This window comes from Oncorhynchus masou, chromosome 6, assembly GCF_036934945.1.
Source record: "Oncorhynchus masou masou isolate Uvic2021 chromosome 6, UVic_Omas_1.1, whole genome shotgun sequence".
NCBI lineage: Eukaryota > Metazoa > Chordata > Actinopteri > Salmoniformes > Salmonidae > Oncorhynchus > Oncorhynchus masou.
Window position 1 is genome coordinate 66,840,225 of NC_088217.1, and position 144,179 is coordinate 66,984,403.

The 144,179-nt window shown below is 45.7% G+C and overlaps 1 protein-coding gene across 2 annotated transcripts; it reads left to right on the top strand.

Annotated features, from left to right (window-relative positions):
• The first annotated feature begins 52,303 nt into the window (after positions 1-52,303).
• On the top strand, positions 52,304-118,213 carry nrp2a (neuropilin 2a). Of its 2 annotated transcripts, XM_064969421.1 has the most exons (17): positions 52,306-53,133; positions 60,634-60,805; positions 69,883-70,064; positions 76,376-76,606; positions 78,672-78,827; positions 79,206-79,375; positions 81,930-82,085; positions 91,807-91,951; positions 93,179-93,528; positions 93,719-93,863; positions 99,978-100,058; positions 101,510-101,671; positions 107,558-107,823; positions 108,475-108,571; positions 110,000-110,032; positions 115,524-115,583; positions 115,881-118,213. In XM_064969421.1, exons 1-17 carry the CDS (start codon positions 53,061-53,063, stop codon positions 116,195-116,197), a joined length of 2,796 nt encoding a protein of 931 aa, XP_064825493.1. In that variant the 5' UTR covers positions 52,306-53,060; the 3' UTR covers positions 116,198-118,213. The 2 variants fall into 2 exon arrangements, with proteins under 2 accessions (XP_064825494.1, XP_064825493.1); XM_064969422.1 differs by lacking the exons at positions 115,524-115,583; positions 115,881-118,213 and adding an exon at positions 112,238-115,512 and having other exon boundaries at positions 52,304-53,133.
• Positions 118,214-144,179: the final 25,966 nt, after the last annotated feature.

Here is a 144,179-nt window from a genome sequence, read left to right on the forward strand (position 1 = left end):
TCTGAGAGCCAGGACTGTCTGTCAGTTTGTGTGAGTGCGTTGTCTGTGTCAGTGTCTGTCTGTAAGAGTGTGGGTCTGTATCAACGTGTGTGTGTCTCACTCCCACTCAAGCACGGTCACGGAAGGACACAATAAATCCACTATCACGCTGCATGACAAATCCACTGTCACACCCCATTATATGGAGTCGGCCACGTTCAAGGGTCACGGTCCCTCATTTGGTGCCTCAGACATCGTTTCATGCTTTGTTGGGTTTGTTTCTCATCTTCATGTCAAGGTCTTATCATTTCCCCACTTTGAGACAAAAGTCGTCTCGCTCTAATAAAAGGTCTATCTGCTGAGTCACAATTCGACTCTTCCCCTGACAGTTCTGAATACCTGGCCTTTGTCTTTTTGATATCCTAGAAATTCAGCTAATTTCTTTGCTTTTTTTTCTCTTCTACTTCTTATTTGTCAGTCGTGAATGTCTGGTCTTTGTCTTTTTTGATCGCCTCAATTTGACAAAAGTTTGACCTTTTTATAATATATTTGTTTACTGGTTTTCTTTTTCGGGGATATGTCGAAGGGACGTTGTGAATTAATTTGAAACCTCAACCTCACATTCTAATGTGAATCGCCCAAAAAACACGTAATCCTAAAAAAAACAAGGCTCAGGGTGCTCTAGTCATTTCTCGAAAGCAGAAAATAGGCAGACACGGTATTCCCTTGATATGTTCCTGAGCTTCCCTATTCCACCAGCGCCTCCGAGCACACCAACATGTGTCAATCAAAGCCCGACTCTGGAGAGAGTGAAGCGGGAAAGAGTTATCACTCCCATGCGGCGGCTAAAACAAATTATAGAGCTGAGCGTTCAGGAGTGTGTAGGAGTCCCGTATGCCCTCGCATTGCCCGAACCGCAATAACAGACCGATGCTCGCTCTCTTTATGACCTCACCCTCTTCATAAAACCACATTCCGATGCATTAAGCCTTATTCCATCGTCCATCACCGCTGTCCCGCATTCATTTCAACCCCTCCTTATCATGACATCATGAGCTCAGTATCGGAGCTAATCAGACTTCACTGCGTAGCCTGAGTGGATTTCCTCATTTCATTATACACTCCATTATAAAGCCAGAGACTCCTGGGCTGGGTCCCAAATGTCACCCTCTACCTATATAGTGCAGCAATTTTGACCCGAGTTCAAAAGTAGTGATCTATGTAGGGAATAGGGTGCCATTTTGGGATGCAAATGGTTTTGGGGTAATATGGGAATAGGAAAGTGAGTGGGCAACGTGGAGTTAAAACGGGGATGTTTTAAGTGGGTGCTTCAACGGAGATGGGAATGACGGGCTGATGAGTTAGTCAGTCGTTGACTGGACCTTCACCTGTCCTCGTACCCATTGGACTAACACAGCAGTCTGCAGAAAGCGCTGTGGCTGTTTCAGCTGGCTCCAGGGGTGAAATTTTCCCTAGATACAGATCTAGGATCAGCTTACCCTCCCCTAATCTAAACCTTAACTGAACTCAAGAACCAACTTCTCTCGTTGAAAATCGCATATGTGACATTGATAGTAGTCAGAAACATCTATGAATGCCAAAATTGACATAGTGCAAGTAGGATCTGACCCTTTTTTTCAATTATCGCCTAAAATGACATACCAAAATCAAACTGCCTTTTGCTCAGGACCTGAAGCAAGGATGTGCGTATTCTTCATACAATTTGAAATGAAACACTTTGACGTTTGTGGAAATGTGAAATTAATGTAGGAGAATATAACACATATTAAATCTGGTTAAAAAATAATAATACAAAGAAAAAAACTTTATTTTTTATTTTTTTAAACCATCTTCGAAATTCAAGAGAGACCACCATAATGTATTACTCCAGCCCAGACGCAATTTAGATTTTGGCCACAAGATGGTAGCAGTGTATGTGCAGACTGATCCAATGAACCATTGCATATCTGTTCAAAACGTTGTATCAAGACTGCCCAAATGTACCTAATTGGTTTATTGATACATTTTCAAGTTCATAATTGTGCACTCTCCTCAAACAATAGTGTGGTATTCTTTTACTGTAAACTGGACAGTGCAGTTAGATTAACAAGAATTTAAGCTTTCTGCCCGATCCTGTAGAGGTTAATTTTGGTCGTAAAGTCAGTATCATCCAAACTGAGTTTTGTGAGATTTGTGTAGAAGACTTCATCATGACTTACTTGAGGTTTGGGTTTTGATTTCAACAATGCCACCTACCACGGGATAAACAACTGCGGTGATTGTGGCCTATCCAATCGTACAACAGAACACACAGTGAGACAGACCGCACAGCGGATTGGACTCATATTTTTTCACTTGAGAAATACTGCACCAAACACATTAGCTACAGTTGAAATCGGAAGTTTACATACACCTTAGCCAAATACATTTAAAGTCAGTTTTTCACAATTCCTGACATTCAATCCTAGTAAAGATTCCCTGTCTTAGATCAGTTAGGGTCACCACTTCATTTTAAGAATGTGAAATGTCAGAATAATAGCAGAGAGAATGATTTATTTCATCACATTCCCACTGGGTCAGAAGTTTGCATACACTCAATTAGTATTTGGTAGCATTGCCTTTAAATTGTTTAACTTGGGTCAAATGTTTCAGGTAGCCTTCCACAAGCTTCCCACAATAAGTTGGGTGAATTTTGGCCCATTCCTCCTGACAGAGCTAGTGTAACTGAGTCAGGTTTTGTCGGCCTGCTTGCTCACACACGCTTTTTCAGTTCTGCCCACACAATTTCCATAGGATTGAGGTCAGGGCTTAGTGATGGCCACTCCAATACCTTGACTTTGTTGTCCTTATGCCACTTTGCCACAACTTTGGAAGTATGCTTGGGGTCATTGTCCATTTGGAAGACCCATTTGCGACCAAGCTTTAACTTCCTGACTGATGTCTTGAGATATTTATTCAATATGTCCACATCATTTTCCTTCCTCATGATGCCATCTATTTTGTGAAGTGCACCACACCCTCCTGCAGCAAAGTACCCCCACAACATGATGCTGCCACCCCCGTGCTTCATGGTTGGGATGGTGTTCTTCAGCTTGCAAGCATCCCCCAAACAGTTTTATTTTTGTTTCATCCGACCAGAGGACATTTCTCCAAAAAAGATGATCTTTGTCCCCATGTAAAGTTGCAAACCGTAGTCTGGCTTTTTTATGACAGTTTTGGAGCAGTGGTTCTACCTTGCTGAGCGGCCTTTCAGGTTATGTCGATATAGGACTTGTTTTAGTATGGATATAAATACTTTTGTACCTGTTTCCTCCAGCATCTTCACAAGGTCCTTTGCTGCTGTTCTGGGATTGATTTGATTTCATCTCTACGAGACAGAACGCGTCTCCTTTCTGAGCAGTATGATGGCTGCGTGGTCCCATGGTGTTTATACTTGCATACTATTGTTTATACAGATGAACGTAGTACCTTCAGGTGTTTGGAAATTGCTCCCAAGGATGAACCAGACTTGTGAAGGTCTACAATTCTTTTTTCAGAGGTCTTGGCTGATTTTATTTTGATCTACCCATGATGTCTAGCAAAAAGGCACTGAGTTTGAAGGTAGGCCTTGAAATACATTCACAGGTACACATCCAATTGATTCAAATTATGTCAATTAGCTTTTCAAAAGCTACGAAAGCCATGACATTATTTTCTGGACTTTTCCAAGCTGTATAAAGGCACAGTCAACTTAGTGTACGTAAACTTCTGATCCACTGAAATTGTGATACTTTGAAATAATCTGTAAACTATTGTTGGAAAAATTACTTGTGTCGTGCACACAGTAGATGTCCTAACTGACTTGCCAAACTATAGTTTGTTAACAAGAAATTTGTGGAGTGGTTGAAAAACGAGTTTTAATGACTCCAACCTAAGTGTGTGTAAACCTCTGACTTCAAATGTAGATGTAAAATTGTGCTACTGAAATCCCCACTGCAAAAATGTCACTTTATTAGAGATTTCTTCAGATTTCTGCTTTCAGTCGCTCTTTAATCATTAGTGGGCGAAAGCATAACTGACCTAAGATCAAGGGCAACATTGTCCAATTCAGTTTTTTGTTTCTAACTGGTAGTTATTTGCACTCACCTGGTGTCCCCGGTCTGATTCGGTCCTTGATCAGAAGGAGAGGATGCAAATGAGTGTTTTGGCCGTTCAGGACCGACATTGAACAGCCCTGGTCGAGGGGCAATTTCACCCAGTTTCAGACTTATATATTTATTTGACTGACTTATTTGTGAAATTTTTCCTTTGAATCAGACTTAGTACATGGTATACGTGTGCAATACTGTGCTGTGTCTATTCCTTCTTGTATAGTAACCTGGTGTAAATTTGTGCCACATTTTACCATGAAAGCACTGGCTACTTCCCCTACTTTCAGTCAGTCACACAGGAGAACCAACCACCATCTTTTTCAACCGACCGTCGTCATAGCAATGCAGTGGCTCCTGGCACAGCATGCCTCACTGTGGGGGCAGGGGGCCAATGACATTGCCGTGGCAACACCGAGATGGGTTCCACATGCCACGGTTAGAGAATGAACATGCTAGTCTGTTTGTTATTAGTTATTAGCTCAGGTGTTAGCATGTGGCTAACATAACCTCTACAAGTTTACACTTTGACTCAGTGATATATCAAACTAATCAAATAACGTTTGCGGTTTCCGTCTGGTTTTTTGGTATTTTACTCCGAGTGTTACAACATTCACAACATCACTTTCAGGACTTTCCTCTTAACAGTTATAAATAGCAGAGTTATCTGGAGGGAAAATACACAATTTAAATACATGGGAACTAAAAGATGGGCTGTGTCCCAAATGGCACACTATTCCTTATTTAGTGCACTACTTTTGACCTGTGCCCAAACACATGAGCAATGGTGATGTGTGTTGAATCTCAACAAATGGATTCCAAGGCTTGGGAGCCCATCCATCTGCCTTTCAGCACCAGGCAGGATCCAGGTGACACGTTTCCGTTAGGTACAGATCTAGGATCAGCTACCCCTCCCTTTTTTTCTTTTCTTTTTTTTTACCCCCTTTTTCTCCCCAATTTCGTGGTGTCCAATTGTTGTAGTAGCTACTATCTTGTCTCATCGCTACAACTCCCGTACGGGCTCAGGAGAGACGAAGGTTGAAAATCATGCGTCCTCCCATACACAACCCAACCAGCCGCACTGCTTCTTAGCACAGTGCAACATCCAACCCGGATGCCAGCCGCACCAATGTGCCGGAGGAGACAAGGACATTTTTACACTAGGCCAATTGTACATTGCCCCACGGACCTCCCGGTCACGGCCGGTTACGACAGAGCCTGGGCGCCAACCCAGAGTCTCTGATGGAACAGCTGGCGCTGCAGTACAGCGCCCTTAACCACTGCGTCACCCGGGAGGCCCAGCTACCCCTCCCTTAATCCTAACATTAACCATTAGTCTGGAAAATGCAAATCTGACCCATGATCAGCATCTATGGTAAACTGCGCTGAAGGAATGTAAGCATAAAAGGCATTTTTTTATGCATCTTAATTTAACTCGGCAGTCAGTTAAGAACAAATTCTTATTTACAATGACGGCCTACCGGGGAACAGTGGTTAACTGCCTTGTTCAGAGGCAGAACAACAGATTCGATCCAGCAACCTTTTGGTTACTAACCACTAGGCTACCTGCCGCCTCAAGGAGATGCTTGAGTTGTGCCTGATCCAATCTCATACATTAGCATTCACACACCCACATAGAGACACACACACACACACACACACACACACACACACACACACACACACTGACAAATAGCCTACACACATACACTGCACTGTGTTCCATGTGAGTGACCGAGACTCCGCTGACAGCTTGGCACAAGGCGTGAAATTGGCGCCCTTTCCAGAAAAATGCCAGATGTTTTTGTTGGCAGTCACAGGGGTGCCAGGGTCAGAAGTACTAGGTTGCCCTGTGATGGAATGTCAAGTATTCCTGTTAGTTTAACACTCTGATTGATGTGCCTGAGTTTAGTCGAGCAGTTAAGGCTGCTGCCCTTGGTACATGTGGCGGCAGGATAGCCTGGAGGTTGGAGTGTTGGGCTAGTAACGGAAAGGTTGCTGGTTCCTAACCCGGAGCTGACAAGGTGAAAAAAAATATGTCGCTGTGCTCTTGAGCAAAGAAGTTAACCCTCCAAGGGCGCTGGAAAATGGTGACCCTGGTCGTGACCCCACTCTGTGGTTGTCTCAGGGGGAGATGGGATATGCAAGATACACAGTGTACAGGTGTGTAACAGGACAAATATAAGCACCCACCAATGTATTATGATAGGCAGACCTCTGCCTGCTTGGGATCGAGTCCTGGTCCCACAGCACTTCTATGCAGTATGCCCTCTATCGATCTCCCCCTCCTCATTTCATCTCCCTGTCAATACAACCCCAAAGAATGTAACACCACTCAAATTGACTTAGGGTGTGGGGGCATACCATCCCTTTGTTCCTGAAAGAAGTTTTGCAATGATTCCTATGTTGACGTAAAGAATATTTGTTGGTCCATGGTGTGTAATGAGGCGCAAACAGATGTTGCACTTGACACATTTATGAAATGACTTATCCCAGTTACTAATAAGCATGCAGTCATTAAGAAAAATAAATGTTAAAACTGTTAAATCCCCGTGGATTGATGAGGAATTTTAACATTTTATTGTTGAGAGGGATGAGGCAAAAGGAATGGCAAATAAGTCTGGCTGCACAACCGATTGGCAAACGTACTGCAAATTGAGACATGTGACTAAACTGAATAAAAAGGAGATGGAACTACACAATTGAAACAAAGATAAATGACATAAAGAATAATAGTAAAAATCTTTGGAGCACCATCAATGAAATGTTGAGAAAAAAAAGGCAAACTCCGCTCCATCATTCATTGAATCAGATGGCTCATTCATTACAAAACCGACTGATATTGCCAACTACTTGAAGGATTTTTTAATTGGCAACAAACGCTGACGCTACACATCCATGTATATCTGGCAAAAATTATGAAAGACAAGAATTGTCATTTTTAATTCTGTAAAGTGAGTGTGGAAGAGGTGAAAAAATGGTTTATCAACAATGACAAGACACCGTGGTCTGACAACTTGGTTCGAAAATTACTGAGGATATTCAATTTCCCATATCTCCAGTTTAATCCTACTAGAAAGTGTGTACCATCAGGCCTAGAGGGAAGCAAAGTCATTCCGCTACCTAATAATAGTAAAGCCCCCTTTTTTGTGACATTGTTTTCAATGGAAACCTGCATAGTGTTCTCGTTTCACGCAGACATGCGGATATATAAATGAATGATTGGTGGCTGCATCTAAACACAGCAGTCAATATGGACAATGCGTGGCTCCTGTATTATTGTAACCACTTTAGAGCTGGCTGGCAGTGACGAGAGAGAGTTGCTCTTTGGCCACGCACACAAGCGGTGGGTTTGGTATTCAAATGAACCGTTCTAAATTGAGGATTGATTTGGCTTGGGCCCAGGCTTAGGTTTGCACAACATTGTATGTTTTGAGACCAATGTGTGGCCATTGCTGTAGAAGAAGCGCCTGCCTGTGTCTCTCTCACTGATCTAGAATGAGATTCTACTTCTATCTCTCTCTGTTCTGATACATGAGCCTGCAACTCTCTCTCCATCTTTTCAGCGTTGTACTTCGTCATTCATTTAAAATTATTTGATATACCCATTGTGTTTTTACCTTGTAGAATTTTTATGTAATATCTCAGCATAACCATGGTTGCCAGGTGCACGGTGTTTCCTCCGACACATTGGTGCGGCTGGCTTCCGGGTTGGATGTGCGCTGTGTTAAGAAGCAGTGCGGTTTGGTTGGGTTGTGTATCGGAGGACGCATGACTTTCAACCTTCGTCTCTCATGAGCCCGTACGGGAGTTGTAGCGATGAGACAAGATAGTAGCTACTAAAACAATTGGATACCACAAAATTGGGGAGGAAAAAGGGGTAAAATAAATGAAAATAAAAAAATATTTAAAAAAGAGATAAAAGGTAAGTTCCTAACGAGTTCAGGAAGCCAAGCTAGAGCTCTGTGAGACATTAGCAGTGATGGGGCAGAGGTTGTGATCAAGAATCAATTCAAATGTATTTATAAACTGTTAGAATGGCACCCTCGGGGACGGCTGCCGTTTTACGCGCTCCAAACCAACTGTGCTGGGGTTGTTGTTTTTTTTGCATCATTTGTAACTTATTTTGAGCTTATTTTGGGTCCTGTGTGGCTCTGTCGGTAGAGCATGGCGCTTGCAATGCCAAGCGTCGTGGGTTCGATTCCCGCTGGGGCCACCCATATGTAAAAGTAGTGGCCCCAGCCGACTTGTAAGTCGCTTTGGACAAAAGCGTCTGCTAAATGGGATATATTATTATTATTATATTATTATTTTGTACATTATGTTGCTGCTGTCGTCAATGACCGAAAGATGATCTGGATGTCAAAACAGCGATTACTCACCAATAACTGGACAAAGATTTTTTTCTTTAACATGTCCAACTTGAAGGATATACTGCTTTCTCGGGAAAGGGCCCAAATCCCCACCATTTGCATGAAGAAAATGAGAAAAAGGGGCCGGAGGTTGGGCTGCCTTCTGAGAATTTGGAGTCAAGTGAGTAAACTTCCACTACCATCTGTTCTATTGGCCAATGTACAATCATTGGAAAACAAAATGGATGACATACGATCAAGACTATCCTACCAACGGGATATTAAAAACTATAATATCTTATGTTTCACAGAGTTGTGGCTGAATGTCGACACGGATAATGTAGAGCTGGCGGGATTTTCCATGTATCGGCAGGACAGAGAAGCTACGTCTGGTTATACGAGGGGAAGGGGGTGTGTGTCTATTTGTCAATAACAGCTGGTGCGCAAAGTCTAATATTAAAGTAGTCTCGAGGTCTTGCTCGACTGAGGTAGAGTACCTTATGATAAGCTGTAGACCACACTACCTACCAAGAGAGTTCTCATCTATATTATTCGTAGCCGTCTATTTACTACCACAAATCGATGCTGGCACTAAGACTGCACTCAACCAGCTGTATAAAGCCATAAGCAAACAAGAAAATGCTCATCCAGAAGCGGCACTCCTAGTGGCCGGGGACTTTAATGTAGGCAAACTAAAATTCATTTTACCTCATTTCTACCAGCATGTCACATATGCAACCAGAGGAAAAAAACACTAGACCACCTTTACTCCACACAGAGAGAAATATAAAACTCTTCCTCGCCCTCCATTTGGCAAATCTGACCATAATTCTATCCTCCTGATTCCTGCTTACAAGCAAAAACTAAAGCAGAAAGTACCAGTGACTCGCTCAATACGGAAGTGGACAGATGACGTGGATGCTATGCTACAGGACTGCTTTGCTAGCACAGACTGGAATATGTTCCGCGATTCATCCAATGGCATTGAGCAGTATACCACCTCAGTCATCGGCTTCATCAATAAGTGAATAACTATGTCGTCCCCACAGTGACCGTACGTACAGTGCCTTGCGAAAGTATTCGGCCCCCTTGAACTTTGCGACCTTTTGCCACATTTCAGGCTTCAAACATAAAGATATAAAACTGTATTTTTTTGTGAAGAATCAACAACAAGTGGGACACAATCATGAAGTGGAACGACATTTATTGGATATTTCAAACTTTTTGAACAAATCAAAAACTGAAAAATTGGGCGTGCAAAATTATTCAGCCCCTTTACTTTCAGTGCAGCAAACTCTCTCCAGAAGTTCAGTGAGGATCTCTGAATGATCCAATGTTGACCTAAATGACTAATGATGATAAATACAATCCACCTGTGTGTAATCAAGTCTCCGTATAAATGCACCTGCACTATGATAGTCTCAGAGGTCCGTTAAAAGCTCAGAGAGCATCATGAAGAACAAGGAACACACCAGGCAGGTCCGAGATACTGTTGTGAAGAAGTTTAAAGCCGGATTTGGATACAAAATGATTTCCCAAGCTTTAAACATCCCAAGGAGCACTGTGCAAGCGATAATATTGAAATGGAAGGAGTATCAGACCACTGCAAATCTACCAAGACCTGGCCGTCCCTCTAAACTTTCAGCTCATACAAGGAGAAGACTGATCAGAGATGCAGCCAAGAGGCCCATGATCACTCTGGATGAACTACAGAGATCTACAGCTGAGGTGGGAGACTCTGTCCATAGGACAACAATCAGTCGTATATTGCACAAATCTGGCCTTTATGGAAGAGTGGCAAGAAGAAAGCCATTTCTTAAAGATATCCATAAAAAGTGTCGTTTAAAGTTTGCCACAAGCCACCTGGGAGACACACCAAACGTGGAAGAAGGTGCTCTGGTCAGATGAAACCAAAATTGAACTTTTTGGCAACAATGCAAAACGTTATGTTTGGCGTAACAGCAACACAGCTCATTACCCTGAACACACCATACCCACTGTCAAACATGGTGGTGGCAGCATCATGGTTTGGGCCTGCTTTTCTTCCGCAGGGACAGGGAAGATGGTTAAAATTGATGGGAAGATGGATGGAGCCAAATACAGGACCATTCTGGAAGAAAACCTGATGGAGTCTGCAAAATACCTGAGACTGGGACGGAGATTTGTCTTCCAACAAGACAATGATCCAAAACGTAAAGCAAAATCTACAATGGAATGGTTCAAAAATAAACATATCCAGGTGTTAGAATGGCCAAGTCAAAGTCCAGACCTGAATCCAATCGAGAATCTGTGGAAAGAACTGAAAACTGCTGTTCACAAATGCTCTCCATCCAACCTCACTGAGCTCGAGCTGTTTTGCAAGGAGGAATGGGAAAAAATGTCAGTCTCTCGATGTGCAAAACTGATAGAGACATACCCCAAGCGACTTACAGCTGTAATCGCAGCAAAAGGTGGCGCTACAAAGTATTAACTTAAGGGGGCTGAATAATTTTGCACGCCCAATTTTTCAGTTTTTGATTTGTGAAAAAAGTTTGAAATATCCAATAAATGTCGTTCCACTTCATGATTGTGTCCAACTTGTTGTTGATTCTTCACAAAAAAATACAGTTTTATATCTTTATGTTTGAAGCCTGAAATGTGGCAAAAGGTCGCAAAGTTCAAGGGGGCCGAATACTTTCGCAAGGCACTGTATATATCCCAACCAGAAGCCATGGATTACCAGAAAAATCCACATCGAGCTAAAGGCTAGATATGCTTGTAAGAAATCCCGCTATGGTCTCAGAAAAAAATCCCCTTATGAAATTTTCAACATGTCCCTGACCAAATCTGTAATACCTGCATGTTTCAAGCAGACCAGCACATTGTCGCTGTGCCCAAGGAAGCGAAGGTAACCTGCCCAAATGATTACCACCCCGTAGCACTCATGTCGGTAGCCATGAAGTGCTTTGAAAGGCTGGTTATGGCTCACATCAACACCATTATCCTGGATAACAGAGACCCTCTCCAATTCGCATACCGCCCCAGATCCACAGATGAAGCAATCTCAATCGCACTCCACACTGCCCTTTCCGACCTGGACAAAAGAATCACCTATTTGAGAATGCTGTTCACTACAGCTCAGCATTCAACACCATAATGCCCTGAAAGCTCATCACTGAGCAAAGGACCCTGGGACTAAACACCTTACTCTGCAAATGGATCCTGGAAGTCCTGACAGGCGCCGCCAGGTGGTAAGGGTAGGCAATAACATGTCTGCCATACTGAGTCTGCCATACTGATCCTCAACACTGGGGCCCCTCGGGGGTGCGTGCTTACTCCCCTCCTGTACTCCCTGTTCACCTACGACTGCGTGGCCAAACACGACTCCAACACAATCATTCAGTTTTCTGACGACACAACAGTGTTATGCCTGATTACAGCCTATAGGGAGGTGTGGTGCCAGGACCACAACCTCTCTCTCAATATGAGCAAGACAAAGGAGCTGATCGTGGACTACAGGAAAAAAGGCTGGCCGAACAGGCCCCCATTAACATCGACAGGGCTGCAGTGGAGCGGGCCAATAGTTTCAAGTTCCTTGGTGTCTGCATCACCAACAAACTATCATGTTCGAAACACACCAAGACAGTCATGAAGAGGGCACGACAACACCTTTTCCCCCTCAGGAGACTGAAAAGATTTGGCATGGGTCCCCAGATCCTCAAAAGGCTCTATAGCTGCACCATCAAGAGCATCCTGACCGGTTGCATCACCGCCTGGTATGGCAACTGATCGGCATCTGACCGTAAGGTACTACAGAGGGTAGTGCAATCAGCCCAGTACATCACTGGGGCCAAGCTTCCTGCCACCCAGGACCTCCATACTTGCCGATGTCAGAGGAAAGCCCAAACAATTGTCAGACTCAAGTCCCATAAGGCATAGACTGTTCTCTCTGCTAACGCACGGCAAGCGGTACCGCAACGCCAAGTCTAGGACCAAAAGGCTTCTACCCCCAAGCCATAAGACAGCTGAACAATTAATCAAATGGCCACCCAGACTATTTACATTGACCCCCCCCCCCCCCATTTGTTTTTACACTGCTGCTACTCGCTGTTTATTATCTATGCATAGTCACTTTACCCCTACCTACTGTGGCAAACCTCTTCAAGGTTAGGAGCGTTTGTCACAAACTAAGTGGTAAACTGTCACCAAATCACCCAAGAATGAGAGTTCTTTCGAACAGGACAGTACCTGTGTGTTTGTTTCTCCGTCCTGGTCCACCCAGGCCGTAGGCGAGGTCAAGGATAGCAGGGTTCGGTACACGAATCGGGTTCTCGGTAGGTCCAGGTCCAAACGCCAACAGGTAAGTCCAAAACAGTCCAGCTCATACACGGTAAATCCAGCCAATCTCTATTGTCTCTTTCTCTATTGTTCATAGATCCTTCCAGCACTCTCTTCTTCTCTTCCTCGTTTTTCTTGACCCTTTATCTGTGGGTTGGCTCCACCTTCTGAGGGTTCCCCTTGCTTCTGGGACTTGTAGTTTTGGTGGTCGGCCATTTTGTGGTCTGTAGTTCTGACAGGGGTGGCCATTTTAGTGATCGGGCAGAGCCCGTTTATTAGTTCTGCTCTCACATATCTGCCATTTACCACTCGACCCCCTTCTTTGCCACACTACATTAATAAAATACCTCAACTAACCTGTACCCCCACACATTGACTCAGTACCAGTATCCCCTTTATAAAGCCTTGCTATTGTTGTTTTATTGTGTTACTTTTTTATAATTTTTTACTTTAATTTATTTAGTAAATATTTTCTTAACTCTTTCTTGAACTGCATTGTTTGTTAAGGGCTTCTAAGTAAGCATTTCACAGTAAGGTGTTGTATTCGGCTCATGTGATAAATAAAGTTTGATTTGATTTACATCAGCAAATGTCACGGAGTGCTTAAACAGAAACCCAGCCTAAAACCTCAAACAGCAAGCATTGCAGATTTAGAAGCATGGTGTCTTGGAAAAACTACCTAGAAAGGCAGGAACTGAGGGATAAACCGAGATGGGTGGCCAGTACTCTTCTGGATGTGCCGGGTGGAGATTCTATGAGTGCATGGCCATTAAGGCCAGATCGTTCTTCAAGATTTCAGAGGTTAACACATCAGGTGTGGTAGAGAGAGAGGGAAAAAGAGAGGGTTAAAAACAGTAGGTCCGGGACAAGGTAGCATGTCCGGTGAACAGGCCAGGTGAGATGTGAGAATAAGACGGTGCATACTGTGGCCCTGTCCGACGATACCCCCGGACAGGGCCAATCAGGCAGGATATTAACCCACCCACTTTGCCAAAGCACAGCCCCCACACCACTACAGGGATATCAGCAGACCACCACATTACCCTGAGAGAAGGGGGCAGGGGGGGTGTAGCCCATGTAGATCTCCCCACCGCACGAGCATGAGGGGGCGCGAAACCGGACAGGAAGATCACGTCAGTGACTCAACCCACTCAAGTGAAGCCAAAGACATCTTAAATCTATGGGCTTTGTTTACTGTTTTCCTGCCGTGCTTAGGATATGCGTTAGGCCCAAGTATTGTATGATGGCACAATGATGTTTTATCATTCGAGCTTGGGCTCGTAAAATATACTTTAAATAAGGCTCCTGGAGGGTTTGGCTTGAATTTTCCTATGTGTATGGGTGATCTGCAGTCTCTGAAATGCTTTGAATTAATGAGCACCTTAGAAAGCGCTGTCCAATCCAGTACACCTACCACAGGTAGACGGTGGGCTACCTGTTTGATTTGTCCACTGTGCATTGTGTTGGTTACTTCCCCCCCCCCCCCCCTCATGCATTCCTGTACCTCAGAGCACCCCCCAGGTCATCATCTACCAAGTGGTAATGGAGAAGAGGACCATTTTATGAGTTTATGAGAAGAGTGCAATTTGCCTGGTCTCATAGGTCATAGGGGAATTCCACATCTTTTCAAACTGATATTCGTCATCTCCAGTACCACCGCAATGTCAACATACAGTATATGACGCAAAAGATCTTATTCTATCTTTTTGACGACAGAACATAGAAACCGGTTGTTTCTATATATGTTGGTGTTGGGCTGGGGATGATGAATTTGATGTTTAAAAAGGGTCAAGTGCCCCTTTAATGACTTTGGATTCCTTAAGGACTCATGTTACAGTATGTTGGCTTACTATTTAGAATTTTTTTTTTTAACCCTTATTTTACCAGGTAAGTTGACTGAGAACACACTTGTCATTTACAGCAATGACCTGGGCAATAGTTACAAGGGAGAGGATACATAGAATAGACATAAAGCCATGAAGAAATCACTGGTTAGTTGCTCTGGAAAACAGTGATGTAATCCAGAGAAACATTCCTGGTGGAGACATCTCTGGAACGCACGCGCGCACACACACACACACACACACACACACACACACACACACACACACACACACACACACACACACACACACACACCCTCTTGAGTGACACCGGCTTGGCTGCCAGAGGCTTCATTAAGGCTGAAAAAATGTGCTGCTCATTAAGGCAAAGCAATTAGTGGCTAATTGAGTGAAAACAAACTTAGATGGTTTCTCACACTCTTCAGTTTAGTGCTCCATGCGTCTCAATCTTTACCAATTTACAGAATTGAATCTCACTTTCAGGTGTTGTTTTGGGGGGGGGGGTATTCGGCACAATATGGCCTATGGGAATCGGAGAGGACTATATTTGGTAAGTTTCAGTTTGTTTGGTCTAAGACTTTGGCAGTGTTTCCACAGGGAGTCTAATTCTGATATTTTTTTCCTCTAAATGGTCTTTTGACAAATCACATCAGATATTTTTCAGATCTGAATAGTCAGAAGACCAATTAGTAAAAAATATATCAGAAATGAGTTGCCTGTGTAAACACGGCCTTTGAGATACAGGAAACTGAAAATGTATCTTTGCAAACGTGTTGAAATATCTGATCTCCATCAGATTTCTTTACATGGTGAAATTCTGCCATTTGTAGAGTGAACAAACAAGTGTTTAGTTAGGAGTATCCATCCATTCATTCACACGCACGTACACACACACACACACACACACACACACACACACACACACACACACACACACACACACACACACACACACACACACACACACACACACACACACACACACACACACACACACACACACACACACACACACACACACCAGTTATGAGTGTCTCATTAGAGTAAAGTTCCTATGTCTACATTGTATTATTCTATACATTCCCTAGATCTCCAAGACATAACAGTCAACTAACCTCCCTGACACATGTATTAATGCACACACACACACCCCTCCACATCTCACTACTGCACCCTGTCATAACCAACTGCTTGCCCTTTTCACTCCTCTCCTCCATGCAAGTTTACATCCCTCCCTCCCTCCAACCCCCCCCCCCCCCCTCCACCTCCTCCCCTCACCTCTTCCTCCAGTTACAACCAGCAGGAGTCCCAGAGATAGCCATGCACACAGTGGATTGCAAACACACACACACAAAGTGTTTATTTCACACATACAGTACACAAATGTTGGGCACAAAATGAGGAGAGAGGGCTTACTCTGTGACACATCACACACACACTCTCTCTCACACTCAAGTTGGAACCAATGAGCTGAGAATACACAGGCAGTTGTACACAAATATTATTGATGACACACATACACAAATAAACTTGGTGCTTCACACTTAAAACACACACCCACAGGCTCACGCACACACACCTGTCTGTGTATTCCACCCTGTTCTTTGTGTGGTTTGGATGCCGGGAGTCCAGAACAGGGATTTATGTGCCTTGCTCCTCTGATTGTCTGAGCTGTGGTGGTTCACTGCCATGTGAGTGCCCTTTGACCTCTGTCCCACATCAGTGCATTCTCTGGGTGGAAGCGCTTGATGAGGTGGGTCCATCCTAGTTTGGAGCTAATGAGTTCTGTTGGGCCTGGCTCCCTGGCTCTGGACCACGATCTAAAAAAGTAGGGACGACCATTGCCGAAAGGGTCTAAGGGCCCAACAGAGTCAGAGGCCTCATTATCTGGAAGCAGTAAGGAAACTTGGCAAACAGTGATTGTGTGTCTGGTTAAAGTGAGGCATACGACCTATAGTGACCTAGAATGGTCAGCTCTTCGTGTTGGCTCTCTGACACACACACACACACACACACACACACACACACACACACACACACACACACACACACACACACACACACACACACACACACACACACACACACAGAGAGAGACAGAGAGAGTAAGATACTAACACTTTGCTTTGAGAGATTATACATTTCCCACCCAAGTAGTCCTTGCTCTCTGAGCCCGGTTTAAAAAAACCTTTTAATCTGGATAACAATGATCCGAATTCTGTATTCCCCTTTTTGCGACCCAGGATCAGATCAATCTGATCCGATCTTGAGCTAGTTCATTCTGATCCAAATTCCTCAATATCAAGATTGCAGAATTGAATCGGCCTACACCTTTCCATCTACTGGACAGGTTGTGTTACTACTTCTACACTGTCATAGGGAAACTGACATTTAATTTTTTTTTAAATATTTCACCTTTATTTATCAAGGTAAGCTAATTGAGAACAAGTTCTCATTTACAACTGCGACCTGGCCAAGACTAAGCAAAGCAGTGCGACAGAGACAACAACACAGATTTGCACATGGAATAAACAAGAGTACAGTAAATAACACAATAGAAAAAAAGTCTATATACAGTCGTGGCCAAAAGTTTTGAGAATGACAAAAATATAAATTTTCACAGTCTGCTGCCTCAGTTTGCATGATGGAAATTTGCATATACTCCAGAATGTTATGAAGAGTGATCGGAGGAATTGCAATTAATTGCAAAGTCCCTCTTTGCCATGGAAATGAACTGAATCCCCAAAAAAACATTTCCACTGCATTTCAGCCCTGGCACAAAAGGACCAGCTGACATCATGTCAGTGATTCTCTGATCACTCTGTCATGCTGATTGAGTTTGAATAACAGACTGGAAGCTTGAGGGTGGTGCTTGGAATCATTGGTCCTCCTCTGTCAACCATTGTTATCTTCAAGGAAACACGCGCCGTCATCATTTCTTTGCACAAAAAGGGCTTCACAGGCAAGGATATTGCTGCCAGTAAGATTGCACCTAAATCAACCATTTATCGGATCATCAAGAACTTCAAGGAGAGCTGTTCAATTGTTGTGAAGAAGGCTTCAGGGCGCCCAAGAAAGTCCAGCAAGTGCCAGGACCGTCTCCTAAAGTTGATTCAGCTGCGGGATCGGGGCACCACCAGTACAGAGCTTGCTAAGGAATGGCAGCAGGCAGGTGTGAATGCATCTGCACGCACAGTGAGGTGAAGACTTTTGGAGGATGTCCTGGTGTCGAGAAGGGCAGAAAAGAAGCCACTTCTCTCCAGGACAAACATCAGGGACAGACTGATATTCTGCAAAAGGCAGAGGGATTGGACTGCAGAGGACCTGGGTAAAGTCATTTTCTCTGATGAATCCCCTTTCCAATTGTTTGAGGCATCCGGAAAAAAGCTTGTCCGGAGAAGACAAGGTGAGCGCTACCATCAGTCCTGTGTCATGCCAACAGTAAAGCGTCCTGAGACCATTCATGTGTGGGATTGCTCCTCACCCAAGGGAGTGGGCTCACTCACAATTTTGCCTAAGAACACCAGCCACGAATAAAGAATGGTACCAACACATCCTCCGAGAGCAACTTCTCCCAACCATCCAGAAACAGTTTGGTGACGACCAATGCCTTTTCCAGCACGATGGAGCACCTTGCCATAAGGAAAAAGTGATAACTAAGTGGCTTGGAACAAAACATCTGTATTTTGGGTCCATGTCCAGGAAACTCCCCAGACCTTAATCCCATTGAGAACTTGTGGTCAATCCTCAAGAGGCTGGTGGACAAATAAAAACCCACAAATTCTGACAAACTCCAAGCATTGATTATGCAAGAATGGGCTGCCATGAGTCAGGATGTGGCCCAGAAGTTAATTGACAGCATGCCAGGGTGGATTGCAGAGGTCTTGAAAAAGAAGGGTCAACACTGCAAATATTGACTCTTTGCATCAACTTCATGTAATTGTCAATAAAAGCCTTTGGCACTTATGAAATGCTTGTAATTATACTTCAGTATTCCATAGTAACATCTGACAAAAATATCTAAAGACACTGAAGCAGCAAAATTAATATTTTGTGTCATTCTCAAAACATTTGGCCACGACTGTACAGTGTGTGCAAATGGCATGAGGAGGTAAGGCAATAAATAGGCCATAGTAGCAAAGTAATTACAATTTATCAGATTAACAATGGAGTGATAAATGAGCAGATGATGGTGTGTAAGTAGTAATACTGGTGTGCAAAAGAGCAGCAAAGTAAATAAAAACAGTATGGGGATGAGGTAGGTAGATTGGATGGGCTATTTACAGGTGGACTATGTACAGCTGCAGTGATCGGTTAGCTGCTCAGATAGCTGATGTTTGAAGTTAGTGAGGGAAATGTAAGTCTCTGGCAGAGAACTGGAAGAAAAGGCGGGCAAAGGAGGTGTTGGCTTTGGGAATGACCAGTGAGATATACCTGCTGGAGTGCGTGCTACGGGTGGGTGTTGTTACCGTGTCCAGTGAGCTGAGATAGGGCGGTGCTTTACCTAGCATAGACTTATAGATGACCTAGAGCCAGTGGGTCTGGTGACAGGTAAGTAGCGAGGGCCAGCCGACTAGAGCATACATGTCGCAGTGGTGGGTGGTATAAGGCGCTTTGGTAACAAAACGGATGGCACTGTGATAGACTACATCCAATTTGCTGAGTAGAGTGTTGGAAGCTATTTTGTAGATGACATCACCGAAGTCAAGGATCGGTAGGATAGTCAGTTTTACTTACATGAGTGAAGGAGGCTTTGAATAGAAAGCCGATTCTAGATTTGATTTTGGATTGGAGATGTTTGATATGAGTCTGGAAGGAGAGTTTACAGACCAGCCAGAAACCTAGGTATTTGTAGTTTTCCATGTATTCTAGGTCAGAACCGTCCAGAGTAGTGATGCTAGTCGGGCGGGCGGGTGTGTGCAGCGAACGGTTGAAAAGCATGCATTTGGTTTTGCTAGCGTTTAAGAGTAGTTGGAGGCCACGGAAGGAGTGTTGTATGGCATTGAAGCTCGTTTGGAGGTTAGTTAACACAGTGTCCAAAGAAGGGCCAGATGTAAACAGAATGGTGTCGTCTGCGTAGAGGTGGATCAGGGAATCACCCGCAGCAAGAGCGACATCGTTGATATATACAGAGAAAAGAGTCAGCTGAGAATTTAACCCTGTGGTACCCCCATAGAGTCTGCCAGAGGTCCGGACAACAGGCCCTTCGATTTGACACACTGAACTCTGTCTGCGAAGTAGTTGGTGAACCAGGCGAGGCAGTCATTTGAGAAACCACGGCTATTGAGTCTGCCGAAAAGAATACGGTGGTCGAAAGCCTTGGCCGGGTCGATGAAGACAGCTGCACAGTACTGTCTTTTATCGATGGCGGTTATGATATCGTTTAGTACCTAAAGCGTGGCCGAGGGGCGCCCATGACCAGCTCGGAAACCGGATTGCACAGCGGAGAAGGTAGGGTGGGATTGGAAATGAGTGAACTACATGATTGAAGGTAATTATAAATAAGAAATAGAGGCTGCATTTCACTTGTAAGTACATGCATTTGTATGACACCCAATATTACGACTGGCCACATACCTATACAGCAGTCAATTTAACACAATGACGCGTTTCTTTTGACCTTTCTGAATCCACCTTTCCAGTGGGATCAAGATTATCCAGATTGTTAGCATCAAAACTATCCTAATCACTACCATTGGAGTTTTGAAAAAAACGCAAAATTAACATTTAATCCTGATTGGATTATCCATCCAAATCCCTATCCGGAGGATCAGAATCTCGTATTTCAGTTTTCAAAATCTGATAGAAATGTTTTGAGAAACTGGGCCCAGATGACTATCCAGCCTAAGTTAAGAAAATCAACTCCCACCCTCCAATAAACAAATTCTATAAACGCTTTGGATAACTGGCCTGGCCCCTCTGACCACCCTGTGAGTGTGAGTCATTATAGCAAGCCTTATCTCAAACCACACACACACACACACACACACACACACACACACACACACACACACACACACACACACACACACACACACACACACACACACACACACACACACACACACACACACACACACACACACACACACACACATATGTGGGAAGGGGATTACCCTTCTGTTTTGGTTGAGGCCCAGTCCCAGCACACACAAGGCCTCTTAAAGAGAGACAGACAGAATAAGTGTTGCCATTGTAGCCCCCAGTGCGTGTAGACACCCAGTCCCCATACTGCATTGAGACTCCAGCCACACGAAAGCCACGGGCAGAGCCACTGGCCTGATAAATGACTCATGAAAGATTCCTTCTGGACACACACTGGAGCCCCCAACAAGCACACACACATTCACACACACACACACACACACAGGGCGTCCATGGGAGCTAAGGGATCTCCTCTCGTCCTCTCTCCGAACCCCTCTCTACGTCCAGTCAGGGGCAGGGCACGAGGCTCCACTCATGGCTATTTGGGATGAGCGAGTCATCGCAGGAGAACGTGATACTGCTGTGTTACTGTATGCAGTGATCGCTGCTCCTCGTTTCCAGGAATACAGGAGACATGGTACCACACAGCACCTTGAAGGGGCAATCTGGGATTCAAACGACAAGAAAGTAGTGACCCGTGCCATGTTTTTTTTGGTAAACAGCTGAGAGATTGAGCTGGAGAAATATAACCACGCTCAACTGTGTAGACAGAGCCATGGACGCAAGGGACTGATCATCCCTGAGATTGAAAAGGATGGGTCCGTACTTGCGAACACGAGAAAAAGTTTAAGTTGAGACCTTTTCTCCGTCTCAAAATGTGCATCAGCCAATTAAAACAGTTGATGTCGTTGCATGTGATAAAATGATGTACATGTTAGCTGTTCCCATTAGATAACCTGCCACATTTCACCCTATGATAACCTGTGACAAATGCTGCATCAGCCTATCAGAAATCGTAGACGTTATGTCCACCAACTAATGGCATTTCTTAAAATAGGTCAACTTGGGCACCAAAGTGGTATTTTTTCAATAAAAATAAGACAGAATTGATGTTTGAGGACAGGGTTTTGTTCTTTCTGGATTCCATCAGAATGACGATCGCAGAGAAAGGAGCAGGGCAACAACTCTTTCAACTCCATCTATTGAATCCTGCAAGATACTAGTCTTAATTATACTACCTTATTTTTAGCCAAACTTCTAGTTTACATGGAGTAAAACAAGCATACACACAAACAAGCATATCTGTCTGGATTGTGACGGAGTAAGACTGTCGCACCAAGTTCTTCAAGAATCAATGGGTATATAGAAATCCTTTAAAAGTCCACAAACGGATGTATCAATCCGAGAGCCTCTTTAAAGTGAGCTTTATGTTTGCTTCCCTTAGCTTCCCTCCCTGTTGTGTTGAGTTCGAGCTGAACCTTCTTTGAGGTATGTGGGGGCAGAAAGGATATTGAGAGGAGAGACTTGTCTACACTGATATCATCACAGAGAGCGAGGTAAGTAGAGAAGGAAAGCGAGTCAGAGTGAGATGGAGAATTAAAAAGAGGGAGAGAGGGAGAGAGGGAGAGAGGGAGGGAGAGAGGGAGAGAGGGAGGGAGGGAGGGAGGGAGGGAGGGAGGGAGGGAGGGAGGGAGGGAGGGAGGGAGGGAGGGAGGGAGGGAGGGAGGGAGGGAGGGAGGGAGGGAGAAAGAGCGGGGGGAGGGGTCATTGAACTAGGTCCACGAGAAATGAATAACTAGGGCATTAGGGCACAGCTTGTCAATCATTGGTTTTGAGCTGAACAGGTGAGCTCGCCCCTGACCGACAGAGTCTAATGAGTCAATTACAGAGCAGTGTGTTAGAATGTCACACCGTCGTGGACTCTAAACCTGGGCTGAGTGTCCAAAAAGCATCACTGGGCACTGGGGAAATCCACCAGAGTGCCTCATCTCCAGAGGGAAGGCGTGTATTCAACATGCACGCACACACACATGCATGCACTCACACACGCACACCATTCTCTCTCTCTCTCTCTCTCTCTCTCTCTCTCTCAGAATGATGAAGTGGCTCCATTTGCTTTTCTGGGTGCTTCTCCATTGTATTTGTTTATTCCAAGGAGGCTGTACAGCGCAGCATTTAGTTACAGCTGGGGATGTCAGAATAATGAGCTAGGCTCCTAAATAATGAAACAAAGGATGTTGTGCATCAATTAAGAGCCATTTACTGCATCTGAAATGTGTGTGTGTGTTGCTAAATACCTTTTTTTCTAAACAGATGAATCAATATGGAAGACAACTGATGCTTGTTTGATATTGAAATGAGCAGTCCGCGACCACATTAAATACATTGTCAACCTAATTGCTCATTGATGTCCAGCCTCTCTCGCACAAATATTGAATTGCTTCCAAATGTTTACGGGCAACAAATGTCATTAGACAACAACAGTGAACCAATAAGTGGAAGAACAACACAGAGCTAACAATTATGACTCTTTGAGTCTATCCTAATATAGACACCAACACTTCAATATCCAGAGGTGTGCTGGTAGATCAGGGTGGTAATTCAAACCGCTGCGAACCCTTTTGCAACGTAAACAGATTGCTCACTTTACTCATTTGAACTCATAACTAAAACCGTTTCTGTTGCTAAATGTTTTGTTGCGGTTTGCTTATGGTGTCCAATAATGAACACAACCCGTACGTAGCATGTTTGAGGTGGGGTTTGGGATCCTATCATCTACAAATATGTAAAAAGGTTTGCGCATTGGCAACTTTTCAAGGAGTGAAGTAGTAAGGAAATGGACAACGTGCGTTTTCTTTCTTCCTCTACTTTGCTATGGGATGGAGCCTACAATAATTTATTGTGACAAGTGGTATTAATGACTATGGCATAGTGGTGCTGTTTGTTTAACCTTTTAGCATTGGCAACAAATGACTAGCTGACCTCAGAGCGGCCATTAAGAAATAACCTTCCACATGAGAACCGGCTGACCCCAGAACAGTGTTGTGGAAAATAATGAGCAACGAAGCACTCATTTATGCGCGTGAGAGAGTGTGCATGTCTGGGCATGTATTTGATCAACAAAGTCGTCATGCCAAATGTTTGTGTCATTTTGGTGGGGTAGGAGGGTGGGTGAATGATGGTTTTATGGCTTGTGTTCAGTCCGGAATTTAAGACTGTATTTCAGGAACCTCCAGTGACGTTGATGTCACACCACATGGCGTCTCCAGTTCTTTGTCACCCATAGCGTTTGATCATTCGAGTGCATAAAAAGACACAACTGTCCCCTGCTCAGTTTTGATTGACAACATTGCTAATGCCCAAGTATAAAAGATTCATTAAACTCCCCCCCCCCACACACACACACACTTATTGCTATCGTCATGGCAACTCCAATCAGGGAAGCACCCCTTCCCTATCAGCACTGCTCCATGACAGCTTCCATTGAGTCCCCCGCTCCCTCCCTCCCCCTCACTGATCTGCTCATCTAAGTAATTGTTCAGAAGGCCATTCAAAGCGGTCTAGTCTCACCCAAGACAACATCAAAGGACTCTCACCTAGTTAATGTTGGTGTATGTGTGAGATTGAGAGAGAATGTTGTCCGTCATCGTTTTTACCAATTGTCCTTGAGCGTTGACCATGATGTTAACATTGTTCATGACAATCATTCCATTTCCAATGTACGCAATGGCAACATGCACATTATGTTTTGCCAATAAAGCAATTTTAAAATAAAAACAAATGTAACTTTGAAATGTAAAGAGAGGGGCAGTAAGAGAGGGAGTGTAAACAAGAGATCAGTTTGCCTGTATACAATCCTTTTGTGGCGTTCCTGTAATCAATGTGCTGGTGAGGTGATTGACCAACTATTTTTTTAAATGTGGAAGTCCCTCTTTCCGTATCTGTGTATTTACAAACCAACTTAATCACCCAATCTGTTTTACTTGGTCAAGCCCGGGTTCACAAGTAATAGGGGGTGAATGATACAGTGGCTTGCGAAAGTATTCACCCCCCTTGGCATTTTTCCTATTTTGTTGCCTTACACCCTGGAATTAAAATAGATTTTTGAAAGGTTTGTATCATTTGATTTACACAACCTGCCTACCACTTTGAAGATGCTAAATATTTTTTATCATGAAACAAACAAGAAATAAGACAAAAAACAGAACTTCAACGTGCATAACTCCTCAACCTCCCAAAGTCAATACTTTGTAGAGCCACCTTTTGCAGCAATTACAGCTGCAATTCTCTTGGCGTATGTCTCTATAAGCTTGGCACGACTCGCCACTGGGATTTCTTCCCATTCTTCAAGGCAAAATTGTTCCAGCTCCTTCAAGTTGGATGGGTTCCGCTGGTGTACAGCAATCTTTAAGTCATACCACAGATTCTCAATTGGACTGAGGTCTGGGCTTTGACTGGGCTTTGACATTCCAAGACATTTAAATGTTTCCCCTTGTTGGTTTCGGGGTTAAACCTGGAACATTGCTGAACTCATATGTATAGGAGAACCCCTTGATCTTCTTGGTGGTGGTGCTGCTTGCTTGGTGGTGGTGCTGCTTGCTTGGTGGTGTTGCAGACTCTGGGGCCTTTCAGAACACGTTTATATATACTGCGATCATGTGACAGATCATGTGACACTCAGATTGCACACAGGTGGACTTTGTTTAACGAATTATGTGACTTCTGAAGGTAATTGGTTGCACCAGATCTTATTTAGGGGCTTCATAGCAAAGGGGGTGAATACAAATGTACGCACCACTTTTCAGTTTTTTATTTTTTAGAAAGGTATTTTTATCATTTCACTTCACCAATTTGGACTATTTTGTGTATGTCCATTAAATTAAATCAAAATAAAAATCTATTTAAAACACAGGTTGTAATGCATCAAAATAGGAAAAATGCCAAGGGGGGTGATTACTTTTGCAAGGCTCTGTATCTACTTGTTATCTCTATATCTTTATCTCTGCTATCTTGGTCACTAGCCACCTTAGGGGGTGATAGCACATACCACCATCAACTTGTTCCCTCTGTTCCCTTGTGTGTGTGTGTGTGTGTGTGTGTGTGTGAGAAAGAGAGAGAGAGATATGTGGGGGTTAGGCCTACGAAAGCTGTGGTACTCATTCCTAACTGAACTTGTTTGTTTTGTTTACAGGCCAACGTAAATAGCCCAATCTGTTATCTTGGTCACTATCCAACTCAGGGAGTGATGTTATGTACCACTGTCAACTCGTTTCCTCTGTCCCCTCCCATTTACACATTTCCTGAAACTGGAGACAGGTTGCGTCCCAAATGGCACCCTTTCCCCCGTGTAGTAAACTACTTTTGACCAGGGCCCATAGAGCTCTGGTCAACAGTAGTGCGCTACTGTGAATAGGGTGCCATTTGTGAAATAGACATTGAGCTTTGATAAACACTGTCAGTTGAACAGAAGTATTTTTATGACTGATGGTTATTGGACTGGCAATGCATATTTGTTTTTGCACCGGGTGCAATTGATTGGCTATAGGGAAAACCAGGAAGGTCTTATTGAATTACCACTCAAATAGATTGAGTGGCGGTCCAATTGGAGCCCATCTCTGTCGTCTCTCGTCTCAGTCTCAACATTATATCATATTAAAGCCTGTCTCAAAAATAGAATACCAATAAGAGAGTCTTGTATCCTATTGTTGATATTATATATCCTCAACTAATAATGATTCATCCCTGCTTTGTCAATTTTCTCTCTCTCTCTCTCTCTCTTTCTCTCAATGTTAACATTGCCAAAGCAAGTGAGGTAGATAATATACAAAATGTGAAATAAACAATACAAATGAACAGTTGACATTACACTCACAGAAGTTCCAAAAAAATACAACATTACAAATGTCATATTATGTATATATATACAGTGTTGTAGTGATGTACAAATGGTTAAAGTACAAAAGGGATAATAAATAAGCATAAATATGGGTTGTATTTGCAATGGTGTTTGTTCTTCACTGGTTGACCTTTCTTGTGGCAACGGGTCACAAATCTTGCTGCTGTGATGGCACACTGTGGCCATGTACAATGCACACTTGTGGCCATCACAGTGTGCCATCACTCTTACGTTCTCTATCTCTCTCTATCTATTTTATCTCTATTTTATCTATTTATTGGCAGGATTTCCATACAGGATTAACCCCAGTGTTTTACAAAAACCGCTTAGACTTCCCACTGGACACAGACCCAATTCAACATCTATTCCACGTTGCTTCAACGTAATGTCATTGAAATGACGTGTAAACGACGTTGATTCAACCAGTGTGTGCCCAGTGGGTTTTCTGTTATGACCTGCGTGGGCCAGTAACTGTGTCTCACTGGGCCATGGCCCCGGCAGACCTGCTTTCACCTGGGTCCAAAGCCAGGCCACTGGTACTTTTCCGCTGGCATTTACGTAACAATCTCCAACTGTCAACATCTTCTCACAAAGTAACTGTCTTGATGATTGAGGTGGTTGATTCTGCTTTCACCTGGGGCCTAAATGTTTCCCCTTGTTGGATTCGGGGTTAAACCTGGACCATTGTTCTACTCAGAAGTATATGAACATTAGTTACAAAAGAGACATGAGGGGTGGAGCCATAATGAAGCTTGGGAGGGGCTGAGTGCAGGGAACACGATCGCATGTGGCAGTACTGACAAGGTGAGAAACTGTTGAAGGCTCATATCACTTAGTTCCCTGCTTAGAAAAAAGGATGCAATGTTTAGCGATAAGGAAGAGACTCCACCCAAAGTGCGGAATGAATACTACCACGGAAGAAGCCATGTCTGTGTCTGAATTACAGCTGTATCGACCCTTTGGGAAGAATTCAACTAGGTTAAGCTCTTCTAGTGTGTCAGTAGAGTTATTTACTCTGAAAGTAGAACCTAACACCCTTAAACCACTCGAGTGTTGCTTTAGCAGTTTGCTTTGGGTCATTGTCCATCCCAGTCTCAAATCTCTGGAAGACTGAAACAGGTTTCCCTCAAGAATTTCCCTGTATTTAGCGCCATCCATCATTCCTTCCATTCTGACCAATTTCCCGGTCCCTGCCGATGGAAAAACATCCCCAAAGCATGATGCTGCCACCACCATGCTTCACGGTGGGGATGGTGTTCTCGGGGTGATGGGAGATGTTGGGTTTGTGCCAGACATAGCATTTTCCTTGATGGTCAAAAAGCTACATTTTAGTCTCATCTGACCAGAGTACCTTCTACCATATGTTTGGGGAGTCTCCCACATGCCTTTTGGCGAACACTAAATGTGTTTGCTTAATTTTTACTTTAAGCAATGGCTTTTTTCTGGCCACTCTTCTGTAAAGCCCAGCTCTGTGGAGTGTACGGCTTAAAGTGGTCCTGTGGACAGACACTCCAATCTCCGCTGTGGAGCTTTGCAGCTCTTTCGGGGTTATCTTTGGTCCCTTTGTTGCCTCTCTGATTAATGTCCTTCTTGCCTGGTCTGTGCGTTTTGGTGGGCGGCCCTCTTTTGCCAGGTTTGTTGTGGTACCATATTCTTTCCATTTTTTTAATAATGGATTTAATGGTGCTCTGTGGGATGTTCAAAGTTTTGGATATTTTTTTATAACTCAACTTTGATCTGTACTTCTCCACAACTTTGTCCCTGACCGTGGGAGAGCTCCTTGATATTCTTGGTGCTGCTTGCTTGGTGGTGCCGCTTGCTTAGTGGTGTTGCAGACTCTGGGGCCTTTCAAAACACGTTTATATATACTGTGATCATGTGACAGATCATGTGACACTTACAGTGCCTTGCGAAAGTATTCGCCCCCCTTGAACTTTGCGACCTTTTGCCACGTTTCAGGCTTCAAACATAAAGATATAAAACTGTATTTTTTTGTGAAGAATCAACAACAAGTGAGACACAGACATGAAGTGGTACGACATTTATTGGGGGCAAATTCATAAGCACGCACCACTTTCCCGTTTTTTTCTTTTTTTTATACAGTTATTTTTTTATTTCACTTCACCAATTTGGACTATTTTGTGTATGTCCATTAAATGAAATCCAAATAAAAATCAATTTAAATCACAGGTTGTAATGCATCAAAATAGGTAAAACACCAAGGGGATGAATACTTTTGCAAGGCACTGTATCTATTTGTTATCTCTATATCTTTACTATCTCTGTTATCTTGGTCACCAGCCACCTCAGGGGGTGATAGCACATACCACCATCAACTTGTTCCCTCCGGTGTGTGTGTGTGTGGGGGGGGGTTAGGCCTACAAAAGCTGTGGTACTCGTTCCTAACTGAACTTGTTTGTTTTGTTTACAAGCCAATGTAAATCCCCCAATCTGTTTTACTTGGTCAAGCTCGGGTTCACTCATAGCGGGGGGTGACTGCTATCTCTTTGTTATCTCTTCACTATCTCTTTACTATCTGTGTTATCTTGGTCACGAGCCACCTCAGGGAGTGATGTTATGTACCACTGTCAACTCGTTCCCTCTGTCCCCTCCCATTTACACATTTCCTGAAACTGGAGACAGGATGTGTCCCAAATGGCACCCTTTCCCCCATGTAGTGCACTACTTTTGACCAGGGCCCATAGAGCTCTGGTCAACAGTAGTGCGCTACTATGAATAGGGTGCCATTTGTGAAATAGACATTGAGCTTTGATAAACACTGTCAGTTGAACAGAAGTATTTTTATGACTGATGGTTGTTGGACTGGCAATGCATATTTGTTTTTGCACCGGGTGCAATTGATTGGCTATAGGGAAAACCAGGAAGGTCTTATTGAATTACCACTCAAATAGATTGAGTGGCGGTCCAATTGGAGCCTATCTCTGTCGTCTCTCGTCTCGGTCTCAACATTATATCATATTAAAGCCTGTCTCAATAATAGAATACCAATAGGAGAGTCTTGTATCCTATTGTTGATATTATATATCCTCAACTAATAATGATTCATCCCTGCCTTGTCAATTTAACATGCTCTCTCTCTTTCTCTCTCTCTATTTTATCTCTCTCTCTCTCTCTATTTTATCTCTCTATTTTATCTCTCTCTCTCTCTATTTTGTCTCTCTCTCTATTTTATCTCTCTCTATCTCTATTTTATCTCTCTTTCTCTATTTTATCTCTCTCTATCTCTATTCTATCTATTTATTGGCAGGATTTACATACAGGATTAACCCCAGTGTTTTACAAAAACCGCTTAGACTTCCCACTGGACACAGACCCAATTCAACATCTATTCCACGTTGGTTCAACGTAATGTCATTGAAATGACGTGTAAACAAAGTTGATTCAACCAGTGTTTGCCCAGTGGGTTTTCTGTTTTGACCTGCGTGGGCCAGTAACTGTGTCTCACTGGGCCATGGCTCCGGCAGACCTGCTTTCACCTGGGGCCTAAATGTTTCCCCTTGTTGGATTCGGGGTTAAACCTGGAACATTGTTCTACTCAGAGGTATATGAACATTAGTTACAAAAGAGACATGAGGGGTGGAGCCATACTGAAGCTTGGGAGGGGCTGAGTGCAGGGAACACGATCGCATGTGGCAGTACTGACAAGGGGAGAAACCGTTGAAGGCTCATATCACTTAGTTCCCTGCTTAGAAAAAAGGATGCAATGTTTAGCGATAAGGAAGAGACTCCACCCAAAGTGCGGAATGAATACTACCACGAAAGAAACCATGTCTGTGTCTGAATTACAGCTGTATTGACCCTTTGGGAAGAATTCAACTAGGTTAAGCTCTTCTAGTGTGTCAGTAGAGTTATTTACTCTGAAAGTAGAACCTAACACCCTTAAACCACTCGAGTGTTGCTTTAGCAGTTTGCTTTGGGTCATTGTCCATCCCAGTCTCAAATCTCTGGAAGACTGAAACAGGTTTCCCTCAAGAATTTCCCTGTATTTAGCGCCATCCATCATTCCTTCCATTCTGACCAATTTCCCGGTCCCTGCCGATGGAAAAACATCCCCAAAGCATGATGCTGCCACCACCATGCTTCACGGTGGGGATGGTGTTCTCGGGGTGATGGGAGATGTTGGGTTTGCGCCAGACATAGCATTTTCCTTGATGGTCAAAAAGCTACATTTTAGTCTCATCTGACCAGAGTACCTTCTACCATATGTTTGGGGAGTCTCCCACATGCCTTTTGGCGAACACTAAATGTGTTTGCTTAATTTTTACTTTAAGCAATGGCTTTTTTCTGGCCACTCTTCTGTAAAGCCCAGCTCTGTGGAGTGTACGGCTTAAAGTGGTCCTGTGGACAGACACTCCAATCTCCGCTGTGGAGCTTTGCAGCTCTTTCGGGGTTATCTTTGGTCCCTTTGTTGCCTCTCTGATTAATGTCCTTCTTGCCTGGTCTGTGCGTTTTGGTGGGCGGCCCTCTCTTGGCAGGTTTGTTGTGGTACCATATTCTTTCCATTTTTTTAATAATGGATTTAATGGTGCTCTGTGGGATGTTCAAAGTTTTGAATATTTTTTTATAACTCAACTTTGATCTGTACTTCTCCACAACGTTGTCCCTGACCGGGGGAGAGCTCCTTGATATTCTTGGTGCTGCTTGCTTGGTGGTGCCGCTTGCTTAGTGGTGTTGCAGACTCTGGGGCCTTTCAAAAAACGTTTATATATACTGTGATCATGTGACAGATCATGTGACACTTACAGTGCCTTGCGAAAGTATTCGCCCCCCTTGAACTTTGCGACCTTTTGCCACGTTTCAGGCTTCAAACATAAAGATATAAAACTGTATTTTTTTGTGAAGAATCAACAACAAGTGAGACACAGACATGAAGTGGTACGACATTTATTGGGGGCAAATTCATAAGCACGCACCACTTTCCCGTTTTTTTCTTTTTTTATACAGTTATTTTTTTATTTCACTTCACCAATTTGGACTATTTTGTGTATGTCCATTAAATGAAATCCAAATAAAAATCAATTTAAATCACAGGTTGTAATGCATCAAAATAGGTAAAACACCAAGGGGATGAATACTTTTGCAAGGCACTGTATCTATTTGTTATCTCTATATCTTTACTATCTCTGTTATCTTGGTCACCAGCCACCTCAGGGGGTGATAGCACATACCACCATCAACTTGTTCCCTCCGGTGTGTGTGTGTGTGGGGGGGGGGGGGGGGGTTAGGCCTACAAAAGCTGTGGTACTCGTTCCTAACTGAACTTGTTTGTTTTGTTTACAAGCCAACGTAAATCCCCCAATCTGTTTTACTTGGTCAAGCTCGGGTTCACTCATAGCGGGGGGTGACTGCTATCTCTTTGTTATCTCTTCACTATCTCTTTACTATCTGTGTTATCTTGGTCACGAGCCACCTCAGGGAGTGATGTTATGTACCACTGTCAACTCGTTCCCTCTGTCCCCTCCCATTTACACATTTCCTGAAACTGGAGACAGGATGTGTCCCAAATGGCACCCTTTCCCCCATGTAGTGCACTACTTTTGACCAGGGCCCATAGAGCTCTGGTCAACAGTAGTGCGCTACTATGAATAGGGTGCCATTTGTGAAATAGACATTGAGCTTTGATAAACACTGTCAGTTGAACAGAAGTATTTTTATGACTGATGGTTGTTGGACTGGCAATGCATATTTGTTTTTGCACCGGGTGCAATTGATTGGCTATAGGGAAAACCAGGAAGGTCTTATTGAATTACCACTCAAATAGATTGAGTGGCGGTCCAATTGGAGCCTATCTCTGTCGTCTCTCGTCTCGGTCTCAACATTATATCATATTAAAGCCTGTCTCAATAATAGAATACCAATAGGAGAGTCTTGTATCCTATTGTTGATATTATATATCCTCAACTAATAATGATTCATCCCTGCCTTGTCAATTTAACATGCTCTCTCTCTTTCTCTCTCTCTATTTTATCTCTCTCTCTATTTTATCTCTCTATTTTATCTCTCTCTCTCTCTATTTTGTCTCTCTCTCTATTTTATCTCTCTCTATCTCTATTTTATCTCTCTTTCTCTATTTTATCTCTCTCTATCTCTATTCTATCTATTTATTGGCAGGATTTACATACAGGATTAACCCCAGTGTTTTACAAAAACCGCTTAGACTTCCCACTGGACACAGACCCAATTCAACATCTATTCCACGTTGGTTCAACGTAATGTCATTGAAATGACGTGTAAACAAAGTTGATTCAACCAGTGTTTGCCCAGTGGGTTTTCTGTTTTGACCTGCGTGGGCCAGTAACTGTGTCTCACTGGGCCATGGCTCCGGCAGACCTGCTTTCACCTGGGGCCTAAATGTTTCCCCTTGTTGGATTCGGGGTTAAACCTGGAACATTGTTCTACTCAGAGGTATATGAACATTAGTTACAAAAGAGACATGAGGGGTGGAGCCATAATGAAGCTTGGGAGGGGCTGAGTGCAGGGAACACGATCGCATGTGGCAGTACTGACAAGGGGAGAAACCGTTGAAGGCTCATATCACTTAGTTCCCTGCTTAGAAAAAAGGATGCAATGTTTAGCGATAAGGAAGAGACTCCACCCAAAGTGCGGAATGAATACTACCACGAAAGAAACCATGTCTGTGTCTGAATTACAGCTGTATTGACCCTTTGGGAAGAATTCAACTAGGTTAAGCTCTTCTAGTGTGTCAGTAGAGTTATTTACTCTGAAAGTAGAACCTAACACCCTTAAACCACTCGAGTGTTGCTTTAGCAGTTTGCTTTGGGTCATTGTCCATCCCAGTCTCAAATCTCTGGAAGACTGAAACAGGTTTCCCTCAAGAATTTCCCTGTATTTAGCGCCATCCATCATTCCTTCCATTCTGACCAATTTCCCGGTCCCTGCCGATGGAAAAACATCCCCAAAGCATGATGCTGCCACCACCATGCTTCACGGTGGGGATGGTGTTCTCGGGGTGATGGGAGATGTTGGGTTTGCGCCAGACATAGCATTTTCCTTGATGGTCAAAAAGCTACATTTTAGTCTCATCTGACCAGAGTACCTTCTACCATATGTTTGGGGAGTCTCCCACATGCCTTTTGGCGAACACTAAATGTGTTTGCTTAATTTTTACTTTAAGCAATGGCTTTTTTCTGGCCACTCTTCTGTAAAGCCCAGCTCTGTGGAGTGTACGGCTTAAAGTGGTCCTGTGGACAGACACTCCAATCTCCGCTGTGGAGCTTTGCAGCTCTTTCGGGGTTATCTTTGGTCCCTTTGTTGCCTCTCTGATTAATGTCCTTCTTGCCTGGTCTGTGCGTTTTGGTGGGCGGCCCTCTCTTGGCAGGTTTGTTGTGGTACCATATTCTTTCCATTTTTTTAATAATGGATTTAATGGTGCTCTGTGGGATGTTCAAAGTTTTGGATATTTTTTTATAACTCAACCCTGATCTGTACTTATCCACAACTTTGTCCCTGACTGGGGGAGAGCTCCTTGATCTTCTTGGTGCTGCTTGCTTGGTGGTGCCGCTTGCTTCGTGGTGTTGCAGACTCTGGGGCCTTTCAGAACACGTTTATATATACTGCGATCATGTGACAGATCATGTGACACTTAGATTGCACACAGATGGTCTATTTAACAAATTATGTGACTTCTGAAGGTAATTGGTTGCACCAGATCTTATTTAGGGGCTTCATAGCAAAGGGGGTGAATTCATACGCACGCACCACTTTTCCGTTTCTTTATTTTTTTATACAGTTATTTTTTTCATTTCACTTCACCAATTTGGACTATTTTGTGTATGTCCATTAAATGAAATCCAAATGAAAATAAATTTAAATCACAGGTTGTGATGCATCAAAATAGGTAAAACACCAAGCGGATGAATACTTTTGCAAGGCACTGTATCTATTTGTTATCTCTATATCTTTACTATCTCTGTTATCTTGGTCACCAGCCACCTCAGGAGGTGATAGCACATACCACCATCAACTTGTTCCCTCCAGTGTGTGTGTGTGTGGGGGGGGGGGTTAGGCCTACAAAAGCTGTGGTACTCGTTCCTAACTGAACTTGTTTGTTTTGTTTACAAGCCAACGTAAATCGCCCAATCTGTTTTACTTGGTCAAGCTCCGGTTCACACATAGCAGGGGGTGACTGCTATCTCTTTGTTATCTCTTCACTATCTCTTTACTATCTGTGTTATCTTGGTCACTAGCCACCTCAGGGAGTGATGTTATGTACCACTGTCAACTCGTTTCCTCTGTCCCCTCCCATTTACACATTTCCTGAAACTGGAGACAGGATGCGTCCCAAATGGCACCCTTTCCCCCATGTAGTGCACTACTTTTGACCAGGGCCCATAGAGCTCTGGTCAACAGTAGTGCGCTACTGTGAATAGGGTGCCATTTGTGAAATAGACATTGAGCTTTGATAAACACTGTCAGTTGAACAGAAGTATTTTTATGACTGATGGTTATTGGACTGGCAATGCATATTTGTTTTTGCACTGGGTGCAATTGATTGGCTATAGGGGAAACCAGGAAGATCTTATTGAATTACCACTCAAATAGATTGAGTGGCGGTCCAATTGGAGCCCATCTCTGTCGTCTCTCGTCTCAGTTTCAACATTATATCATATTAAAGCCTGTCTCAATAATAGAATACCAATAAGAGAGTCTTGTATCCTATTGTTGATATTATATATCCTCAACTAATAATGATTCATCCCTGCCTTGTCAATTTTCTCTCTCTCTCTCTCTCTCTCTCTCTCTCTCTCTCTCTCTCTCTCTCTCTCTCTCTCTCTCTCAATGTTAACGTTGCCAAAGCAAGTGAGGTAGATAATATACAAAAAGTGAAATAAACAATAAAAATGAACAGTTGACATTACTCTCACAGAAGTTCCAAAAGAATACAACATTACAAATGTCATATTATGTATATATACAGTGTTGCAGTGATGTACAAATGGTTAAAGTACAAAATGGAAAATAAATAAGCATAAATATGGGTTGTATTTCTAATGGTGTTTGTTCTTCACTGGTTGACCTTTCTTGTGGCAACAGGTCACGAATCTTGCTGCTGTGATGGCACACTGTGGCCATCACAGTGTGCCATCACTCTCACGTTCTCTTTCTCTCTCTCTATTTCATCTCTCTCTCTCTCTCTATTTTGTCTATTTATTGGCAGGATTTCCATACAAGATTAACCCCAGTGTTTTACAAAAACCGCTTAGACTTCCCACTGGACACAGACCCAATTCAGCATCTATTCCACGTTGCTTCAACGTAATGTCATTGAAATGACGTGTAAACAACGTTGATTCAACCAGTGTGTGCCCAGTGGGTTTTCTGTTTTGACCTGCGTGGGCCAGTAACTGTGTCTCACTGGGCCATGGCTCCGGCAGACCTGCTTTCACCTGGGTCCAAAGCCAGGCCACTGGTACTTTTCCGCTGGCATTTACGTAACAATCTGCAACAGGGAACTTCAACATCTTCTCACAAAGTAACTGTCTTGAATGAGGTGGTTGATTCTGTTCTCCCAAAGTTCTTAGTATCACACTCCTGATGGATACACAATTACACTAGAGCCTACATTAACAGGAAACTCCGGCAACACACTGGTGTGGGGGTAAGTTTCCATGGAAATAAGCTATTTGTCTCACCTTCCCTCTCTCCCTCTCTCTCTCTCTCTCTCTCTCTCTCTCTCTCTCTCTCTCTCTCTCTCTCTCTCTCTCTCTCTCTCTCTCTCTCTCTCTCTCTCTCTCTCTCTCTCTCTCTCTCTCTCTCTCTCTCTCTCTCGGTGTAGATGTGATGTGACTGGTGGTGACGGACAGATGTTGAGACACCACATTTGGTGTCAGAAGCGGGATCCAGTATTTTCCTCCCAGCAGACTGTCTGTATGTATTGATGTGTGTGTGTGTGTTATGAACTCATTTGTTTGACACACACAATGCACAACAATTGAAATCTCAAACAATACTGTGGCTGGATATAGCTCATTTTCACCCGTTGAGTGTGTGCGTCTGTCTGTGCGTGTGTGTGTGTTTGGAAAGGGGGTACATGAGTGACACACCTTAATGCTCAGACAGAGGCTGTAAGTCGATTAGGTTTGTCTGCATGGGCAGATCGCCGTCTCCACGCCACGCAACTAACACTAAATCAAATCTGAAATGCCCTCTCTTCATTTCCCATAGCCATCTCCTGTTTCTTGTCGGCCTCGACACACTCACTCATATGCTCACACTCACACATACACACCATGGCCTCATAGCGCCAAGGACACATTATTATTTTCCTTTTCACGAGATTACTATGATAATGTGGATGCTACTGGATTAGACTGGTTAAGCCAGTCCTGTTCGAAACAGAAAGTTTAAGGTCCAGAGTTAACTCCAACTCTGGACCTTGAAGCCGGTTCCACTCGTTTTCATTATCCCCATCTAATCAGGGACGGATTTAGACCCGGGACACCAGGTGGGTGCAATTCATAATCAGCTAGAACAGAAAAGCAGCAGACTCCGGAACTGGTAGGGTCAGAGTTGAACACCCCTGCCCACAGTATCCTCAACTGACACTGCCAAAGCAATATATGTCAAAGGCTCCAGTCTCACATGGCAGGCGGGTGAGAGAGGCAAGCGAAGAGATCACCGGTCAGGAGGTCATCACAGACGTACAACATGCTCATAAATGCTATGGCGTTCCCATAGACTCCGTTAAACTCAACCGTAAACGCAGCAGAATTCCTCAATAAGTCACAATAAATCACCTTGAACAGAGGAAGAAGCAAGAACGGTGGTCCTTTACTCGTTTCCTGTCTAAACAGAACACTCCACTAACTTTCTCTCTCTCTCTCTGTGTGTGGTGCGACTGCCTGTGTGTCTTCCTTGACCTTACGATCCCCTTATCCTCTCTCTCTCTCTCTCTGTGTGGTGCTACTGCCTGCGTGTCTTCCTTGACCTTACGATCCCCTTATCCTCTCTCTCTCTCTCTGTGTGGTGCTACTGCCTGCGTGTCTTCCTTGACCTTACGATCCCCTTATCCTCTCTCTCTCTCTGTGTGGTGCGACTGCCTGCGTGTCTTCCTTGACCTTACGATCCCCTTATCCTCTCTCTCTCTGTGTGGTGCGACTGCCTGCGTGTCTTCCTTGACCTTACGATCCCCTTATCCTCTCTCTCTCTGTGTGTGGTGCGACTGCCTGCGTGTCTTCCTTGACCTTACGATCCCCTTATCCTCTCTCTCTCTCTCTGTGTGGTGCGACTGCCTGCGTGTCTTCCTTGACCTTACGATCCCCTTATCCTCTCTCTGTGTGTGTGTGTGGTGCGACTGCCTGCGTGTCTTCCTTGACCTTACGATCCCCTTATCCTCTCTCTCTCTGTGTGGTGCGACTGCCTGCGTGTCTTCCTTGACCTTACGACCCCCTTATCCTCTCTCTCTCTCTCTCTCTGTGTGGTGCGACTGCCTGCGTGTCTTCCTTGACCTTACGATCCCCTTATCCTCTCTCTCTCTGTGTGGTGCGACTGCCTGCGTGTCTTCCTTGACCTTACGACCCCCTTATCCTCTCTCTCTCTCTCTCTCTCTGTGTGGTGCGACTGCCTGCGTGTCTTCCTTGACCTTACGATCCCCTTATCCTCTCTCTCTCTCTGTGTGTGGTGCGACTGCCTGCGTGTCTTCCTTGACCTTACGACCCCCTTATCCTCTCTCTCTTTCATACACACACAGGATGTGGTGGGGCAATTCCAGCTTCCTCACAGTGAAACAATAGGGCTCGGCGATTCACCCACTTGATCATTAAAATCTACTTGTAGCCTCCACTGTTATCTTCTCCCAGTTTGTTGAGGGCTGCTCCCGCATATAGAGGCCAAGTGATCTAATCCCCACAGAGCAAACAAGGTGTGGGAGAGTCTGGAGAGACTAACTGGAAGCTGGAGACTGGCTTCCGAGATGTAGAGTTCATTTAATCTACATTCTAGAGGGATTGCGGAGCGAGGTGGCATAACTAAAAAAGTGACACACAAACACACGAGAAAACATATGCCAACTCACACAAACGAACATATGAACACACATATGCATAAGACAAAAAGAGCTTTTAAAGGTCGATGCTCTCTCCTTCCTTATTTTTCTATTTCTTTCACTCAGTCTTGCTATCTTCAGCCAATTTAATTAAGGCCACTAAATTTGATGATCAACTTCTAAATGTTGAAAATTATACAACGGGTGGGTCTAGTCCTGAATGCTGATTGGTTAAAACCGCATTCCAGCCGGTGTCCACAAGTTACCACCTGCTAAATATATAGTGTTAAAATGCCTATTTATTCTGTTCCATCTGACTGCGCAATCCACTGTCTCATCAGCCCAGCCAGGCAATTTATAGACTTTATCTCCTCTATAAAAAGCATCTAGACATTATCTCACATTTCTTTTAGACTAACATTTAGTTTTCAACAGCAAAGATTTGTATAAACCTGTCTCTCTGTCTCTACGACATTTGCAACATTGTTTCAATATTCCTCCAGCTGTCCCATAGTAATGAACGTGTCTGGACGAGACAGACAGGCAGGCAACGTTTCTCAGCCAGTTGAAATCAGCTGGCATCATTTTTATGGATATATACAAAGAAATGTCAATAGAAAAAAGATACAAACGAAACAAAGTGCAGCTCGTTTGCAGTCTTTCCAGCTTCAGTTTGAAGTGACTGTGTTAGCTGTGTTGTTGGCTATCTCCTCTGAACAACAGTGTCCTGACGAGTGTGCACATTTTCTATGCCAGGTGAAATCACGCCTCATTAGCACATCGTTATGGATGTCTCCAAATAAATGCCACTAGAAAGCAACTTAAACAAATGCAAATGCAGCTACTTTGCTGGTATTCTGGCTGCACTTATTTGACGTAACTGTAAATTAGTAGTTGTCTCGCAAGCAAGCAAGGGATAAGAACGTTGCCAGCCAGTATGGCAATGGAACATTTGGAACAAACGACTGAGTCGCGTCCCTATATACTGAACAAAAAGACTGAATGACTGGGTTGCGTCTCTGCCACCGAACCGATAGAACGAACGACCAGCCGGCTTGGGTAGCAACCCTAGATTTGTGTCGGGGACTATATCATGGGGAAGGATGAAATAGTATGAATAAATTCCTCAAAATAACATTTTTAATTTAAATGTGTAAATCATTATTTGAACAGGTTGGTAACCCATTGTATAAAAATTATAATGCCCTTGAAGCTGGTGTTTGGAGGATATATTGGCACGGTTTGCACGGGCCTAACAACACCTGTAACAATATATCCTTCAAACACCGGCTTCGATGGGCATTATCACTTAACTAATATTGATGGATTTAACATGTCAGATGCATGCACACATTCCACAGAGCCTTCCTCTAGAGTGGGGAATTTGTAGAGGAACGGGATTAGTGTGAAGTTGTCCCTAGACGCTAATCTTGGGTCAGTTTTGTTTTTTCCCCCCATTAATGGTTAAGGTTAGGATTGTAGAAGGGTGAACTGATCCTAGATCTGTACCTAGGGGAAACATCACCCCGAAGCAGAGGAACGAGCCTGGTCTTACTGGGCTTCTTTGATGTGTCTAAAGACACCCTAGAACTTCTGAGATTACAGGATGACAGAGAAAGTTGACTCCTGTTAAACATAAATAAAGCCCCCAGCTCTTTCTCTGCTCTTGACGTGTCAAGGTATAGCGTTCATTTACAGTAAATAAGACCAAGGAGCTATGCATCTGAGCTGGCCGTCTTGTAATTAAGGAAACAATAACAACAACAGTGGAAATCGGACAAGGAAGGCCTATCATTGTCGAGAAGGGTCTCTTTACGGTCTCCTGAGTTCTCGGATGGTCTAGGGGTGTGTAGAGGATTCTTATCTCACTTGTTTCCTTGGAACTGTTTCCTGGAACACTCCAGAAATAGCCTGCCCCCATATGGCAGAAACATGCACTGCACCGCATATCGTCACTGCCAAGTGAGTGAATGAACTGTAGCAATTACTTCTGTTGTTAGCATGTTTTGGTTCAATGGGTATCTGCAAAAGAACTAAGTCGACCCCCTGTGGGGCTGGTTGCTATTTTAGCATGAAGACTTTGGTAGGATTGCGAGCTATTCAATACTTTCTGTCTAACCTATAGATGTGACACACAGGGAGGAGGAAACATTTTTGTTACACTCCAGTCCAGATGTGCACATATCTTACAGTGGAGACAGTCGCCAGGCAGATTCGTGGAAAGTGTACGTGTATAATTATTACCCTGGGTTGGGCAGGCCTATGCAGTGGGTGGGCTGGAATTCGGTGGTGAAGAGGAGCCGTTTTGGACAGTAGACAGACGGGTACTCAAGGGCGAGGTCTATTCTCAGCAAAGGGGAGAACTTGCCCATCAGACATCGGCATGCGTTGCGTTGGAAATTAATTTGTCAAAAAAGCAGAGCACTGGGGGACCAAATAAAGAGGGTCTTGGCGTTCCCTTAGGATCCAGATTGTGTTAGCGAGTTGCTATATTTTAAGGAACATAATCATGTTTTTCTGTTAGGATTTTAAAAATAAGGAAACCTTCTAAATAAAGAAAAAAAAGGAGTAGGAGTATTTAAGACCGGTGAGGCTATACAATGGAATTTGTGGTATGTGAGTATGGAGAGCAGGTTCCCGATAGTAGACCATTGCATGTGGTGTGATTGATTACAATGAATAACAAAACCTCCCTCTGTTCACACTGCCTAACCTTGCCTAACCCAGGACTTTGGGTCAAATAAAGTCCAGCCCGGGCTTATCTTCTGCTCTGAGGAAGTTTAGAAGGCATTTGTTGTTCTTTCAGAGGAAAGAGATAGCTGATAACCATGCTCACTCGACCTCCATTGACCAAACCATTTCAAAGGGTGTTTGATGAGTTGGCTGATGAGTCATATATATATATATATATATAATAAAAAAAAATTATATATATATTTTTAGGGTCTAAGTAGCTGTTAACACACACACTCAGAACCGCATGTGGTACATACGGTATAACCATGTGGGCGAACATGCTCACACACACAGAAAGCATAACCCGTAGGGGGCCATAAAACATACAGGCACTGACAAATAACTGCAGAATTCTGCAACATCGGCCAAAGGGGCTGGCAGCCCGTCCGGGCTGCCTGTCTGGGGCGACGCCCAGGAGCTCAAATTAGCCAATCACAAGTGGCGTGTGACATGGAACCTCTGAGGCTATAGGTAGAGTCCCGATTGATTGACGGGGTGTTAGAAATCTGTGAAATGACTGGGTGCCTGAGGGCCAACTTAGATTGACATCAGACGGAGGCTACACACATGTAACATGACCTGCACCAAGGGTATTGTGGTCAGACATTCGACTAACGTTTAACTAATGTCCTACATGACTTCTCCACTGCACTCCCATCGAGTCTTAATAATGGACTCGCTAACTGATTAACCCCCTAAAGTCGATTGATGCGCCGATGCGTACATAACAACAAAAAACATCCAAATCTGTCCGTTTAAAAAATCAATCCACCTTATCCGCCTGTGCCTCACTTCCGCATCTGCGGTGAAAGGTGGCAGAGCTAGAGCTGTGTTTGTCAGACCATGAGACATCCCGAAAATTGATCTTCTCGCAAAAAAATGTATTGTAGCTTCCCGAACAGTTTGACTCTCACAAACAGGATGGTGTCGCGGGACTTGTCTGAAGGTAACTGGTACTGGTTTTAAAAAACTAATGGAAGTATGAAGATAGTTTTGTGCCTACCCCCAAAAAGTTGTTAAATATGTCAAAAAATATATATATCAAATAGATACAAATTTTAAAGAATTGTCTATGTATACACAATACCCCACAATGACAGAGAAAAAATTGTTTTTAGAACATTTTGCAAATATAAAAAAAATATATATATTTAACTGAAATATTACATTTACATTTTAGAATAAAGCTGTAACGTCACAAGGGTATGAACACTTTCCGAATGCACTGTGTATATATAGAGTGCCAGTCAAATGTTTGGACACACCTACTCATTCCAAGGTTTTTCTTTATTTTTACTATTTTCTACATTGTAGAATAATTATAAAACTATAAAATAACCTATGTATGAAATAATTTAGGAACCAAAAAAGTGTTAAACAAATCAAAATATATTTTATATTTGAGATTCTTCAAAGTAGCCACCTTTAGCCTTAATGACAGCTTTGCACACTCTTGGCATTTTCTCAACCAGCTTCATGTGGTAGTCACCTGGAATGCATTTCAATGAACAGGTGTGCCTTGTTAAAAGTTAATTTATGGAATTTCTTTCCTTAATGTGTTTTAGCCAATCAGTTGTGTTGTGACATGGTAGTGGTAGTATACAGAGGATATCCCTATTTGGTAAAAGACTCATATTATGACAATAACAGCTCAAATAAGCAAAGAGAAATAACAGTCCATCATTACTTTAAGACAAGGTCAGTCAATGCGGAAAATTTCAAGAACTTTGAAAGTTACTTCAAGTGCAGTCGTAAAAACCATCAAGCGCCATGATGAAATTGTCTCTCATGAGGACAGCCATATTTAGCTCCTACCGTCCTATAGGCAGGAACTCAAACAGGATGTACCCGTGACTAGAATTATTCAACGCCTGTCTAACCAATCGGAACCCACGCTTCAAGATTGTTTTGATCAAGCCGACTGGGAAATGTTCCGGGCAGCCTCAGAGAATAATATTGATTTATACACTGATTCAGTGAGGGAGTTTTTAAGGAAGTGTGTTGGCGATGTTGTACCTACTGTGACTATTAAAACCAGAAACCGTGGATAGATGGCCAGCATTCGCGCAAAACTGAAAGCGCAAACCATTGCATTTAACCACAGAAAGATGACTGGGAATATTGCTGAATATTAACAGTGTAGTTATTCCCTCCGCAAGGAAATCAAACAAGCGAAATGTTGGTATAGGAACAAAGTGGAGTTGCAATTCAACGGCTCAGACACGAGACGTATGTGGCAGGGTCTACAGGCAATTACGGACTACAAAAACAAAAAAACAGTCACGTCAAAGACACCAACGTCTTGATTCCAGACTAACTAAACACCTTCTTTGCCCATTTTGAGGATAATACAGTGCCACTGACATGGCCCGCTACTAAGGACTGTGGGCCACTCCTCTCCTTCTCAGTGGCTGACTTGAGTAAGACATTTAAACATGTTAACCCTCGCAAGGGATCCCTGTCATGTCTTGTTATGTCTGTTCCTGTCCTTTCTCTTCACTCTGTCTCTCTCTGCTGGTCTTTTTAGGTTACCTTCTCTGTCTCTCATTCTTCAGCTGTTCTACATCTCCCCTAACTAGCTCATGCACTCTTTCCCACCTGTTCTCTCTTCCCCCTCTGATTAGGTCTCTATTTCTCTCTCTGTTCCTGCTACTTTCAGTGTCTGATTCTTGTTTGTGTTTTTGATGCCAGAAGCAAGCTGTCGTCCCGTTTGCTTCCACCTTGTCCTATCCTGTCGGAGTCTGCCTGGCAGGTGCATCCTGCATTATACTAACGTTCTTTTTGTTCCATTGACTACGTTGGAAGAGGATTTATGCCATTCCTGTTTTTCATTAAAGAACTCTGTTTTCTGTTAAAACCGCTTTTGGGTCTTCACTCAAGTACATAACAGAAGAATCAGACCAAGAATGGACCCAGCGGCTCCGGACCCTTTTCACTCCGCCGTCGAGATCCAGGGAGCGATGCTAGGCAGACACGAGGAGGAATTGTCTGCTGCTCGACATGCCGTTGAGACCCTGGCCGTCCAAGTCTCCGACCTCACAAGACAGGTTCACCAACTCCACCTCGTTCCACCGCCCACTTCCAGGGTTTCCGAGTCTCCGGAGCCCAGGATCAACAACCCGCCCTGTTACTCTGGGGAGCCCACTGAGTGCCGCTCATTCCTCACTCAGTGTGATGTGGTGTTCTCTCTCCAGCCCAACACTTACTCCAGGAGCGCAGCCCGCATCGCCTACGTCATTTCTCTCCTTACCGGATGGGCGCGTGAGTGGGGCACGGCAATCTGGGAGGCGAGGGCTGAGTGTATTAACCAGTATCAGGACTTTAAGGAGGAGATGATACGGGTTTTTGACCGTTCTGTTTTTGGGGAGGAGGCTTCCAGGGTCCTGTCTTCCCTATGTCAGGGGAATCGATCCATAACGGATTATTCTATTGAGTTTCGCACTCTCGCTGCCTCTAGTGACTGGAACGAGCCGGCTTTGCTCGCTCGTTTTCTGGAGGGTCTCCTCGTCGAGGTTAAGGATGAGATCCTCTCCCGGGAGGTTCCTTCCAGTCTGGACTCCTTAATAGCTCTCGCTATTCGCATAGAGCGACGGTTTGATCTTCGTCGCCGAGCTCGTGGAAAGGAGCTCGCGTTCTCCGTTGCTCCCCTCTCCACATCACTGCCACCTGCCGCATCACTGCTACCCTCCTCCGCCGGCTCGGATGCTGAGCCTATGCAGCTGGGGGGTATCCGCATCTCGGCCAAGGAGAAGGAACGGAGAATCACCAATCGCCTCTGTCTCTACTGCGGCTCCGCTGGTCATTTTGTCACCTCATGTCCAGTAAAAGCCAGAGCTCATCAGTAAGAGGAGGGCTACTGGTGAGCGCAACTACTCAGGCCTCTCCTTCTGGATCACGCACTACCTTTCCGGTCCATCTCCGCTGGCCCGGTTCATCTGCTTCCTGCAGTGCCTTGATAGACTCTGGGGCGGAGGGCTGTTTTATGGACGAGACCTGGGCTCGGGAACATGACATTCCTCTCAGACAGTTAGGGAGCCCACGGCCTTGTTCGCTTTAGATGGTAGTTCTCTCCCCAAGATTCAGCGTGAGACGCTGCCTTTAACCCTCACTGTCTCTGGTAATCATAGCGAAACCATTTCTTTTCTAATTTTTCGTTCACCTTTTACACCTGTTGTTTTGGGTCATCCCTGGCTAGTGCGCCATAACCCTTCTATTAATTGGTCTAGTAATACTATCCTATCCTGGAATGTTTCTTGTCATGTGACCTGTTTAATGTCTGCTATCCCTCCTGTTTCCTCTGTCTCTTCTTCACAGGAGGAGCCTGGCGATTTGACAGGGGTGCCGGAGGAGTATCACGATCTGCGCACGGTGTTCAGTCGTTCCAAGGCCACTTCTCTCCCTCCACACCGGTCGTATGACTGTAGTATTGATCTCCTTCCGGGAACTACTCCCCCGGGGTAGATTATACTCTCTGTCGGCTCCCGAACGTAAGGCTCTCGAGGATTATTTGTCGGTTTCGCTCGACGCCGGTACCATAGTCTCCTCCTCCTCTCCCGCCGGAGCGGGGTTTTTTTTGTTCAGAAGAAGGACGGGTCCCTGCGCCCATGCGTGGATTATCGAGGGCTGAATGACATAACAGTTAAGAATCGTTATCCGCTTCCTCTTATGTCTTCAGCCTTCGAGATCCTGCAGGGAGCCAGGTTTTTCACCAAATTGGACCTTCGTAACGCCTACCATCTCGTGCGCATCAGGGAGGGGGACGAGTGGAAGACGGCGTTTAACACTCCGTTAGGGCACTTTGAATACCGGGTTCTTCCTTTCGGCCTCGTTAACGCTCCAGCTGTCTTTCAGGCACTAGTTAACGACGTCCTGAGAGACATGCTGAACATTTTTGTTTTCGTTTACATGGACGATATCCTGATTTTTTCACCGTCTCTCTCGATTCATGTTCAGCACGTGCGACGCGTCCTCCAGCGCCTTTTGGAGAACTGTCTTTATGTGAAGGCTGAGAAGTGCACTTTTCACGCCGCCTCTGTCCCTTTTCTCGGTTCCGTTATTTCCGCTGAGGGCATTAAGATGGATCCCGCTAAGGTCCAGGCTGTCATTGATTGGCCCGTTCCTAAGTCACGCGTCGAGCTGCAGCGCTTTCTGGGCTTCGCTAATTTCTATCGTCGTTTCATCCGTAATTTCGGTCAGGTGGCAGCTCCCCTCACAGCCCTTACTTCTGTTAAGACGTGCTTTAAGTGGTCCGTTTCCGCCCAGGGAGCTTTTGATCTTCTTAAGAATCGTTTTACATCCGCACCTATTCTTGTTACACCTGACATCTCTAGTCAGTTTGTTGTTGAGGTTGACGCGTCAGAGGTGGGCGTGGGAGCCATTCTTTCTCAGCGCTCTCTCTCTGACGGCAAGGTCCATCCTTGCGCGTTTTTCTCTCATCGCTTATCGCCGTCAGAACGTAACTATGATGTTGGTAATCGCGAACTGCTCGCCATCCGCTTAGCCCTAGGCGAATGGCGACAGTGGTTGGAGGGGGCGACCGTTCCTTTGTCGTTTGGACTGACCATAGGAACCTTGAGTACATCCGTTCAGCCAAACGACTTAATGCGCGTCAGGCTCGTTGGGCTCTGTTTTTCGCTCGTTTCGAGTTTGTTATTTCTTATCGTCCGGGCTCAAAAACACCAAGCCTGATGCTTTATCTCGTCTCTTCAGTTCTTCTGAGGTCTCCACCGACCCCGAGGGGATTCTCCCTGACGGGCGTGTTGTCGGGTTGACTGTCTGGGGAATTGAGAGGCAGGTAAAGCAAGCACTCGCTCACACTCCGTCGCCGCGAGCTTGTCCTAGGAACCTTCTGTTCGTTCCCGTTCCTACTCGTCCGGCCGTTCTTCAGTGGGCCCACTCTGCCAAGTTAGCCGGCCACCCCGGCGTTCGGGGTACGCTCGCTTCCATTCGCCAGCGTTTCTGGTGGCCCACTCGGGAACGTGACGCGCGTCGATTTGTCGCCGCTTGTTCGGTCTGCGCGCAGACTAAATCTGGGAACTCTCCTCCTGCCGGCCGTCTCAGACCGCTTCCCATTCCCTCTCGACCGTGGTCTCACATCGCTTTAGATTTTATCACCGGACTGCCTTCATCAGCGGGGAAGACAGTTATTCTTACGGTTGTCGATAGATTCTCTAAGGCGGCTCATTTCATTCCTCTCGATAAGCTCCCTTCTGCTAAGGAGACGGCTCAGATCATTATCGAGAATGTTTTCCGAATTCATGGCCTTCCTTCTGACGTCGTTTCCGACAGAGGCCCGCAGTTCACGTCTCAATTTTGGAGGGAGTTTTGCCGTTTGATTGGGGCTTCCGTCAGTCTCTCGTCCGGCTTTCATCCCCAGTCTAACGGTCAAGCCGAACGGGCCAATCAGACTGTTGGTCGCATTTTACGCAGTCTTTCTTTTCGTAACCCTGCGTCTTGGTCAGAACAGCTCCCCTGGGCAGAGTACGCCCACAACTCGCTTCCCTCGTCTGCTACCGGTCTATCTCCTTTTCAGAGTAGCCTCGGGTACCAGCCTCCGCTGTTCTCATCTCAGCTCGCCGAGTCCTGCGTCCCCTCCGCTCAGGCTTTTGTCCAGCGTTGCGAGCGCACCTGGAAGGGGGTCAGGTCGGCACTTTGCCGTAATAGGGCGCAGACTGTGAGGGCCGCTAATAAGCATAGGACCAAGAGTCCTAGATATTGTTGCGGTCAGAGAGTATGGCTCTCCACTCAGAACCTTCCCCTTAAGACAGCTTCTCGCAAGTTGGCCCCGCGGTTCATTGGTCCGTTCCGTATTTCTCAGGTCATTAATCCTGTCGCAGTGCGACTTCTTCTCCCACGCTATCTTCGTCGCGTTCACCCGGTCTTCCATGTCTCCTGTGTTAAGCCCGTTCTTCGCGCCCCGCTCATCCCTCCCCCCCCATCCTTGTCGAGGGCGCACCCATCTACAGGGTTCGTAAGATTTTGGACATGCGCCCTCGGGGCCGTGGTCATCAGTACCTAGTGGATTGGGAGGGGTACGGTCCTGAGGAGAGGAGTTGGGTTCCCTCTCGGGACGTGCTGGACCGTTCGCTGATCGATGATTTCCTCCGTTGCCGCCAGGTTTCCTCCTCGAGTGCGCCAGGAGGCGCTCGGTGAGTGGGGGTACTGTCATGTCTTGTTATGTCTGTTCCTGTCCTTTCTCTTCACTCTGTCTCTCTCTGCTGGTCTTTTTAGGTTACCTTCTCTGTCTCTCATTCTTCAGCTGTTCTACATCTCCCCTAACTAGCTCATGCACTCTTTCCCACCTGTTCTCTCTTCCCCCTCTGATTAGGTCTCTATTTCTCTCTCTGTTCCTGCTACTTTCAGTGTCTGATTCTTGTTTGTGTTTTTGATGCCAGAAGCAAGCTGTCGTCCCGTTTGCTTCCACCTTGTCCTATCCTGTCGGAGTCTGCCTGGCAGGTGCATCCTGCATTATACTAACGTTCTTTTTGTTCCATTGACTACGTTGGAAGAGGATTTATGCCATTCCTGTTTTTCATTAAAGAACTCTGTTTTCTGTTAAAACCGCTTTTGGGTCTTCACTCAAGTACATAACAATCCCTAGCTGCTTCCTCAGAGCATGCGCATACCAGCTGGCTGGTGTGTTTATGGACATATTCAATCGCTCCCTATCCCAGTTTGCAGTCCCCACATGCTTCAAGATGGCCACCATTGTTCCTGTACCCAAGAAGGCAAAGATAGCTGAATTAAATGATTATCGCCCATTGGCACTCACTTCTGTCAACATGAAGTGCTTTGAGAGATTAGTCAAGGATCACATCACCTCCACCTTACCTGCCACCCAAGACCCACTTCAATTTGAATATCGCCCCAATAGGTCCACAGACGATGCAATCGGCATCACACTGCACACTGCCCTATCCGATTTGGACATACCTATGTAAGAATGCTGTTCATCGAATCCAGCTCAGCATTCAACACCATGGTACACTCCAAGCTCACAACACCATGGTACACTCCAAGCTCATCAATAAGCTTGAGGCCCTGGGTCTCAACCCCGCCCTGTGAAACTGGGTCCTGGACTTCCTGACCGGCTGCTCCTGGTGGTGAAGTTCGGAAACAACATCTCCACTTCGCTGATCCTCAATACTGGAGCCCCACAAGGGTGCATGCTCAGCCCCCTCCTGCACTCCCTGACCACCCATGACTGCATGGCCATGCACGCCTCCAACTCAATCATCAAGTTTGCAGACGACACAACATTAGTGGGCTTGATCACCAACAATGACGAGACAGCCTACAGGGAGGAGGTGAGGGCACTCGGAGTGTGGTGTCAGGAAAACAACCTCTCACTCAATGTCAACAAACCAAGGAGATGATCGTGGACTTCATGGAAACAGCAGAGGGAGCACAGCAGTGAAGAAGGTGGAAAGTTGAAAGTTCCTCGGCGTACACATCATGGACAAACTGAAATGGTTCCACACAGACAGTGTGAGGGAGAAGGGGCAAAAGCGCCTCTTCAACCTCAGGAGGCAGAAGAAATTTGGCTTGTCAACTAAAACCTTCACAAACTTTTATACATGCACAATTGAGAGCATCCTGTTGGGCTGCATCATCATTTCACTAAACTCGCATTAACACCTGCTAACCATGTGTATGTGACCAATACAATTTGATTTGATTTGAAAAGAAGTCCAAGAGTTACCTCTGCTGTAGAAGATAAGTTCTTAGAGTTACCAGCCTCAGAAACTTCAGTCCAAATAAATGCTTCACAGAGTTCAAGTAACAGACACATCTCATCATCAACCTTTCAGAGGAGACTGCATGAATCAGGCTTTCAAGGTCGAATTGCTGCAAATAAACCACTACTGAAGGGCACCAATAATAAGAAGAGACTTGTTTGGGCCAAGAAACACGAGCAATCGACATTCGACCGGTGGAAATCTGTCTTTTGGTCTGATGAGTCCAAATTTGAGATTTTTGGTTCCAACCGCCGTGTCGTTGTGAGACGCTGAGTAGGTGCACGGATTATCTCTGCGTGTGTGGTTCCCACCATGAAGCATGGAGGAGGTGTGATGGTGTGGATGTGCTTTGCTGGTGACTCTGTCAGTGATTTATTGAGAATTCAAGGCACACTTAACCAGCATGGCTACCACAGCATTCTGCAGTGATATGCCATCCAATCTGGGTTGTGCTTAGTGGGACTATCATTTGTTTTTCAACAGGACAATGCCACACCTCCAGGCTGTGTAAGGGCTATTTGACCAAGAAGGAGAGTGATGGAGGGCTGCATCAGTTGACCTGCCATCCACAGTCACCTGGCCTCAAGCCAATTGAGATGGTTTGGGATGAGTTGGACTGCGGAGTGAAGGAAAAGCAGCCAACAAGTGCTCAGCATACGTTGATTGTTGGAAAATCATTCCTATTGAATCTGGTTGAGAGAATACCAAGTGTGGGCAAAGCTGTCATCAATGCGTGGTTACTTTGAATAATCTAAAATATCAAGTATATTTTAATCTCTTTGACACTTTTTTGGTTACTAAATGATTCCCTATGTGTTATTTCATAGTGTTGATGTCTTCACTCTTATTCTACAATGTAGAAAATAGTCACAATAATTACAAACCCTGGAATGAGTAGGTGTGTCCAAACTTTGGACTCGTACTGTGTATATATAAATTATATTTAGCAATCCTGAGTCCTTTTATATCTCCGAGATTTAGGACAGACACTTTGTTTCTGATTATACATTTTTAAGTGTCCTTTTTGCCATTGATGAATGTGTTATTCAATGCGTTTCTGGGCTTTAGTGTAAAGGCCAAAATCAATATTTTATGAATATATATATTTTATTACATATGTTTTTTGTGACACCTAAAGGGGTCCTAAAATTCCAAATCAAATATCTAAATGATCCATAGTATGACCTTCTTAAAACAGTTTAGCACCCCCTCCCTCCCCCAACGTCTTAGACTCAAAATAATTAACAAAGTGTCATCAATGCTAATAAACAGTATTCTCTCATGTAATATAGCTAATATTAGCCTGGTAACAGATGTGGTCGTTGGTCAAGACAGCACCGACCGATCTGGGACCAGGCTAATGTGACGTCCCTTTTCAATTTGCTCTAGTCCAGGGCGTTGGTGCAGCTTGCTAATGTTGAGCCTTCCTGTACCTTGCCTTGGACCAGAGCTACCCTCTCACGTACTGTAAGCAATGGGAATCTGCCTGGGCTGGACCATAGAGGCATTTCTCAGGCAGCAGAGTATTTTGGGCCAGGCAGTGTGTTATTAAAGCCAGTGTGGCTGTATTTAGGCAGCCTGATTATAGGGCTGTTTTGTGCCCGGGCTGGGTGGGTTCCCTCCACGAGGCAGCCAGAACATATGACTTTGAAAGTGTCCCAAATGGCACCATATTCCCAATGTAGTGCACTACTTTTGACCAGGGTCCTATTACATAGGGAATAGGGTGCCATTTGGGATGCAACGTTAAGCCTCGAACCACTGTTTGATGTGTGCTGTGGTAATGGGGTGAGAGCCACTGTATAGAGGAGAGCACACACTCACTCACACTCATTCGCATACACACACACAAACACTGTATAGAGGGGTACTCAAGCTCGGGATGATATATTGTTGACTAAAAATATATAAGTCTGTTAAAAGAACAAATTATTATTTACAATGACAGCCAATTGTACTCCGCCCTATGGGACTCACAAACACAGCCGGATGTGATACAGCCTGGATTCGAACCAGGGACTGTAGTGACGCCTCTTGCACTGAGATGCAACGTCTTCGACCCCTGCGCCACTCAGGAGACCTTATGCATGTACTACTCTCCTTCCTCTATCCCCCGCACTTATTCTCCTTTTTTTCTTTGGTTCTTCTCATGAAAATAGCCTGTGGAAATGCTCCCGAGCCTGAGTTGATAGTGTGTGTGTTATCTGTGGAACCCTTATCTATTGGCATCACGTGAAGTGCGTGTGTGTGTGTGTGCGTGCCCGCGCGCTTGTGTGTGTTTTACGAGTGTGCGCGTACCCCTCTATGATCAACGACCAACCAGAGGCGGAGCCGAGGCGCTGACTGTAATGCGATAGCTGCTCTGTTCAAAAGTGCTATTACACACACTCTCACTCACTCACATACACACATGCCGCCGGAGCGCAGAGACACTCCTCTCCAGACAAAAACACTAGATGAGTGGTGCCAGAGATGGAATGAATTCTCCTTCGGAAGATAGTGTATTCATGTGTGTCACAGTTCTCATGATTTGCGCTCCATTCTTGTCCGAAATACGAAGACTTATTTTTGTCGGGTTGATAGTTCAGGCAGCTGTGTCTCAGTGGTCGTAAATGCAGGCGTAAATGACCGCAGTCCTGAATCCCTGTGAGCAGAGAGACGGGGAGAAAGGCAAGCGCTTCAATCGTATTTGGAGGTAGACACAGAGCCGCTTATCAGACCCTGTAGGAAATAGCCCGGAGGTTCCATATCAGTGGACATGCTCTGTATGGAACTGGGGAATCAAGAGGAATTAATTTCATCCACTTTGCTCGACGAGGCTCAATAACTCAGTCATGACGACGACAAGATGAGAGTTAGGAAGTGTGTCTTTCAAGTAGCCTATATGCCTACTTTAGAGGGAAAGCTGTTCACCGCTGTCTTCAGCCTATTTTTATTCAATTAAGTGCACTTGGAACAAACATTATTCGTTTGCTTGTTTGGGTAAAATAGGCTACGTGGAGCAATAACATTTGTCCCTACATTTTCAGCAAAAAAAAAGGGTGTGGGTTTTCTTGATGGACAACTAATTTGATCCCGGGAGGTTACCTTTAAAAACAACAAGACATTGAACATTGTCAAAATGGATATGCTATCGTCGCTGTTTGGATTTGTACTCGCAATGTATCTAACACCGGGAGTCGGTGGAGACCAAGGTAAGTTTACGGTCAGTTGTTGGTCAGTTCTCAGGAACGCATGGGCTGTCAAGAAACGTGTCCGAATGTACCCGACGCTACACTTTATGGGTGATTTAAATTCCGACTTTGCTTTAAACTATGGGAAAAAAACGGAAACCTCATAGTTAAAAAAAATTTAGGCCTGCGTCTTGGAGACTGACAGGTAGCTTGTTTTTCTCTGCGTTGGGAAAAACTCGTTTGGTTTTAAAAGCGCGATCTCCATCTGTTTCAAGTCAGGAATTTCAACACATAGGCCGCGAATGGCATCAGATATACATGATCTGATAACCAGTAGATAGGTATACACTGTCTGATAACCAGTAGGCTATCATGTGTAGTGTAGGCGCACTGATCATTCCCACAAAATGTTCTCTCAACCTTGAAAGATGAAGCCGTTCCCATTCGTCACCCGAGTTTGTCCAGAACAACATTGCTATTCTACCTTTTTCGTATGCCAAGAATAATTTGACAATATTTCATCTAATGAAAAATGACTGGGTGATAAATTATTTGATACTCAAAAGCTATTCTATTATGCCCCCCCCCCCCCCTAAAAAAATAGGAGGTAATTACCATTTAATAGAAGTTGCTATAGCATGTTAAAAAGTACCACTGCCGTTTATGTTAGTCAGGTTTTGTAAATGTATGAACACAGGAAGAAAATAGGAATAACCCTACATACATTAGCCTATAATAGCCCAATGACTCTGCTTTGTAGGGTGACAATTCCATAATAATTATATAATTATTTTTTTTAAAGGGAAAAAAACGGACATACTTTATTTTTGTTGTGTTTCTTGGTTGATTTCATGAATGAATGATAAACTCTAAACGCGTCTGTAGACATAACATAATCCATTGTCTATCCAAAATAATGCTACTCGAAGTGGTATTTTGCTATTAGTGGATAATGACAAGAATATTAGTTAGACTAACCATCATCATCATCATTAGCATCAACAAGAACACCAACAACAACTCGCTCATTATCTCAAGAGCCTAGTTTTGCAATCATGGTGATGGTTTGTGCCTCAATCGCGCTTTTGCCTCGGAAACTCGAGGCGGCGCCACACAATCAGTTCTCCACTCGCTCCGCAACATTAAAACCAGACCGCACATTTGGACAAAAAGGCCACCTTCCATTCCATTCAGGGAATCGTTAGGATTTTTAAGCTCGCTGGCTTGCTTCTTAAGTCGCAGTAGTTGTATCCATAATTAATGCACAAGAGTTGTTGTTTTTTGGTTGTAGTTTTGGAATCTTGCGCAAGTTCCGACTCCTGATATAGAGCTCTCCCGAGCTTTAAAACCCGGTCTAGTTTCTCACTCCCCTTCTGCTCTGTACCCTACGCAGTGTCTCCTCCCTGGCTGGTTTACAGGGCTAGTCCTATGGTTGTTCCTTAGAATGTGCTCCAAAGTGTGTGGTGTGTGTGATTCATGTTTGTATGCAATTCAAGTGTGCATGTGTGTGAATGGGTTGGTACCTGCCTTAGAGAGATTCAATATGGCCTGTTTGCAGTGCTGGCTGCCTGTGTGCCCGTTGATCAAAGACAGATGTGGGCCCTTGGCAGCTCTCCCCCATCTTGCTCAGATACCTCAGCCTGCCAAAGCACTCACTGTTCCAGCCTTCTCCTCTCCTCCTCAAAACAGCACAGCTTGTAACATACACACAGCAGCATGAGAGAGAGAGAGAGAGAGAGAGAGAGAGAGAGAGAGAGAGAGAGAGAGAGAGAGAGAGAGAGAGAGAGAGAGAGAGAGAGAGAGAGAGAGAGAGAGAGAGAGAGAGAGAGAGAGAGAGAGAGAGAGAGAGAGAGAGAGAGAGAGAGAGAGAGAGAGAGAGAGAGAGAGAGAGAGAGAGAGGAGATGTGGGAAAGACAGGGAGGTTGTGAGAGAGAGAGGGACAAAGATGTTGTGCAGAACAAGAGCATGTTTCCCCGGACAAACACCAGAGAGAGAGAGAGAGAGAGCACGAGCTAAACAGAGATGAGAAGGAAGGGTACAGAATTTGACAGGAGGGGGTTGAGTACCACACAGCAGATAACAGCAGGGTCACAGAGTCATAAGGGCAGAGGGCAGGAAGGGGAACTGATGATGTTGGGCGTGCGAAAAGGAACACTACTCCGGGGGTCAGAGAGCTGAAGGGGGACCATGTATCTAACAGTGGAGAGACTCTATTTTTAAGTCTGCGTCTGTGTCCCTTATCGCACCCTATTCTGTATTTAGTGCACTCCTTTTGACCAGAGCCCATAGGGCCTAAAGGAGGGAAGAGCTCTGGTCAGAAGTAATGCACTTCAATTGAGAATTGGGTGACATCTGGGATGCACCTATTGTAACCACAACAGTGTGACTCATGATTGTGTTAATATGATCAAGTCATTCCTAATAATGATCTAGTATTGAACTCATAGATGTGAACATACAGTGTGTCTTCACCGCCTCTGTGAAAAGCTATGTTTTCCTCCTCTCTCTCTGACTCTCTCTCTCTCTCTCTCTCTCTCCATTTTATCTCTCTCTCTCCATTTTATCTCTCTATTTTCTCTCTATATATTTTTTATCTCTCTCTTATCTCTTCTCTCTGCTTGCTTCTCTCTCTTTCTCCCCCTCGTTCGCTTCTGTCTCTTGTCTCCCCCGCTTCACCCCCCCATCCTTCTCACCCCCCCATCCTTCTCACTCTCTTCCCCCCCATCCTTCTCACCCCCCCATCCTTCTCACTATCTCCCCCCCCTATCCTTCTCACCCCCCCACCCCCAGCATCTTTTTTTAATCTGCCCCAGACTCCTATAACACGTGGACAGCGGAGAAACAAGGTCAGGACTGTAGTTATTAGCATTCAAGAGCTGAAAAACAAAGGGGCTGTGGTTCAATACCTTGTCCAGGAGAGAAGGGCTGGGGGGGGGAGGGGGACACGCCACCCCCTGGAACGAGGCGACAAGGGTGAAATTAAAGACAAGGCCACCATAAATAATACACCTATCGGCTAGCTGGTGGCCCCTTGGTCTGCTGCTTAGTGTGTGTGCACGCACTCACACACAGGTTATTTATCTGGACAGCCGTATTCTAGCAGACCAAAACCCGGCGAAACACGACCTTCTGCTTGTGGTCAATTGATCCATTGATTAATTGATCGCTATACCCACCCCCAATGCATTTAGTTGATTAGCCAAAACCACTTAGCCTCTTATGAAGAGACATGCATGGGTGCTCTAACTAGAGAGAGAGAGAGAGAGAGAGAGAGAGAGAGAGAGAGAGAGAGAGAGAGAGGAAGCTTTAGCCTAGCTTGCTATTGGCGAATTAGGGAAATGAAAGGTCAAGGGGCATACCGAGTCAGTTGTACAACCGAATGCATTCAACTGAAATGTGTCTTCCGCATTAAACCCAACCTCTCTGAATCAGCGGGTCCCAAATCTGTGTTGTTCATATTGGAACTGCAGTCTGAACGTTGCACACTTGAGTGGCTATGTTATAACTACGATTTCATTCTCATATTCATTTAGGATCGTCACATTTTTTTTTCTCTTAATCCTTAATATAATTGTAATATAAATGATATGCCATTTAGCAGATGTCTTTATCCAGAGCGACTTAGTTTGTGCATACAATTTTGTATGGGTCGACCCAACGGAATTGAAGTACGTGATACCCAACGTTGTAAGTGCGATGCTCTACCAACTGAGCTATACAAGACACTTTAATAACATCGAAAGGTAGGTAGGGCCTTATGGTCGGTGTCTAATGATTAAAGTAAAGAGCTTTGATAGTCAAAAGTCCCTCTCCCCCCTCCCCTACCTACCTCCCTACCTACCTCCCTCCCTCCCTCCCTCCCTCTGTCCAGTCTTGTGTGGAGGGGTTCGATTAAAAACAGTCGTGGAGACAGCCCCCGTGTAGGGATGAATGGATGAACGAATAGTGCCTCTCCTCCTCCTCTCTCTGTCCCCCTGATTCCCTCTCTCAAAGCGATAGCACTTTTTAATTAAGGTTGGGGGGAGAGAGAGAGAGAGAAAGGGGGAAGAGAGAAAGAGAGAAAAAGAGCAAATTATGTCAAGATTTATAATGGCTCTTCCACACATTTGCAGCTTATCACAAAGTGTGACGCCACAGTACGCGGATAATACCGCTGATAGAAATTGGTGCACACACATACACACACACACACACACACACAGATATGCAGTCATATGCAGATACTGTATATATAGACGGAGACTTTGTACAGTCGATTTGAAGACGTGAACACACAAATTTTGCTTGCAGCCAAGTTCGCGCACACACACACACACACACACTACCACAGATGCACATGCACGCCATTATCTGTAGACCCACACATGCCCTCACCTCTTATTGCTACAGTAATGTTATATACTGCATGTCAACATTGTTCATGTATGTTGGGGTCCCTATGGTATGTATGTGCAGTGTTGTGTGTGGAGAATAGATGGAGTCCTGAGTCATCACAGACACTATCATCCATGAGGCTGCCTCTCTACCTCATCCTCCCTCCTTATCACACAAACCCACATGTACTCATAAGACATAGTGCCCTGAAAAACACACCGTATATTCATAAAAACACACACATTCTCCACCCGAACAGAGGACCCCCCCCCCCCCCACACACACACACACACACACACACACCTCTCCCCAGCAGGTACTGTATATCCTACTGACAGCCCATCAGCTCCTCCAGGGTCAGTCCCCACAGGGATGGTCATGTCTTAATGAGCTTCGTCAGGCTTTCTTTCGCTCTCTCCCTCTCCCCCTCCTCCTCACACTGTCTTTCTTCCTCCCCTTCAATCACCTCCTTCCCTTCTCTGTCTTAATCCGTATCCGTCTCACAACCTTCCTCTGCCGCTCTCCATTCCCCTCTCTTTCTCAATCCCTCTTATTATCTCCCCCTTTTTTTTGTCCCTCTCCCTTCATACCTCTCCCTCTTTTCCCTCAGCCCCCTCATCATCCTCATCCCCTTCATCTATCCCTCTTTTACCTGCCTTTCTCCCTGCTGGCGTCCCTCTCTCCACCCCCCCACCCCCACCCCTCCCGTCCCCGTCGCCCTCCCTCCTTAGCTGCACATGAATGGTCTGCTCAGCTCGGGGAGCAGAAAAGTGCAGAGGCAGCAGGATTTCTCCAAAATGGCTTAATCTTCCGCTGGTGGTACTACTGACAGCCTTTTGGAGAATACAGTGCCTTGCGAAAGTATTCGGCCCCCTTGAACTTTGCGACCTTTTGCCACATTTCAGGCTTCAAACATAAAGATATAAAACTGTATTTTTTTGTGAAGAATCAACGACAAGTGGGACACAATCATGAAGAGGAACGACATTTATTGGATATTTCAAACTTTTTGAACAAATCAAAAACTGAAAAATTGGGCGTGCAAAGCATTTATTTGGGATCCAATCTGAGGTGCAGCTAACTCTAAAGAACCTATCCTCTGGAGCTGCAGCAGAGGTAATTCTGGGTCTTCCTTTCCTGTGGCGGTCCTCATGAGAGCCAGTTTCATCATAGGCGCTTGATGGTTTTTGCGGCTGCACTTGAAGACACTTTCAAAGTTCTTGAAATGTTCCGCATTGACTGACCTTCATGTCTTAAAGTAATGATGGACTGTCGTATCTCTTTGCTTATTTGAGCTGTTCTTGCCATAATATGGACTTAGCCCTATTTGGTAAAAGACCATCTTCTGTATACCCACCCCTACCTTGTCACAACACAACTGATTGGCTGAAACGTGTGAAGAAGGAAAGAAATGACTACCTCATGAAGCTGGTTGAGAGAATGCCAAGAATGTCTGAATCCTCCAGGGGAAATGGAGAGACTCTTTTCTTTTGGTTATCTTTATATTTAACTTTGGCTGCAGTATTGAGTGATGGACTGGCGTGTGTGTGTGTGTGTGTGTGTGTGTGTGTGTGTGTGTGTAGACGTACGTTTGCGCGAGTTTCTATCCAAGTAAGGATGGTAGGGTTTCGCTATTATATCAAATGTCACCAAATCCTAAGTGCGCCTTTATAAAACACAAAGTGTCTTGAAAATGTCAACACTTGAATAGCCTATTATATTTCAACCCTCCAATCATTCATCCCCGCTTTCTTTGATGACGTGCTCACATAACTCCCAATGGGTGAAGCAGATGAAACGGAGCATTGAGTCCTCGCCATTTTCGTTGACAATAATCCTCGTATTCATTGGGCTTCCCGAGCGGCGCAGCGGTCTAAGGCCCTGCATCTCAGTGCTTGAGGCGTCACTACAGACACCCTGGTTCGAATCCAGGCTATATCACAACCGGACGTGTTTGGGAGTCCCATAGGGCGGCGCACTATAGGCCCAGGATCGTCCATGTTTGGCCGGTGTAGGCCGTCATTGTAAATAAGAATTTGTTCTTAACTGACTTGCCTAGTTAAACAAAGGTTCAATAAATACAACATTCACACTCAGTCTTCCTTTTCCGATGGTCAGTCTGTGTTCTGATTCTCCACCCGTCTCCCGATGTGAAGACCTGTGCACCCCCCCTCGTGGATTTAAAGAGAACGGACTGGTGTAGGGATAATGGTGGGAACTCTCTCCGGCTGTGCTTGCACCAAATGCACGAGGGAGAGTGAACGAGGGCGCACTTCGGGATGAAGGGTGAAGAATGGGGAACGCAGCCTCTTGTCAGCGCGGGAAGAGTTAACCGCTCCTAGCGTCGTTGTCATGGTGAACATTGTGGAGAGACGTTTTTGTCTTCCTAATCTGGCCTTCCGCGTAGAATAATAATGACTGGGAAATCATATACTGCAGTAAAATGACTGATGAGGAGCCTCACTGTATTGTCCACCAATGTGTTGGTGTGTGTGCTTTGCGTGTTTGGGTGCGATAGGGAACGGCGAGTGAGGCGTGGGCGTACGGCTAAAATGAAGGCTTTGTTACTCCGGCTTCTCATTACAGAATCGGGGTGAACCCTTGTACCCCTAGACTGGTGGTCTGCTGTCACTTCCTGTCTGGGCCAGCCGAGCGATGCTATTGGCAGGCTATTGTTCCTGGGAGAGAGCCGATAGGATCAAGGAAATGTGTTCAAATGTTTGCAGATTGCCTCGCCAGAGCAACAAATTACATTTAAAAAATGCTCCCGGAGGAGAGATGAGAGCCATGGTGTGGGGTTAGTCTGTCTGCACGGGAGGGGGACGTGTGCGTGGTCTATTCTGTTGCTATAGTAGATTTAGTGTGAACACGACGCATCTCCGACGCAGAAATTATTACAAATCGTGCGTCACTAGCATCACAAATCACATCCCTATGGAAGTAGAAGACACATTCTCAAATCAATAATCAGATGCTTTGAGTCTGTGTAATAACCATCTCTCTCTCTCTTCTCTCTCTCTCTTCTCTCCTCTCTCTCTCTACTCTCTCTCTTCTCTCTCTCTCTTCTCTCTCTCTCTCTACTCTCTCTACTCTCTCCTCTCTCTCCTCTCTCTTCTCTCTCTACTCTCTCCACTCTCTCACATCCAGGTTGTGGGAGCACCCTGGATGCCAGCGACGCAGGGTACATCACGTCCCCGGGCTACCCTCTGGAGTACCCGCCCCACCAGAATTGCCAGTGGGTCATCACGGCCCCGGAGCCCTCCCAGCGCATCGTCCTCAACTTCAACCCCCACTTTGAACTGGAGAGACTGGACTGCAGGTGAGAGAGGGGCGGAGGTTGTAGGGAGAGAGGGAGACCTTTTGGGTATGCTTAGGCTAGCAAAATGGTAGAGGGATAATGAGAGAGGGGAGGGAGACTGACCAGGGATCGTTTTAACTTCAGATCTGCCTTCAACTGGTTGTACATTTGTAACAGTGTCTTTAGTTAGCCATAGTTACCATTTTGGCCGTGACAGCATGTGAGAAAGGGATGGTGGATGAAAGAATGGAGAGAACGGTTGAAAGAAAGACCGGGATGATGATGTGAAATTTACAGGAAAACAGAGTAGAGAGGGAGAGAGAGAGTTCAGTGCAGCTATTTATTACAGGCTAGATGGGACAATGCTTGGTCAGTTTCCTCTTTCAAATAGATGTATAATATGAATCATATGCCTCTATTGTCTCTCTGACCTCATAGCAGTCAGTCATCCTGCTCTGGCCTGGCTTCAACCCTTGCCCCCTACTGCTCTCTAAAAGATGCACTATGAAGACATTTCTCAGCCATTTCCTGGTTGCAAAAATTCGAATAGTTCGCTGAATTTCAGTTTACGTGATAAAAACAAGCAAGTATAGTGTAGAGAATCATTCTACTCTCTAAATCGTTGTGAAATATATTTTCCTTAACACGGGGGACCCTCAGGGGTGCGTGCTCGAGTCCCCTCCTTTACTCCCTGTTCACTCACGACTGCACGGCCAGGCAAGACTCCAACACCATCATTAAGTTTTCTGATGACACAACAGTTTTAGGCCTGATCACCGACAACGATGAGGAAGCCTTTAAGGAGGTCTGAGACCTGACTGTATGGTGCAAGGACAACAACTTTTCCCTCAACTTGATCAAGGGGATGATTGTAGACTACAGAAAAGGGAGGACCGAGCGCGCCCCCATTCTCATCGACTGGGCTGTAGTGGAGCAGGTTGAGAGCTTCAATTTCCTTGGCGTCCACATCACCAATAAACTAACATGGTCCAAGCACACCAAGACAGTTGTGAAGAGGGCACGACAAAACCTATTCCCCCTCAGGAGACTGAAAAGATCCTCAAAAGGTTTTACAGCGGCACCATCGAGAGCATCCTGACTGGTTGCATCACTGCCTGGTATGGCAACTGCTCGGCCACAGAGGGTAGTGCGTACGGCCCTGTACATCACCGGCGCCAAGCTTCCTGCCATCCAGGACCTCTATATACCAGGCGGTGTCAGAGGAAGGCCCTAAAAATTGTCAAAGACTCCAGCCACCCCAGTCATAGACTGTTCTCTCTGCTCCCTCACGGCAAGCGGTAACGGAGCGCCAAGTCTAGGTCCAAGAGGCTTCTAAACAGCTTCTAACCCCAAGCCATCAGACTCCTACACCCCCCCACACCCTCTTCTACGCTAATGCTACTCTCTGTTATTATCTATGCATAGTCACTTTAATATCTCTACCTACATGTACATATTACCTCAATTACCTCGACACCGGTGCCCCCGCACATTGACATTGACTCTGTACCGGTACCCCCTGTATATAGCCCCACTATTGTTATTTACTGCTGCTCTTTAATGATTTGTTATTCTTATCTCTTACTTTTTTGTAGGTATTTTCTTAAAACTGCATTGTTGGTTAAGGGCCTGTAAGTAAGCTTTTCACTGTAAGGTTGTATTGTACCTGTTGTATTCGGCGCATGTGACAAATACCATTTGATTTGATTTGATCTACCGCTTCTTAGACTTGCTTTCAATGAGAATGAGATCCATAACTCCCATTTTTATGTGGCTCGGGTGGCTGTTGTCCTTGATGATGTCCTTATCTGGTCCTGTGTAGCGTAATGCTCTATTAAAATCCCACTAGTCATAGATAGCATGTGCAGTTCTGTGATAGACGGATAAAATGAATGTGCTCGCTGTCGATAAGCAGTATTTCAAGTCCTTTGTGGGTACTGTATTGAGGGCTTAGAGAGAGAGAGAGAGAGAGAGAGAGAGAGAGAGCAGGGGTAGAGAGAGAGAAAGCTGGGAAGAGAGCAGGGTTGGAGAGAGCAGTTGGTAGAGAAAGGGATAAAGAAAAAGTTGAAACGCCTCCTCAGAAATGCTATACTTTTTTGGGGATTGTTTTTTTTGGTGTGTTTTTTGGCCCGAGGGGACTGTGTGTTAGCTCAACCTTTGCCCTCTCACACTTCCACTCAGCTGTGTGTGTGTGTGCATTCGTGGGTGTGTGTTTCTTTGTGCGTGCACACGCTTCTCTGTATGTGTGTGTGCGTCCGTCCTTATCCGCGCGTATACCTGCACATGCACACGCGTTTGTGAGAGTGCGTGTGATCGGCAGGGAAACCCATGGCAACCGCTCTCCATTCCGCAGCCTCTTCACCATCCTCAGAGGGGGAAAAGAACATACTTTACAGCCCCGGTAGAAAAGACACATCAACAATGTTATTTATTCATAGAACAACCTGTAACTCCCTTTTCTCACTGAGGCTGCTCTCGCCTTTTTATGTAGGTTACATCCCAAATTGCGTCCTATTCCCTGAATGGTGTTTTGACCAGAGAGCATTATACTGTATAGGGAATAGGGTGCCATTTGGGGGGGGGCACATACACAGATTTAGTTTGTTGAAGATGTGTGCCTCCGGTCCAAAACAGCAACAAAACAAAGTGGAGAAAGCCAAAGTGCAGCCCGGCAGGCCAACATGCCCCCTCTCCTCCCACAGAGCGCTTTAGACGGGGTTCAAATAGCTTCCAGTTAGTGTTTGTGGTGCAGCTGTGTGTTGTTATCTCCTTCCTGAGTGATTAGGCAGAACAGTATGTCTGACTGAGGAGACAGGAGGGAGACTTGGTGTTTTCCTCTTCTGGTTTGAGGTGAGGGAGTGGTAATGCTGGGCTGCGTTCATTAGTGCACACCATAGGAAACCGTTAAAAAAATGTGGCAACGGAAAACATTTTTGAAACGAAATCAGGAGTTTCTTATTGGACAAGTTCAAGTTTGTCCCTCCTCGTTTCAGCCCGTTTCGTTCTTAGTGAATACACCCCTGGAGGGGAAGGAGACTTGGTCAGGGTATTATTTAAATGTAACCTGAATATACTGTATATATAATGTAAATATTACAAATGGGTTTATTGTAAATAGGTGATATAGTTGTGAGAGTTGTAAAGCGCTTTAATCTATGGACAATTACAGTTCTATGTAAGCCATGTCTTTTGTATGTCATCGCCTCATACACAGGCAGATGCACGCACATACCGTATGCCAGTGCCATGGTCTCTCCTGAGAGTAGATTACTCTGAGACCCTGAGCATGTGAACTCAAGAAAGAGTTCGGTTGGCCCACATAAGGTCAGCCTTACTTTCTAACCCACAACATACTGATGAATGAATCCCTCTCCCGGGCCAACCAGCACTTTCCCCGGGTTCAAAGAGTCAAAGGCTCCGAGGAGCTTCAACCGCGCAGACCATCACTGCTGCAGCAATAAAATATCCTGTGTTATGCAGACCTCACATATCTGAGGTGGCACTTTGATTCAGACTTTCATTTCAGGCAGGGTGCCAAATGGCTTTTTACCTCCAAGCCCAGAGTTGATTGATGTGAAGAAGAAAAAATGCAATAATGGCGGAGGTGAAATATCAAGCCGTTATCTCTAATGCAGTCTGCCATTGGCTGGGACCAGGGCTGAAGGGATGATACCGATATGGGGTGCAGGACCTCATATAACCTCATATAAATATCTTGGAATTTTTAATTGATGACAGCCTCTCTTTTTAATTGCACATTCAGCAATTCAAAAAATTAAGCTGAAATTGGGATTTTATTTTCGGAATAAGGCCTGTTTTTCCTTTGAAGCCAGAAGGAGGCTAGTATCAGCTACATTTCCGCCTTTACTAGACTATGGAGATATTTTATATATGAATGCTTCCGCTCAGTGTTTGAGATCAGTTGACACCCTTTACCATGGCACTTTGAGATTTATTTTAAACTGCAAAACCCTTACGCACCACTGCACTTTGTATACCAAGGCTGGCTGGCCTTCTCTAGTCACTCATTTTAAGTTTACTACCTTTTCATTTGAGCGTTTTTATTGTTCAGAAATGTGGTGGGTACTCTCTTCGTTCGCTGGACTTTATCCTGCTAACTGTTCCAAATGTCCAAAGTAAATTTGGTAAAAGGGCTTTTATGCTGTCTGCGCCATCGTCTTGGAACGCCTTACAAAATACTTTTAAACTGGAAGAACTTTTTCAATCACTGATGAATGATCTTGAGACTGATTCCCTGACCTATCGATGTTTTTCATTTGCTGTTTGATTTTGTTTTACTCTTGTGAATTCTATGGTTTTTACTAGATTACTTGTAGTTTTTCATGTTGTTTGTCTGTAATTTTTGTAATGACTAGGTGCTGCCAATCTTGTCTTGGAACGCCTTACAAAATACTTTTAAACTGGAAGAACGTTTTCAATCACTGATGAATGATCTTGAGACTGATTCCCTGACCTATCGATGTTTTTCATTTGCTGTTTGATTTTGTTTTACTCTTGTGAATTCTATGGTTTTTACTAGATTACTTGTAGTTTTTCATGTTGTTTGTCTGTAATTTTTGTAATGACTAGGTGCTGCCAATCTTGGCCAGGACGCTCTTGAAAAAGAGATTTTAAATCTCAATGAGCCCTTCCTGGTTAAATACAATACAAAAGGACGTGCGTCCCATAGCTCTCTCTCTCTCTTTCCCCCTCTCCTCTCTCTCTCTCCCCCTCTCCTCTCTCTCTCCCCCTCTGTCTCTCTCGCCCCCTCTTCTCTCTCCCTCTCTCTCCCTCTCTTCTCTCTCTCTCTCTCTCTCTCTCTCCCTTTCTTCTCTCTCTCTCTCCCTCTCTTCTCTCTCCCTCTCTTCTCTCTCTCTCTCCCTCTCTTCTCTCTCCCTCTCTCTCTCTCTCTCTCTCTCTCTCTCTCTCTCTCTCTCTCTCTCTCTCTCCCCCTCTCCTCTCTCTCTCTCTCTCTCCCCCTCTCCTCTCTCTCTCCCCCTCTCCTCTCACCCTTCTCTCTCTCTCCCTCTCTTCTCTCTCCCTCTCTCTCTCTTCTCCCTCTCTTCTCTCTCCCTCTCTCTCTCTTCTCTCTCTCTTCTCTCTCTCTCTCTTCTCTCTCTCTCTCTCTTCTTTCACTCTCTTCTCTCTCTTTTCTCTCTCTCTGCTCTCTCTCTGCTCTCTCTCTTCTCTCTCTGCTCTCTCTGCTCTCTCTGCTCTCTCTCCCTCTCCCCCTCTCCTCTCTCCCTCTCTACTCTCCCTCTCTTCTCTCTCCCTCTCTTCTCTCCCCCTCTATTCTCTCTCTCTTCTCTCTCCCACTCTCTCTCTTCTCTCTCCCTCTCTCTCTTCTCTCCCTCTCTTCTCTCTCCCTCTCTTCTCTCTCTCTGCTCTCTCTCTCTTCTCTCTCTGCTCTCTCTCTCTCTGCTCTCTCTGCTCTCTCCCTCTCTCTGCTCTCTCCCTCTCTCTCTGCTCTCTCTCTCTGCTCTCTCTCTCTGCTCTCTCTCTCTGCTCTCTCTCTCTCTCTAAAACAAATAAATTAGATAATAAACGAAAAACGCTCAACCCCACTAGCTAGCCATTTCACATCAGTTACACACAGTGGGTTTCGCAAAGATCAATTTTCAATTTTTGAGGTCATCTTTATTGGGTGAGGGCCCCAGGGCCCATGTTCCTCCGTAGAATTGATCATTCAACTTTACAAACAGCACCCTATACTAATGTGCCCCAGGCCGCGTCCCAAACGGCACACTATTCCCTATTTAGTGCACTGCTTTTGACCAGGTCCCATAAGGAATGTGGGTGCCCCTTGGGACGGACCCTTAGTTCCATCACAGGGGAACGCGTGCCATTGAGGCGTGACGATGGAGAAGTTCGACGTGTGAGTGCGATATCGTCCTCTGTGTCTGCTACACTCCCCGAGGGGAGATGGGAGCTGTTGGAATCAGATCAATGGCCGTTTTCAGCTTGTAATGAGGAATTGATGGGCAATAGACATGGGGAGTGTGTGTATGTGTATATGGGGCGGGGGGCAGATTAATGAGGCCACTGTTTCAGGTCTGATCTGCCCAGATTCACAAGTCATGGTCACTGAGTCATGGTCGCATTACGGTCGCGTGGACTTGACCACACCAATAGCCACTAATAGTCAACCAACCGATGACTCCAATTGACCATAGTCTTTAAATACATATACACTCTCTCGTGCTTAGAGAGAGAGAGAGAGAGAGAGAGAGGGAGAAAGACAGACACAGACAGAGAGAGGAGGGTAAGAAAACATATTTTTTTGAATACAGACTTAAGAGGGTCATACATCCCATCAGTAGATACTCACACCAACCAGACTGGCGGGATCGATGGTGATGCCCCTTCAAAAAGCCTTGGGCCGTAGCCTGCAGGCCTACATTGACTCTTTGTGGTTAGCTGTTAGCTGTTAGCGGTTTAGCCCCAGTCTCTGCCCCAAATGGCACCCTATTCCCACCTATTCCCACCCTATGGGCCCTGCTCAAAATAAGTGCACTACATAAGCATTAGGGTGCCTTTTGGGACGCTCCTCGGCTATCTGTATCTGTGAGCAACGGCTCAGAGAGGGCCGCTCTGAGTGCTATTTGAGCTATTTGTTCTAAGGCCCGATTGAAGACGGCAGCCGCGGGAATCTGCTGGGATTTGTCTCCCAGCGTCTACTTAATATTTCAGAGGCACTTATGCCTTATTAGGCGTAGATGAGGCGCATGAGGTGGCTCTCTGCTGGGCAGACTAAAAAGTCTCCATCCCCCTCAAAATAGCATTTTTTTTTTCAATAGAAACTACACCGTTCAGCTGTGAGTGTAGATTCCACCTGTCATGCCACTCGTTTTAGGAACCGATATTTGCGTTTTTTTGTCAAGTGCATCGCTCATCCCACAGAGTGGTGGAAGTGGAACTCGGGCTAGACTCCGGTTGTTGCTCCCAGGGGTGAGGTTGACAGTCTGGGGGCCACGGGTAATGAGAAATGGTTCTCACCCTCGTTATACCATGGTGTTTTTCAGGGTGGTTGTGTGTGTCTCCCTCTCCCAGACACACGCATGCAAGCGCACACACACAACACGCGCGCGGGCGGGCGCACACACTCCCACTCCCAGACGAGGCTATCTGTCTGAGGGGCGTCCCTGGGCCTAGCGCCTGTAGGGAGTGCGCACAGAGGTGGAGAAAAGTCCCAGAAAAACAAGGAAGGTGTGAAAGGTAATTAGCAGGGCCAGTGGAGGGGAGGAGAGGAGGAATGAGGGGGAAGGAGTAGAGAAGAGAAGGCATGTCTGGACTGGTGCCCGAACAACAGCCCCGAAGGACTTCCTTAAGTGTCCGCTGCCCACCCCTGGGTTTCTTCTGGCCTCTGTGGAGAGCTGGAGGACACCATCATGGGTCGACAACAAGCAGGACTCTGTAACCCAGAAGGACCCAGTCACATAGGGAGGGAGAAGGGGGGGGGGGAAGGAGTCAGAAAAGGCACTGTGAACTCTAATAGACAGAGTGGGTTGAGGGTGTGAGTGTTAGGGTGTGTTGTCTGTCTGTCTGTGTGAGAGATTGTTCTCCCGCTCGGCCGGTCTTCATGCGTGTGTTCATCAGGGCCTGGGTAGGCGGAGAGCACAGGTCAATAATCACATCTGAGAAACACTCAGTCATCGCTTCTAATCCACGACAGGCGAGAGAGTCCACTCCCAAATCAATTAAAACCTAATTAGGCTCTCAGTTACTTCTCAGGCCTTTTATCTTTTGCGTACACGCTGTAGTGTGTGTGTGTGTGTGTGTGTGTGTTTTCCTTAAGCATGTGTCAGTTACAGCCCAAAAACACACACACCTTAGGTAGGAGGGTGTGTGAATTGGATCAAGGCCCTCTCATTAGTGAAGTTTGATCCTGTGCAGGCTTTTGTTCCAGCCCAGCACAAATGTCAATCTAAACATTCCTGCTCCCAATGACAGTGTATGGGGCTGTATTATTTGTGTGTGTGTGTGTGTGTGTGTGCGTGTGTGCGTGTGTGTGTGTGTGTGTGTGTGTGTGTGTGTGTGTGTGTGTGTGCACACGTGGGTCCAACACAGACCAGTGATCCAGCGCTGTGCTGAAGGCTGCTGAAGGCCTTTCATTGTAATTAGATGTGAGACTGTTTCAGCAGCTCTTGTTTGACATCTCCGTCACATATCCAAGAGAGGGAGAGTGGGGACACTTATTAATGATCCGTCCCAGGAAATGCACCGTGGAAAAGCTGAAATTCACTATTTTCCTTCATCTGCTTGCTCTGCCCTCATGTTTAGCATCACATTCGGAGTGTTTTACCCTTTTCCTTACAGGACAACCGTGGCTACAAGCTGATAAGCAATTTGACAGAAACAGTTGCATTCATGACTATTGACTAATGCCAATACAGATATAAGGTCTGCCAAGCAAAAACCTGATTAAAAAAAATAATCTGTGAAAAAAAGTACAGAAATGGTTTGCTCACTGGGAAATGAATATCTCACTAGTCAGTGACAACTGTTTGGAGGTTGTGACCGCAACTGTGAGCTTATTACAGTACTATAGACACTATGTCCTGGGATTTCTTATGATCTTCTATGTAGAAGACCACGCACACCGTACCTTGACCCCTCTCCCAGCTTCATAAGTGTCAGCGACTCGTTGCTGTTGAGTTGGCTAATTTTGGAGCGGCAGGTGAGGATTTGTCTGAGTCCCAAGTTTCACCTCTCTCTGTCTCTGAAATGACAGTTAAGAATTTGGGTTAATAGGTCTTAGGTCAAAGGCCACGTGGACTCAAGTTCAATCACACTGAGCCCCAAAGCTGTTTTCTTCTCTATTCTTCTCTTTGTCCTTGGTTTTAAGCTTGAATCATCCATTCAACATTCTCCTGAAATCAAATACATCCTTCTCAAAGCAGCTCTTTTAACATATACATGATTAAATAAATCCATAGGTACGACGTCCATATTAGGACAGCCTTAGTTTTGATTAGACCAAAACAACTCTTTCTGAGATGGAATCAATTCCTGCTGAGCCTGAGGCTGTCCTAATATGGACACCAGGCATAAAAACATTTCCAGGATTTTTCAGGGAATTCTCTATTTCTCATTCTCAGGTACGACTTCATTGAGATCCGTGATGGTGGCTCGGACTCGGCTGAGCTGCTGGGTAAACACTGCAGTAACATCGCCCCCCCGGCCATCATCTCTTCTGGTACCGCCCTGCACATCAAGTTTGTCTCAGACTACGCCCACCAGGGGGCTGGCTTCTCGCTGCGCTACGAGATCTTCAAGACAGGTGAGCCCATTATGTCCGGCGCTTCGTTATTGAGGCGTTTTTAGTGGTTGTTATTTTGGGAGGTTTTCATGATCTTTAAGACAGGTGAGTGAATTCTCTAATTCTGCCCGGTGAGCTCTTATTTGAGGTGTTTTGATTGGTTGTTGATCGTTGGGGGGCCGGGGGGGGGGGGGGGTTATTGGTTGTGTGATTGGGACGTTGATGTTTGACTGGTTACCGATAGGTTGGGATGGAGACGTATGCAGAGAGACTTTGGCCAATCTTAAATAGACGCCAAGTTGTTGCCTCTGAGATTTCTATTTATTCAATATAAATGTGCATTTGGAAACCTGTGGACTGCTGTTGGTCAATATTGCCCATGAGGTGCCAACATGGCTTTCATCAAACCATGTAAATGTGATCTAAGTTCATCCTAATACATTTTTGGGGTTGAAACGACAATGGCCAAACTCTCTCCAATGACTCTGGGTGGTCATTCCCCTAACTAGCTAACTAGCCTTGTGGAACATGGATGGTTGACTGAGTTCTTGCTATGGATGCTTTGGGCAGAAGGACCTATGATGACCTTCTCCTTAACGTGGTGGGCGTCGACCTCACCCATGCACACGTATTACACACAAACACACGCGCACTCACCTCGCCGCCTCACACACACACACACACACACACACACACACACACACACACACACACACACACACACACACACACACACACACCCCGACACTCCCAGACCAATTAGCTTCAAGAGAGGCAGGGAGGAAAATAAACGTGGGTAAGCCTTTAACTCTTTTCATCCTGTCTGAAAAGTATCTCAGGAAGGCCTCTTAACTGGCCTGGGATCTGCTTCATCTAGAGGGGGAGGACGGCTGAGAGGGGGGATGGTGGAGAGGGGTTACAGGCGGTGAGGAGATGACGAGGAGGGAGGGGGCAGGGTGGGGGTGAGGGATTGAGAGGGGCTACAGGCGGTGAGGAGATGATGAGGAGGGAGGGGTGAGGAGGAGGGGGCAGGGTGGGGGAGAGGGATTGATAGGGGTTACAGGCGGTATAGGAAGATGATGAGGGAGGGGTGAGGAGGAGGGGGCAGGGTGGGAGAGAGTGATTGAGAGTGGCTACAGGCGGTATAGGGAGATGATGAGGAGGGGGCAGGGTGGGGGAGAGGGATTGAGAAGGGCTACAGGCAGTGAGGAGATGATGAGGAGGGAGGGGTGAGGAGGAGGGGGCAGGGTGGGGGAGAGTGATTGAGAGGGGTTACTGGCGGTATAGGGAGATGATGAGGAGGGAGGGGTGAGGATGTGGGGGCAGGGTGGGGGAGAGGGGCTACAGGCGGTATAGGGAGATGATGAGGAGGGAGGGGTGAGGAGGAGGGGGCAGGGTGGGGGAGAGTGATGGAGAGGGGCTACAGGCGGTATAGGGAGATGATGAGGGGTGAGGAGGAGGGGGCAGGGTGGGGGAGAGGGATTGAGAGGGGCTACAGGCGGTGAGAAGATGATTACTGGGAGAGGGAGAGGGTAGAGTGAGGATGAGTTGGGATTTGAGTTTAACCATGGTGCTGGTGGTGGTCGTCCATAAGAGGAAGTGTACTTGACATACAGGACACTCACTGTACTGAGCTATACTGATACGCTCTATATTGAGCTGCTCTTTGCTTGTAAGATCCCATTGACATGGATTTGTTTGGGTGGGTAGTCGTACCTGCTCTGTTTCCAAACATTTTTAAACTTGATTTGAACGTGGCCCAGTTTTGTCATTTAGCTCTGTTACCAAGGCCACCAGCACAATGATATGATGATGTGATAGGGCTGGTATTATACACACATACACACACTCTGTAACAGAATGGATGGGTATGCTGTTGCCATGGTTTTAACAAGAGCCTACTATGCATTTGGGGTGCAAAAACAATGGTATGTGTGTGCGATATGTGTCCGTGGGTGGTTACAGTGTGCTTGGGTGTTATAGGATTTTGTTTGTGTCTAAGTAGGCGTATAGATGTGTGCGTGCTCTCTCTGTGTGTGTGTGTGTGTGTCTGTGCCTGTGTGTGTTTCTGTGCGAGAGAGATTGACACGCAGAGCACATGTTTTGGAGAGCGCTGTTCTCTCCCTCTGCATCCGACACCCATCATGGTTGTTTGTTTTAACATGTCAGGTTCGGGACAAATCGCTCCACAAACCCCAGTAGTGTGCGAGTTCTGGGAGAACATTAGAGACTGCCAGGCACAACCCCCCAGTAGTGTGCGAGTTCTGGGAGAACATTAGAGACTGCCAGGCACAACCCCCAAGTAGTGTGCGAGTTCTGGGAGAACATTAGAGACTGCCAGGCACAACCCCCAGTGAGAGAGCTGTTGTTTATTTACATTGATGTTTGTGCATGAGGGATGTGTGTTCTAGTCTTATTTGTGTGTGTGTGTGTGTGTGTGTGTGTGTGTGTGTGTGTGTGTGTGTGTGTGTGTGTGTGTGTGTGTGTACACATGTTCTCGTCTTATTTAAGTGTGCGCGTGCACTGTGTGTGTTTATGCATCCGTATGTGTTTTTGAAGGAGTGCGTCACTAGAGGAGATATGATCTTAGGTCAACACACAGCTTGGAGGCGTGTCTGTCCTACTTTCGCTGCTGATCAGGGTCATGTTCATTAGGGCAGGGCACACAGTGGAACACGTATCGGAAACAGTTGGCAACTGAAACTAAAATCAGTGTTTCTTATTGGGCAAGTCCAGGTAATAGTCCCACCCTGTTTCAGTCTGTTTTCTTCCGTTTGGTGCCAAATGAACACGACCCTTGCAGTCTCTTTTCCTAGACTGCCATCAGCACCCGAGGTGAATGAGGAGGAGTCTGTTGTAGCTTCACTCAGAGAATACACTGTTAGGTAAGCAGAGTGTGTGTGCAGACATGTGTTTGTGTTTACTGTACCTCCCTTCCTATGTTCAGTGCCAATAATGGATACAGGGATAATAAACAGCAATAAGATATTTGACTTCTCACCCTAAACTGTATTCCCTGATCCATTTTCCCCTGAGCCCCCAACCCCTCCCCCTGGGGGAGCGTGTGCCCCAAAACAACAACCCCCCCCAACCCCACCCCACCCGCATCCCCCACACCCGCACCATAACCCCACAGTGGTGAAAGTACACCCACTGCCCTCCCTCCCCCATTATTGTTGTGCCCTACTTTTCTCACACACACTGGCGTATTAACCCCTCATACCAAACCAGCCCCCCACTCCACCCCCTGTCATGTGACTGTTACTGTGACGCTGTTACCACGGCTACAGCGGGAAGACTTCCCGCCAAGCGACCTCCACCAGCCTCCAGCACTAGCGCAACCAATCGTGATTGATCTTTCTGTGGTTCCCCCTTGGGGTCATGGTTGACTCTGTCCCCCCCTAACTCGGTCTGTAGGGTCACCTTTGGAATCCAGACACACGAACACACACCCCTCAAGTGTATTTCCACGAAACCCTTGGGTTGACTCCAGCGAGAGTAGGCTGCCAGGCAGAGAGGGAGAACGGTAGAGTGGGAGAGTGAGAAAAGGGGAGTGTCAGAGGTTGAGATGTGCAACAGACGTGCACAAACGTGGAGGTGAACTCTCACAGCATGAGGTTGCACGAGGAGGAGGGAGAGGAAGACGAAAACAGGAGCAGGGGGGGAAGAGGGTGAATGAGCAGGCTACGCACATTCCTCCTAGGGATGGGGGGAGGAAGGAATGGAGCGTGGGAGGGAGGGAGGGAGGGAGGGGGGGGGGATTCCCTGACAAAATGTGCAGAGACTACTCCGTCAGGCACTCGAGCGGAAAGCGCCCGACGCATTTCTACCCAGCAACTCACCCCTCCACTCCACCCCCTCCCCTCCTCAACCCCCCGCTGGCAGACAGCTCTTGCCAAATGGCTGCTCGTGGTGAAATGTGCAAACCAGGCGTGTGTGTGTGGGGAAGAGGGGCTTGTTTTTGGAATGTTCATATAGTTGAACTAATAAGGACTAACAAAAGGGAGAGTACTCATGCATACACACCATCTCTCACACACATATTTGGCAAGTGGCGATGTCAGCGTGTGCGAAGCTGGTGGTAACACACACTGGGCTACTATAGACAATGCAATGGTGTGATTGAAGCCCTCTTTCACACGTACACACAAACACGCGCGCGCTCGCGCACACACTTTCATTGACAAACACATACCCTGTCTATCATATACCACAAGACCTATGTAGAACGTAGTATGTGTTTTCATCCAATCACACATACACACTGGCACAGTGTTACGCATTTTCACAGTGTCACGCATGTTCTTCTTCACAAACACACACACACACACACACGCATTGCCTATTCAGTGAGGGCCAGTCAATGAGCAGTAGTAGACCTTGCTGGAGAAGTGCTTTGGCATGCTTTCTCGTGTGTGTGTGTGTGTGTGTGTGTGTGTCTCTCCTCTCGTCCTGCGGTGAAAGGCAGCAGTCCTCATCTCCCTGAGGTCTATAACAGTGTGGTCGGCATAGTGACTGGTTAAGGCAGGCATCACACTGGCCTTGCCTCTACTCGTTAAACGAGAGGGTCTGACTGACCAATGGAGACACAGACGCGCGCGCGCGCACACACATACATGCACGGAGGGACAACACACATGCGCAAGCAAACACGTACGCACGCTCGCTCGCACACACACACACACACACACACACAAAGGCCTTTGAGAGAACATTCAAACACTGCCCCGTGGTGATGGTTGGGGTTGTTGTGAATTAGGGGTAGACCACATGTGGTTGAAGTACGGTCGTACTAGGTCATATCAGATCTGGGGGGGGGGGGGCTTGTCTGTTTGCTGCTGCTTATCTGGTCTTCCATTCCCTCTTTCCACTTTTCATCCCACTGTATTCCTTTCCAGGCCTCTTCCTCTGTGCTGCTCTTTCTGCATGCCCTGCCCCTCAACAATGTATACACAGTACACCTCAAGGACATGTCCGTTCTATGCCATTGCTGTTGGTGGAGCTTTGAATAACAAGAGAGGCGGAGGATAGAGAAGAGAAGAGAGAGAAACAGGGTGAGAGGTGGGAACACAGAAGAGGTTGGGGATTGTAAGGTGCAAAAGTATATTTGATCGGTGCTTTGAATAAATGAGAGAGTGAGAGAGAGAGAGGAAGGGAGAGAGAGGGAGGGAGGGAGGAAGGAGGGAGGGAGGGAGGAAGGGGGGAGGGAGAGAGAGAGAGAGGGAGGGAGGGAGGGAGGGAGGAAGGGGGGGGAGAGAGAGAGAGGGAGGGAGGGAGGGAGGGAGGGAGGGAGGGAGGGAGGGAGGGAGGGAGGGAGGGAGGGAGGGAGGGAGGGAGGGAGAGGGAGGGAGGGAGGGAGGGAGGGAGGGAGGGAGGAAGGGGGAGGGAGAGAGAGAGGGAGGAAGGGGGGAGGGAGAGAGAGAGAGAGAGGGAGGGAGGAAGGGGGAGGAAGGGGGAGGGAGGAGAGAGGGAGGGAGGGAGAGAGAGAGAGGGGGAGGGAGGGAGGGAGGGAGGGAGGGAGGGAGGGAGGGAGGGAGGGAGGGAGGGAGGGAGGGAGGGAGAAAAAAATCATTAATGTGCGCATCCATAAACACTCAGGGGGAAGTTTATATGGGAGGCACATCTGTCGAGAGCTCAAGGTGAGCCGCCCAGGGCGCATAAATCTGCATAGCTAATGAGCTGCCGGGCCGCTTAGCGAGTTTACTCCCGTTTGATTTGGCTTGTGTTTTTCTTTTCTCTTATTTTGTTGAAGCAAGGGAGTGAACGCAGAGCTTACTGGGTTGTGGGGGCGAATATGAGGTTTATGATGAGGCGTGTGTGTCAAAGGTCAAATGGGGGTGCTTATATTTGTCCTGTTTCGCTGCATGTACACGTGGGTAACCTGTATGAGTGGAAATGGAAATGTTTTTTTTTTTTTTTTTGCATATCCCAACTGCCCCTGAGTCACCCTCGGAGAGTGGGGTCACGGCCAGGGACCAGCCATTATTGACTGCGACCCTGGACCAATTAGGCTTAAGTGCCTTGCTCAGAGGGCAGATCGGCAGATTTTTTTCACCTTGTTGGCTCTGGGATTTGAACGAGCAACCTTAAGGATCCAGGCCCATTGGTCTAACCGCTAGGGTACTCTTCCACCCTGTGTGTGAGAGTGCATGTGTGTGTGAGAGTGCATGTGTGTGTGTATGTATGTTGCACAATGAACTGTGACTGGATTCTATTATTGCTGTCTTGCAGTGACAAATGTCTCGTCATCGATAAAATGCCCTACTTGTAAAAAATGATTGCTTTCCTGTGATAAATGTCTCATGTCTGTGTCCTCTGTGTGTTCGCCATAGGATCGGAATTCTGTTTCCGGAATTTCACCAGTCCTTCCGGAGTGATCGAGTCCCCCGGCTTCCCTGACAAGTACCCCCACAACCTGGAATGTTCTTACATCATCATAACTCCGCCACACATGGACATGACCCTGACCTTCTTGACCTTTGACCTGGAGAACGATCCCCTGCTGTCAGGAGAGGGAGACTGCAAGTACGACTGGCTGGACGTGTGGGACGGGCTGCCCCAGGGTGAGTGCTTACCAGACACATACACATATGCATGTGTACACACACACACACACACACACATATACACTTTCATACACACACACACATACACACTGTATGAGGCACATGCATGTGTTTGAACACAAACACACACATACCCACACATATCATCTACAATACCGCAATGGAGCTTTTCCTGCAGCCTTTGTCTCAATAACAATCCAGGAACTGGCCCCTTCCTGCATTAGCCATCCTACACCTCCCAGGACTAGGCTTTTCCCATGACTTGTTTCCCATTCATCCCCTTCATCAGGCCTACTTCCCCCTAGCTTCAATCTGCCCTTATCATACAGCACTTTCTTCCTGTTTGGGAATAGGGAGTATGGTGAAGTTGCCCCTAGATGCTGTTCTTGGGTCAGTTTAGCATTTTTCTCACGAATGTTTAAGGTTAGGATTGGGGGAGGGGAAGCTAATCTTAGATCTGTACGTAGGGGAAACGTCGCACTGGAAGCGAGAGTGAGAGTGCATGTATGAGGGGTATCGGTTGCCGTGGCGGTGAGGCGCCCGTGGGCGGAGTTACATAACGCACCGTAGCGACATGCTAGTGGTATCAGGAGAGATCAGGAAAGGAAGGGATGGGGAAAGCACCAGTGGGAGAAAGCTCTGGAGAGCGGTGTCAAAACGCTCCGTGTCTACTGCTGGGGTCTGGGAGCAAGATGCTGATAGTTTAGTAGAGAGGAGAATTTTGATTCTCACTTGCTCAAATATTTTTTTACTTGAAATGGCCAATACAACAGTTTCAATTTTTTATTTTACCTTTATTTTACTAGGCAAGTCAGTTAAGAACAAATTCTTATTTTCAATGACGGCCTGGGAACAGTGGGTTAACTGCCTGTTCAGGGGCAGAACGACAGATTTTGTACCTTGTCAGCTCGTGGATTTGAACTTGCAACCTTTCGGTTACTAGTCCAATGCTAGGCTAGGCTACACTGCCGCCCCAATGCCACTTAGGGCCAAACTACTCCCATTTTCAATGTGGTTCAAATGCTTTGGTCAGTCACACAAGCTTAGTAGAAATGAGTCTTGGGAGCGGTGTACTTTTGTATAACATGACCCATGTGGGAATTACATTACATTTACAGACTAGAACTTTACAGACTAAAACTAAAGTACTGGGCATCAGGTTCCATTTCAACTCAAAGAAGAGAGGCAAGATTCATTGAAATACATTGAAATTCCAATTCAAGAATAGGTTTTTATTTTTTATTTTTAAACAAGGGATTTTTCATGACTTGAATTAAGAATTTCAATGAACTTCCTTGATTGACTGAATTGACATGGAATTGAGCCCAACCCCATCGAGCACATTAGTCGAAACACTGGAGAGTCTTTAGATCTGAAGGAAAGGAATGGAAAGCTGATTTGGGGAATCTTCCGGAACATTGTGTGTGTGTCTGTAATCCTGGCGGATTGGGTGGGATTGAGAAGATTGGGTGACAGCAGTGTATAATCTAAAGTCTACCCCCACAGTGGGTCTTAATCCCAGCCTAAACCACACGAGATGGAGAGACTCACGCTGAGACACAGACCTTCAGCCTTTTCATTAGATGCTTACTCCAGTTTAAGTCTATGTCTGGACCAAAAAGCACTTTCAATGGAGATGCTCACATTCCATAAAATGCAGGGATGCTAATGAAACACGTTAAAATCCTGAAATAAATACATAAAAAATAGGAAACCGCATCCGATTTTGCTTTTTGTAGGAATAATTCTATATCGAATAAACGTGCAAGTTTTTATTTTATTTTGTGATATAAGTATATTAAAAGGTCCACAAGTATTTTCTTCGACAAGGTAAAAATCTGTCGTTCTGCCTCTGAACAAGGCAGTTAACCCGCTGTTCCCCGGTAGGCCGTCATTGTAAATTAGAATTTGTTCTTAACTGACTTGCCTAGTCAAATAAAGGTAAAATAAAACATTTAAATCGGTTTATTTTGAACACTGAAAACATACTGTATATGTTGAATGAAGATCCCTCCTAACTATTTTTGTCTGTGTGTGTGTGTGTGTGTGTGTGTGTTTCCAGTGGGCCCTCTGATTGGTCGTTACTGTGGTACTAAGATTCCTCCTGAGATCAAGTCGTCGTCTGGTCTGCTGTCTCTGTCCTTCCACACGGACATGGCTGTGGCCAAAGACGGCTTCTCAGCCCGCTACAACATGACACACAAAGAAGTCAATGACAGTAAGTAGCCCGCCGCTCTCTCTCTGTCTGTCCGTCTGTCTTTCGTTTTCTCGTTCTCCTGTTCTCGCGTTTTCTCGTTCTCCTGTTCTCGCGTTCCCATATCCCTTTTTGTTTCTCTCTTTCCTTCCATCTCTCGCCCCCTCTACCGTTCTATATGTGTCCTATTGCCCTCATAGGCACTTTCTCTCTCTGCCTCTCTTGACCTCTCTCTCCCTTTCACTCCCTCTTCTCTCTCTTTCTTTCCCTCTGGTCTCCCTCCGCCTCTAACTCTGGCCCCCCTCTTTCCCCCAAACTCTGTCTCCTAACCACGCCCTCCCTCACCTGTGCCCTTTTCGCTCTCTTCCCCTCCAATCCCCCCCCCCCCCTCTCTCTCCACAGCGTTCCACTGCAGTACAGCGTTTGGTCTGGAGTCGGGGAAGATTTCGGACGACCAGATCTCAGCCTCGTCCTCCTTCTACGATGGCCGCTGGTCCCCTCGCCAGGCCAGGCTCAACAACATGGACAATGCCTGGACACCCAGCGAGGACAGCACCAAGGAGTACATCCAGGTCAGACAGTTAAAAAAAAAAGAGACACAGCGAGAGAGACAGCGAGAGACACACACATAGACCCACACACAGACACAGACACAAAACCAACACATGCGCACACACACACATACACACACACACACAATCAAACACTGTTTTGACAATATGCAGTGTGCGGAGCAGATGCAGGATGCAATCTGTCACTTGATAGATGAGTTCGCTACTCAGGAATGGGCTGTTAGCAGTGGAATAGTGTGCCATTGATTTTTTTACCTCCTCCTCTCCCTTATCCCGCTCTCCCTCCCCAACAGCAGCCCCATAGGGCCTGGCAGCACCCCCCCCGTCTATGTGACAGATGGACATACAGTGGCAAGACAACACAGTCTGATTAAACTAATAACACACAAATGATTGTAATTTTTCTTGTCTATATTGAATACATCATTTGAACATTCACAGTGTCGGTTTGAGAAGAGTATGTGAACCCCCTAGGCTCATGACTTCTCCAAAAGCTAATTGGTGTGAGGAGTCAGCTGACCTGGAGTCCAATCAACGAGATGAGATTGGAGATGTTGGTTTGAGATGCCCTGCCCTATAAAAAACACTCACGAAATTTGCGTTTGCTATTTACTAGAAGCATTGCCTGATGTGAACCATGCCTCGAACAAAAGAGATCTCAGAAGAACAAAGATTAAGAACTGTTGACTTGCATAAAGCTGGAAAGGGTTACAAAAGTATCTCTAAAAGCCTTGATGTTCATCAGTCCACAGTAAGACACATTGTCTATAAATTGAGAAAGTTCAGCACTGTCGCTACTCTCCCTAGGAGTGGCCGTCCTGCAAAGATGACTACAAGAGCACAGCACAGAATGCTCAATGAGGTTAAGAAGAATCCGAGAGTGTCACCTAAAGATTTACAGTAATCTCTGGAACATGTTAACATCTCTGTTGACGAATCTACGATATGTAAAACACAAAACAAGAATGGTGTTCACGGGAGGACACCACGGAAGAAGCCACTGCTGGCCAAAAAAAACAACATTGCTGCACCTCTGAAGTTTGCAAAAGAGCACCTGGATGTTCCACAGTGCTTCTGGCAAAATATTCTGTGGACAGATTAAACTAAAGTTGCGTTGTTTGGAAGGAACACATAACAGTTTGTGTGGAGAAAGAAAAGGCACAGGACACCAACATCAAAACCTCATCCCAAATATAATGTATGGTGGAGGGAGCATCATGGTTTGGGGCTGATTTGCTGCCTCGGGGCCTGGACAGCTTGCTGTCATCGACGGAAGAATGAATTCCCATGTTTATCAATACATTTTGCAGGAGAATGTAAGGCTATCTGTCCGATTGAAGTTCAACAGAAGTTGGGTGATGCAACAGGACAAAGACCCCAAAAAAAGAAGTAAATCAACAACAGAATGGCTTCAACAGAAGAAAATACCCCTTCTGGAGTTGCCCAGTCAGAGACCTGACCTCAACCCAATTTGAGATGCTGTGGCATGACCTCAAGAGAGCAGTTCACACCAGACATCAAAAGAATATTGCTGAAACAGTTTTGTAAAGAGGAATGGTCCAAAATTCCTCCTGAACGTTGTGCAGGTCTGATCCGCAACTACAGAAAACGTTTGGTTGAGGTTATTGCTGCCAAATAAGGGTCAACCAGGTATTAAATCCAAGGGTTCACATTCTTTTCCCACCCTACACCCTGGATGTTTACATGGTGTGTTCAATAAAGACATGAAAACGTATAATTGTTTGTGTGTTATTAGTTTAAGCAGACTGTGTTTGTCTATTGTTTCAGACCTAGACGAAGATCCGATCAAATTTTATGAACAATTTATGCAGAAATCCAGGTAATTCGAAAGGGTTCACCTACATTTTCTTGCCACTGTAGCTCTTAACCTGAGTGTGATGTCTAGATGTATCTGTGTGGGTATTTGGCTCAAAGGAGTGCAGGATCTGCATCGGGACTTCATATCTCTGTTGTCCCAATAACCTTACCTACTTGGTATCTCGTTCTCTCTGTGCCTGGAAAAATAAAGGAAGGTAGAATAGAGCAGAATAGAATTGAAATTTATTGAATCAAATAAATTGTCCTTTTATTTTGTAATAAACGGAAATGTATCTTCTGCTTCTTCTGAAATGTATCTCATTATCGCCCTCCCCCTTCCCTCTCCCTCTCTCTTCTCTCTCTCTCCCTCTCTCTCCCTCTCTCTCTCTCTCTCTCTCTCTCTCTGTCTCTCTCTCTCCCTCTCTCTCACCCCTTCCCTCTCTCTCCCTCTCTCTCTCACCCTCTCCCTCCCTCTCTCTCTCTCGCTCTGTCTCGCTCTCCCCCTCTCTCTCTCTCTCTCCCCCTCTTTCTCCCCCTCTCCCTCTCTCTCACCCTCTCCCTCCCTCTCTCTCTCTCGCTCTGTCTCGCTCTCCCCCTCTCTCTCTCTCTCCCCCTCTTTCTCCCCCTCTCTCTCTCTCCCCCTCTCTCTCTCCCTCTCTCCCTCTCTCTCTCTCTCTCTCCCTCTCTCTCTCACCCTCTCCCTCTCTCTCTCTCTCGCTCTGTCTCGCTCTCCCAGGTGGACCTCCACTTCCTCAAGGTGCTGACAGGCATCGCCACCCAGGGGGCAGTCTCCAAGGAGACCCAGAAGTCCTACTACGTGACCACCTTCAAGCTGGAGGTCAGCACCAATGGAGAGGACTGGATGACTTATCGCTACGGCAAGAATCACAAGGTAATCTACAACACCCCCAATGTAGCACCTGGAACCTGGAAGCTAGAACCCAAATGTGGAACCCAGTTCTCAAAGTCTCAGTTGGTTGTATATTAGTTCTTTCAGCTGCAGCCTAGCTGGCAGAGCTGGTTGACACAACGTCGTAAGGAATGCGAAATTGACGTCACTTCTAACCTTCATGCCCACTGGGAGACTAGCTGGTTCAATTCGCTCTGGATAAGCGTGTCTCTATCCAGACATTTAAATGACTCAACTGTAAATGTCTTGTAATTCCCACCATGGGGTCATCTAATACACCGCTCCCAAGACAAATCTATAATCTATATAGCTTGTGTGATTGACCAACATGTCAATGGCGTGCGTACTGGGAGCGGTGTCAGGTGCAGGAGAGCAGAGTGTTGTGAACAGGCACATACTTTATTGAGGCAGGAGAAGCCAGCAGACGGACGCCACTGCGTCGAAACGTCCAGTCAATATGCAAACGTGCAAAATGCGCAAAACCGCCTCCCGGGTGGCGCAGTGGTTAAGGGAGCTGTACTGCAGCGCCAGCTGTGCCATCAGAGACTCTGGGTTCGCGCCCAGGCTCTGTCGTAACCGGCCGCGACCGGGAGGTCCGTGGGGCGACGCACAATTGGCCTAGCTTCGTCCATGTTAGGGATGGTTTGGCCGGTAGGGATATCCTTGTCTCATCGCGCACCAGCGACTCCTTTGGCAGGCCGGGTGCAGTGCGCGCTAACCAGGGTTGCCAGGTGCACGGTGTTTCCTCCGACACATTGGTGCGTCTGGCTTCCGGGTTGGATGCGCACTGTGTTAAGAAGCAGTGCGGCTTGGTTGGGTTGTGTATCGGAGGACGCATGACTTTCATCCTTCGTCTCTCCCGAGCCGGTATGGGAGTTGTAGCGATGAGACAAGATATTAGCTACTAAAAACAATTGGATACCAGGAAAAAGAGGTAAAAATAAAATAAAAAACAGAAACAAGGAATAAATGCATACCAGTAAAGCGCGTCAACATCGACACGTAACACAAAACCATCTCACACAAAGACATGAGGGGGAACAGAGGAATAAATATGTGCAGTGTGATTGGGGAATGAAAAGCAGGTGTGCAGGGAACAAGACAAAACAAATGGATCAATGAGAAAATGGAGCGGCGATGGCTAGAAAGCCGGCGACGTCGATCCGCCGAACGCCGGCCGAACAAGGAGAGGGGCCCGAACAAGGAGAGGGGCCCGAACAAGGAGAGGGGCCCGACTTCGGCGGAAGTCGTGACACCAAAGCATTTGAACCATATTGAAGATGAGAATAGTTTGGCTCTAAGTGAGGAAGTATTGAAGCTGTTGTATTGGGGCTGTTTTATAAAATATACAAACTAAAACTAGACTAAAAAACGTTTCTTAAATTTGCCTGAAATATATCCCAGTTCTCGAGGCCAGGAGAGTTAGCTGCTCTGTTGGTGCTGATCCGATGATACTGTGGGAATGACTGGGAATTAGTTTCAGATTCCTGTTGGGAATGTGTATTGACATGAGTCATGTCCCTATCCCATGAAGTGTCTTCCTGATAAAGGGAGGAAGGAGGGAGGAACCTGCCAAACATGAACAATAGAGTCCTCTGTGTGCCCATATCTCTCTCTGCTATTCATCATGCTTTCACACACACACAAACACACACCAGTAGGGTTGTAAACACAGCTGGAGTGTGGAAGAGGTGTGTGTGTGTGTGTGTGTGTGTGTGTGTGTGTGTGTGTGTGTGTGTGTGTGTGTGTGTGTGTGTGTGTGTGTGTGTGTGCGCGCGCTTGAGTTTGTTTATGTTTGTCGATGGGATAAGGTAGGAATATAATACTCATACTCAAAATGTAAACGTGAACTCTGACCCAGATGTGTATGTTAAAGCCGCCGTGGACTGTAAAGAGGGGGAGAGTAATCTGTTTTTTAATTTTAATTTCTTTGGGGCCGCAGTCTGTCTGTTTCAGCTTTGGGTGACGGCGGGGGGCATACAATGTCTGTGAAGCGATTATTTGAGGAAATGGATTTAGAATTAAATTAAAAACTCAAACAGCTGGAAATTCCACCCCCCCACACACACCACCGCTGACCTTAGAGCTGACTGTCTGGACTGGAGATCAGTTTTGACCAGGGGTGTGTGTGTAGGAGAATGGGGTCACAGTCTGTCTAGTAATATACATACAGTATGTGCATACCAGACGTAGGTTCAAATAGATTCATACACACGCACAGGTCTGGTACACACACATACACACACACACACACACACACACACACACACACACACCCTAAACCTCATAGAAACCGGTCATAATACTTATTCTCACCGCCTCTTTCAATGCCCTCTCAGTGGACGTTATCTGGATCCATTCAAGCTAGAATGTCCCCTGTCCATATGCATGTTCCATGACAGTTAATCCAACAATGGTGGCGTGCAGACAGACACGCAGAGTTGGAGTTATAGCCTGGCCCTCAGCCCTTAGAGATCCTTTAAGTGTTTAAACCAGGGAACACGATGGGGGGGCATGGCGATGAAAGGAGATTTGCCCTTCTGATTGTCATTTAACAGTTAGTTTCTATCTAAACTAACGGGCTGGTTATGGGAGTGTCGGAGTGTGTGTGTGTGTTCGTGTGTGTGTGTGTGTGTGCATGTCACACTGGTGATATGTCGTCCAGATGTGGCTTTGTTGGTGTATCGTCAGGTACGAGTCAACTACAGTATGAGTAAAGGGATTGAGACTTGTGTTTGTTTGTGAATCTGGGCATGTCTGCGTCTGTATTTATTGATGTGCAGACGTGTGTGTGTGTGTGTGTGTGTGTGTGTGTGTGTGTGTGTGTGTGTGTGTGTGTGTGTGTGTGTGTGTGTGTGTGTGTGTGTGAGCAGTGGGGTGCCGACACACGCAAACAGCAGCTGGAGGTCTCTAGTCACTGTTCCGCAGTGAGTGACAGAAGGTTGGAAACATCAGCAGTTCTCATAAAGCGGATCTGAAGAATCACGCAAGTAGCACCAGGGTCTTATTCATTAGTGCACACCGTGGCAAACAGAAAATAAGCTATTCTTATTGGAAAAGCTCAGTTGGCTCCCTCCCCGTTTCAGACAGTTTGCCTCAGTTTGGTTCCTAGTAAAATACACCCCGTGTCTATGATGTTGACTGAAGTTCCATTGGTGACAAATTATTGTTCCTCTTCCTCTGTGTGTGACTGGCAGTGTGTTGTTGGAACATGTGTGACTTGCAGTGTGATGTTGGAACATGTATGACTGGCAGTGTGTTGTTGGAACATGTGTGACTGGCAGCATGTTGTTGGAACATGTATGACTGGCAGCGTGTTGTTGGAACATGTGTGACTGGCAGCGTGTTGTTGGAACATGTGTGACTGGCAGCGTGTTGTTGGAACATGTGTGACTGGCAGCGTGTTGTTGGAACATGTGTGACTGGCAGCGTGTTGTTGGAACATGTGTGACTGGCAGCATGTTGTTGGAACATGTATGACTGGCAGCGTGTTGTTGGAACATGTGTGACTGGCAGCGTGTTGTTGGAACATGTGTGACTGGCAGCGTGTTGTTGGAACATGTGTGACTGGCAGCGTGTTGTTGGAACATGTGTGACTGGCAGCGTGTTGTTGGAACATGTGTGACTGGCAGCGTGTTGTTGGAACATGTGTGACTGGCAGCGTGTTGTTGGAACATGTGTGACTGGCAGCGTGTTGTTGGAACATGTGTGACTGGCAGCGTGTTGTTGGAACATGTGTGACTGGCAGCGTGTTGTTGGAACATGTGTGACTGGCAGCGTGTTGTTGGAACATGTGTGACTGGCAGCGTGTTGTTGGAACATGTGTGACTGGCAGCGTGTTGTTGGAACATGTGTGACTGGCAGCGTGTTGTTGGAACATGTGTGACTGGCAGCGTGTTGTTGGAACATGTGTGACTGGCAGCGTGTTGTTGGAACATGTGTGACTGGCAGCGTGTTGTTGGAACATGTGCGACTGGCAGCGTGTTGTTGGAACATGTGCGACTGGCAGCGTGTTGTTGGAACATGTGCGACTGGTAGCGTGTTGTTGGAACATGTGCGACTGGCAGCGTGTTGTTGGAACATGTGCGACTGGCAGCGTGTTGTTGGAACATGTGTGACTGGCAGCGTGTTGTTGGAATATGTGTGACTGGCAGTGTGTTGTTGGAACATGTGCGACTGGCAGCGTGTTGTTGGAACATGTGCGACTGGCAGCGTGTTGTTGGAACATGTGTGACTGGCAGCGTGTTGTTGGAAAATGTGCGACTGGCAGCGTGTTGTTGGAATATGTGTGACTGGCAGCGTGTTGTTGGAACATGTGTGACTGGCAGCGTGTTGTTGGAACATGTGCGACTGGCAGCGTGTTGTTGGAACATGTGCGACTGGCAGCGTGTTGTTGGAACATGTGTGACTGGCAGCGTGTTGTTGGAACATGTGTGACTGGCAGCGTGTTGTTGGAACATGTGTGACTGGCAGCGTGTTGTTGGAACATGTGTGACTGGCAGCGTGTTGTTGGAACATGTGTGACTGGCAGCGTGTTGTTGGAACATGTGTGACTGGCAGCGTGTTGTTGGAACATGTGTGACTGGCAGCGTGTTGTTGGAACATGTGCGACTGGCAGCGTGTTGTTGGAACATGTGCGACTGGTAGCGTGTTGTTGGAACATGTGCGACTGGTAGCGTGTTGTTGGAACATGTGCGACTGGCAGCGTGTTGTTGGAACATGTGTGACTGGCAGCGTGTTGTTGGAACATGTGTGACTGGCAGCGTGTTGTTGGAACATGTGCGACTGGCAGCGTGTTGTTGGAATATGTGTGACTGGCAGCGTGTTGTTGGAACATGTGTGACTGGCAGCGTGTTGTTGGAACATGTGCGACTGGCAGCGTGTTGTTGGAACATGTGCGACTGGCAGTGTGTTGTTGGAATATGTGTGACTGGCAGTGTGTTGTTGGAACATGTGTGACTTATTAAATAGGCCTCATGCTACTCACACGTGCACATCGTTACTTGACACAGCTCTCTCACACTCACGCGCACAGGAGTGGTATATCAGCAGCACTCTGACACACACACACACACACACACACACACACACACACACACACACACACACACACACACACATTGTGCCTGAATGGGGGGATTCACATTAGCCCAAATAATAAACAGACATGGTGTGTGTTGCGGAAATGCATTGTCTTACTGTGCTAAATCTGCCACTCTGTAACCTGGGAGAAAAACAGCCCACGCTGCAGTTACAGCCTGTTACTCTCAGTCACACACACACACACATACATATATATACACACACACACGCATATACACACACACACACTCATACATATACACACTCATAGACACACGCACATAGACACACACATAGACACACACACACGCGCACTCACACATATACACACACACATAGACACACACACACACACACACACAAACATATATGCAGGCATGTTTACACGCTCAAGCACATAGACACACACACATACGCATGTAGACACACATACACATAACACACACTCACCCACACACTAACCCACACACACACACTTGCAGTGTGATGAGAGAGAAATGAGGGAAGTGGGGCAGAGTGGGAGGCATTGACAAAAACAACTGTTTGAGGGGGTGGGAGACCATTTCAAAGGAGTGCTGTACCTCAGCATCCACACACACACACACACACACACACACACACACACACACACACACACACACACACACACACACACACTCTTCAGCCCTGCTGGCCTCCTCTTCAAGCCACTAGTGGAGAGCAGCCAGTTGGAACCAATTCCTACTGTCAACATCTTCATACGGAGCGAGAAAAGGAGGGCAGGAGGGAGGGAGGGAGGGGAATGGATGGAAAGAGAGACAGAGAGAATAATGTATTGTGCAGAGCTTGGCCACATCTCCCTGTGGTGCCATCAGCTTCAAGGGAAACACAGCAGAGATGGCAGCGGTGTGCCAAAAGCACCGGGACAGAGAGAGAAGGAGAGGGAGAGACAGGGAGAGAAGGCAAATAGATCATCTCAGGATGAGTAGAGCTTCTCTGTCTATGGTAGGTCTCCATTTGTTACTGTCTGTTTTCTCTCCATCTTGTTTTTAGAGAAGTGTTTTCACCAGGGAGACTCAGCCTAGTCTGACACGATCTCCTTCCACTACTCTGCACACATTCACTCACTCCCTCTCTTTCGAGGTGACCCCATTCTTCCCCGGAGGGTCATCAATAGTTAAATATCCATGGTGCCTCTGTCCCGCCGGTGTCCATCCGCTCCAGGCATTTGACCGGCAAAAAATGTGGGAGGGGTTCCAGAGTGTGTATATGTGTTTGAACTGGTGCAGGAGGGCTAGGGTAGCGTGGGTTAAGATTTTCATTGGGGGGGGGGGGGGGGGGGGTTCATTATCATTTCATGACCTGCCACATGAGGAGACAACATGACAATGTTAATAATTTATCCCTCTTTGTCCTGTGTGTTGAGTAAGGGCGGAGCTAGACTGGTTACCCCCCCCACATTCCCTCCCGTCGTCAGGCAGATTACAAAGTTCGCCCAGACAACTGGCTGAATGACACCGCCAATCTGCTATGGCAGCAGTGGCACATCCCATACCATCACATACAATAACACAATCATGTCATTTGCATGAACACACACATATGGTGTCCATAGAGCGTACACATGCTCTTACATGAACCCATAGACACTCCTATATACACATATATCCAAGCATTAACTCTTACCCACACACACACACACCGTATTTATGACCCTTCACCTGTTTCCAGCAAATGTCCAGGTGTCTAATGAGCTGAATGACCTTTGACCCTGCTGATAGGGTTATTGAGGTCAGGGGTTAGGGGTCAGGGTGTGACTAGAGAGAGGAAGAGGAAACGGAGGGGACTGGGGATGTCTGCAGCACGACTCTCCTTCTCCTATCCCCCACCCCCTTTGCGCTCTCTCTCTCTCTCTCTCTCTCTCTCTCTCTCTCTCTCTCTCTCTCTCTCTCTCTCTCCCTCTCTCTGATATCCTTCTTTATTTTCTAAAAACCCTCATTCCCCCCCACACAAAAAAGGTCTGTTGAATGTGCCTGACATCACAAAATGAAGTTTCCTTTCCTTGTAGAGAAAAGGAAGTTCTAAAATGTAGCTTTAAGTCTAAGGACGAGTTTGTGTGGTGAATGGTGGTTTGGGCCGTTAAAAGATAAGTGACATTATCTCTACACCATCTGGCAGTAGGTGACAACTGTCTATGTTTACTTCTGGGGGACAGTTTGTGGTTTGGACTCATGGGGGTTAGGTTAACACACAGACACACACATCTGTGTGAACATACGCACACACACACACACACACACACACACACACACACACACACACACACACACACACACACACACACTGTGCACAGGGCCAAACAAAATACCGGGGGACAGAGTGGCCTCCGACACAGGGAGAGGAAGACCGGAAGACATAGAGAGATTGAAAACACTGTAGCGAGGGTGAAAGTGAGGAAGAGAGAGTGAAGGAAAGGTTGGTAGAATGATTGTAGACTCAGACACACAGAGAGGAGAGGAGAGAGAGAGAAGAGATGAGACGGGAAAATACAATACAAATAGTCTGAGCAAAGGAAAGACACGGAAGGATATGGAGAGTGAAAGAGAGAGAGGGAAAGACAAGGAAGGATATGGAGTGTGAAAGAGAGAGAGGGAAAGACAAGGAAGGATATGGAGAGTGAAAGAGAGAGAGGGAAAGACAAGGAAGGATATGGAGAGTGAAAGAGAGAGAGGGAAAGACAAGGAAGGATATGGAGAGTGAAAGAGAGAGAGGGAAAGGCAGGGAAGGATATGGAGAGTGAAAGAGAGAGAGGGAAAGACAGGGAAGGATATGGAGAGAGAAAGAGGGAAAGACAGGGAAGGATATGGAGAGTGAAAGAGAAAGAGGGAAAGACAGGGAAGGATATGGAGAGTGAAAGAGAGAGAGGGAAAGACAAGGAGCAAAAGAGACAGATTGAAAGCACATTCAATTATTTGACTATAGGCCTACATTGAGTATGCCAATAGGCCTGAATTTCATGCAAAAACATTGCTTTAAATAAGCCTTATTAAACCTTCTAGCTCTGGCACCCTCTGTGGTCAGTTGGCGTAACGCCTGGCTGTCCATCTGGTGCATCTTGGGCCACAATACGTGTTTCTACAGTGTCTTTGTCCCACATGGAAACATATTGCCTTTGATAGGGCCCTGGTCAAATGTAGTGCACTACATAGGAAATAGAGTCCCATTTGGAACACAGTCAGTGTCTGTTTTAACTGATATTAAGCTTTTACCTGTGGTATCTGGAGTTGGACAGTCCTAACTTGTTCTAACTGCAAATGAACCGTTATAACTGTCACTCGGAGTGAGTTCCTCTTATCGAAGTGTGTGTGTGTGTGTGTGTGTGTGTGTGTGTGTGTGTGTGTGTGTGTGTGTGTGTGTGTGTGTGTGTGTTATCGCATGCCAGAGGACGGCCTTGTGGTTTCAGGCAATGAGGGGGAGATGGACAGAGGGTGGAGAGAAGGATGGGGGAGAGCGATGGAAAGAGAGTGAGAGACAGAAATAAGAGAGAGAGAGAGAGAGAGAGAGGTGTTTTGATGGGGTGGGGTTGCTGGACGACCTCCAGGCCAGATAGAGGGATCGGACATGAGGTTAGTACCCATTAGTTCCTCTCCTCCCACGAGCAACGATCTGTCTGTGTCCTTCCCGTGAACAGGAAGAGCCTTCTCTCCCATAGTCACATGTATCCTCTGACATCTAACCTCTCTCCCTGAGGGGTCAAGAGAGGAAGGGAGGTGTGAAGGAGGGCGACGGACGTTTGTGGGCGGACGTTTGGGGCGGATGCCACAGGAAGCTGTCCTTGGTCATGTCCTACCCTCCTGCAGAGACATCCTGTTACGTTTACAGAACATCCAATCCTGTCCGACCTTGCCCTGTCATGTCCCTCGAGCATTTCTGTCCACTGTTTAGTCCCCCCGGGGTGGTAGTGTGTGTACCTGGTGTGGGAAGGGGAGTGTGGGTGTGTGTGTTCGTGCATGTGTGCGTGTGTGTGTCTGCCCTTCCGAAACCCCTACCAGCCCTCACCTTTTGCCCCACAAACACAGACAGACAGCTGGGTGGGTGTCATTGGATCTGTGTTTAGGTTGTCTGTGCTTAGCTGGGGCTCTGTGTGTGTGCAGCGAAGCGAGACTCACACTGCGGGCTATGGATGTGTGTGTGTGTGTGTGTGTGTGTGGCAGAGAGCGAACGCGCGAGAGAGAACTGAAGATAGTATGTAGCTGAAACATTTACTCTGACTTGCTCGCACACTTCTTCACTTTTCCCAAGATGATTGTATGCAATGTGAGGACATCATCACCTCTTTTTGACAAGCACTCCTCCTAGCTCCACACACCTGCAGCACACCGATTTAATTCCCATTTACATGTTGGTCATTTAGCAGGTGCTCTTATCCAGAGCAATTTACGGTCACGAGATCAAGTGCAGCAATCATCTCCTTTCACCGTGCCACTCACTCACTCAGCCCCATCACGACGGCTGATGCATAGGGCAGCAACAGTCTTTGGCCTTTGTGTGTGTGTGTGTGTGTGTGTGGTATAAAATGTGTGCGGTATCTTTCGATTGGTGTAAAAGTCTAACCACATACCCCTCTCTGTGTGTTCTCCAGATGTTCCATGCTAACACAGACCCGTCTGAGGTGGTGTTGAACCGCGTACCCCAGCCGGTCCTGGCCCGCTTCGTACGCATCCGGCCTCAGAGCTGGAAGAACGGCATTGCCCTGCGCTTCGAACTCTACGGCTGTCAGATCATAGGTGTGTGTGTGTGTGTGTGTGTGTGTGTGTGTGAGAGCCACGAGGAAAAATGATGTTTAAGTTATTTTGCCTTAGATATTTGAGACACCCTTTACATTATATCCTCTGTCTCACTGCACGTCAAAACAGAGTCTCTTTTTTTTGGGGGGGGGGGGGGGGGGCAGAAGAACTCCCGACGTTAACCAGCGCATTAGTCTAATCAAAAGTTTAACTCTATTCTCAGCCAGCCAGCACGTCTCCAATCCCTCCCTCCTCCGTATTCGCCTTTTCTCTCACTCTCTCTATCCTTCTATGTTTCTGCTCTTTCCTCCTTTCTCCCTCGTGATCATTCTTTTCTCACTTTCATTTTCTCTCTCATTCCATACTCTGTTCTTGCTTTTCCCTCTTTCTCTCTCTCCCTCTCCACCTACTCCAATTCTCTCGATCAACCTCCTTTCTCTATGTCTGAATAATTCTCTGTCTCTCCCCTTTCCCCCCTCTTCCTCTCCTGCCCTTTCCACTGTTTTTGATGTCGGGATACCAACTTACTTTCTCTCAACCCCTCTACAATATCGCTGATGCAGTATGTCACAAGAAAGGGTCACAATCAATCATTCATGTCACTCTTGTTCACTTGTAAATCTTGAACTGTGATTCGCAGAGAGGGAGAGAGAGAGTAGCACTCATTAGCTAGTATTACAAGTGGTGCTCACCGTTCAGGTACACACATACTCACATGAAGACATGCACGATGACCTCGCGTTGATACACACACACACACACATTTATGTTGCCATTTATCCATAATTTACATTCATTGCTAGTGCTGTGACATAACAGCATGAAACGTTGATCTGTGTGCTCTTAACCGTCAACCCTACTAATGCTCTCCTCTCTTTCTCCTCTCTCTGTCTCACTCCGTCTCGTCTTGTCTCTGGTCTTCTCTCCTCTGTTTCTCCCTCGGTCTCTTCCTCGCTAATCTCCTCTGCCGACCGCTTTCTCTCTCTTCCCCGACCAGTCTCCCTCTCTTTCCCTCGCTCTTTCTGCCCTCTCTCTCTCCTAGTTTCATCTCTCCTGTAACCCCTCCCCCTTCTCTCCCTCCTTCTTTATGTGAGGGTTGAAATGTGATCGTTTTGTGTAATGTATGACATTGACCCCAAAGAAAGAGGATTTTTTTTTTCAATAAATCATTTCCGCCCCCCTCCCTTCCTCGTCCCTCTCCCTCCTCCTCTTCCTCCCCAACTTCAGATGCTCCTTGTTCCGAGATGCAGGGCCTCCTCTCTGGCCTGCTCCCCGACGCCCAGATCTCAGCCTCGTCGGCTCGAGACATGCTGTGGTCCCCGGGGAACGCCCGCCTGGTGGCCAGCCACTCGGGCTGGTTCCCCGGCCCCGCTCAGCCCCTGGCTGGGGAGGAGTGGCTCCAAGTGGACCTGGGTGTCCCCAGGATGGTCCGGGGGATCATCACCCAGGGGGCGAGGGGCGGAGAGGGGGCAAGCAGCACGGACAACAGGGCCTTTGTGAGGAAGTACCGCGTGGCGCACGGTCTAAATGGGAAGGACTGGGGATACGTCATGGACAGCAAGACCAGCCTGCCCAAGGTGGGTGTGGGGGAGGGGGACATGTGTAACGGTGGGGGTTGTGTGTGTGTGTGTGTGTGTGTGTGTGTGTGTGTGTGTGTGTGTGTGTGTGTGTGTGTGTGTGTGTCCGTCTAAAGGGTGATTTTATACTCCTTTCAATCATCTATATAAAGATTTCAATATTTCTGCTTTGTTTCGTTGTGTGTTGCAGATATTTGAGGGGAATACCCACTACGACACCCCTGAGCTACGGCGCTTTGAGGAGACCCTGGCCCAGTTCATCAGGATCTATCCAGAGAGGTGGTCTCCTGCCGGGATCGGGATGAGAGTGGAAATACTGGGCTGTGACGTGCCAGGTAAGACTTGAGCCTGCGGTTCTAACAATAACACTCCCGGTTTAGACACATGTACACTCCTCTCCCCACCGGAGACCGGGGTTCAATCCCCGCTCCAAATGTTCAATCGGTTTCTCCTCTCTGTCATTTCATAACTGTCAAAATACTCTACAAATATATATTTTTTTTAAAGTGTGCTGGCGTGCGCATACCATATATCACCAGTGAGTCTACTGGATACACGATTTGGGGGTTGGAATGCAAGTGGAAGTGGAAAAGTGAGGGGAGACTTGGAAAGAGTGAAGGTTAAAGTTTCAAGGAGTGGAGAAAGGTTTGGACGGGTTCTGAGGAATCGGTCCCTAGGGTACTCCGCACACACACACACTGCTGGAATGGTCTGCTATCCAGATGTGAGGCAGTAGACACATCTGGCCTCTCACTGCTCACGACTCTCACCGGGCCTACGCAGGACGCCTGAGTTACAGCACCAGACAGTGGGCTCAACACCTACACACACACACACACCGTCGCTGCAAGCACACAGTACACACACACATCTCATCTCCCCTGAGCTGGTTCTAGGCTCCTCTCTCTGTTCCCACCCTGAATAGAATGTTCAACACATCCACATAAACACACACAGCAGACAATGGCTCCTAATGGGCCTACACAGAACGTCTGTGCTGAAGTCTCAACACCTACACACTGCAGTGTGTGTGTGTGTGCGCACGCGCAAGGTACACAGCCCCGTTCGGTGGTGTAAGGATGATGTGGACCTCTTCATTTTTAATCCCACTCTTCTCTGACTCACTCACTATGCCATTAGAGAGGAGATACAAGGCCAGAACCCTCCATTAACACGGAACAAGGGGACACAAACACGCTCTCTCTCTCTCTGTCAGAATAGCAGACTTGCGCCCCTCAGTACCACACCCAGGATTGGCCGACATGAAAGACTGACAAATGAGCTGCGTTCCTCCCCTCCCTACATCTCCCCTGGCTGTCCTCTGTCGCTCCCTCCTCACCCCATCCCTTTCTGCTGCTGCTGCCCCCGGTGAGGTCTACACGCAGGCGCTGGGATTCAAACCGGCAACCCTTCACCTTGAGGCCTACACCCCACCGCCGTCCCGACGTTATAACCCTGCCCCACGTAAAAGGCATTGAGACCAGGTGAAAGCCCTGTGTTACTGCAATCTGTCACAGGCGTCTCTTTAGTGGACACGCAGGAGATCCCAGAGAGACGGAGTCGTTGAACGCCCCACTGGTGTTCAACAGAGCATTGTGTTCACAGTGAGAGGGTTGAAGGGCCGTGCCTCATAACACAGGAGGATTGTAAAATCTTCAGTCACCCCTCCTTTTTGCTCCCATCGCCTCTCTCTCTCTCCTTGACCTCTCTGTCCCTCACTCGCTCTCCCTCTATCCTCCGTCTTCCTCTTGCCCCCAACCATCTCACTATCCTCTTTCACTCTCCCTCTCACTGTTCAATCCCACACTTGGCTCTGTTCTCTCTCCTCCTCTCTCTGTTCCCACCCTTAGGCATAGTGCGTGGGTCTGTAAATGTTTTTGTTCTTCATTCTTCCTCTTCTGTTTCTCATCACCCCCCCCCCCCCCCCCCTGTTCTCTGCTGTCCATTCTTTGGTCTCATTCCTTACACACACATTCGCATCGAACACAAAACTCTGCCTGTGTATCTCTCGTGTCTTCTTTCAAGATCAACTTCGGGGGTTTTTCTTAGGCTTTGTTTCGCAGTCTTCAAGGACATATTGGGCTCTATTTGAACCTTTTACTGCAGCGGGCTAAATCAGGGTCACACAGAGTGTTTCTCGGTAGTCTTGAAGAAATCTACTTTGACACAAAAGTATCCACCTCACACACATGGTTATGGGCTTAAACAAAATCCCCCTGTAAAAGAAGACACCATGTCAAATATAGAGTTGAAATGTATTCAATTTACACTTTATAGACATCAAAATAAATGCAAGTTTGACATTGAAACAGTATTTTTGGCATATTTAAAAAATAATGTTGATTAGTTATGAATAAATTATAGGTGTGACAGGGCTTGGCCACTCATTGGCCTATCAACACATTTCATAGCTTAATACTGCATGCTGTTGTCTCAGGTTATTGGAGTCTTTGCGATGCCATCAACTCCAATTAGGTTGGGTGGCACGAAATATTCTCTTCCTCGTCCATTGTGGATTGAATAGCATAGGCTGTACTAATGAGTAATGCCAACAGTGGGAAAAAAATCTAGTGTTTACTCAATATGTTTGGAGTGTTGACAGACAACATTGTTGTAATGAATAAAGGCCTTTACACATCGCACATCTAAAATACAAAAAATACTACGCTCCTGTGAATTGTATGTGTGAGGCACGTTCTCAATAAGCAATGAAGAGCCTGGGGCTACCGTTGATATGGCGTTAAAGGACTGAATCGTTTGAATATGTTTGGCGGAGTACGTCTTTGGTAACAGGACAAGATGTGCTCTTTTGGAATGGGGATATATACCAGCCTATGTGAATAATGCAAAAAGCATGCTGACGTAAGAGTGAAACATTTAGAACCTTTTTTGGACTAATGCATGGCCAGGGTAAGAAAGACACCAGACACATTGCTGTTGAACCAGCTTTCTTTATAGTAGGGTAAGGGTAGCCAAAAAGGGAATGTGTTTTTAATCAAACGAAACCGAAAACAAGCAAACCTCTTTCAATGATGGGCATATAGCCTGCGTTGAGTTTTTTTTTTTTTTTTTACGCACATCCACAATAACAACAGGAGCTGGTTAAACTAACGTACAATAAATAGCCTACTGTACATCGATAAAGGGGATGTCCGTTCCCTGTTTTGCTGCTCCCAAACTTGATATTTTAATAAAGCTTTGGTGATTTAAGATGTATTCCAAAGTGAGGGAATGCAATGGGCAGGACAAAAAAAACAGCCTTCATTGAGAGGAGGGAAGGCTAAATTATACTACACACGAGGTTTACGGGCACAACAAGTACATCTCTCGTTCCATGTGCATATGGGCACTGTACGTCATGGATGAATAGGCTGCACTTCTGCTGTCAAAATCCGTGCCATAAACAACCGCGTTATTGCTAAAAAAAAAACAGATTCTGGTCGTCTTAAATATCCTCACGGGCGCAGGTTTCTAAGGACACGGCTAAAACATTGCCACCTCTCCCACCTCAGCACAAGCGATTCCATATAAAACAGCTAAATGACCAATCCTGGCGCTGGGATTTGAAAATAGAAGAGCGCCGGCATTAACAGGTCGAACTTGTAAAGGAGCGTGCGTTTGACAATTGCGCTGGTTTAATGCCTGCCGAAAATAGACCCCATTGTCTTATTCCTTTTGATGATCCAGAGTGTGGGGAGGATGCTTAGGCTTTGCTGTGTTTGTCTCGGCACTCTTGTTTGCGACAGCGTTTTCTCCCTTACCATGTGACGTGGGTGTCACAGGGGGTGGTGACCCACTCTAAGAACACTTAACCCTACATGTCTGGCAGTGAAGGAAAAACAACATGTTTTTCCAAGCATGCACAATGTCGTGTGTGTGTGTGTGTGTGTGTGTGTGTGTGTGTGTGTGTGTTTTCCAGAGGCTCTTTACGTAATTGACTTTCTTTTTTTTTGCTGAGTCATATTCTTTGGAGAGAGCGTTGGCTGTTTTCCAGAAGAGAAGGAGCGAAGTAGGGGGCTGGGGGAATTGAGAACAGTGAGAAAGGGGAAGGGTTGGAGCGCTGTTCAGCGTATTGTAACGTGACAGTTCCCCCGGTGCAGTTTGTATCATGCGTCTCAGCGTAGGATTTCTGATTTAGGATCGGTTTTGCGTTTTTCGATCACAATAAATGACACAACATAGATAAGAGCGCTGAGTTGATCCTGAAACAGCCGTCCTACTATAAGACACTTGCTACATATAGGCACTGTACTCCTTTCCGGTCTGAAGTGCAGTGCTTCCTCATCCTCCTCGACTAACCGTGTACCAGTACCTGTATATAGGCTTGCTATTGTTATTTTACTGCTGCTGTTTAATTATTTGTAACTTTTATTTTCTATTTTTTTACTTATCTTTTTTTTTACTTATCACTTTTTTTTCTTAAACTTCTTAAAGCCTTGTTGGTTAAGGGCTTGTAAGTACGCATTTCACTGTATGGCCTACACCTGTTGTATTCAGCACGTGAAAAATCACATTTGAATTGATTTGAAGGGGCTATTCCTGCATGAGGGTCCCTCTCCCTGCACGGGTAGGCCTTCTGATGCCTGAGGGGTTCCTCTCCCTGCACGGGTAGGCCTTCTGATGCCTGAGGGGTTCCTCTCCCTGCACGGGTAGGCCTTCTGATGCCTGAGGGGTTCCTCTCCCTGCACGGTTAGGCCTTCTCCTGCTTCTGCTGCACGGGGAGGCCTTCTCCTGCTTCTGCTGCACGGGGAGGCCTTCTCCTGCTTCTGCTGCACGGGGAGGCCTTCTCCTGCTTCTGCTGCACGGGGAGGCCTTCTCCTGCTTCTGCTGCACGGGGAGGCCTTCTCCTGCTTCTGCTGCACGGGGAGGCCTTCTGCACAAGGAGAAGGGCACAGTGATACTGTATAAGGGCCGGCCTCTCAGCCCAGCTCTGTTGCTGCTTCCTCACACATGTCAAGGAGTGGAGAGCCCTCGGGGAGAGGCAGGCAGGTCATAGCTCCTCGTCTCTCTCCCGTTACCCCTCCTCGTCTCTCTCCCTTTACACGCACACACAGACAGACACACGCACACCCCTGTCACACCCCACAAAGGTCAAGCCGTTTACACTGTGACAAGGCCTGACCTTTGAAAGCACAGAGATGGAATGGCTTGGAGGAATGGCTTGCGCTAAAGGGTGATAAAATAACAGGATACACGGTCGTCGGATGTGAAAAAGGTTAGTGTGGAGTAGGGGGTTAATGTATTGCCGGTGGGGTCCCCATAGCTCCTTGGTGATTAAAATCTGATCGGCCAACTAATTGCCTCTGTACAGGGTGTGACATTACCGTTAGGCTAATGTCACGCAGTCAGAGACCTCAACAGCTGGGCACTGTTCTTTCATGTAGCGCTATTTAGTTGTGTTTTTCCACAGCGCCAGGCGTCCGGCTGTGTTCGTTTCGTTCATTTCACCCGTATACATTTTTTCCCCTCGCAGGCATTTGCGTCACGGTAAAATGTCAAAGGTTCAATCATCTATGGTGTCCATATTAGGACATCCTCATTCCCAGCAGGACTAGTTTCACTCTCAGCGGGACTCGCTTTCAATCTGTCCTAATATGGACAACGTAATCGACTTCCCTCCATGTTTGTCGTCGAGGGTATGAATGCTTGGAATCTTTTGTTGTTGTTGCCATCTTGGATACACATTTTTACATATAAATGATCAGAAAGCACAAGTTGAATGTGCAGTATATACTCTAAGGCAGTGGTTCCCAAACTTTTGGAACAGATCCTGGAACAGAGTTTTCACACATTCCCACGATGCGATATATGGGGGCCATGGGGTGTATGATAATATGATTAGGACCTTGGTTAGACTGTGGTTGGAATGCCGAGATGACCCAAACCTTTCCCTCTGTCATTGCATAACGAAACCAGGGTCGTCCCATCTGGTCCCAATAACATGGCTACTTATTGCCGATAACATCCCTGATGCAGTCGGGAGGCCATGTGCTGCTGGAAGGAGTGTGTGTGTGTGTGATCATTCATTCCAAGGTTGAACGAGCCAGACCCATCCATCACCCATGGAGCCAGTGGTGTCTGGCCTGTCCTTCCAGTCTGACTGGGCTGTGAGGTGGAGACCGTGGAGACGGTCGAGACCCATGGAGGGAGGGAGATGTCTGGGCTAAGAGACACAACATGACTGGGCTATCACCACCTGGCTCAGCCTGTCACCTCAACTGGGAGGGGAAGGGAGGGAGGACAGGAGGGAGGGAGATGACCTCAGACTCTGATTTAGGCGTGTGGAGTGAGCACGAGTCTGTGAGAATCTGTGTCTGTGTATTCATGGGCAAACTGTTGATTAGTCAGAAAGCTGTGGTCACATTCACGGAGCGGTGTTGTTTCTTTGAGTATGTTACATTGAGCATCTTGGATGTAACTGACAACACTTATGTGGTGTGTCTCCATAGAAACCAGTACTCTGGCCAACACAGCCTCTCCCACTTTGTCTGGTCCAATGGAGAGCAGCACTGCCCAGCGGGCGAGCAGAGGTGAGTGTCTGGAAGCATGTGGAAATGTTGCATATAGATCATTTATGTGTGTATTGTACACTACCGTTCAAAAGTTTGGGGTCACTTAGATTTGTCCTTGTTTTTGAAAAGAAAAGCACATTTTTTGTCCATTAAAATAACATCAAATTGATCAGAAATACAGTGTAGACATTGTCAATGTTGTAAATGGCATTTGTAGCTGGAAACGGCTGATTTAAATATGTACATAGGCGTACTGAGGCCCATTATCAGCAACCGTCACTGTTGTGTTCCAGTGTTAGCTAATCCAAGTTGATCATTTTAAAAGGCTAATTGATCATTAGAAAACCCTTTTGCAAATATGTTAGCACAGCTGAAAACTGTTGTTCTGATTTTAAAGAAGCAATAAAACTGGCCGCCTTTAGTTAGGCTAGTTAAGTATCTGGAGCATCATTTAGCCTTTTAAAATGATAGACTTGGATTTGCTGACACAACGTGCCATTGGAACACAGGAGTGACGGTCACTGATAATGGGCCTCTGTATGCCTATGTAGATATTCCAGCTATAATAGTCATTTACAACATTAACAATGTCTCCACAGATCAATAAGATGTTATTTTAATGGGCAAAAAATGTTGCTTTTCTTTCAAAAACAAGGACATTTCTAAGTGACCCCAAACTTTTGAACGGTAGTGTATGTTATTGTAGAATGTTTGATGATTGATGTCTCTCTCTGTCTCTCTGTCTCTCTCTCTCTCTGTCTCTCTCTCTCTCTGTCTCTCTCTCTCTCTGTGTGTCTCTCTCTCTCTCTCTCTGTGTCTCTCTCTCTCTCTCTCTGTGTCTCTCTCTCTCTCTCTGTGTCTCTCTCTCTCTCTGTGTCTCTCTCTCTCTCTCTCTCTCTCTCTGTCTCTCTTTCTCTGTGTCTCTCTCTCTGTGTCTCTCTCTCTCTCTCTCTCTGTGTGTCTCTCTCTCTCTGTGTCTCTCTCTGTCTCTCTCTCTCTCTCTCTCTCTGTCTCTCTGTCTCTCTCTCTCTCTCTCTGTCTCTCTCTCTCTCTGTCTCTCTCTCTCTCTGTGTGTCTCTCTCTCTCTCTCTCTGTGTCTCTCTCTCTCTCTCTGTGTGTCTCTCTCTCTCTCTCTGTGTCTCTCTCTCTCTGTGTCTCTCTCTCTCTCTCTCTCTCTGTCTCTCTTTCTCTGTGTCTCTCTCTCTGTGTCTCTCTCTCTCTCTCTCTCTCTCTGTGTCTCTCTCTCTCTGTGTCTCTCTCTGTCTCTCTCTCTCTCTCTCTCTCTCTCTCTCTCTCTCTCTGTCTCTCTGTCTCTCTCTCTCTGTCTCTCTCTCTCTCTCTGTGTGTCTCTCTCTCTCTCTCTGTCTCTCTCTCTCTGTGTCTCTCTCTGTGTCTCTCTCTCTCTCTGTGTCTCTCTCTGTGTCTCTCTCTGTGTCTTTCTCCGTCCCTCTCCCACCCTTTCTCTCCAGGAGCTAGCTCCTCCCCTCCATCCATGGGTGGTGTGTGTGACTTTGAGCAGGGTCTGTGTGGCTGGACTCACGACCCCAGCGCCTCGCTCCATTGGTCCCTCCACAACAGCTCCAAAGCCCCAGCCCAGGGCCCTGGCCTGAACCTCACTCTGCCCCCCATCGGTAAGTCTCCCTGAGCATAGCACAGCGAGCTTCCCCACCTAAGTCAGAGTTGGCAATGGTGGTTCACCACAACCATCTTCAGAAGGCAAGAAAGAGGTTAGATCGCCACTTGGGCTAATTTAGCTTGATATACAGTATAGTCCTTGTTTAGTGTTTGTGGACATGTGGAGGTACAACAACTCTGTTTGAGCCTCAGCCGAGGCTGATTTTGTGACTTATAAACACACACAACCGCACACTTATAATGTGTAACTCCTCCAGTCTGCTCTCTGTGACCGCGCTACAACTCTGTGATGCTAACGGAGCGTTCCCGGGAGCGTTCTGGACAGGAAAAGGTTAAGAACCCGTAGCACTTATTAACTACAGAGGCAAGAGATTCCAGAGGAAAAAAACAGGAAAACCATTATTCCCAGCCGCGCATTCCTGCCCCTCGATTACCTTGCAGGCAAATCTCTAGCTTTCTAAGTAGACTTCCATGTACTTAGAGCAATTATTAAGTTCCCTTTATACATACCCCCAGATCAAAAAAGAGTGAAGCTTTTGGCATATTAATTAAAGATATGAGCAGTTTGGAGTTTTTCTTTGAGGTTTCCTTACACTGACTGTGCTATAAATGGCATCCTATCTGCTATATGGTGCACTACTATTGACCAGGTCCCTATGAGATGGCCCTATGGGTCCTGGTCAAAAGTAGTGCACTATAATAGGGAATAGGGGGCCATTCGGGACTCAGGGGTTAAAGGGATTGTTATCCTGACCTTGTTTTAAAATTCATTGGTTTTGATATATTTCGAATAGGACCCATGAAATATTTAACGAGCTGCAAGCTGTGAAGAATTGACGGCGGAGCTTCAGGACCTGCTCGCGCTCAAAGTGGTTGGGAATCTCTGTCACCTGGGCTTTAGATCGGGGAATCCCTGGGTATGTAGGTCGAAGATTGTAGCCTAATCATCATTAGCCTAAGAGAGAGGCTCTCTCGCTCGCTCTCTCTCCCCTCTCTCCCTCCCTCCCTTCCTTTATCTCTCTCGTGACCCAGAAAACCCAGACCCAGTAACCTCTTGATCTCTCTCCCTTTTAAAATGTGAAAACATAACAGCTTGGAGAACATGCGCTGTAGCATATCAACGTGTGGCGCTGGCGGCGTCCATAACGAGGCCTGTGTTTGTAGATTGAGTTCTCCTTGTCTCCGCTCGCTGCAGGAGACTGCTGAGAAAATGGATTAATAATGCTGTTGCATCATATCACGTGAACGCGCCCCTCTCGATTATGAGCTGTCTGCTGAACAAGCTGCGGAACAATGGGGGGGGTAGCGTTCAGAGACGCTGGGTTCACCCGAGGTGTAAGGAGATGGGGGTTCTCAAGAAAAACATTAAAATCAGTTTGATAAAGTGGGGATGTTTTCCGTGTGGCGAAGACCCACACATGCACACACACAGATGTACGGACGCATACACACACACACACACACAGTCACACACACACACACACACACAGTGATAGACAGTGCCGTATGGTGCTGAATGGGAGAGCACCTTACACACACTGTGGTGTTTGGAAGGGCCAAGGGAGACCCTGTCACACACGCTGTCTGGTGTGACACACACACTAGAGAGCAGAGGGGGGCTGTCATCGTGGATGAAGCTTTCTTCCCCCTCCACAGATACTACTGTGTGATCTGCTAGACAGACTAGACAGACTATTAGGGTGGCTACACACATGCACATACTGTACTGCACAGTATAATATACACTTCAAATTTCAGTCGTCTCCCAGATTCAAGTTAGGCACACATTGTAGGCTGTACATTTCCTTGACAAAGTGTTCAATTCATAACAAGCGAGTGATCTGAATTGACATTGCGGATGCTGATATCTGTCCTTTACCGGTAGTCTATACCTATAATATAATCAAGTAAACGACTTAGTTCCCTCCACGACAGCACATTCTTTTACGACGCACATTTAGCTACAGTAACCATAACATGGACAGCAAAGCACAATACTGAATTTAGTTGGCATTAAATCAAACTTTAATTTTTCTGCAGAAAATAGTCACTCTTGTGGTTCTACAGGTTCTCATGCTGTGATCCACACATCAAAGTCTCTGTGTTGGACTGAGTCTTTAAGCTGTGAAAAAGACCCTCCATGTTAGTGGAGAAAGAAATGGCCCTTGGAGTCCCTCACGTTTACATCCTCCTCCTCTTGGGGTCGTAGTCCTGGTGAGGGCTGCTGCTCCTCATATCGCCACCATCTCTCCTAGTGGAGGCTGCTGATTGGTTGTTGGAGACTGCTGTCTGGCTCGTGGCTGTCTGGCTAGTGGATGATTGTTTAGTGGCTGTCTGGGTCGTTGGCCAAAACATAGCGAAATTCTGCTGGCTGGATGACCAAAATGTAGCAGCTGCTGATTGGTTGGGCCAGACTGTGTTCTTGGTAGTGGCTGCTGACTGGCTGGGCCAGACTGTTGCCTGGCCTTTAGCTGCTGACTGGCTGGGCCAGACTGTTGCCTGGCCTTTAGCTGCTGACTGACTGGGCCAGACTGTGGCCTGGCCTTTAGCTGCTGACTGACTGGGCCAGACTGTTGCCTGGCCTTTAGCTGCTGACTGACTGGGCCAGACTGTGGCCTGGCCTTTAACTGCTGATTGACTGGGCCAGACTGTGGCCTGCCAAGTGGCTAGTGCTTGGCTGTTGTCTTTCACCTCCACAACAACATTGACATCCATTGGCTCCACATCCTGATGACAATGCACTTGATTGTTGATGTTGGTCTGGGGCCCCTCTTTCCAGTCCATAAAATTATCCTGGTCTTGTCCATAGCTGGAGTTTGGCTGGAAGGTGGCAGGGGCTGAGTTGGGCTGGAACTGGCATGCAGGTGGGGTATTCAAGAATCGACTTTGCCATTGTCCCTGCAATTAATCAATCATTAAATCAAATTGTACTTATAAAGCCCTTTTTACATCAGTATTTTTGAGAAACCCGCCCTGACCAGGGCTCTGGTCAAAAGTATTTCACAAGCTATATAAGGGAATAAGTTGCCATTTCAGACTACTCACTATAAACTAGGCTAAACAAACCTGGCTGAACTAGGTTTGTTTGGCCTCGATTATAGTGAGTAGTCTGAAATGTTTAGGCCAGACTGTGTTCTTGGTAGTGGCTGCTGATTGGCTGGGTCAGACTGTTGCCTGGCCTTAAGCTGCTGATTGACTGGGCCAGACTGTGGCCTGCCAAGTGGCTAGTGCTTGGCTGTTGTCTTTCACCTCCACAACAACATTGACATCCATTGGCTCCACATCCTGATGACAATGCACTTGATTGTTGTTGTTGGTCTGGGGCCCCTCTTTCCAGTCCATAAAATTATCCTGGTCTTGTCCATAGCTGGAGTTTGGCTGGAAGGTGGCAGGGGCTGAGTTGGGCTGGAACTGGCATGCAGGTGGGGTATTCAAAAATCGACTTTGCCATTGTCCCTGCAATGAATCGATCAATAAATCAGATTGTACTTCTAAAGCCCTTTTTACATCAGCATTTGTCTCAAAGTGTTTTTGAGAAACCCGCCCTAGAACCAGGGCTCTGGTCAAAAGTATTTCACTAGCTATATAGGGAACAAGTTGCCATTTCAGACTACTCACTATAATCTTGGCCAAACAAACCTGGTTCTGGTTGGCAGCCACTCCAGGCACGGGAGATTCTCCTGTCATCTGTGTGATCAGCCATGAGGCGAGAACGTCCTTCGGAACCATCCTCAACACTAACCAGGTGAACTGGTCCAAAGGGAAGGGATGGAAAGGCCCAAACTGGCTCAGATATTGGAGATAGTCCATTATTGAAAGAACTTGTTGTAATTTTAGTTTTTTTAAATTGTTCGAGAGCAGATAGCAATGTGATAGGCAACGCTTCTCAAGGGCCTAAATGATGTGGCTGACCTCTAGAACCTTGCTTCAACAGGTGTTCGGATGACATCACAGCTGCATCACAATCGAGGTCAATGACTATGACATTGTGCACTGTGCTCATCCGAGTTCCGTTTCTATGGTCTCACTTCAACTCAACAGCAATAAAGGCCCATTCCTTAATAAAAATGTGTTTTCTATGAAATAAATCAAATAAATGTTTTATATGAAGCTGAGGGATGGAACTGGAGAAATGTCATCACCAAACAATTTTGTAGATGGAGCTATACATGCAAGGACTGAAAGTCCATGGGGTCAAAATGATCGTTATAATCATTTTTTGAAAACAGACACCTGTTGCCTGGATACAGGGGACATAACATATACTATTTATGTATATATTACATCATTCATGTCAGTTTAATATACAACGGTTTATACATGAACATTCAGTTGGAATATGGTGATGCCAATATCCATCACTTCGTCGTGCCTAGTGCCTCTTGGACACGTGATTTTCATCTGTAGTTCCCTCACCTAACTGCTCTAACACACACTGCGATAAAGCACAGGTGATTTTGTCAGGATTGTGTTGATACTGGTCCCATCGCCCAATTAACTCTACACCCCCCCCCCCCCCAACCCCGCGTCAGGGTTCCAAGTCACATCCAATTTACTAACTAAACATATTCTATAAACTACTTGACTGTGTTTAACACAGTACTATTCAAATCAAATCAAATTTATTTATATAGCCCTTCGTACATCAGCTGATATCTCAAAGTGCTGTACAGAAGCCCAGCCTAAAACCCCAAACAGCAAGCAATGCAGGTGTAGAAGCACGGTGGTTAGGAAAAACTCCCTAGAAAGGCCAAAACCTAGGAAGAAACCTAGAGAGGAACCAGGCTATGTGGGGTGGCCAGTCCTCTTCTGGCTGTGCCGGGTAGAGATTGTAACAGAACATGGCCAAGATGTTCAAATGTTCATAAATGACCAGCATGGTCGAATAATAATAAGGCAGAACAGTTGAAACTGGAGCAGCAGCACGGCCAGGTGGACTGGGGACAGCAAGGAGTCATCATGTCAGGTAGTCCTGGGGCATGGTCCTAGGGCTCAGGTCCTCCGAGAGAGAGAAGGAGAGAATTAGAGAACGCACACTTAGATTCACACGGGACACCGAATTGGACAGGAGAAGTACTCCAGATATAACAAACTGACCCCAGCCCCCTGACACATAAACTACTGCAGCACAAATACTGGAGGCTGAGACAGGAGGGGTCAGGAGACACTGTGGCCCCATCCGAGGACACCCCCGGACAGGGCCAAACAGGAAGGATATAACCCCACCCACTTTGCCAAAGCACAGCCCCCACACCACTAGAGGGATATCTGCAACCACCAACTTACCATCCTGAGACAAAGCTGAGTATAGCCTGCAAAGATCTCCGCCATGGCACAAACCAAGGGGGGGTGCCAACCCAGACAGGATGACCACATCAGTGAATCAACCCACTCAGGTGACGCACCCCTTCCAGGGACGGCATGAGAGAGCCCCAGTAAGCCAGTGACTCAGCCTCTGTAATAGGGTTAGAGGCAGAGAATCTATTGTCTAATGGGTCTACCGGAATACCAATGGGAATACCAGTCTACCGGAATACCAATGGGAATACCAGTCTACCTGAATACCTATGGGAATACCAGTCTACCTGAATACCTATGGGAATGGCTCCTTTCGGTTGGCTGTGAATTCATCCCCTTCCCTTAGTGCTTGACTCTCTCTCTGACCCTATTCTTCTGTTAGGTGGGATTTGGTATGTATCATATCCCTGTGCTATTGTAAGTCTGACCTTGTAGTTGTGGTATTGTGTGCTTTTATTCTTGTGTGCGCTGATGTGTGTGTGTACACTCCCTTGCGTATGTGCATGTATTTCCCATGTGTTCCCCTCACTGCAACATCTCAAGTCTCTAAACCCACCACTGCGTTGTCTCCCTTCCCCACACAGACCTGAATAGCTACCTGTACATCGAAGCCAACCCCAAGACGGAGCAGCAGCGAGCCAGGATCCTAAGCCCCATGGTGGGACTCGACACAGGGCCTCTCTGCCTGCTCTTCTCCTACCAGCTGTGGGGAGAGGCCCAGGGCACCCTGCGCATCCTTCTCCGCGATGCCCATCACGAGGAGACCCTTCTATGGTCACTCCACGGTGACCAGGGACCCGTTTGGAAGGAGGGTCGCACCATCCTGCCCCGATCCCCCAAAGAGTTCCAGGTATTCGGGCGTTAGCATGCTCCCCTCTCTCTACCATGAAAATAGTCTGTTGGAGTTAGCTGGAGAAACAAGTAGAAGTATATTACTAGTGGTTATGTGTTGCAGCGATTCTATGTACAAGATATATCCCTGCATCTACATGTAGGTCATTTGTTTCTTCTTCCACTAATCTTCCTCCTCCTTCCCCTAATCCTCCTTCCCCTACTCTTCCTCCTCCTTCCCCTAATCTTCCTCTTCTTTCCCCTACTCTTCCTTCCTCTTCCTTTCCTTCCTCTTCCTTCCCTTCCTCTTCCTTCCCTTACACTTCCTCCTCCTCTTCCTTCCCCTACTCCTCCTCCTTCCCCTACTCCTCCTCCTTCCCCTAATCTTCCTCTTCTTTCCATTACTCTTCCTTCCTCTTCCTTTTCTTCCTCTTCCTTCCCTTCCTCTTCCTTCCCTTACTCTTCCTCCTCCTCCTTCCCCTACTCCTCCTCCTCCTTCCCCTACTCTTCCTCCTCCTTACCCTACTCTTCCTCCTCCTTACCCTAATATTCCTCCTCCTTCCCCTACTCTTTCTCTTCCTCTTCCTTCTCTTCCTCTTCCTTCCCCTACTCCTCCTTCTCCTACTCTTCCTCTTCCTCCTCCTTCCCCTACTCTTCCTCCTCCTTTCAGGTGGTTATGGAAGGCTTCGTTGACCAGGGAACCAAGGGCCATATCATGATCGACAACATCCACATGAATTCTGGTACACCTTTGGAGGAGTGCACACGTAAGCCTGCAGATCATACAAACACGTGTACACACACTCACTGACACACATACAAACATGTGCACACACACACCTGACCCTCCAGCACCCCAGTTATTTTCCTCTGTCATCCCACCACCACACCACTCAACTTCTGTTCCCCCCTCTATCTCTCTCTCTCCATCATCCCTTCATTCCTTTTCTATCTCCTCCTCCTCCTCTCCTCCCCTGGGGTCCCTGACTTGTCACTCCAGTTGTGCTCTAAACACCCCACTACACACACACACACACACACACACACACACACACACACACACACACACAAACCCAAACACACACCCCAAGTTCCCTCATTGGAATCTTGGGGACAGACTTGACTGTTACTACTGAAAGCCGTAGCGAAGAGATGAAAGGAGAGAGAATGAACGAAAGAGTGGAGTGTTATTCCTCTGCCAGAAAAAGAAAGGAAGAATGGAAAGTAGGCCATAAATGCCCCGTGGGCCCCCGCGATGCTAATCTATGTTTCGTTAGATTTCTTCTTCTCTCGTATCTGTAAACAGAGCTTTCCAGAGCCGTCAAAGCAATAGATCCGGCACTGGTGTGTGTGTGTGTGTATGTGTGCGTGGGTGTGTGTGCGTGCGTGCGCTGGGCTTTTAATCTAGCCAGAGCAGGGGGGTTTAGGAGTAGGTCTTAAACAGATCACAGACAGACTGTGGGTTCTGAGCCAGAAACCTGCCATCATCGAGTTTGACTTCATAGAGTTGGGCTGTGTGTGTGTGTGTGTGTGTGTGTGTGTGTGTGTGTGTGTGTGTGTGTGTGTGTGTGTGTGTGTGTGTGTGTACGGTAGTGTGGTTGTTAGACGAAAGATGAAAACCCGTCCCCCCCCTCTGTCAACCTGTGTGGAAGTGCCTCCACTCCTCTCCGCCTCTACACATTTTCTCCTTCTTCCTCATTCCCAAGGCATGCTGGGAGTGTTCTTATCAACCAGCGCAGTCGAGTTTGTTCACAGCACATTGGTGTTACAGCCAAGAAGGCCCCACTTCCCAAGTCTGCCCTCTCGCAGGCCCCCATTCTTTTTGTTGCCATTCCAAGTCAATCAGACTGAACGTTGTGTGTGCAGTCAGCCAGCCAGGCAGCAACCTTCCCAGCACAACTGGACTCCGCAACTTTGAATGACTCAAACTTCCCACAGTCACCCTCCAAGTCTCCCAACTCACAATAACACACTCTTTGACATTGCATTCTACCCCAAGAAGAGACATACCCACATGCACTTTCATTGTGCTTCTTTTGAGTTGAAGTATTAAGAAAGTTGTCAGTAGGCAATAGAGTGATATCAGTGCCAACAGAAATTTAATCCAAATTCAATTTGTTTTAATGTTCTTGGCTGACTTTCCAAGCTATTGTACAGGTTATAAACAGTCTTGTTTGTTTCTTTCTTTCTTTCAGAACCCTTCGCTGCCTTCCTTCCCGACATGACGGGTGAGTTTGCGCCCCTTTGGCCGTGTAATGATGTCACTTCCTGCGCAAATGTTTTCTGCTTCCTGCTCGCTGCGCTGCGCTGCACTGTACAGCTTTGGCTAATGGGAGCTTTGCTTGATGGCACCCATGTGACAAGCCCCGTCCAATCAATGGAAATGGGTGTGCAAGAGCTGTGTTTGCCGCTTGACTAATGCTGCCTTGGTGACCAACGATTCCCAAGAATCATCATCATCAGCATCCAGGCATCATCAAAGGACATCAGAGCCCACTGAATCCAGCAGAATCCAGTTTATTGCAGAGAAATTCATACTATTGCTTTGACATCCATAGTTTTAAAAGAATTGTCTGCCTCAATAGAAGAATTGGGAGAGCTATAGGGGATTGATGTTATTACTTGATATAGTGTTTTTGGCTGCTGGTTCCAATAAGATAAGAGCTTGGGAATTTGTGTGTGTGCAATTTCTTCCTCCACCGTGACGCACGCACGTAGACACACACACACACAGACACACACACAGACAGACTCATACACACACACACACAGACAGACTCATACACACACACACAGACAGACTCATACACACACACACACAGACAGACTCATACACACACACACACACACATGCACACCACCACCCCCACACAGACACACACACAGAGACTCACACACACACACACACACACACACACACACACACACACACACACACCACCCCCACACAGACACACACACACATGCACACCACCACCCCCACACAGACACACGCACACAGACTCATACACACACAGACAGACTCATACACACACACATGCACACCCCAACACCACCACCCCCGCACACACATGCACACTTCGTAGTGAAACGTAATCAAATAGAGTGACTCAGCTGCAACGCCGGTGTCTCTCTCATCCATTCAGCTCTGTCTAATGAGCGTGTGCACAGTGCAGTGGCAGGTACACGCACCATTTCTCTCTGTAATTATGTGGCATGGTCGAATACTCAGGGTGGCTTCAACTCCACACCATACATGGGGTCTCTCTCTCTCTCTCTCTTTCTCGAGTCCTTAAACTGCTGGTTTTGTTCCTTATTCTTAGCTTAGACCTGAGTGCTTGGAAACGGTTGTCGGCCTATGAGTTCACAGACCTGTATGAATAGGAGAGCTTGTGTCTTGGAAGACGTTGTAAGAGGGGTTCATAGGATTGAAGTAGAGGAGCTGTGTTTGGGTGTTGGGAGAGTCTCCACGGAGATACTTCTTGGCTTGAAGATGAAAGAACTGGACAAGAGAGCACCAAAGACGAGAACAGAACTGAGCAATGTGTTTTCCAAGGAAATCCATTTGAACCTGCCAAACAAATTCCATCACCGTCTCCAAATTAAAGAGAGAACAATCCATAACATTCCTATGTCGGCTCCATGGGGTCTTATGATTGGTCAGTGGAGCATTGGAACTTCCTGTACCAACAGGAAATAGTGGCTCCTCATTGGGGGGGGGAGGGGGGGGGGGGCATTTTACTTCATCAGCGGAGTCACGTAACATTGCATCAGTGAATTTTCAATTGAATTTACATTAAGTCAACAACTTACAGTTTGTGTCTTGATCCAACCCAGGTTTCAATCATAAATCAACCACAGTGCTTGAAACCTCTTTTGGTTTGATTTCTTTCAAACTGAATTTGTTTGTTGACAAGTGAATTAGTCTGAATTAGTCTGTCCGGTGTGTGTGTGTGTGTGTGTGTGTGTGCGCGTGCGCGTGTGCGTCTGTCCGTTCTGTTACAGCTAATTGCCACGCCCTTTGTTTCACACCCAAGTTATTACACGAGAGCTTTATTCATTGGAGCACTGGATCAATTCAATCCCACACTCATTGAACATCCGTAGCTATGCTTCCACTGCTCTCAGTGTGAAAGTCACCTCTCTGGCCCTCGGCTGCAACCCAAGCTTCAATCCTCAGCTGATAAAAACCAACAAAAAAAATGTAAAAACCTGATGCGTTTTGATTTATTTCAGCCATTATCTGTGATGAATAACTTTTCCCCCCTGTTTGAGCCGGCATGCTTGTGCATGCCCATGTGCTCGTACGCCTGCTGTTCATGTGATGGAAAGCCACAGGGGAGAAAAATCAACACCAAAACAAAGCAGTCCATTGGATGTGCTTTGCTTGCACCTCCCACCCCGAGCCAACATATTCCTTATCTCTCCACCAGGGGGAGGTGTTCCTGGCGGGAGTGACCCCACAGTAGACACGTTGGCGCTGCCACTGGTACCCACCCTCTGGTACTACCTCGTGGCCGCCGGGGGCGCCCTGATACTCCTGGCGGTGGCCATCTTGGTACGATCGCTCTGTTGCCATCGACGAAGGCTGGCAGCGAAGAAGAGCCAGCTCTCTGTGGCCTACCACAGCCAGTCCCAGTACTTTCAGTACTCCCAGTGCTCAGCCAGTAACCCGGTGACGGCCGCTCCAGGGACGGAGCCCGTGCTCACCGTGAGGCTAGACAACCACGTCCGCCAAACGTATGCCCTCTGCTGAAAGGAAGAGGTGGTCCTTACAGCTAAACCCCTCCCCTTTTGATGGCTCATGGATGAAGCAACCGGGGACAAGGATTGGAGTGGTCTTGGAAGTGACATTTTCTGGGCCCTGCTTTCATCATCAGCGGATGTTACTGTTTTACACTATTTCTGTAACTTGAACCTGTCTACGGACTACGTAGAGATAAAGCGATCTTTGCGATTGGCTTGTTTCAAACCCAACCTCCAGCCTTACTATTGGTTCTAGTTCTGGTTCCTAACCCATGGGCTTCCTGGAATCGCGCCAGCACGGACACACTCTGTGTGGGCTAGCCTCCCGGCCCAGTGTGGGTGTCGTGGTTCAGTCATGTAAAACCATCCAGCGCTGTCAGACCACAAACAGACAGGCGAGAGATACTGTCTCACTGACAGCTCTGCTGGCAACACTATGAGAGAGAGATAGAAAGAGAAGAGAGAGAGAGAGTAGGGGGAATGTCACAGTCAGAGCCAATGGATGCTCTACAGGAGCGACTTCGTTGTAAAGATGGTGCTTCAGGACAGGCTGCTGAGTTGTCAGTGTTACTATCGCTGAAGGAGATGTTAAATGGATACACCTTAACAGTTGTCTTATGTTTTGTTTATGATGAGTGGGCCGGGTTATTGGCTATTACCAGTGTAAGACAACAACAAAAAAAGCATGTTTGAATATGACATTTTTTACGTGTCGCTCTTATTGACCTGACGAATCGATCTCATTTGCGCAGCTCAAGAATAGCATTTTAGTTGTCCCACGCCGGAATCCCCGCGTCACGCTTCTGATTGAATATGACCCCTCAGTCTGTGAGCAGAGTCCCTCTCTTTATAATGTCGTCATCGTCAGTGATTAATGTTCATTCCCACATTGTTTGTGCTCTGTCTCGGAAAGTCCTCGATGGTGTCACCCATGTGAAAACATGTGGCTGGTAAGCCCCACATCCAACCCTATGCAGTACTCTGAAACAGCTGGAAGCCATTTTTTTTTTTTTTTTTTTTGTCTTCTGTTGAGAACGCTCCAAAACATAGAAACCAAAGACAAACTGCAAACGATGCTTCCCTATGACATAAGATGGATGCTGGCAAGATGCATCCCTCGTTAGAAAGTTGAGGGTATGAAACAAAAGGGCCAAGAATGTCATGCTATAACAACTGGTGGTCAAGATCATTGGAAATATGTTTGAAATGGGACCAGGCCCAATTACGATAATAGCTAGCACATATTTAAGTTGGTTTGTTAGTGGTTATGTCGAGCTCTGAGGATCAGATGGCCCTTAAAGGGGAAGTTCACCCAATTTACAAAACGGTGGCCATGTAAATAAAGCCTAAGCATGGATTCTATAGGCTGCTTTCAGGGGAAGAAAAACAATATTTAATTGTGCGTGAACTATCCCTTTATTAATGATCAACAGTTATCAATCTCACCAGTATTGTACATCCAGAGGTAGTTTAGTTCAATTCCTGCCCATTTAACCACCAAATATGTCAGAGGTGTTTTCCGATCTCAAAGGCCGCCTATGAGATGAGTCCACGTCCCATAGTTGTGTCGATCCACCGATATGCCTCAACCCCGAATGAGTGGAAAAAATAAACCACTAAATCAAATCAGTCAATGATGAGGCTTCCATTTACAAGCGGTGGCCCGGGATGTGAACTTACCTCGACATAAGACCAATTCCCAGGTCTGGAAGCATCTGACAAACTTTGAGTTTGTAATGAACTGTCCCTTTAAGTAGGACAACCGAATGTGTTTTACGGTTAGAATGATGCCTCCACAATAGTAAGTAAAACATTTCTGTGGAAGCCACTATGTTATCTGTCGGTTTAGATAACGGCTAAAAGGGACATATTGAGTGGGGTGAATGTGTGTGGCAATCCAGGCTTTTTTAGTTTCCTCAGAGCGACGAGAAGTTTTCTTGGCACCCTCTCACAATGTGCTTTTACATTAACCGGGGGTTGGGCACCCCACTCTGTCCATCTCACCGTAGGTCCGCTCCCAAGCTCTTAATATCTCTAATCAGGTAATGGAGCGATAACATTTATTTAGTCTGCAGTAAGCACTTTTCTCTTTTCCCGTCTCCTGCACACACACCGACACAATCTCTCACGCATACACACACACACACACACACACGTACACTCTCTCTCACACAGACGCACATACACCCCTCCCCCGGCACACACACACACTGTACCCCCCCTTCCCACACACACACACACACACACACACACACACACACACACAGCAGCCAATAGCCGTTGCCCCTGGAGACCACATTAATGATTCTCGTTGAGGGCTCCAGTTAAGGTGTTTCTTGCCAAGCAATTACTCCCACCTCTGTCCACATGCCAAGTGTTGCACACACACACACCTCGCGAGATGACAACAAACCTGAAGTTAAAGTGCCGTTTAAAAAAAACAGTGTCGGGGGGGGGGGCACTTCTTAGCACCACTCTCAGTGCTGACACTCGTTGGTGTCTCGTGATGATCACACCACATCACAATGCAGTGGGTGGAAGCCAGGAGGGGACTGTGTTTGATTATATCTTCATCTGTTTAGAGCTCAGTGCATAATCTATTTGTAGGATGAGGATGATGATGAGGAGGATGATGATGACGACGGTGAAATTGTTTACTGATACTTCACTTGGGCTCCGGAACCTCTTTGTGAGCAATGTGAAAAGTGTGATTTGAAATAGTTCAATGAATGTGAATATGGTGTGTGGTAATAAAGTGGTATTTTTCTATGTTGTGGTACATGTCTGTATGCCACTGGACTTGAGCATCCCCAACACATATTATAGTCATTAATTAGTGTAATTAGTCATTACAGTCAAGGAAGATTGACATATACAGCTTACATTATTGCACGAAACCAACATGTACTGTAGGGATACTTGGCATTGTACATACGTTGTACAATCGTTCTGTTGTATCTTCTTCTCTCATAGATAAGAGGCCAGAGTTTGGAGACAGCAGACTTTTTAATGGCAGGGACCAGTTAGATGGAGGTAAGTGTTTCCACCGACTACAATGTATTTTAAGTGTCCATTACGGCAAAATGTTTTTCCAAATGTGAAAAAACACCTAGTTTCTAATAAGCCTCTCTTTTTCTCTCCTTTCCTCCTCTCTCTCTCGCTCCCTCTCCCCTCCTTTCTCTCCTCTCCCCTGTCTCTTCTCTCTCTCTCTCTCCTCTCCCCTGTCTCCTCTCTCTCTCACTCGCTCCCTCTCCCCTCCTCTCTCTCATCTCCCCTGTCTCTTCTCTCTCTCTCTCTCCTCCATCTCTCTCTCTCTCTCCTCTCGTCCAGGCTGGGCGTTCCCCAAGGAGTTGCGTACGGCGGCCCCGTCCTCCGAGCAGCCGGAGACGCTCGTCTCCTCCTCGGCAGAGAAGGACAACTCGTGGCTGTACACGCTAGACCCCATCCTGGTCACCATCATCGTTATGAGCTCCCTGGGCGTGCTGATGGGAGCTGTGTGTGCCGGCCTGCTGCTCTACTGCACATGCTCCTACAGTGGCCTGTCTTCGCGTAGTTCTACCACGCTGGAGAACTACAACTTTGAGCTGTACGACGGCCTCAAGCACAAGGTGAAGCTCAACCAGCAGCGCTGCTGCACCGAGGCATGAGGCGAAAGAGTAGAGAGAGGAGAGGAGTTGAGGAAAGGAGAGAGGCGGCCATTTTGAGGAGATTATCTCCTCTTTTGTTTTCTCTGCGTAGCTTGGACTGTGAATTTCCTTTCTGAGCTGAAGGACTACACCTGCCAGATGGAAGGGCATTTTGGGGAAAAGCCACTTTTTAGACTGATCTTGAGACCCCTCCCCCCTACTTCAATCAAAGTGGTGCAGTCCAGTGTGGGGTTTTCTGGACAGAAGCCATTGAGGGAACGATTGGGTATTTCCCAGAGTGGTCCCTATAGCGGACTGTTCCATTGACAGAGGAGTTCAAATATCAACACATATCAATGGGCAAATACCTACTATTCCCCCCCCCCCCCCCCCCATATAAATACATCATAGTTTTCTTGGTCTAGTTTATAAACTGGAAAGATGTTAGGCTAAACTCCTTGACACTGAAAACGCCTTAGACAGGTGCTTAGATAGTGTTTCTCTATCACCTGGACACAGTGGCTTAGACATGTGGACACAGTGGCCTAGAACCTAGTGAAGTGAATTCTTTCTGAAGTGTTTTTTTTTTCTAACAGACCTGTGGTATTTTTAAACTAATCGCCATCTTTGGTGTGTGTCTTTTTGTTATTTGTTCAAGCCTTCTCTGTTTTATCGCTTGTTTTATCTCGTTGCCAGCCTGTAAATGCTGATAAATAAAGGAGGGAGGAGGAGGAGGGGGGAGTTCTAATCACGTTCTCTTCTAAACGTGTTCTGTTGAAGATCGAAAGCAAGGGGGTTTATTGTCAGATTTAGTTTCAGGCTGTTGTTGCCGGTGGGTTGCTTCGAAAAGAAGGTTGACGGTCGTGTTTCCAGTAAACTGTGACTAGGTGAAGTAAAAACGTCAAGGTGAAGATGGTTTTGGTCAGTGCAGCGTATGGATTGCTGGGAAATCCAGGCAGAGACTGAATAGCTGTCGACAAATGAGAACTGATGAAGAGAGAAGAAAAAAAGTAATCAATGGATCACTAAATCCTAAAATCAACCTCTCCGGGCACAATGTACTCTGAACGAATCGACAATAAAACACAAAGTGGGATACAAAAACAAAATATATATATATATTCTAGACCATTGCTTGACAGTGGACACACATCTGAGCTTGAAGTCAGCGATTGGTAGAGGAAGCACCAGTTGGAAGGACACCATTCCCTCAGAGTGGACCGATGTGGTCTTTGGTGTCATGATTCGTGCTCTTCTCGTCTGATGTTTGTTGCTCTTTTTTTCCCACACTTTGACTCCATTTTGCATTGTCACGGCCAGGCTGGCGTTTTAACAGGAAACGGGTTCACGGGGAGAGGTAAAACCAGGAGGATTTAAACACACATCTGCTCCCTCTGGACTGTCTAGCCTTGCGAAGGAGGAGAGGGAAAGCGAGCAGTAAATATTTCCACTGTACCTCAGACTTCTCACTTTCACACACACACTGATCACACACACTGATCACACACACGCATACACAGCGTGCACCATGCTAGCACACACACACACACACCGAAGAAATATTATTCCGGTCATTCTGATGCGATGCTGGGCATGTATAGGTCTGTGTGCGTCTGGAGGCACTGGAGTGGACCCAGGCTAGTGGGGGGGGGGGGGGGGTTGCTGGGCAATGAGGTGGAGCCTATCCCCTCCTCCCTTCTGCCCTCCACCCCACCAAACCCACATTCCCTCTCCTATCCCAGAGGCTCCCATCACTGGACCCCACTGACTCTCTTCCAGGTGCCTTGGAGCTTCTGTGGCCCAGCTTGCCTTTGTAGCCCGTGTCAGATTACAGATACAGGACCGCAGCCCAGTCTGTCTGGGCAAGGAGGGGCCAAAACACACCTCCCTGGGCAAGAGAGGGGCTAAACCTCACAAAGGACCACTCTGATTCTGGGCAGACCTAATTGTTGCTTGGAGGCTTTGTACAGAAATGCTCTTTTTATGATTGTTATTAATATTGTTATTCTGATTATTTAATAAAGGATTTATACCATAGAGTGGGGTTTGGTGGCCATCGCTGGATGTGCTCATTTGTCTTGCTTTGTGTGAGTTTCAGATGGGTTGTTAGTAGGAGGATATTGAGGTAACCTCGGCTTATACACGCACACACAGTACATTGTGTTGTCTATAGCCATGTACACACTTAAACACTCCGACCAACACCCTCACAGGCACATTTCTATTCACACACTGTACACCGCTTGTATTCACAAACACTCTGTATAGGTCACACGCGCACAGGCTTTCAAACATGAGCACAGACATGCATACACACAGTGTCAGCCAGCCATAGTTTTCCTCTCATCTCTCCATGGCCTCCCGTTAGCCCAGACCTCTAGTCGCCCTTGTTTAGGAGCTCCAACATTAAAGCTTTTGAAGTGCCCGGCGTCTCACACACACACAAACACACATGATTACTCTGCTTCCTCCATTTACATGGCTCCCCATCTCCTACACATGGTTTTGTTTGGCCATGTCAGCCCTCATACCTAAACACTAACACAACCAGAAAGTATGGCCTGTAACATATCCGTGACTGCAAGGATTTCTCTGGTTGGTATTGATAAGAGGGAGGAAATGGCTACAGTCTTAACATGAACAGACTGTGAATTGAATCCGAAGGGAAAGCTTAATGAAATGACATAGTTGAGCGAATTATCACTTGAGGTGGGAAATTTGGCTCCCAACCAACCAAAAAAAGGTCATTGTCTCAACTTTTCATGTCCCTCAGAATGGATTGACAGCACTCGCTGTTTGATACTTCCTGGGGAACTGTGGCTCAGCTTTGAGTGGGCTCTTTACTGAGGTAGTAACACCCACTGCTCTACAACCAGTGATTCAGAGCTTTGACACGTTGTTACCCAGTCAAAGTGGGTGCGGCTGTTAGCACGCTCTGCGGTGCAACATAACAGCCCAATTATGGTCCCTAAACACAACACCCGAACCAACAGAGGAGCGCACTACCATCTGTTAGTAAGTGTGATTGATCCCAGCAGAAACGAGCTAGCACACCAGACACAAACCATGACCGAACCGTCAACAGGAAATTACCAAAGAAGCCTGAATGTCGTTGTTCTGTCCAGGGGGGGGATCCCTCTGTTCTTACAACTAAAATTATTTAAAAAATCAAAAAATGTTTTTCCAATTTATGTTTTTTCCCTTTTCTCTATCGGTTGGAAATTAAATACGCCACAGGAGCTTTGTCCTTTCCTGACATCAGAGAGACGTCTCGTCTTCTAACGTTGCACCCGGCCAGACCAGCCTTCAAAGCATCTGTAAACTGATAGGGCCAGATTAAGAGAGGCCCCGTTCGAGGGTCACAGCAGGAAATGTATCCAACACTACTGCTAATTCATCTCTACTGTTATGCAATGGAGATGAAGGCAGGGCCGGTAGTGGACGCACAGCTCCCAGCTCATTACTCATTCTGTAATCACTGTGTCTGTGTGAGGGCGAGCTCCAACCATTTATTTGTGTCTTGATTATATGTAGAGAGTGTTGTGTGGTGAGATTGGGCGTTGCTGTATATTTTGTTGGTTGTTGGTACATTTGTTGAATGTAGGCTAGTTGGTTTGAGTGGATTTTCTCTGTGGCTGAACCGACAGATGAGCGAGAGACCTATTGACACTCTTAGCCAGTTGGATCAGAACGAGACGGAGTGACAGTCCATTCCCCCTATCAGTGATGAACAGGTGCGGACCCCAGAGAAGCACCGAGATACTGACCCAGTATCCCTTTCAGCAGCATCCAGACCCCTCACATCACTCCCTCCCTCCCCCACACACACTCCTTCTCCCTTCCACTGAGCCGCCCCCCTGTCCCACAAGGCACGCTGGGAAGTTGGCCCAGTCACATCCCTGCCTGTCCTGTCCTGTGTGCCGATGGTTCAAAGCATATATGTGGGTCAGAGGAGGGGTGTACAGGGGATCTGGGTTGCTGCTGCCATAGAAATGGAATTAGATTCTAGAATAGACTATCCCATTCAAGTCAATGTTTTGTGATAGGTGGACCGGCGGCCTCATTGAGTGTACCCATAGGAGTATTTCCATGGACTAACCATGGACTAACCTAATTACTTCCCTTCTAGTAATTCTATTTCTAGGACCGCTACCGCCCAAACACATCCACAGCCACCTACCTGAACATTTACAGAAAGACAGGCTGTCAATAAATGGAGGACATATTAGAAGAAGAAGGACATACAATATCTCTGTTTGTGAGCTCAAACTAGGCCAGACTCAATGTGGGTCTGTGTCCCAAATGTAACCCTATTCCCTGCATAGTGCACAACTTTGTAGTAGTGTAAGTACACTACTATATAGGGAATAGGGTGCCATTTGGGACGCAACCTGGTTCTCGCTCCCCCTGTCATGGAGGGTCATCATGGAGGAAATTCACTCAGTATACATATATTCCATGTGTGCTGATTGAATGATGCACTTTTAAAACTGAAGACAGCACTCCAAGAGGAAACCTTCAGTTATCAATGTATTGCTCTGTTTGTGAATACCATTCAAATGGTGATTTCTCAAGTTATTTCTCAAGTTATTAGTCTACATTTGAAGTCAAATGTCTGATTTTCTGACCTGGAGATCAGACGTCATGAGTTTCCAGTTGTCTTGAAAGAACCATTACATCATAGTGCAGCAGGAGAGAGTGGTGTTTGTCACGCTTGCACATTCAGAGATTGATTTATAGTCAGTCAATGTAATCTAAAATAATTCATAGAATTTAAACAAAAAACATTCTGTTTGTCATAGATGGACATGATTAATATGAGATGAAAGGTGAGGAACCGAAGTTCGAAGTTCCTAACGAGTTCAGGAAGTCAAGCTAGAGCTCTATGTGACGTTCATAGCAGTGGGGGAAGACATTTTGTTTAATAAGAAAGACCTTTAGAAAATATGCACATTTTTTCATATAGTTTTGTTGAATAGGAAATAAAAAATATTAAAATATGATATATTTTACATGATGTGTCATATTTGTACTGTGTACTTGAGCTTGTGTCCTCAAATGTGACCACACCTCAGCAATGTATGACTATTTTTAACAGAAAGGTCAGATTTGAACCTTTCTTGAAGTATGCAGCATTACTAGAAATTGTTTATGTCCCTCTCATGATAAATAATTACTTTTTGGAATTACATAGATTTGGCATAGCCTTTTGTTACTGCTTTCACTGTCTGTGACAGAAAATCTGTCACGTCCTGACCTGAGATATCTCTGTTTTCTTTATATTTTGGTTAGGTCAGGGTGTGACTAGGGTGGGTACGCTAGTTTTTGTATTGTCTAGGGTTTCTTGGATTGTCTAGGGTTTTTGTAGGTCTAGGTGATTTGTATGTCTATGGTGGCCTGATATGGTTCCCAATCAGATGCAGCTGTTTATCGTTGTCTCTGATTGGGGATCATATTTAGGCAGCCATTTCCCCTTTGTGGGATCATGTCTATGTGTAGTTGACTGTCAGCACTCGTTTGTATAGCTTCATGTTTTGTTATTTTGTTAGTTTGTTCAGTGTTTCATTCTTTGAATAAATAACCAACGCTGCGCCTTGGTCTCATCATTTTGACAAACGTGACAAAATCAGTCCTCAGTTGCCTGCACAAAGTCACCAGCGTAATATGCTCCTCTTCTCCTCAATGCAACATGAAAACTGCCAACAAAGACAATGCTTCACTCTGGCCCCATACACACTCATGATTAGGGCTGTTACAGTGACCATATTACCGCCACACCGGCGGTCACGAGTCAGGACAGCAGTCAAATTCCACGTGACCGTTTAGTCACGGTAATTAGGCTTCTCCAAGCTCTGATGCTGCTGGTCATTAGTAGCCTGCCAAACTTGCCAAACTGCCTGTTACTCAGCGCTCTAATGTCCCTCTAGTCACTCTGACATCAATGTAATTGAAAATCGAAGAGCCCATGAACTCATGTTGTGCAACATTTATATTGGCTCTGCAATTGCGGGGATAAACAGAGTGATGGCCGCTAATAAAAAGAAGAGGATCCCATCAGCTTTCTATAGGCTAGGCCAAATATATTTATTTCTCAACTTTCCTAATATTAAGCACTTTGCTTCTCTTCACAACAGGAGTATAGCCTACCTGGCTGGCATGAAAATTAACCATGGGAAACGCATCCTCCATTCGCTATTTAAGTGCACAGATGACAGGTATTTTTTCCCGCTGACCCTGTTTCGAGACAGTTGCATGATAATAGTCCGTTCGAAATCAACACAAATTTCACACATATATTATTTAGTACATGTAAAGACGAGATTAAATCAAGAATAGTGAGATGGTTGACAAAATTAGCCTGTCACTTGTGAATGATATATTATCACGTGTGAATGAATCCCCGCTTGTGTGCAGTAAGGCAAGAAATAGCGCATGCTTTTTTTTGCGACTTTTTCAAATCATAGTCAAACACCTCATGTAGCCAGCCCAAAGGCCTACATGTTTTTATAAGGTTTGTATCACAACTAAAGTGTCCAAATAACTTGATAAAATGAAGCACATTAATTTGCCTTACAACAGGTGTAGAGCCTAACTGACATACATACGTAGCGTGTACGTTTGGGGAAGATCATTTTCACCATAAAAATGCACCTTTATAATAAAATGCAGATAAAAGCATAATAAAAGCATCACATGCATAATTGCATTTGTGGTCACTTTTGAGAATGGTGGTTTCCTACTAATGGAACAGCCTACTACTGTGTGTGCATTGGTGGGCTTATAATGTAAAGAAATAGCCTAATAGTTTATCAACATTTTAATCTTAATGTTCTCATCTGTTGAGTCAGGCTCATTGCGTAACACCGGCGTGTTGAGGCTAATGGTTGTATTAATTTGGGATCTATTGCATCCCACAACTGTCCCAGACTTTGTTTGGAATATTTATTTCTCGCACAGAATAAAATAGGTCCTCTTTTGAACTATGGGGGATAGTAGATTGACATAGGCTAGTGATTTTTTTTGTTTGTTAGGCCTACTCATCTTGTTGGCTGATGAAAAATAAATGTGGACAGTTCTTCCAATATCTTCAATATGCACCTTGGAATTGGATAAGGACACGCACAGTTGCATCTACGATGTGTCTGTCTTCACTTGTAGCCTATGAGAAAGACCCGATCATGTGATGAGAGCCATGTAAGTGAGAGGATCTTCGGCATGCAGCCAGGAGAAGGGAATGATATTTATTATATTTAGCCCAAGGGCACAACGACCACTGGCCGCTTGTCGAACAACTAAAGTTACATTAATAACTCTACATTTTGTGAACCACTCAACACAGAATAGCCCCATGTGCGCACTCCCTCAAATTGTTTTGAGGAAATATGCTTTCTATTTTATTCAGCTATATTCTTTATACTATAAAATAATGCCACGGAATTCTAAGAAAATCTTGTCTGCTCAATGAAGTAGTGTAGCCCACAGCCATATGACATAGCCAGATCAGGGCCTAACATAAGGACAACATAGAGTATGCTATTCTGTTCTTCTGAAATAGAAAACATTTTCTTCATATCATGTTTCTTTAGAACTGTCTAAAATAAATAATTTATTGTGAAGGTGAAGACTATATTAAATGGATTTATTAGACTTTTTAAAAATGTAGATATTCCAAAGGTCTACATCAGTGTCTTGTAGGTTATGCATGGAAGCTTGGAGATGCTAAATCAATTACCATGAGACAGCCAGTTATTTGCTTGACAATCACCGGCTGGAAAAAAATTAATGACTTCCACAGCCCTAGTTGTGATACAATATATATTTTTGTGATTCAACTGAGAGTTTGTCTGCGCAAAACTGTTGGCACACACAACCATTGTTCGCGGTGTCTCAACAACCATTATGTGAACATTTTGCGCAGAAAAACGTCCATCATATCAAAACGGTCTCAAATGGATTGTTCATCGGTTGTACAAACGGAGTGTGTACAGTGCCACCACAGACAATACACGAGACAAGCACATCAGACCACATCAATGTGGCCACCTGGGATAACTGTAGTTTTAACTATGCTTTGAAGAAAGTAACTATTGTTTCAGGGGAACAAATAGTTCATTTCGAGATGATTATAACTATTTGTGTGTGTTTAAAAATAATTTTAAAAAAAATACTATTTGAAACAGATCTGATAAAGTGACCATGTTTTCAAAACGACTTGAATCAGGGATTGGAACCGAAATGATCTTCGACTCGTTTAGTTGTGAACAGAACCATTATTTGTTTCATTCCGTTCCACTGTTCCCGACCCAACAAAATAAAGTTCTGAACTGGTGAGATCCAAAAGAAAGTAACGGTTTATATCGTTCCTTCATGTTCCTTTTTAAACCTCTGAAATCATTTGGTTTTTTTTTTACATTTAGCTCGACATTAAATTACTTAACCAATCAGTGAGGACAGAGCAGCTTGCTATGGAGCAGGCAAGCTATTGACATGCATTGGACAGACGAGTGTAGCGCGATGCAAAATGCATTTTGCGGGTGGGGAGAGAGAGAGTGGAGGAGGCTTGGCTTGAAGCGCTGGGGGCCTTGTTGTTAGGGCATGGATTATCTTAAATCATTGGGTAATGATACGGCAACCAGACCTGGACAGAAAATAGTTGTATTTTGTAGTTTATTTAAAAATACCAACTTTTCAAAACTCAATGTAGTCAAATATACAGCACCAGTCAAAACCTAAGACACACCTACTTTGATTTATTTTTTACTATTTTCTACATTGTAGAATAATTGTAATAGTAAAGACGTCAAAACTATGAAATAACACATATGGAATCATGTAGTAACCAAAAAAGTGTTAAACAAATCAAAATATATATTTATCTTTGAGATTCTTCAAAGTAGCCACCATTTGCCTTGATGACAGCTTTGCACATTCTTGGCATTCCCTTAACCAGCTTCACCTGGAATTCTTTTCAAACAGTCTTGAAGGAGTTTCCACATGTACTGAGCACTTGTTGGCTGCTTTTCCTTCACTCTGCGGTCCAACTCATCCCAAACCATCTCAATTGGGTTGTGGTCGGGTGATTGTGGAGGCCAGGCTATTTGATGCCGCACTCCATCTCCTTCTTGGTAAAATAGCCCTTACACAACCTGGAGGTGTGTTGTGTCATTGTCCTGTTGAAAAACAAATGATAGTCCCACTAAGCGCAAACCAGATGGGATGGCGTGTTGCTGCAGAAAGCTGTGGTAGTCATGCTGGTTAAGTGTGCCTTGAATTCTAAATAAATCACAGACAGTGTCACCAGCAAAGAACCCCACAAACCATCACACCTCCACCTCCATGCTTCACGGTGGGAACCACACATGTGGAGATCATCTGTTAATCTATTCTGCGTCTCACAAAGGCACAGCGTTTGAAACCAAAAATCTCAAATTTGGACTCATCAGACCAAAGGACAGATTTCCACCGGTCTAATGTCCATTGCTCGTGTTTCTTGGCTCAATCAAGTGTCTTCTTCTTATTGGTGTCCTTTTGTAGTGGTTTCTTTGTAGAAATATTTGACCATGAAGGCCTGAATCACGCAGTCCCCTCTGAACAGTTGATGTTGAGATGTGTCTGTTACTTGAACTCTGAAGCATTTATTTGGGCTGCAATCTGATGTGCCGTTAACTCTAATGAACATATCCTCTGCAGCAGAGGTAACTCTGGGTCTTCCTTTCTTGTGGTGGTCCTCATGAGAGTCAGTTTCATCTTTGAGCTTGATGGCTTTTGCGACTACACTTTTTATTTTTCTATTTACTTTACCTTTATTTAACTAGGTAAGTCAGTTCAAAGTTATTGAAGTTTTCCGCATTGCTTGACCTTCATGTCTTAAAGTAATGATGGACTATTGTTTCTCTTTGCTTATTTGAGCATTTCTTGCCATAATATGGACTTGGTCGTTTACCAAATAGGACTATATTCTGTATACCAACCCTACCATGTCACAACACAACACAACTGATTGGCTCAAAGGAAGGAAATTCCACAAATTAACTTTTAACAAGGCACACCTGTTATTTGAAATGCATTCTAGTTGACGACCTCATGAAATTGGTTGAAAGTATGCCAAGAGTTTGCAAAGTGGCAAAGGGTGCCTAATTTGAACAATCTCAAATATGAAACATATTTTGATTCCATATGTGTTATTTCATAGTTTTGATGTCTTCACTATTATTCTACAAAGTAGAAAATAGTCCAAATAAAGAAAAACCCTTGAATGAGTAGGTGTGTCCAAACTTTTGGCTAGTACTATACATACTGTAGTTTATATGGAACTATTTGATTTAATATTCAAATACAGGTCTCGGGGAAAAAAAATCATATTTGATAGTATTTTGAAGACCTCTCAAAGAAGGTATTTGAATATATGCCAAATGATTTGAAGGCTGCCAAATGTTTGAAGAACCAAAAACCTCAACTGTTAGTTGAATTAGTCTAAATATATGATCATAAGCGCATGGTTTGGAGGGCTCTTAGATATGAATCTTGATATGATATACATGAAGGACATGGAATCACCTCAACGTAAGAGTAGACCACTTTTGCTGCATCAACATTACTATCAAGTATTTTTCTTAATGAGTAAGACACAAGGTAATACAGTAAGACTTGACATCAAGTTCTTACACGTGTAGTAACTAACTGAATTGCCTAGTTAAATAAAGGTTAAATAAAAAACAAGGGAAAAAAAACATATATTTTTTTCAAGATTGCGTAGCAGTCGGACATGTTTTTGTCTTGTCCCGAGTCAACAGTCTGTTTTTTCTGTTTGTTTCGTATATATTTTAATCTCACTTTCTATCTACGAACTAAATATACTTTCCTGCAACCCGCCTCACCCAATGTGGTACGGATCTGCTATTTTTGTACGTTATACCTGGAACCTCCACCAGGAGCTAGGCAGAGAACTAGCTACTAGTCTTTGTTAGCTACGTTTAGCGGTCCTCGCCTTTAGCTCGGAAACCAGCCAGCTTTAGCTCGGTCAATACCTGCCAGTCTGCACAGCGCGATATCAACCCAGAGCATATCGGACTGCTTTTCTCTACCACATCACCAGATTCCTGCCGCTCTGGATCATTACACTGGATCATTGCAGCTAGCTAGCTGCAACCGAGTGGCTATTGTTGGCTAACGCCTCTGTCCCGAAGCAAGCACCAATTAACCTTGAGCTAGCCTCGAGCTAGGCCCATTTCCCGGCTAGCAAACAAAGTATACCAGCTAATTCTAGGGCTACAATACCTCTTTTGCCAATTGGCCTGGACCCTTTATTGTCGACACGGAGCCCCGCCAATCCATCACGACTGGTCTGCCGACGTAATCGTCCGATATGATTTCAACAGGCTTTTCCGTTGAGATGTCGTCAAAGACCCATCTGCTATCCCTGGCCCGCTAGCTTTCTGAACACCGTGTCTCATTGGACCCTATGATCACTCGGCTACACAGCTGATCCCTGCTGGACTGTTCACTAACACGGTACCTCATTTTGTTTATCTGTCGGCACCAGCCTCAAACTCAGGTCCTGTGTTAGGTATGTACCTAACTGACCCTCTCTGCCCATTCATCGCCATTTACCCGTTGTTGTCTTAGCCCTCCCGATCAACACCGGTGATTGCTTTACGCCTCTCTCTAATGTCAATATGCCTTCTCTACTGCTGTCTTGGCTAGTTTTTACTGTTTTATTTCACTGTAGAGCATTCAGTCCCACACAAAAGTTCTTAGATAGCTTAGATACACCTCAACTGGCTTAACTGGTGCCTCCAGCGATGCAACCTTTCTCATCGTCACTCAATGCCTAGGTTTACCTCCCCTGTACTCACATCCTACCATAACCTTGTCTGTATATTATGCCCTGAATCTATTCTACCACGCCCAGAAATCTGCTCCTTTTATTATCTGTTCCAAACGCACTAGATGACCAGTTCTTACAGCCTCTAGCCATACCCTCATCCTACTCCTCCTCTGTTCCTCTAGTGATGTAGAGGTTAACACAGGCCCTGTAGCCATCAGTACTACACCTATTCCCCAGGCGCTCTAATTTGTTGACCTCTGTAACCGTAAAAGCCTTGGTTTCATGCATGTTAACATCAGAAGCCTCCTCCCTAAGTTTGTTTTATTCACTGCTTTAGCACACTCCGTCAACCCTGATGTCCTAGCAATGTCTAAATCCTAGCTTAGGAAGGCCACCAAATATTCAGAAATGTCCATCCCCAACTACATACATTTTACATTTACATTTAAGTCATTTGGCAGACGCTCTTATCCAGAGCGACTTACAAATTGGTGAATTCACCTTATGACATCCAGTGGAACAGCCACTTTACAATAGTGCATCTAAATCATTTAAGGGGGGGGGGGGTGAGAAGGATTACTTTATCCTATCCTAGGTATTCCTTAAAGAGGTGGGGTTTCAGGTGTCTCCGGAAGGTGGTTTCATGCATGTTAACATCAGAAGCCTCTACAACATTTTCCGTCAAGATAGAACTTCCAAAGGGGGCGGAGTTGCAATCTACTGTCATACTTCTACTGTCATAGTTCTGTCATACTATCCAGGTCTGTGCCCAAACAGCTTGAGCTTCTACTTTTAAAAATCCACGTTTCCAGAAATAAGTCTCTCACTGTTGCCGCTTGTTATATACCCCCCTCTGCCCCCAGCTGTGCCCTCGATACCATATGAATTGATTGCCCCCCATCTATCTTCAGAGTTCGTACTGTTAGGTGACCGAAACTGGGATATGCTTAACACCCAGCCGTCCTATAATCTAAGCTAGATGCCCTCAATCTCACACAAATTATCATGGAATCTTCCAGGTACAACCCTAAATCCGTAAAGATGGGCACCCTCATAGATATCATCCTGACCAACTTGCCCTCGAAATACACCTCTGCTGTCTTCAACCAGGATCTTAGCAATCACTGCCTCATTGCCTGCGTCCGTAATGGGTCCGCGGTCAAATGACCACCCCTCATCACTGTCAAACGTTCCCTAAAACACTTCGGCGAGCAGGCTTTTCTATTCGACCTGGCCCGGGTATCCTGGAAGGACATTAACCTCATCCTGTCAGTAGAGGATTCCTGGTTGTTCATTAAAAGTGCTTTCCTCACCATCTTAAATAAGCATGCCACAAAAAAATGTAGAACTAAGAACAGATATAGCCCTTGGTTCACTCAAAACTTGACTGCCCTTGACCAGCACAAAAACATCATATGGCGTATTGCATTAGCATCGAAAATGCAACTTTTCAGGGAAGTCAGGAACCAATATACACAGTCAGTTAGGAAAGCAAAGGCTAGCTTTTTCAAACAGAAATTTGTGTCCTGTAGCACTTATTCCAAAAGGTTATGGGACACTGTAAAGTCCATGGAGAATAAGAACACCTCCTCCCAGATGCCCAATGCACTGAGGCTAGGAAACACTGTCGCTACGGAGAAATCCACGATAATCGAGAATTTCAAGAAGCATTTTTTTACAGCAGGTCATGCTTTCCACCTGGCTACCCCTACCCGGGCAAACATCTCTGCACCCCCCACAGCAATTTGCCGAAGCCTCCCCCCGTTCTCCTTCACCCATATCAAGATAGCTGATGTTCTGAAAGAGCTGCTAAATCTGGACCTCTACAAATCAGCTGGGCGAGATAATCTGGACCCTCTCTTTCTAAAATTATCAGTCTAAATCGTTGCAACTCCTATTTACTAGCCTGTTCAACCTCTCTTTCATATCGTCTGAGATCCCTAAAGATTGGTAAGCTGTCACCCCCTCTTTAAAGGGGAGACACTCTCGACCCAAACTGTTACAGACCTATATCCATCCTGCCCTGCCTTTCTAAAGTCTTTGAAAGCCAAGTTAACAAACAGATCACCGACCATTTTGAATCCCACCGTACCTTCTCCACTATGCAATCTGGTTTCCGAGCTGGTCATGGGTGCACCTCAGCCATGCTCAATGTCCTAAACAATATTATAACCGCCATCAATAAAAGTCAGTACTGTGCAGCCGTCTTCATTGAACTGGCCAAGGCTTTCGACTCTGTCAATCACTGCATTCTTATCGGGAGACTCAATAGCCTTGGTTACTCAAATGACTGCCTCACTACTTCTCAGATAGAGTTCAGTGTGTCAAATCGGAGGGCTTGTTGTCCGGACCTCTGGCAGTCTCTATGGGGGTGCCATAGGGTTCAATTATCGGGCTGACTCTTTTCTCTGTATATATCAATGATGTTGCTCATGCAGCTGGCTATTCTCTGACCCACCTCCATGCAGACGACTCCATTCTGTATACATCTGGCCCTTCTTTGGACACTATGTTAACAACCCTTCAAACAAGCTTCAATGCTATACAACACTCCTTCCGTGGCCTCCAACTACTCTTAAATGCTAGTAAAACTAAATGCATACTCTTCAACCGATTGCTGCCCGCACCCGCCCGCCTGTCTAGCATCACTACTCCGACTTAGAATATGTGGACAACTATAAATACCTAGGTGTCTGGCTAGACTGTAAACTCTCCTTCCAGACTCACATTAAGCATCTCCAATCCAAAATTAAATTTAGAATCGGCTTCCTATTTCATAACAAAGCCTCCTTCACTCATTCTACCAAACATACCCTCGTAAAACTGACCATCCTACCGATCCTTGACTTCGGCGATGTCATTTACAAAATAGCCTCCAACACTCTACTCAACAAATTGGATGCAGTCTATCACAGTGCCATTAGTTTGATCACCAAAGCCCCATATACTACACACCACTGCGACCTGTATGCTCTCGTTGGCTGGTCCTCGCTACATATTCATCACCAAACCCACTGGCTACGGGTCATCTAAGTCTTTTCTAGGTAAAGCCCAGCCTTATCTCAGCTCACTGGTCACCATAGCAACACCCACCCGTAGCATGCACTCCAGCAGGTATATTTCACTGGTCATCCCCAAAGCCAACACCTTCTTTGGCCGCCTCTCCTTCCGGTTATCTGCTGCCAATTACTGGAATGAATTGCAAAAATCACTGAAGCTGGAGACTTATATCTCCCTCACTAACTTTAAGCATCAGCTGTCAGAGCAGCTTACCGATCACTGCACCTGTACACACCCCATCTGGAAATAGCCCACCCAACTACCTCATCCCCATATTGTTTGTTTTTTTGCTCTTTTGCACCCCAGTATCTCTACTTGCACATCATCTGCACATCTATCACTCCAGTGTTAATGCTAAATTTTAATGATCTCGCCGCTATGGCCTATTTATTGCCTTACCGCCCTAATCTTGCTACGTTTGCACACAATGTACATAGATTTTCCTATTGTGTTATTACGTTTGTTTATCCCATGTGTAACTCTGTGTTGTTGTTTTTGTCGCACTGCTTTGCTTTATCTTGGTCAGGTCGCAGTTGTAAATGAGAACTTGTTCTCAACTGGTTAAATAAAGGTGAAATAAATAAAAAATATAAAAAAAGAGATGCACTGCAGTACTTAATGCGGCTGGTGGCCACACCAGATACTGACTGTGACTTTTGATTTTGACTCCCCCTTTGTTCAGGAACACATTATTCCATTTCTGGCCTCCATTTCTGGCCTGCCTGGTTAAATAAAGGTGAAATTAAAAAAAGTGTTACTGAGACTGCTAACAGTAACAAAATATGGCTATTAAATGTCTAAAGGAAACCAAATATCTGAAAACTGCATTCTTGAATCAACTACAGCCAAGGTAGGTGGAAAATCATGTTAGTTTGTATTCTGGGTTCCTTATCCCTTTAAATATAGTATAGTGTGTGTTTGAAACAAGAACACTTACCCTCAGATGGAAAAAGCTTTCAACCTTTTCAGTGGCATGTTGAAAGACTCATACAGTACTTGACTGTAAAAACATATTTATACTTATCTGTACAAAATATCATTGGTTAATTGTTTTGATTTTAGAATGTACACCTGGGACAATGGACATTTACAGAATGTTTCAATAGAAATGTACTATTGTTTTTTTATTTGTGTTCTTATTTGAATTCTGGTGCCTCTCTGCTCACACAAGCTTGCTAGCTAGCTAGGTAGCCCCATGTTAAGCCAACTCACTGAAGTTCAAAGACATTCAACGTTTTTTCATAGAACCCGCTCCTCCGTAGGTATAATTCTGTGGGCCTGAGTCAATAAGGAGTGAGTCAATATGAATCTGGGGGAAAACAAAGTGACATACTGTATTTCATATTGAAAACCAGCAATGAAGTATGTCAAAAATGAAAACCCTTTACTTTCAATAGAAATGAGTCAGCCTAAACAACGGGGGGGATTTACTGAACGCAACTTGAGGACCATCATGCAGCCGATTGTTCTCAAGAGCTTTCTTTTGTTTTAATTATGTGTCAGGCAGACGTTTGTCTTTTGTTTTGTGAATAATAATTCTCATCATTTCCCTCAAATTACTTCTCTTTCTTTACAGACTCCATTCAATGGCACTTCAATCTGTTTCGGGAATAATTTACAATTTTGTTACCAAAAAAAAGCCTTTGAGCCTATAAAGTTTGCCCATAAATAAACTGCATCTGAATTCACTCTTCTTCAGCAAATTATTTAGCCTATCTAGTCATATTCCAGCTGTTTAATCATTTTTGAAGTGCGAAGCTTGGGTGACTCATGTACTGTAGGTGTACTATTTGTTTGCAGTATAAAGGTGCTGGTATGGGTATGTTAACTTTATGTACTCTTTTAATGTTGACTGATGGTTTGTTCTGTTCATTTTCACTCAATGAGTGAGCAGGGGGTTTGTTGACGGTACGTTCCCATGCCTTGTAGGAGGTATGTTCCCAGACATTGTGTGTGTTTGTGAGCCTGCATGTGTGTGCATACATAAACACACACACATTTGTCCACGTGGGCAAATGTGTGCGTGTGTGTGTGGACTTTATGTAATGACTGTGATGATACCCCTCTCGGCTCTTTCCCCACTCTCTCTCTGACTGATTCTATGCTGCTCTAAGTAACAGCACCCAGGGGAGAGGGCATTTACAACCCCAGTTAGCTGCTCAGATTCAGTTCAGCATCATTCAAACCACTGCCTCCTAAATGCACACACCTGAACTTAAACCCACTCAGGTACGCACACACACATGAAAGCATACACACACACACACGTGCACCCAAATCAGAACCTCTTTCAATCACTTGAATGAATGATATGGAAGTGTTCATGAGGAATTTGAGGAAGACATTTGGAATGTAGAATTTATCTTTGCAAATCCCGGGAATGTTCCTGCATGCGGTATTGTTTAAGCGAGAAGATGATAATAACCCAGTAAGGAGATAGGAATCTCTAGGCACAGTGTGGCGAGACTCTGTACACACACACACACACACACACACACACACACACACACACACACACACACACACACACAAGTACGTACAAGTGCACGCACACACAGAGAGGAGGGGGTTTAAGATAGCTAGAAGATGGTGCAAGGATGAAAAGAATAGCTTGGGATGAAGGTAATGGAGAGAGAAGACAAAGGAAAGGTCTGTTTGTGATAAAGGTCTTGTTTCATTTTTGTTTTTCCTGCAGTAAAATAGAATTGATAGGAAATAGGGTCCAAGGCTGTTATCAGTCTCTCTCAAGATTTTCTTTTGCAGTGTCTCAGAGGCAGTCTAAATCCCAAATGGCACCTTATTCAATATTGGCCCTAGTAAAAAAAAGTGCACTATATACAACAACAAAAAAAGTGTTCTTTTAGAACCTAAAAGTGTTCTTCAGCTGTCCCCATAGGAGAAACCTTTGAAGAACCCCTTTCTGTTTCAGGTAGAACCCTTTTAGGTTCAATGTAGAACCATTTCCACAGAGGGTTCTACATGGAACCCAAAAGGGTTCTACATAGAATAAAAAAGGGTTCTACCTGGAACCAAAAAGTGATTTCCTATGGGTACTTCCGAAGAACCCTTTTGAAACCCTTTTTTTCCTAAGAGTGTAGGGAATAGGGTGCCATTTGGGACAACGACAAAACAGAACTGGGACAGTGGGATGCTAGCTGTAAACAGTTCTCTGTAGGATAAGCAAGCCTCACAAAAGGCCTTCCTCTCATGAATAGACCGCACACAAATAGGCAGCACTGCACATTCCATAAATACACGACACAAAACAACAAACACCCCAGAGTCGCCGGGCAAAATATCTCTCTCCAAATACCACGTAATGCATCAATATCCAGTCTTTATTTTTTAAACTGTATAAAAAGGCGTCACCCGAAGCGTATTTGTGTGAATGCCCAGTGGAGGGACCCTTGGAGCTCGCCACCACGTGCCTGGCCTGTGCTGCAAACAAAGTTTGTGTTTGAATGGGAGTTGTATGTGGGAGGAGGCTGTATGTGTGTGCACGTGTATTTGCTCACACACACACGTGTATACATTCGTGCATATTCAGTGCTCTCCTGAGCTCGGTATTTTGAATGGGAGCCGCCCAACCTGTACTTGTAGAAACAACAATGTCTGTCAAAATTAATGCAGTTGTACAGCAGGTAAAAAGGGACACAATGTGATTTACTATGAACAAAAGAACATAAGGACAGAGGTCAGTGGTGAGTCAAACTTAACATTCAGTATCACGTTTAAAGAAGAAAGGTGTGCCCAGAAATGGCCCATCTGGCATGCAACATTAGCACAAAAAAATTCAGCTACAGAGTGATATTTTTTCCAGATGTTCCTACTCTTTGAATACACAAATTGTAACGGCTGAGTTAAATATGTGCATATTTGTGTAAAACATCAATGGCTCTTTGAGCTATTCAAGGTGATTTTCACATAGTAGTGGAAACAACAGATCATTCCCCACTGTACGCCAGACCTGGAAAGAAACTCAGCTTCGCTTTACTCAAGACACTGGCTCCCTGCTGGGCTGAGTCTGGGCGAGGTTGTCAAACTCAGAGACGTACCATAAAAGAATTTGCCCTACGAATATGACTCATGAAATCTGCTGCATTCAATGTTTGTACAAAAGAGTATGAGCAGATAAGATCCGTGTGTGTACATGCCTGTGCGTGTGACATCATGTATGTACTGCGTGACTATGTGTTAGTGTACATGTACTTGCTTGGTTCAATGTATGTTTGTGTGGTAACGTAACATGAAACATATTGGCAGGGGAACATGCCGGCCGGGCACACACCGTTATTCATTAAAAAAAGTAGATGTTTCCTGAATTCCCATGCCCGCAACCAAATAAATAACCGGCCCTGTTTGACAGAGTGAGAGCCCCTTGTCTCCAGATGCTCTGACCTGGCGTGTCTGCCTACACACACTGACACACACACGCGCCTGCCTGTCTGTCTTGTATCCATCTGCACTACCCAAGGCCTCCCCATCCCCACCAACCCCACAGACAGACACCCAGAGGAGGATCGCATTGCCTGCAAACGATCACACACCAACATGATGGATGGCTATCCCTTCTCGGTAATGCATAAATGCATTATCTGTTACAGCCTACCCGAAGCAGAGGGAGTAGCTCTTTTTTGACTCTTAGGTGGCCTGGCGTGGCCTAGTGGTATGCCAGCATGGGTTTAAATCCAGCCCACTACTCTTTCAGCAATCCCTCTATCTCCCTTCCACCTCTGTCTTTATCCCTAAAACATACAAAAACAAACAATATATGTAACAATGTTTTACACTTACAGTACACTCAGGCAGTTTCTCCAGCCACCTGTCAGACCGGGAGTAGAACCCCCTCTTGCGGAAAGAAGATACCCCTCTTCCGAGTGCCAGATCACAACCCTTACACTCAATTGAACAAATCCTATACTTCTTATAGATCATTATTCATACGGTAGTTACTATGATCGGGACTATAAATGCATAGGACCTTTAAGAACCCGCTGTTCACTTTGGGGACCCTGAACTGTGTGACTCAGTTGGTAGAGCATGACTCTTCAATGTCAGTATTGTGCATCAAATTCCCTCATGTGACAATGTATGCAGGCGCCACTGTACATTCCTTTGGATAAAAGCATCCACCAAAATGGCATATGTTATTATATTCTATACTGTTACTAGATGTAGGCTGCATCTGTAAAAGTGCATGATGATAGAAATGAAAGCAATGTCCAAAGGTGACCCAGGACATCACGGCGAAGTCAGACTGTAGCAATGTGCTATGCTAGCTCACATGTTAGCCTTCTTGACAGAGGGGTGGGAGAGGCCACCGATGTGATCATCAAGATGCTGCAGCCTATACATGTACAAAGAAAAAAAATATAAACTCAACAAGCAACCATTTCAAAGATTTTACAATTACAGCTCTTGTCAGTCAATTGAAATACATTTATGAGGCCCTAATCGATGGATTTCACGTGACTGGGAATACAGATATGCATCGGTTCTGAGGATCAGAAACCCGGTCAGTATCTGGTCTGACCAGCCTTTGTCTCATGCAGTGCGACACATCTCCTTCGAATAAAGTTGATCAGGCTGTTGATTGTGGCCTGTGGAATGCTGTCCGATTCCTCTTCAATTGCTATGCGAAGTTGCCGGATATTGGCGGGGAACTGGAACATGTTGTCCAGAGCTGCCTAAAAATGCTTAATGGGTGACGTCTGGTGAGTATGCAGGTCATGGATTAACTGGGACATTTTCAGCTTCCAGGAATTATGTACAGATCCTTGCAACATGGGGCCATGCATTACCTCATGCTGAAACATGAGGTGATGGCAGATGAATGACACGACAATAGGTCTCAGGATTTTGTCACGGTACCTCTGTGCATTCAAATTGCCATTGATAAAATGCAAATTGCCATCGTTGTCCCTAGCTTATGCCTGCCCATACCATAACCTCACTGCCACCATGGGGCACTCTGTTCACAACGTTGACATCAGCAAACCTCTCGCGCACTCACCATACACGCTGTCTACCATCCCGCATAGTACAGTTTAAACCTGGATTCATCCGTGAAGAGCACTTCTCCAGCGTGCCAGTGGCCATCGAAGGTGAGCATTTGCCAACTGAAATCGGTTACGACGGCGAACTGCAGTAAGGTCAAGACCCTGGTGAGGTCGACGAGAACGCAGATGAGCTTCCCTGAGATGGTTTCTGACAGTTTGTGCAGGAATTCTTTGGTGGTGCAAACCCACAGTTTCATCAGTTGTTGGGGTGGCTGGTCTCAAACCATCCCGTAGGTGAAGAAGCCGGATGTGGAAGTCCTGGGCTGGTGTGGTTACACGTGGTCTGCAGTTGTGAGGCCGGTCGGACGTACTGCCAAATTCTCTAAAACCAGAGCTGGGTTATGGTAGAAAAACAAACAGTCAGTTCTCTGGCAACAGCTCTGGTGGGAATTCATGCAGTCAGCATGCCAATTGCACGCTCCCTCAAAATTTGAGACATCTGTGGCATTGTGTTGTGTGAAAAAACTGCACATTTGGCCTTTTATTGTCCTCAGCACAAGGTGCAACTGTGTAATGATCATGCTGTTTAATCAGCTTCTTGGTATGCCACACCTGTCAGGTGGATGGATTATCTTGGCAAAGGAGAAATGCTGACTAACAGGAACACCCAAGATGACCGTCAACAATGCAGTATAGTGACCACTGCTGCTTGTCATACAACATTGTATTCAAAACATTTATGTTCAATTCGTTACAGTGTAGGAGTATCACTGTATTATTATTTAAAGGGACATCCCATCAAAATTACTACCAACAGAATACAGTGCCTTCAGAAAGTATTAAAAACTATAAGGGCATAGCAGGTCAATGGCAGGCAGACATACAGGCTATTATTCTGACAAAGGAGACCTGCAAACTGACTTCTGTTTTCTACAATAAAATGACATGTTTTTTCCTTTGCCAGTTGCCAATGCTTCCAGACCCTTGGTTACAGTCACTCTAGCTATGATACGAGATTGCCCCTAGTGACCAAAACGAACTATAGCATGGTAATCAAATGAGTAAAGATGTACGAAAGCTGCTGCTTGTCAAGAAGAAGTCCATGGCATACTACCTTACTGTGCTACCCACCATCTCATTTACAGTGGAGTTAATCGATCCCTCGTTCAAGCTACCTCTCGTTTTTGTCTCTCTCACAACCACTCTCACTGACGTGTTCATTAAGCTTATCTTTGGCACTATCTCTCTCTTCCTTTCCACTCTCTCTTCATATCTCCCTTTCTGGCTCTTTGTGTACGCAGATCGCTCTCCAACTCCCCCTTCTATCTCTCTCTTCCTCTCTCTCGCTGTCACCCTCTCTTGAGGAGTGTGGTAAAGGTTCAGTGTTTGCAGAACACGTCTATTTGTGTTTGCCAGCGGCAGCCTGACTGAGCGAGAGAGAGATCTTCTTCCACTTCCCTCTTCTCCTTCTCTGTTCCCTTCCTCTTTTCCCCTTTTCGCCCCATCTTTTCCTCTTCCATCTCCTGTTCTCACCCCTCCTCTTTCTTCCTCTCCTCTCTCCTCCTTTCCCTTCCTCTCCCACTCCTCATTCAAGAGGACAGCGCTTACAGGGACCAACAACATGTCCTTCTAAACCACTTCACCTGTGTGTAAAGTGTATTGACTACCTAAAGGCTGTGGTATAGTGGTTAGTGGTCATACCTACCGCCCTCATGTATCAGTGTCTACGATTCACGTTCCGACTTCCTATGGCACACTATTCCTATTATTCCCTTTCTCTCCTGTCCAATAAAAATATGAACTAATACTTTATGAATTTTAGGCAGGATATTGTGTTTAAAACGAGATAAAAGATTACCCTCACAGCGGAAACCGACATGATCAAAGTTGGTTTGTCAAGGCAGTGTTGTTCATTATGATCTTACACAGAGCTGATATTGGCAGACTGGCTTGTCTCTTTGGGGGGAGTTCCAGAAAATATTTAAAAAAGACCACCTTTGGCGTGCTCTCCTACTTATTCAAAGATACAGTAGAAGTAGAAAATGATTTCCCCATATTTTCCGGGTAGATTTAGAAAAGCCTGCTGCATTTGTGGTGCTAAACATGATGTCCTGCTCGTTCTGGGATTCTGAAATTTGACACCGGCATTTTGTCATGTCATGAGGATGGAACATCTACACAAACTGTGTACAATGTGGACAACCAAAGGTGTTAAGATCACAATCTCAACACATTCAACTGAGGATATGAGCTGAAAACAATACAACCCTCCCCTCCAAAAGAAAGATAAACCACAAAGTTGAATGGATTTATAAACCGGTATCCCTTTTTGGTCTCTGTTGAGATCTGAAAAGAACAATTCTCCATACTCCAAAGTGCAACAATATAGGCCCACCATTTTATCTCTGTGCCAAAGCTTTAGATTGATATGCCCCCTATCCTTCTCTCACTCTGCCCATCAAACTGTGTCAGTCAGTTAAGCCACTTCAGTTCAGATGGAAAACAAAGACATGGAGGGGAGGGGGGGGGAAAAGGGAGAAGAATGAAAGAAATCAAATATGTACCTAAAAGAGGCCTTTACGGTCCTGCTGTGCTGCACAGTGGAGGTTGAGCCAGGCCCCACAATGAACGGGAGATATGAGCGCTGCGAGTCTTGTGTCTTGTGTCCCAAATGGCACCTCATTCCCTATGTAGTGCACTGCTTTTGACCGGAGCCCATAAGTTGACATTTTTGGACGCACATTGTGACAGACAGGCCATGGCAGCCATCGAATTCACTGGGGACAATGGAGACGTGTGAGCGGTAGCTGACTGACAGAGGGCCCATTTCCACTCAACACAAAAGACCGGAGAGATGAAGCAGATAAGCCACTCTCTAGACCTTGTGCGAGCGGGCCAAATGATAAGATTTCCCTTTCTCGATTCCTACTTACGTGCGCATGCTGCACGGCGATGGACCCAGGACTATAGTCTCAGCTTTTTTTATTTTTATTTTTTTATTTTTTAAAGGTTCTTTTATTCCCCTTCTTCTTAAGCAGCTCAGATGTGACAGCTGCCTTTTCAGTCCATCTCTGGTCTCCTTTGTCCCTCGGGCTGAATTGAAAGCAGGATAGTGGTGATAGGCCATAGGGCTTAAAGAGTGGCTCTCGTCATGAAAAAGTCAATATCCTCTGCAGGTTTAGGCCTGCTGCATTCTGTAGAATATAAAGCATACTTACACAACAGAAGTATCTAATTGAAGGTATCTTCTAGAAAAGCGTAAAACTGCCAATAAATGTCATATCAGGTGTTGTTCTATACCACATTGCATTTCGTTTTTTTCCCCCTCCCAATTACTCAACACCACTAACAGTAAATTGTTGACACCTTATGGACCTAACCTCGTGCTCTGCAGCAGTACCCATTGATTATTGGAGAAGATAACTACTACTACATGCCTTATGAATCTATTACATCGGTCTTATCCTATCATAAACCAAAATATAAGGTTACTCTTTTCTATTGTAAATTATTACAGGTATCGGTGAAGAGAGATTTTAGAATTTCACTCCTGGGCTACTGGGTCTGCTGGCTTTAGGTCCAAGCCTGCAGTAACACACCTGATTTTGTTTTATGGTCCAGAGAGAAGACTTTTGCTTAGTTCAACTCCTGTTCAATTCCTGAATCAAGTGTTTTCGTGATGGGCAAGAACATAAGCCTGCACACGCACTTATTGTATATCGGTCGGGATGAGAGCATCTGCTAAATTAGGTAATGTGAATGCACAAAAACACGTATTGGTACAATGATGTCTCTGTGACAGGGTTAGAGTGGATAAAGCAGCACCTAGTCAGGTTAGAAGTAAGAAAGAGCATTTTCAGATTAGAACATTAAAAAAAATGTATATGGAAACCTTCAGTTGTCAAGAAGCAAGAAACAGGCCCATGATGCAATCATGGTTCACATCAGTATTTTCAATCTGTTATGTGTTGACCCATCAGTGACCTTTACCGCTGCACTCTGCTCTCTCTTCACCGACATCTCAGGCACTCAGCATTTCACAGAAAGAAATGAGTCAATTTTGGGCTCAACATCACAGGGTCACAAGTATTGTAACATCAAGGCATAAGCTATATATAAAAAAAAGGAATATCAATGTTTTTGCTATAGTAAAAGAAGAGTTCAATTCACGTAATAGGGTTGATCTTTAATTGAATCACTAATCAGCTAAAATAAATAATAATCTTCAGAAATGACTTTGTCAAAGCAACAGAGTAACTAGCAAGACTTACAATGATGGTGAAAACTTGGATACATTTTAGAGTTAAAATCTACATGACTTTTGGTACTTTAGCAAGTCTTTATTAATATAAGGGATCTGATGTGTTACATTTTCCATGTGGTCTTTATTAAAGGGAGCTTCATTTAATGTAACAGGCTTTTAAAAGTTCTACTTTCAATAACAAAGCGACACAAGTGATTCTGTTCATTGAACAACCCGAAAGAAGATATGAAAAGTTCTACTGGTTGTTTAAGATATGTAAATGAAACATGCTACTGAAGCAAGAAACAGGTCCATGATGCAATCATAGTTCACATCAGCATTTTCAATCTGTGTTCTTTTAACCTATCGTTGACCTTTTCGCTGCACTCTGCACTCTCCTCTCTGGCATGTCAGGCCCTCAGAGAAAGAGTTGAGTAGATATTATGCTCAACATCACAGGGCCCCCAGTATCGCAACATCGAGGCATAAGATAACTGAGCAAAAGCAGATATATAGCAAGTGGTTTGTCACAACACATTAGCAGAGACAGAGTGTGTTTAATGGATTCTGTCACAAAGCTTAGCATTCTTCTGGCTGGTCTGATGGGAACCATGCATGCTGTCTAAGAAATCTATTAGATTAAAGAAGGAGGAGAAAATTATGCTTTTTACAACAATGTCAAATCAAATCAGATGTTATTGGTCACATACACGTGTTTAGCAGATGGTATTGTGGGTCTAGTGAAATGCTTGTGCTTCTATCTCTGACAGTGCAGTAATATCTAACAGTTTCACAACATATACCCAAAATACACGTAAATCTAAGTAAGGTATGGATTAAATCATTTATTTACTAACTAAGTAATTCACAGAAATGCATTATCAAACAGTTTATAGTTACAAGGAAATGATAACAGAGTTTCCCTAGTGGGATAAACCGGCATCGCGACTTGGTGTACAAAGGGAAGTGGGGGTCGACTGAGATGACAACACACAGTTGATAATTATAACAATTGAAATGCTAATCCTTTGCACATGAACGCTCACTCATTTGGGAACAATTGCAATCAATATATATATTTACGCTCAGTGTGTTGTCGGAGTCTCTGTTGAAAAGTTTGTTTCTGTTGGAGAGTTTGTCCGCCGTCTCTGTCGTGGTTAGAATGAATAGTTCAGAGTGACATAATGTATGTAAATAGTTCATTTCTAATATTTTGAGTGAGGTGTCGCTGAACAACCACAACGTTCGTCTTTGCACAGCAGAGACGTGAAAGAAATGAAATGTTGGCCTATGTTTTCCAATCAGAGTTTCATTCAGATTATTAGCTAAATCTGATCAGATTGTATTGCTTACAAGGTCACGTGCTTCAGGTATCGTGTGGATGCTAGTTGAATTGGTTTGTAAGATATTCCGACCTCTCCAACATATTTACCCATGTATTTAATTGAAACCGCTGTTGCAGATGTAGATTTCTTTTACCTATATACCACCGCTGTGTCATGAACATGTGATTTAAAGAATGGTGCTGCAATGGATAACTGACGTTTTATGGTCTCCTGATCAAATCTTCTATTTTGTGGGGGGGGTTTGTGCTGATTGTAACTTTTTTTATACATAATGTTTTCGACATCGTTTCTGTGATGTATACGCTAGGTGTCGGAAAGCAAGTGCAGGTGGGGAGTTTAATAATAAACAGAACATTGAATAATATATCAAACACGAGTAGCGTATAGACAGGAAACACATAAACAGTACTGACTGGGGAAAGAACATAAGGGGGTGCCAGATATAGGGGAGGTAATAAGTGAGGTCATGGAGTCCAGGTGTGCCTGATGATGATGTGTAGTTGTGTGTAATGATTGATACCAGCTGTGCGTAATGATGGATCCCAGGACCGATGATTAGTATATCGACAACGTCGAACGCCGGAGGGGAGGTGCGAGAGTACACATGACAGCGCTGCCCAGAGGGATGGCGCTGAGGACGAGGAGCGGGCCGGTCCGGATGGCGAAGGTGAAAATCACAGGTGATGTCGGGATCCAGAATGTCCTCCACCGGAACCCAACACCGCTCCTCTGGGTCATACCCCTCCCAGTCCACCAGATACTGGAGCCGACCCCCACGACGTTGGGAGTCCAGTAGAGATCTGACGGCATAGGCCGGACATCCTTCAATGTCCAGGGGGTGGGGGACAGCATCAGCTAGGGAACCAGGGACGGGGTCCGTGGAGCCAGGGACGGCTCAAAATCCAGAACACACTGGAAGGGGGTCAACCCAGTGGAGGACTAATGTAGCAAGTTATGGGCGTACTCCACCAAAAGGAATCGTGCCCACTCTCCCTGCCGGTCCAAACAGTGATTCCTCAGGAACCTCCCCAGCTCTTGGAACATCTTCTCCGCCTGCCTGTTGGACTGAGGTACCTGGAAGTGAGGCTGGCTGTGAACCAGAGCTTCTCCATGAAGACTCTGCATACACGTGATGTGAATTGGGGGCCACGGTCGGAGACGATGTCCTCCAGAAGGCCATAATGCCGGAAGACCTGCTGGAATAGTTCCTCGGCAACCTGGAGTGCAGTAGGGAGACCAGAAAGAGGGATGATTAAATGACAGGATTTAGAAAATCTATCCACAGAGGAGGGGAGATAAGAAACCGTCAGAGGAGGGGAGATCAGTATCAAAGTCAATGGATAGATGGGACCAGGGACGCTGAGGCACGGGAGGGGAAGGAGTTTCCATGCTGGAGCCTTCCGGGGGGATTTGGTTTGGGCACATACGGAACAGGAGTTGACGTAATGAGTGACGTCCTGCGCCAAGGTGTGCCACCAGTACTTCTCTGAGATGGATTGGGTAGTACGAGAAATACCTGGATGTCCAG

Excerpts from the sequence above, each read along its gene's own strand:
- nrp2a (XM_064969421.1), top strand. The coding sequence starts at position 53,061 with ATGGATATGCTATCGTCGCTGTTTGGATTTGTACTCGCAATGTATCTA. Across the intron at positions 79,376-81,929 it reads GCACCAAGGAGTACATCCAG|GTGGACCTCCACTTCCTCAA; the intron begins GTCAGACAGTTA and ends TCGCTCTCCCAG. Across the intron at positions 107,824-108,474 it reads GATCCCCCAAAGAGTTCCAG|GTGGTTATGGAAGGCTTCGT; the intron begins GTATTCGGGCGT and ends TCCTCCTTTCAG.